The sequence below is a fragment of the Salvelinus alpinus genome, chromosome 7, assembly GCF_045679555.1.
Source record: "Salvelinus alpinus chromosome 7, SLU_Salpinus.1, whole genome shotgun sequence".
Lineage (NCBI taxonomy): Eukaryota > Metazoa > Chordata > Actinopteri > Salmoniformes > Salmonidae > Salvelinus > Salvelinus alpinus.
Genome location: NC_092092.1, coordinates 6,509,374 through 6,653,552, shown reverse-complemented (window position 1 = coordinate 6,653,552; position 144,179 = coordinate 6,509,374). Strand labels below are relative to the sequence as shown.

Below are 144,179 nucleotides of genomic sequence, written 5' to 3'. Positions count from 1 at the left end.
CGTAGGCTTTAAGTGTGTATTCCTGTGTGAGGGGGGCACCTTGGAGGCATAAGCAGGGCCGGGTCAGTGGAGGATGATCTGAGAGTTAGACACTCAGACACCTATCATTGGTTGGTTGCGGGCCACCTAGAGCCGTCCTGACACTGAATTGATCACAGTGGGGATTGGTGCGGTCTGTAGGGCTGAGGGGCCAGGGTGACTGTGGGTTCTGTGTGATGCACGGTACCTGGTGAAACTCTATTGGAAGAAGGACCTCATTCTGAAATGTGTCTGTGAAACCTTCTAAGTGATCCTCAGAATTGGTGAATTCCAATTATTTTAAATGTGCTAGCCAGGTATGCACTGGGTTTGGTAATTTAGCGTTAAATATCTAGAATCTGTGTGAACTAGTTTTGGCCATTTAATGTTAAAACATCTGGAATCTGTGTGAACTAGTTAAGACAATTTATGATATTGTATAAGATAGTAAGGTGCACCTGTAATTGTTTTAAACCTGTAATTGTTTTAAATATGTACCCCATTTTAGAAGTATTGAAAAATGTAAATGTATGAGTTGCATTATCCTAGGAACTAATCATGAGATATAAATTAGAAAATATTCCTGCAGGTAAAAATATTGTTGAAAAACAACTCATTGATTAGGTATGTTTGGGAATAGCATTGTGTGACTGTGATATGAGAGTTGTGTGACTATAGAAATGAGTCTTAATCTGACGTTTGGATAGTAACATATAGAAATATGCTTAATCAGATTATTGAATTTTGGATAATAAGCTTTGATATAACGTTATCTTGGGGTTCCGTTCCTTCACTAGCCATCATAGAATATCACGGGTGGTATTGAGAGCGCAATGATATTTTAGAAAGCAGCGGAAGGTCTATAGTTCCTGTGAGACTTGATTTTGCCGTGGTTTCTGGGAGGTTAGAGGACCGTTGAGGATCCAATGACGGGCCGGTCATTCTCCAGGAAACAAAAGTAACTTTTTGGGGGTTCTGCTGGGAGTATGTTTGGAGAGCTGCTTCGTAGCTGTGGAGAGTCCTTGAAAACGCAAATGGAATGGTTGATGTGAGTACCTAAGAATTTCTAATGTTCTATATGGATTCTGTGAATATATGAAAATATTATAAATTGTATGTGTGTATAATCGATTACTAGAGATTTGATAAAGTAATACTGGGAATATAATGAGATGCAACTTAAACAACCCATACGTAGACGTACGTAGGTTTTGAGTTGGTCCCTTTAATGGATCATTTGATAAAGATGAGGTTTAAGCATTATTAAACTGTCTACAAAGTCTGGGCGATTGTCTCAGAAACTGATTGGAATGTGTCTACTTTTGGTAAACTTACCCTAACGATGTAACTATAAAACGCTTATTGGATTTTCTCCGTCCGTGTACTACTATATTTGAAATAAAATTGCCCTTAAGGCCTGAAAATGTGTTTTATTTTTTTCTTCCCAGTATGAGAGGAGTTGCTGGATTTATTGAATAAACCTTTTTCCATAAAGTTAGAGCGAATTAAGATGGAATCTCGACGTAATTTATAATGTCGTATAAAGCCTAGGGTATCCATCAAACGAATTATCATTGCGTGATTAATGTGATGCATGAGAAAACATAATCTACTTTTATTAAAAAAGCGCAAGATCTGTTTCCTAGTCAATGAATGTCGATTTAACTCTTTGCTAATCTATTCCTTTGGCATGTGAAAATCTCGCCGGAGAAATGCTTGGACCTTTAATTAAGGCTATTTTCTGGGAAATGTGTCGTTATTATGTGCCTGATTGAATGTTGGGCCTTCCTCTGACACCGCCTAGGTGAGCATATGCTGAGCAGTTGCCATACCAGGTGGTGATGCAACCGGTCAGGATGCTCTCGATGGTGGAGCTGTAGAACTTTTTGAGGATCTGGGGACCCATGCCAAATCTTTTCAGTCTCCTGAGGGGAAAAAGGTTTTGTCGTCCCCTCTTCACAACTGTCTTGGTGTGTTTGGACCATGATAGTTTGTTGGGTATATGGACACCAAGGAAATTGAAACTCTCGTCCCGCTCCACTTCAGCCCGTTTGGTCCTCCTTTTTCTATAGTCCACGATCAGCTCCTTTGTCTTGCTGACATTAGGCCATCATTGTAAAATAAGATTTGTTCTTAACTGACTTGCCTATTTAAATAAAGGTTAAAAACAAACATTGAGGGAGAGGTTGTTCATGCACAGTCATGCATACGAGTCCACCAGTCCACAGGCAGAACTCTTGTGAAACACTATACCCCGAACTGGATGCCCGCAGCAACCTGAGATAACACTTACTTTGGCACAGACAGAATGCATTCCAAATGGTACCCTGTTCCCTATATAGATCCCTATGGGCCCTGTGCAAAAGTAGTGCACTACATAGGGGATAGAGTTCTATTTGAGAGGTAGCCACAGACAGACTGACTGACTGATAACCTCATGTTCCAGTATCTTCAATAAAACGCAAACTGTCCTTAAAAACAGAAACATGGCTCCATCCCAAATGGTACCCTATTCCCTACGTAGTGCACTATTTTTATTTTTTTTACCAGATCCCTATGGGCCCTTGTCAAAAATATAAAATGTTGAGAATAGGGTGCAATTTGGGATACACACATATCATTGTAAAATAAGAATGTGTTCTTAACTGACTTGTCTAGTTAAATGAAGGTTGAATAAACATTTTAAAAAATGTAACAGATGTAACAAATGTAACATTATTATACATACTAAAGTAACAAAACTGTACAGTAATGTCTGTAATAAACAATAAACAAAACATTTTCTATTAATAAATAATAAATACATAAATAACATTACACGTTTGCACAAATATATAGACAAAAAACATGATCAAATGCTCAGTTGCAAATGAATGACAGTATTCCATATGGGAAACATGTGAGTGTGTTTGTTCCGTGCCAGTGACAGTACGTGAGTGGGCACCGTCCCACGGCACACCTGGTCCTGCCAGACCATCTGGGTGTGTAATTAAAGACGCCCTCTCATGCACGGCACCAGGTCCCTAGGGACTCTACCAGACCCCAGTGTAATGTTCTCTGTGTCCCCAGCCAGGGAGTGCTGTCCCTGGGGAGAGCCATTAGTCAGGCAGGACCACAGCTCTGTGTGGATAATCCTAACACCATCTCAGGACTCCATGGACTAGAGATGATAGTCAGACAGGACCACAGCTCTCCATGGACTAGAGATGATAGTCAGACAGGACCACAGCTCTCCATGGACTAGAGATGATAGTCAGACAGGACCATAGCTCTCCATGGACTAGAACTGATAGTCAGACAGGACCACAGCTCTCCATGGACTAGAGATGATAGTCAGACAGGACCACAGCTCTCCATGGACTTGAGCTGATAGGCAGGGCCACAGCTCTCCATGGACTTGAGCTGATAGTCAGACAGGACTCTGTGTGTCATCTTGAATGACAGTAAAGTATCCAGATGTCACCATGTCATCTCTCTGTGGATGAACAAAACAAAATACATACAATATGATCTCTGTTCTAGAAATTGACTTTTTATATAGAGGAAATAAATATTACTAATAGTCTACATTTTACTATAGCACTCCACTAGATGGCCCTATTTATCTATCAGCTACAAACCTGCCCTAATTATCTATCAGCTACAAACTGGCCCTATTTATGTATCAGATACAAACTGGCCCTATTTATCTATCAGCTACAAACTGGCCCTATTTATCTATCAGCTACAAACTGGCCCTATGTATCTATCAGATACAAACTGGCCCTATTTATCTATCAGCTACAAACCTGCCCTAATTATCTATCAGATACAAACTGGCCCTATTTATCTATCAGATACAAACTGGCCCTATTTATCTATCAGCTACAAACTGGCCCTATTTATCTATCAGCTACAAACTGGCCCTATTTATCTATCAGCTACAAACTGGCCCTATTTATCTATCAGATACAAACTGGCCCTATTTATCTATCAGCTACAAACTGGCCCTATTTATCTATCAGCAACAAACTGGCCCTATCTATCTATCAGCTACAAACCTGCCCTAATTATCTATCAGATACAAACTGGCCCTATTTATCTATAAGCTACAAACTGGCCCTATTTATCTATCAGATACAAACTGGCCCTATTTATCTATCAGATACAAACTGGCCCTATTTATCTATCAGCTACAAACTGGCCCTATTTATCTATCAGCAACAAACTGGCCCTATTTATCTATCAGCTACAAACTGGCCCTAATTATCTATCAGATACAAACTGGCCCTATTTATCTATCAGCTACAAACTGGCCCTATTTATCTATCAGATACAAACTGGCCCTATTTATCTATCAGATACAAACTGGCCCTATTTATCTATCAGATACAAACCTGCCCTAATTATCTATCAGATACAAACTGGCCCTATTTATGTATCAGATACAAACTGGCCCTATTTATCTATCAGCTACAAACTGGCCCTATTTATCTATCAGCTACAAACTGGCCCTATTTATCTATCAGATACAAACTGGCCCTATTTATCTATCAGCTACAAACTGGCCCTAATTATCTATCAGATACAAACTGGCCCTATTTATCTATCAGCTACAAACTGGCCCTATTTATCTATCGGATACAAACTGGCCCTATTTATCTATCAGATACAAACTGGCCCTATTTATCTATCAGATACAAACCTGCCCTAATTATCTATCAGATACAAACTGGCCCTATTTATCTATCAGCTACAAACTGGCCCTATTTATCTATCAGATACAAACTGGCCCTATTTATCTATCAGATACAAACTGGCCCTATTTATCTATCAGATACAAACTGACCCTATTTATCTATCAGCTACAAACTGGCCCTAATTATCTATCAGCTACAAACTGGCCCTATTTATCTATCAGCTACAAACTGGCCCTATTTATCTATCAGATACAAACTGACCCTATTTATCTATCAGCTACAAACCTGCCCTATTTATCTATCAGCTACAAACTGGCCCTAGTTATCTATCAGCTACAAACACATAGGAAGGAAGTCTGTTGTACTGACCCTCTCAGTGTCCTTGCTCAGTGTCCATGATTCCTTCTGCTGTTTGAGCCATGTTTAACAGTGCTTTGCCTGTCATAGACTTCATATAGTAATTTCTACAGTAATACTGACCGTCAGAGCTCAGTGTCCTTGATTCCCTCTGGTTCCTCCAGGGTGTCCAGCCGTCTCTTACAGGCCTTTAGCAGCTTCTTCCTGGGTCCCAGTGGGATGTGTATGGAGGTCAGTTCCTGGTCTGAGCAGAACAACAGAGCTTCGAGGTCAATCTTCTCCCTCCTGAAAATGGGCATGAACTCCCCCAGGCTCTGGGAGGCCAGGAAAGTCTCCAGGCGTCCACTCTCAGACTCCAGCTCCTCGTCCAGGCCCACGTCAGTCTCCACCCAGGGCAGCTCCTCGTCCAGGCCCACGTCAGCCTCCTCCCAGGGCAGCTCCTGCAGGGTCCTCTCCGGGAGGCTCAGGGCGCTCATGATTCTGTCTATCTTTATTGCATCATCCAGGCTGGGCTGGCGCCGGGGGAGACGGCCACGGAGGTGGACGTTAGGGGCACGGCCCACCGGCTCGGAGCCAGCCACGGAACCCTCATCCCGGGCTCCAATGCCGAAGAGGCCATCGGAGACGTAGTTCCGTCGGAACACCATGGTTCCAAGACCGGGCCGGGTGAAAAGGGAGTCACGGCCCGAGTCAGTGCTGATCTCGGAGTAGGCGGCCTCGTGGAGAACCGGGTCGCTGATGGCACGGGAGATGTGGAAGAGGGTGTCGGCACGTTCATCGTCATCGTAGTGGTCGTTGTCATGGTGATCGTGGTTGTTGCCGTGGTGAGGGAACATGTCCCGGATGTTGAGGCGCGAGTGGTCCTTAGAGTTGGCGTAAGTGCCCTGTTGAAGGAACATCAATGAAGACAAACCATTTGAATGGAAATAACACAGATTACAGCACTAAGCCTGTGGGAAATGTAATGGAAATAACCCAGGTTTCAGCACTAAGCCTGTGGGAAATGTAATGGAAATAACCCAGGTTTCAGCACTAAGCCTGTGGGAAATGTAATGGAAATAACCCAGGTTTCAACACTAAGCCTGTGGGAAATATAATGGAAATAACCCAGGTTTCAACACTAAGCCTGTGGGAAATGTAATGGAAATAACCCAGGTTTCAGCACTAAGCCTGTGGGAAATGTAATGGAAATAACCCAGGTTTCAGCACTAAGCCTGTGGGAAATGTAATGGAAATAACCCAGGTTCCAGCACTAAGCCTGTGGGAAATGTAATGGAAATAACCCAGGTTTCAGCACTAAGCCTGTGGGAAATGTAATGGGTTTGGAAGAATAGAGTGCGTTTATTTTCTAAAGTTAACTTTCCGTTAGTCAGAACCAACTGTTTTGGATGTTGTGTCTTTACATACAGTAGCTACTTGTTCTACCTGCTTGAGGAACATTACGTCCTGGCCAAGCTGAAGGCCAGACAGCGAGCGAACACTCTTCCTCCCATCCTCGTAGATCTTAAAGGTGCCGTCCACCTGTTTCTTCTTCTCCAGCTTCTTGTGAATCTTGGTCCTCCCCTTGGTTGTGGAGTGTACAGTGGCCTGTATAGATTGCAAAGATCGAAACGTGGACTCAGGAGAGGACATTAAACAGATCATTTACTAAATGTAAAGCAAGACAGAGTTTGACACATGAAAAAGGACAATGATCAATAGCTGAAATGTCTTGAGCTTACTCATGAACTTATTCATCAGGGAACGTAAAACAATATCAAATGATTTACTCAAACTGCCATAGACTATCAAAATAATATCAAATGCATTCATGAGCAATTGACAGTGAAGTTAGCAGGGAAGAAATGCTTTTGACCTCTGACCTGTGAGTATGGCATGTTGGAAGTGACCGCGTTGAACTGAGGAAGCGTGCGGCTTAGCGTGCTGCTGCTGTTATAACTAGAGAAACTCATGGCGTCTGAGTTATCCGACGTTACGCTCTCCTTCAGGAACATTCTCTCCAGCCGCCGGTGGTGTTTCTGCTGCTGCTTCACACAGTCCTTTATCCTCCTTTCTGCCGCGCGGAACGCTCTGTCTTTCAGCTTGCCCACCAGCTTGTAGAAGAGACAGATCTATTTAGTCACTATTTAAATATCACAAATACACCATTGCAGGTTAGGCTATACAATTCAAACTGAGTATACAAAACATTAAGAACACCCCTTTCCATGACAGACTGACCTAGTTGAATCCAGGTGAAAGCTATGATCCCTTATTGATGTCACTTGTTAAATCCACTACAATCAGTGTAGATGAAGGGAAGGAGACAGGTTAAAGAAGGATATTTAAACCTTGAGACAGTTGAGACATGGATTGGGTATGTGTGCCGTTCAGAGGTTGAATAGGCAAGGCAAAATGGGCACCAGGCGCACCGGTTTGAGTTTGCAACTCAATATTAGGAAGTTGTTCATAATTAGTATTATATTTTCTTTAACCTTTATTTAACTAGGCAAGTCAGTTAAGAACAAAGTCTTATTTACAATGACGGCCTACTACAAATGCAAAAGGCCTCCCTTAATCCCAGACGGGGGCTGGGATTTAAAATAAATAAATAAATAAAATACAGGACAAAACACACATCACGACAAGAGAGACACCACAACACTACATAAAGAGATACATAAGACAACCACACAGCATGGTAGCAACACAACATGGCAGCAGCGCAAAACATGGTACAAACATTATTGGGCACAGACAACAGTACAAAGGGCAAGAAGGTAGAGACAACAATACATCACGCGAAGCAGCCACAACTGTCAGTAAGAGTGTCCATGATTGAGACTTTGAATGAAGAGATTGAGATTAAACTGTCCAGTTTGAGTGTTTGTTGCAGCTCGTTCCTGTCGCTGGCTGCAGTGAACTGAAAAGAGGAGCGACCCATGGATGTGTGTACTTTGGGGATTTTCGTCAGAATGTGACTGGCAGAACGGGTGTGTAACCAATATAATTTAAACAATAACTGAAATATAATTAAAATACAAATATTTTGTTAAAATGGATACAAATATGATGGTAAAATATATTTTTTACAATCTACTGGTATAAAATTGGTATTTCTATTTTATTTGGATCCCCATTAGCTGTTGCAAAAGCAGCAACTACCTTTCCTGGGGTCCACATTGAATATGAAAAATTACATAATACAGAACATTAATAGACAAGAACAGCTCAAGGACAGAACGACATACATTTAAAAATGATATGTAGGCTATACCTGCCAATGGTCATTTAGTAGTCTCAGTAAAGTTTCTTCCTGCATTTGATCCTTGTCATTGCTCCTGATACCTCACCTTGGGGTTGTGAACAGACTGCTTGGCGGCGATGGAGTCCAGGTATCGGACACAGTCCATGTGGCTCTTGGTGGCAGCCATGTCAAGGGGCGTGTGGTAGTCGTTGTCCAGGCACCACACATTGGCACCGAACGATACCAGGAAGGACAGGCAGCTGTGGTGGCCGTTGGCGGCGGCCAGATGGAGCGGCGTGTTGCCCCAGATATCACACTTGTCAGGGTCACCTCTGGGAGGAGGGAGAGGAGGAGAAGGAACACAGGGATTAAAAAGACACAGTACATAATAAAACTCAGGCCTTTTACCCCCTGCTTCAGCATAGTCCATCAATTACAGATGTTAACATATACTTTCCTAGATTCAGATTTAGGCTACTTTTGGACCAAAAAAAATCACACTCGATTTCCATCCAGGAATATACTTAATCTGGTTCCGGGAAACTGAGCCATGGTGTGTGTACCTACTCTATGTGTGTGACACCCGATAATGACACGATAATGACCTGACTTTGACCCAATAATAACCTGATAATGACCTGATAATGTCCTGATAGCGACCTGATAATGCCACGATAATGGCAATGACCTGATAATGTCACGATAATGACCCGATAATGACCTGGTAATGACATGTTAATTACATGATAATGACATGATAAAGACCCGATAATGACTCTGTAAATCAACAGGTTTACAGAACAGAGAAAATGAACCCACCCCTGCTTAGCTATGCCTATATCCTCTTTCACATTACACTAAATTCAGGAAGTAAGATGACCCAATTGGGTGACCTCATGTCGTTTTCAGTTCTACGGTACTGCTGACTACCATTTCTACTCTGCTGACTACAGACCATGACTCTGCAACTTATAATTATACCTTTAAATAAATACAAAGTGAAATATATACCCTCAAACAGTGAGGGATCTTTTGATGAAAAGGCGCAAATATTACACAACACATGGATGTCATGACATGACAGTTATATATCACTTCCTGCTTTGCGTCTCAGAGCCCCTCCCCTTTCCTGTGTTGCCCTCACCCATCCGGCCCAGCGTGGCTATGGTGTGATTAATAATTGAGGTGGTGCAGGTGAAACATTACAGCGATGTTAACATGTATTATTCAACATATGGACTGAGAATCTTTTCTCTCACAGACACCCAGAGAAGCTGTGACCCCAGAGAGCCACAAGGTCAACACCTGGGCCATGTACAGTTGCCAAATGTTGTCGAACATTGCAGATAGAAATGCCACGAATAGAGCAGTTGTGATTCATTATTCTACATGTCAGAGAGAGGCATGTTTGTTCTACATAACATATTTCTATCTGAACGTTCCAAAATGTTGCGTCCTGATGAACGCTGGCTGTTCTTCATACACTTGACCCTGATTTCTACTTCCTGCATGTCTGTACAAACTGATCAAGGATCAGGTCACCCCCTGTCTACATAATCATATTCATTATGATCTAAAAGGAGTCTAACTCTGTCTTAATAATACAGTTTTTGTCACGTGCGCCGAATACAACAGGTGTAGACCTTACAGTGAAATGCTTACTTACAAGGCCTTAACCAACAATGCAATTTTTAAGTAAAAAAATAGGTATTAGGTAAACAATAGATTAGTAAAGAAATTAAAATAAAAAACTGTAAAATGACAGTGAAAATAACAGTAGCGAGGCTATATACAGGTGGTACCGGTACAGAGTCAATGTGCGGGGGCACCGGTTAGCCGGGCTAATTGAGGTAATATGTACATGAATGTATAGTGACTATGCATAGAGGATAAACAGAGAGTAGCAGCAGCGTAAAATAGGGGTTGTGGGGGGACACACAATGCAAATAGTCCATACTAACACATTTGATCATTCATGCATTTATAGGTTCAATGTACATCGTCATCATCATCATCAATATGCATCGTCATCAATGTGCATCGTCATCATCACCATCAATGTGCATCAAAGAGATATGACTATCAACGAACAGCCAAGAGATCTGACTATCAACGGGACAGCCAAGAGATCTGACTATCAACGGGACAGCCAAGAGATCTGACTATCAACGGGACAGCCAAGAGATCTGACTATCAGCAGGACAGCCAAGAGATCTGACTATCAACGGAACAGCCAAGAGATCTGACTATCAACAGGACAGCCAAGAGATCTGACTATCAACAGGACAGCCAAGAGATCTTACTATCAACAGGACAGCCAAGAGATCTGACTATCAACGGGACAGCCAAGAGATCTGACTATCAACAGGACAGCCAAGAGATCTGACTATCAACGGGACAGCCAAGAGATCTGACTATCAACGGGACAGCCAAGAGATCTGACTATCAACGGGACAGCCAAGAGATCTGACTATCAGCAGGACAGCCAAGAGATCTGACTATCAACGGAACAGCCAAGAGATCTGACTATCAACAGGACAGCCAAGAGATCTGACTATCAACAGGACAGCCAAGAGATCTTACTATCAACAGGACAGCCAAGAGATCTGACTATCAACGGGACAGCCAAGAGATCTGACTATCAACAGGACAGCCAAGAGATCTGACTATCAACGGGACAGCCAAGAGATCTGACTATCAACGGGACAGCCAAGAGATCTGACTCAACAGTAAGCCAACCCTACTACCCTACAATGTGGCCCAGTTAAAGACCAAAACAACTGGGATTGATACCTAATTAAAACAGAGCCTCAGCACTTTCTTGTTTTCATGTATCATTTATTTGAAAATAGGCTACAGCTTCTGATTTCCAAATCTGCTCGCTCAATCTCTAACAGAAAATAATAATAGGACACTTGTATGAAATATGTTCCCCAGTCAGAGCATCTCCATTCAGTGCCATTTAGTCCAAGTTTATGTCTAATATTCTGGTTCTGGGAAACCACCCTGACCTATATGTTCAGCCCCATTCTTTTCCTTGTACCTTTTAGATACGACATAGAAAGAGGCCTGTATAACGCAGAGAAGTAGAAGCAGATCAGCGTTGCTAAGTTCCAGTAGTATGTAAGCTCCTTTAATCTTCTAGCAGGCCTTGTGATATCCACCACAGCTCTGGGCCTGTCCATCCTTAGCTCAGCCACCACCAGCCTGGGCCTGTCCATCCTTAGCTAAGCCACCACCAGCCTGGGCCTGTCCATCCTTAGCTCAGCCACCACCAGCCTGGGCCTGTCCATCCTTAGCTCAGCCACCACCAGCCTGGGCCTGTCCATCCTTAGCTCAGCCACCACCAGCCTGGGCCTGTCCATCCTTAGCTCAGCCACCACCAGCATGGGCCTGTCCATCCTTAGCTCAGCCACCACCAGCCTGGGCCTGTCCATCCTTAGCTCAGCCACCACCAGCCTGGGCCTGTCCATCCTTAGCTTAGCCACCACCCGCCTGGGCCTGTCCATCCTTAGCTCAGCCACCACCAGCCTGGGCCTGTCCATCCTTAGCTCAGCCACCACCAGCCTGGGCCTGTCCATCCTTAGCTCAGCCACCACCAGCCTGGGCCTGTCCATCCTTAGCTCAGCCACCACCAGCCTGGGCCTGTCCATCCTTAGCTCAGCCACCACCAGCCTGGGCCTGTCCATCCTTAGCTCAGCCACCACCAGCCTGGGCCTGTCCATCCTTAGCTTAGCCACCACCCGCCTGGGCCTGTCCATCCTTAGCTCAGCCACCACCAGCCTGGGCCTGTCCATCCTTATCTCAGCCAACATCAGCCTGGGCCTGTCCATCCTTAGCTCAGCCACCACCAGCCTGGGCCTGTCCATCCTTAGCTCAGCCACCACCAGCCTGGGCCTGTCCATCCTTAGCTCAGCCACCACCAGCCTGGGCCTGTCCATCCTTAGCTCAGCCACCACCAGCCTGGGCCTGTCCATCCTTAGCTTAGCCACCACCCGCCTGGGCCTGTCCATCCTTAGCTCAGCCACCACCAGCCTGGGCCTGTCCATCCTTATCTCAGCCACCATCAGCCTGGGCATGTCCATCCTTAGCTCAGCCACCACCAGCCTGGGCCTGTCCATCCTTAGCTCAGCCACCACCAGCCTGGGCCTTTGCTGCAGCATCAACGCCCCTGGGAGTGTTGTTAGAGGATCTATCTGTCCTATTAGTCCTATCCCTCACCCTGACCTTTCCTCTACAGCCAAAATCTACGCTGTTAATATCTATTTTACACATCTGACACTGCCGCTTCTTTCAGGCATCAATATCTACTGCTCTCGCCACACTTAATTACCATCATGCCTTATAAACCTGTCACCAAGGTCTTGACATATCCCTGGAGTATTGACCCTACCCTCCTACTCTCTTCTTCCCCCTACCCTCCTCTTGTCCTCTCCCCCTACCCTCCTCTTGTCCTCATTCTCTCTCTACCCTCCTCTTCTGCCCTCTCTCCATACACTCCTCCCCCTGTCCTCTCCCCCTACCCTTCTCCTCCTGTCCTCTCCCCACTGTCCTCTCTCCCTACCCTCCTCTTGTCCCATCTCCCCCTACCCTCCTCCTCCTGTCCTCTCTATCTACCCTCCTCCTCCTGTCCTCTACCCCCTGTCCTCCTCCTCCAGTCCTCTCCCCCCTGTCCTCTCTCCCTACCCTCCTCTTGTACCATCTCCTCCTACCCTCTTCCTCCTGTGCTCTCTCCCTACCCTCCTCCTCCTGTCCTCTCCCCCTACCCTCCTCCTCCTGTCCTCTCCCTCCTGTCCTCTCTCCCTACCCTCCTCCTCCTGTCCTCTCCTCCCTGTCCTCTCTCTCTACCCCCCTCCTCCTGTCCTCTCCCCCTCCCCCCCTCCTCCTGTCCTCTCCCCCTACCCCCCTCCTCCTGTCCTCTCCCCCTACCCCCCTCCTCCTGTCCTCTCCCCCTACCCCCCTCCTCCTGTCCTCTCTCTCTACCCCCCTCCTCCTGTCCTCTCCCCCTACCCCCCTCCTCCTGTCCTGTCCTCTCCCCCTACCCCCCTCCTCCTGTCCTCTCCCCCTACCCCCCTCCTCCTGTCCTCTCTCTCTACCCTCCTCCTCCTGTCCTCTCCCTCTACCCTCCTCCTCTCTTCTACTCTGGTTCTCCTGGGTGCTGTCTCCACCATAGTGGGTTGTCAAAAGGCTCTCTAAATAGGCATTATAGCCCTTCCATCCACACCTGCTTGTCCAGCACTTAAACCTTCAACAAAAGAGAGGTCTTTTTACCTGTACTGTCTGTACACATGCACAAAGGAGCTTCGGTAGCTGAAAGACTGGCTGACTTATCAAACGATAATACAGCCTTACTCCTAAATCCCGTGTCTCTCTTGTTTCCCATTGGAAGTCAGAAAGCACCATTGCTAGACTGCTGAGGGTGTATTGTGACCGTACAGGACCTTCTGACTAGGTGATGTATTTTAAAACCATTTTTTAACCTTTATTTAACTAGGCAAGTCAGTTAAAAACAAATTCTTATTTAAATGACGGCCTACCCCGGGCCAAACCCTAATGACACTGGGCCAATTGTGCGCCGCCCTATGGGACTTCCAATCACGGCCGGTTGTGACACAGCCTGGAATTGAACCAGGGTCTGTAGTGACGCCTCTAGCACTGAGATACAAGATGGCGCCGGAGAACAAGGCTGACGTTTTACGTATTCGTAACCAATTGTGTTTTTTTGTTTGTTTCTTTGCGTTGTTTGTAACTTATTTTTTTACTTATTGTGTATATAATATTGCTGCTACCGTCTCTTATGACCGAAAAAAAAACTTCTGGGCATCAGAACTGTGATTACTCACCACGGACTGGCAGAATCCTATTTTTCCTTTAACGAGTCCGACGAGCCTGATGTGAATGACATACTTCCCAGATGACAGTCATTTGCGTGAAGAGAAGGCGGAGAAAAAGGGGCCAGAGGGCGGGCTGCCTTCTGAGAATTCGAAGCCAATCGAATAAACCCCCATTTCCCTCCATTCTGCTAGCAAACGTGCAATCTTTGGGAGAAAAAAATCAATGACCTACGCGGAAGATTGGTAGTTTAATGGGACATTCAAAATTGTAATATCTTAAGCTTCATTGAGTCATGGCTGAACAATGACATTATCAACATACAGCTGGCTGGTTATACGCTCTATAAGCAGGACAGAACAGCGGCGTCTGGTAAGACAAGGGGCAGAGGACTATGTATTTTTGTAAATAACAGCTGGTGCACGATATCTAAGGAAGTCTCGAGGTTTTGCTCGCCTGAGGTAGAGTATCTCATGATAAGCTAAAGACCACACTATCCACCTAGAGAGTTTCATCTGTATTTTTCGTAGCTGTCTACATACCACCACAGACTGATGCTGGCAATAAGACCGCACTGAATGAGCTGTATTCCGCCATAAGCAAACAGGAAAACGTTCACCCAGAAGCGGTGCTCCTAGTAGCCGGGGACATTAACACAGGGAAACTTAAATCTGTCTTACCAAATTTCTATCAGCATGTTAAATGTGCAACCAGAGGGGAAAAAAACTCTGGACCACCTTTACTCCACTCACACAGAGACACATACAAAACTCTACCCTCGCTCTCCATTTGGCAAATGTGACCATAATTCTATCCTTCGGATTCCTGCTTACAAGCAAAAATGAAAGCAGGAAGCACCAGTGACTCGAACAATGAAAAAGTGGTCAGATGAAGCAGATGCTAAGCTACAGGACTGTTTTGCTAGCACAGACTGGAATATGTTCGCTTTCAAGGAGCGGGACTCTAACCCGGAAGCTTATAAGAAATCCTGCTATGCCCTCCGACGAACCATCAAACAGGCAAAGCATCAATACAGGACTAAGATCGAACAGTACTACACCGGCTTTGACGCTCATCGGATGTGGCAGGGCTTGCAAACCATTACAGAATACAAAGAGAAGCACAGCCGAAAGCTGCCCAGTGACATGAGCCTACCAGGCGAGCTTAACAACTTCTATGCTCGCTTGGAGGTAAATAACACTGAAATGCATGAGCGCACCAGCTGTTCTGGAAGACTGTGTGATCACGCTCAACGCAGCCGATGTGAGTAAGACCTTTAGACAGGTCAACATTCACAAGGCAGCAGGGCAGACAGATTACCAGGACGTGTACTGCGAGCATGCGCTGACCAACTGGCAAGTGTCTTCACTGACATTTTCAACCTCTCCCTGTCCGAGTCTGTAATACCAACATGTTTTAAGCAGACAACCATAGTATCTGTGCCCAAGAACACTAAAGTAACCTGCCTAAATGACTACCGACCCATAGCACTCACGTCCGTAGCCATGAAGTGCTTTGAAAGGCTGGTCATGGCTCACATCAACACAATTATCCCAGAAACCCTAGACCCACTCCAATTTGCATACCACCCTAACAGATCCACAGATGATGAAATCTCTATTGCAATCCACAATGCCCTTACCCACCTGGACAAAAGGAACACCTATGTGAGAATGTTATTCATTGACTCCCTCAGCGTGATCAAGACAAAGTAGATGATTGTATGCTACAGGAAAAAGAGGACAAAGCACGCCGCCATTCTCATCGATGGGGCTGCAGTGGAGCAGGTTGAGAGCTTCAAGTTCCTTGGTGTCTACATCACCAACAAACTAACATGATCCAAGCACACCAAGACAGTCGTGAAGAGGGCATGACAAAACCTATTCCCCCTCAAGGAAACTGAAAAGATTTGGAATGGGTACTCAGATCCTCAAAAGGCTCTACAGTTACACCGTCGAGAGCATCCTGACTGGTTGCATCACTGCCTGGTACGGCAACTGCTCAGCCTCCGACCGCAAGGCACTACAGAGGGTAGTGCGTACGGCCCAGTACATCACTGGGGCCAAGCTTCCTGCCATCCAGGACCTCTACACCAGGCGGTCTCAAAGGAAGGCCCTAAAAATTGTCAAAGACTCCAGCCACCCTGGTCATAGACTGTTCTCTCTGCTACCGCACGGCAAGTGGTACCGGAGCACCAAGTCTCGGTCCAAGAAGCTTCTAAACAGCTTCTACCCCCAAGCCATAAGACTCCTGAACATCTAATCAAATGGCTACCCAGACTATCTGCATTGCCCCCCCCCCCCCTCTTTTTCACCGCTGCTACTCTCTGTTGTTATCATCTATGCATAATCACTTTAATAACTCTACAGTGGCTTGTGAAAGTATTCACCCCCCTTGGAATTTTTCCTATTTTGTTGCCTTACAACCTGGAACTAAAATTGATTTTTGGGAGGTTTGTATCATTTGATTTACACAACATGCCTACCACTTTGAAGATGCAAAATATTTTTTATTGTGCAACAAACAAGAAATAAGACAAAAAAAAACAGAAAACTTGAACGTGCATAACTATTCATCCCCCCCCCCCCCCCCCCCACCCCACAGTCAATACTTTGTAGAGCCACCTTTTGCAGACATTACAGTTGAAAGTCTCTTGGGGTATGTCTCTATAAGCTTGGCACATCTAGCCACTGGGTTTTTTGCTCATTCTTCAAGGCAAAACTGCTCCAGCTCCTTCAAGTTGGATGGGTTCCGCTGCTGTACAGCAGTCTTTAAGTCATAGAACAGATTCTCAATTGGATTGAGGTCTGGGCTTTGACTAGGCCATTCCAAGGCATTTAAATGTTTCCCCTTAAACCGCTTGAGTGTTTCTTTAGCAGTATGCTTAGGGTCATTGTCCTGCTGGAAGGTGAACCTCCGTCCCTGTCTCAAATTTCTGGGACTGAAACAGGTTTCCCTCAAGAATTTCCCTGTATTTAGCGCCATCCATCATTCCTTCAATTCTGACAAGTTTCCCGGTCCCTGCCGATGAAAAACATCCACACAGCATGATGCTGCCACCACCATGGGATGATGTTCTCTGGGTGATGAGATGTGTTCGGTTTCCACCAGACATAGCGTTTTCCTTGATGGCCAAAAAGCTCAATCTTATTCTCATCTGAACAGAGTACCTTCTTCCATATGTTTGAGGAGTCTCCCACATGCCTTCTGGCAAACACCAAACGTGTTTGCTTATTTTTGTCTTTAAACAATAGCTTTTTTCTGGCCACTCTTCCGTAAAGCCCAGCTCTGTGGAGTGTACGACTTAAAGTGGTCCCATGAACAGAGACTCCAGTCTCCGCTGTGGAGCTGTGCAGCTCCTGCAGGGTTATCTTTAGTCTCTTTTTTTTGCCTCTCTGATTAATGCCCTCCTTGCCTGGTCCGTGAGTTTTGGTGGGCCGGCTCTCTCTTGGCAGGTTTGTTGTGGTTCTTTAAATGTTTAAATAATGGATTTAATGGTGCTCCGTGGGATGTTCAAAGTTTTGGATATTTTTTTATAACCCAACCCTGATCTGTACTTCTTCACAACTTTGTCAATGACCTGTTTGGAGAGCTCCTTGGCTTGCTTGGTGGTGCCCCTTGCTTAGTGGTGTTGCAGACTCTGGGACCTTTCAGAACAGGTGGATATATACTGAGATCATGTGACTGATCATGTGACACTTAGATTGCACACAGGTGGACTTTATTTAACTAATTATGTGACTTCTGAAGGTAATTGGTTGCACCAGATCTTATTTAGGGGCTTCATAGCAAAGGGGGTGAATACATATGCACGCACCACTTCTCCGTTTTACATTATTCATTTTTTTTTTTAAATAAGTAATTCTTTTCATTTTACTTCACCAATTTGGACTATTTTGTGTACGTCCATTACATGAAATCCAAATTAAAATCCATTTAAATTACAGGTTGTAATGCAACAAAATAGGAAAAACGGCAAGGGGGATGAATATTTTTGTAAGGCACTATAGCTACATGTACATATTACCTCAACTAACTGGTGCCCCCGAACATTGACTCTGAAACGGTACCCCCCTGTGTATAGTCTCGCTATTGTTATTTTACTGCTGCTCTTTAATTACTTGTTACTTTTATCTCTTATTCTTATCCATTTTTTTAAATTACTGCATTGTTAGTTAGGGGCTCGTAAGTAAGCATTTCACTGTAAGGTACCTGTTGTATTCGGCGCATGTGACTAATAACATTTGATTTGATTTGCAGTGCCTTAGACCGCTGCGCCACTCGGTAGCCAAGTGGTTTGTGTGGGGAACCAAGATTATAGCTGTCATCTGGCTGTAGCTGCCTACTACTGTAGCTCACAAGGACAGGAGTCCGAGCAAACCTGCAGGCTAACAATGTGGTGGAGGAGTGGGCCCTTTCAAAAGTCAGTCTGAATGAAAACAAGCATCTCATGTAATTGAGCTGGATTTATTATCTAGGAAGGGAGGCCCTGTGAGACAGGATGAGATGCCTCCATTCAACTCAGAATCAGAGCTACCATCAATGAATGACTGGAGGTCCACATATGAAGGATTCATTTAGTAATGATTGATGAAACAACCTAGTCTTCATGCTCCGCTACAGTCCTATACTCATACTACTACTGCCATTAAGGCAGCCCCCCCGCACCTCTCTGATTCAGAGGGGTTGGGTTAAATGCGGAAGACACATTTCAGTTGAAGGCATTCAGTTGTACAACTGACTAGGTATCCCCCTTTCCCTTTCCACCGCTACTTCCATAGAGGTGTGTGTGTGTGTGTGTGTGTGTGTGTGTGTGTGTGTGTGTGTGTGTGTGTGTGTGTGTGTGTGTGTGTGTGTGTGTGTGTGTGTGTGTGTGTGTGTGTGTGTGTGTGTACACGCTTGCACGCGTGCATAAGTATTCACGCAGCACGGTTGTGCATTGGTGTCTGAGAGACTATTGGTTAGCAGGCCATCCTCCTGTCAGTGACATTTGCCTTTAAATTAGGCTGTTAAAATGGGAACACAGAGGTGTCCATCACATTAACAGCCCTATTGGACGGGGTGAGGAGGGTCAAATTAGCAGACATAAATCCTGAGCTGGCACTAAAGTGGCCGTTTGAATGTAAATGTTGTTCCTAGACAGTAATCTGAACCAGTTGACTGAAGGTTTTCTTCTGCAGTTCAATGCCAGGATAGCGAGTTCGATTCCTGGACCAACAGAAATATACAGTGCATTCGAGAAAGAATTCAGACGCCTTGACTTTTTCCACATTTTGTTACGTTAACAGCCTTACTCTAAAATAGATTAAATAAATAAAAATCCTCATCTATCTACACACTATACCCCATAATGACAAACTGAAAACAGGTTTTTAGAAGTTTTTAAAAATGTATAAAAAATATTAAAAAAGAGAACTACCTTATTTACATAGGAATTCAGAACCTTTGCTATGAGACTCGAAATTGAGCTTAGGTGCATTCTGTTTCACAAGATCATCCTTGAGATGTTTCTACAGTTGATTGGAGTCCATCTGTGATAAATTCAATTGATTGGACATGATTTGGAAAGGCACAGACCTGACTATATAAGGTCCCACAGTTGACAGTGCATGTCTGAGCAAAAACCAAGCCATGAGGTCAAAGGAATTGTCCGCAGAGCTCCAAGACAGGATTGTGTCGAGGGCCAGATCTGGGGAAGGGTACCAAAACATCTGTGCAGCATTGAAGGTCCCCAAGAACACAGTGGCCTCCATCATTCTTAAACGGAAGAAGTTTGGAACCACCAAAGGTGACCAGGAACCCAATGGTCACTCTGACAGAGCTCAAGTCTTCCTCTTTGGAGATGGGAGAACCTTCCAGAAGGACAACCATCTCAGCAGCACTCCACCAATCAGGCCTTTATGGTAGAGTGGCCAGGCGGAAGACACTCCTCAGTAAAAGGCACATGACTGCCTGCTTGGAGTTTGCCAAAAAGGCACCTAAAGGACTCTCAGACCATGAGAAACAAGATTCTCTGGTCTGATAAAATCAAGATTGAACTCTTTGGTCTGAATGCCAAGCATCACATCTGGAGGAAACATGTCACCATCCCTATGTGATGCATGGTGATGGCAACATCATGCTGTGGGGATGTTTTCAGCGGCAGGGACTGGGAGACTAGTCAGGATAGAGGGAAATATTAACAGAGCAAAGTACAGAGAGATCTTTGATGAAAACCTGCTCCAGAGCGCTCAGGACATCAGACTGGGGTGAAGGTTCACCTTCCAACAGGACAACGACCCTAAGCACACAGCCAAGACAACGCCGGAGTGGCTTCGGGACAAGTGTCTGAATGTCCTTGAGTGGTCCAGCCTGAGCCCGGACTTAAACCCAATCTCTGGAGAGAATCTGACTTAGCTTAAGGATCTGCAGAGAAGAATGGGAGAAACTCCCCAAATACAGGTGTGCCAAGCTTGTAGCTTCATTCCCAAGAAGACTCAAGGCTGTAATTGTTGCCAAAGGTGCTTCAACAAAGTACTGAGTAAAGGGTCTGAATACTTATGTAAATGTGATATTTCAGTTTTTTTATTTGTAATACTTTTACAAACATTTATAAAAACCTGCTTTTGCTTTGTCATTATGGGGTATTGTGTGTAGATTGATGAGGGGGAAAATCGATGTAATCAATTTTAGAATAAGGCTGTAACGTAACTAAATGTGGAAAAGGTCAAGGGGTCTGACTATAAACATATACATAATTGCATGTCTCTGGTCTAGGCTATATTGCTCTGACTCTGCCCTTTCAGGTGGAAGGAAGTGAGAAGATACTGTGCATAAATTGCAAACTTGCCTCTGCGCACGCTGCACTGACATGCGACAATGCACCTCCACACCTGTTTGTTGATACTTCAACTGGTAGGCCAATTTGCAATCGGGACACCTGAGCTACATTTTAAATTAGTTGCCTTGTTACTTCCTCGCAAGAGAAGCTATAGGCTTTATCGGCTGCTTAGGAAACGTAACGAAACTTACCCTCTTTCCACAACGAGCCGGAGCGCGTCAAGGTTGCCGTGGTACGCAGCCCATAACGTCGGTGTCATTCCGTCTTCATCGGGCGCGTTGAGCTGCTTCCGAGTGGCCTCTCTGAGTAGGTCCAGGTAGCCATCCCGGGCTGCCCGGTGGTACTTGTCGTTCATAGTGCCTACGGCTCTGATAGCCTGGCTCATGGTCAGTTATTTGGCATCTAGGTGTGGTAAGAGCTTTCCCTCCGAGGGGGCAAGTTTGTACAAGACGCTCGGTGTTCCGTTGGGTTGTAGGTTGATGCTTCCCTCAGGAAGGAGGCAGGGACTACAGAAGCCAGAGCGGTTGCCAGGGGGACACACCAGACGGTTGTCAAACAGGGAGGGGTTCAGAGAAGTTGACAGCCTTAAACCTGTGCAGATCATGGAGATCTCGCTGTAATCATTTGTTTTAGTTTGAACCTTAGTTAGCTAATGAATTGTGAATGCGTTTTTATCCATTAACAGTATTCAATTCTGAATAGTAGCCTAACAATTTAAATTAGGCCTGGCTAATTTTACTGAATCAATTAGTAATGCCATTATTCATTATTGCATTTTAATAACATGTCACTGTACAGTAGATTACTAGCTCAGAACACGGAAACGATTCAACAGTAGCCTGACGAGTATGCTTTTATGACTTTAGTATCAGAATATGAGTTGTTATCTTCTGCTACATCTAGCTAATATAAACACATTCTGCAGTCAGTGAATGGTGCTGGGCTGTGTTCAAACAAGCAGTAACAGGCACTGACGTTTTTCCTTTGGTATACATAACCACACATTGGACAAACATTTCACCAAAAACCACACAGGCCCTACGTATCCATTGGAGACATGCTCACACATGACAGAGTTCTTTGAATAATTGAATTGCAAACAACAAAGAATCCAAAGAACTGTCTTTTAAAAATGTGTGTTAGAATATAACACCTTTGAACCCATGTTTGGTATCTATCTGGAACTTGTTCTCTGGTGGGAACTTTGATGCCTTCTAAATGGATGTAGTGTGTGATGTGTAATATATCTCTGTGATAATTTGTCTGTTCAGAGTGAGTCAGACCACTCCCTCAGGTCATTTCATCAAGGTGTGACCCGCTCCTAGCAGATGTTGGTTGGTATGATTTAATTGGCCGTGTTGCTCAGATTTGGTCTGTGATTGGTCAACAAATGATTTTAAATACAAACGGTTCTAAAAGGAACGATTGACTTTTGTTCTCTCTTCTTGCTTCGTCTTGGTTCCTGCCCTGTTGTCCTGAGATACACACACACACACACACACTCTCTGTTTTCTCTCTCAATTTTCAATTTAAGGGGCTTTATTGGCACAGGAAACACATGTTTACATTGCCAAAGCAAGTGAAATAGATAATAAACAAAAGTGAAATAAACAATATAAAATGAACACTACAGGAGTGATTCATGGTGACATCCACTCGCTGCACAGCTGGCTTTGAGCATTCATTCATGGTTTATTTGAACAATGAAAACAATAAGGTCAACGTGCAACATAAGTCAACTGAGATTTATTGTGTGTGTCCCAAATGCCAGCATATTCCCTATATAGTGCACTACTTTTGACCAGAGCCCTATAGGGCCATGGTAAAAGTAGTGCACTATAAAGGGAATATGCTGCCATTTGGTACACAGACTAACAGAAGACTATTTATTGTATTAAAGGCGTGGCATGATTAGTCCCACATATAGGATTCCGCCACATCTACACAACCTTGGGACTACCAATGGGAGTGCAGGTTAGGTTTTTCACCTGCATTTTAATACACACACTTGCTGGGTAGGTCCAGCTTCCTAACGCTCATTACATTTGAATTATGAGGAAGAGGGAAAGAACAAGAGAGACTGCTAGATACGGAATGGATAAATGAGAGATACAAGGAGAGCAAGAGAGGGAGAGAGAGACATTGAGAGGTTGAAAAAGGGAGCTGCAGAGTGGATATAGTGAAAGTAAAAGGAGTCAGACTAATTAAAGTCAGTAAGTATGGATTCAGAGCGTGGTACCACAGCGACAGCCGACACCATGGTCCCCGGAAGTCAGTGCCAGGAGTCTGGTACCACTGTGACAGCCGACAACATAGACCCTGGAAGTCAGTGCCAGGAGTCTGGTACCACTGCGACAGCCGACAACATAGACCCTGGAAGTCAGTGCCAGGAGTCTGGTACCACTGCGACAGCCGACAACATAGACCCTGGAAGTCAGTGCAAGGCTGAGGAGGAGGAGGAGGAGGAGGAGGGATCCGGAAACCATACGCACCCAGACCCAGTCCTGGTGTGGGCCCCCAGTGGAAGACGGCTGCTCTCCGGGCTCCTGGGCCTCAACGTTGTCCTCCTTGGGGCAGCTCTGGTAGCTGGCCAGGCCTTCAACCCTCAGGTTAAAGAAATATGAAACAAGACCAACACTCACTTGGGATAAAATGTGCAATTAAGCTTAGTTTTAATTCTCTCTAATGAACTCATAGCAACATGTCCTAATAGTCTGTGCACTGGCATACTGTATGTTACAGCTTGAGCATTCCTGTTTGCATGTGTGGTCCCTTAACTGAGACTTCAACCCTCAGGGCCTCAGGCACCAGGAGCCCCAGGTCTTCATGTTGCTGCTGATGGGCCTCAGCCTGGCCTGGATGCTGTGGTACCTACTCTGGGCCAGGAAGAAACCTGGGATATGCCCACATAAAGATCACCATGCTGGGGGAATCACCGTCACAGGTAGGCCCTCTTGGATTATTATTTGGACTATAAATTGTACCTTCTTGTATTATACTTATGACAAAATGTTTACTCTGTTTTACTGAGCCATTTTACTTTATGTTCGTATTCTTGTCTTTTATCATTTCTAATTGTTGCTGCATTGTCGAGAAGGAACCTACAAGAAAGTATTTCATTGGACGGTGTATACCAAGTGTATCCTGTACATGCAACTCATAAAACTTGAAACTCGAAATTTGGAGTTATATTTACGGTACTTTAGGGTTTGTTACTTTAGGGTTTGAATAGACAGATAGAAACACATGTCATGGTTTATGCCTTATAGGCTACTTATGTAGTATTTATTTGAATAAGAAACTGGGGAAAATTGTAGCTATATACTGCAGGGGTGCAACTTTAGCTGGGGACGGAGGTTGTGCTTTCGGACAATGCAGACGCCTCCAAGCTGTCAGGTAGGAGGTTTGGAGTGTTTATCCGACCGGACAAAAAATATATATAGATACAATTCAAGTTATATGAGATCAAATCCAGACAGGAACTATTATTTTAGCAGCTGACTTAAATTATAAATTTAAATTATACATATAAATGCTACATTTCTAAATTATACATTTATAAATTATATATTTATAAATTATACATATAAATTATACATGTATAAATTATACATTTAAATTATACATATAAATTATACATGTATAAATTATATATTTAAATGATACATTTATAAATGATACATTTAAATGATACATTTATAAATGATACATTTAAATTATACATTTATGAATTATACATTTATAAATTATACATTTAAACTATACATTCAATAAGGTTGACAGATGTAGTATATAAAAAAGGCACTTTTAGGAAGCCTATAAAGAGGCTGAAAAAACCTCCACAAATGATTTACAGGACACTTGGAGGAAATTATTCCTAAATGCAAAAGACTATTCCATTTTTTTCTCAAAGTAAGAAAAGCTATTCAAGAATTGACTACATTTTAATTTCCCAAAATGCACTCAACAATTTACTGGATAAAAAAAAAAAAAATGATATAGTGATATCGGATCATTCTCCGGCGTCATGTTTAATTTCACCAATAGAAAATACACTTAAATGACAACATTTGGAGAATGAAAAGAACTCATCTTCTGGATCCGTAATGTATTAAATACATAAACGAAAAAATAAAAACCTTTACCATTACAAATGTAGACGTAGACAGAGAAAAGCCGACTTGGGATGCCTTTAAGGCATACGTTAGGGGGGGTGATAATCTCATACTTGGCAAAAATTCTATCTGATTTAGAAATTAAAATGAAAGAAAAAGACAAGGAAATCCCTATCTTAGAAAAAGCCCATCACATTTTTTTACAAGATAAAGAATAAAATAAAATTGATGGCTTTCTTTTGAAGAGAGCAAACAACTACAACATGCTACTTAATGGTAAATAAACCTGGTAAATATCTCACAGCCGTCACAAAACGAATACACACTAAACCAGTTATAATCTTCAAAGATAAAGATAGAAAAGTGGTCATTCAGAAACAACGCGACTAATTACCATTTCAAAAAGCTTCTGTGAAAATGTATATCAATCAGAATTAAACGACAATTGGACGGATCCTACAGCCGTCTTAGACTCAACAACTCTGAAGCAACTATCAGCAGACAGAAAATGATCACTAAAAACAGAGATCACCCAAGAATAAATATTAGATCCCGTTGAAACATTTGCATGGAGAAAAACACCAGGAATGGATGGGCTTTCCCATAGAATACATACCTCAATCAATTCAGTATTTCCTAGTTCCATGCATCAAACAGGTATTTCACTTATATTAAAACCAGGAAAATCTGGAAGGTCCCCTGCTGAATATAGACCCATAAGTTTAGTAAATTGTGACATTAAATAATAACAAAGCTTATAAGCAATAGAATGGCAAAAGTCCTACCAGACTTGACACATATAAATCAAACAGGATTTATTACAAATAGACACAAACAAATATAAGAACATGTTTCAGTTTAAAACAATACGCAAAAAAAATAAGATATTGATTTATCAATAATGGCTGTTGATGCCGAAAATTCTTTTGACTGTCTTGAATGGCCTTTTCTATTCAACACTTTGGAAGCGTTCAACTTTCCAGCTGAGTTAATACATGATATAAACATGTTGTATGAATGTCCTAAAGCAAAAATATACACAAATAATACATTATCTGATGAAATTGCTTTAGACAGGTGCACAAGACAGGGATGTGCCCTTTCCCCCTCCTGTTTGCACTGGCAATTGAACCGCTTGTAGAAAGAATTAGACAGGACCCAAACGTAACAGCTATCAGTGTTGGTAAACATGAATTTAAACTACACATATTTGCAGATGATATCCTGATATACCTGACCAATATTGAAAACTCAATGCCCCCTTCGCTAAAAATATTTTTTGGAATTTAAAAAAAATCTCAGGATATAAAATTTACGTGGAAATAATAAACCAAATAATGGCAATAGGGGAAAAAATGTGTTTTACTAATTATCTACAACAATCCTTTAAGTCGACCACAGAAAATACTAAATACTTAGGATGCTTAATAAGTGACAACAAACAACAAATATATAAAGATAACTTTATTCTATTACTCAACAATATGAAAGCAGAACTAATTACATTTTATAATCTACCTCGTAAATCTTCCAGAATAAAAGTATTTTAGAAGGGCATGGCTGCCAAAGTTTTCGTATTTATTTTCAGAAATACCAATTACCCCACTGAAGAATATATTCATTCATGGCAAACTTTATGGGGGCAAATTAAAATGCATATAATAAAAAGGAAAGTTTTACATCAACCTACTGTAAGTCTGAGGTTGGTTTTAACTTTCCAGACTTGGAACTGTATCAACTTGCCACCCAGGACTTTTACTTGCCAGATATAGTTAAATACACTAAAGAGGAACAATGGTTACATACAGTGCTTTCGGGAAAGTATTCAGACCCCTTGACTTTTTCCACATTTTGTTACGTTACAGCATTATTCTAAAATGTATCAAATACATTGTTTTCCCTCACCAATCTACACACTATACCCCATAATGACAAACTGAAAACAGGTTTTTAGACATTTTTGCAAATGTATTCAAAATAAAAACAGAAATAACTTATTTACATAAGTATTTAGATCCTTTGCTATGAGACAGAGAAATTGAGCTCAGGTGCATCCTGTTTCCATTGATCATCCTTGAGATGTTTCTACAACTTAATTGGAGTCCACCTGTGGTAAATTCTATTGATTGACCATGATTTAGAAAGGCCCACACCTGTCTATATAAGGTCCCACAGTTGACAGTGCATGTCAATGCAAAAACCAAGCAATGAGGTCGAAGAAATTATCCGTAGAGCTCCAAGACAGGATTATGTCGAGGCACAGATCTGGGGAAGGGTACCAAAACATTTCTGAAGCATTGAAGGTCCCCAAGAACACAGTGGCCTCCATCATTCTTAAACGGAAGAAGTTTGGAACCACCAAGACTCTTCCTAGCAATCGAGGGAGAAGGGCCTTGGTCAGGGAGGTAACCAAGAACCCGATGTTCACTTTGAAAGAGCTCCAGAGTTCCTCTGTGGAGATGGGAGAACCTTCCAGAAGGACAACCATCTCTGCAGCACTCCACCAATCAGGCCTTTATGGTAGAGTGGCCAGACGAAAGCCACTCCTCAGTAAAAGGCACATGAAGGCCTGTGGGGATGTTTTTCAGCGTCGGGGACTGGGAGATTAGTTTGGATCGAAGGAAAGATTAACAGAGCAAAGTACAGAGAGATCCTTGATGAAAACCTGCCCCAGAGTCCCCAAGGACCTCAGACTGGGGCGAAGTTTAAAAAACAAAATGGAAGAAAATGAAACGTATTCTACAAGAACCAATATCACTTCCTAAAAACACAACCCTATGGAACAATCCTTGGTTAACTTTTCAGAAATCCCCTATAAATGTATCCACATGGAAATCTAAAGGCATAGAAACTATAAATTAGGAAATAAATGTATTTCCATGACATAATTAACAAGTAAATTGGACTGACCAATGTAGATAGTTTCAAATACATGCAACTTAAAAGTTAAATATCACGAAATGTTGATTTGAAATCTTTTTTTGACATCAGAGCAACCTGGAGGGAATCTTATTTGAGTTAGAAAATTATGTTCATATGATAAGTAAGATATACAAAACCTTGCAGAGAACCTATCCAACTGACAATCTCTTAGAAAATAATATAAACTATTGGAACCAAGACTTAAAAAGAACTGATGTTGGCACAAGATGGGAGTGAAAGCTGGAGCATAACTAACAAAAATTAGTTAACAAAAATGTATGCTTAATCCAGTACAAACTAATGTATAGAATTGATTATACAAGAGACACATTTCACAAATTCTACAGCACAATGGCAGAGTCAAAACGAATAATGACTCAATAATCCATGCTTCCTGGGTATGCTATAAAGTCCGGAAGTTCTGGGCGGAGCTAGAAAATTGGCTGTGAGAAGTATTATACTGTGATCTTACTTTTAATCCATCTGTCTGCATATTTCAAGACATGGTGTATGGGGGTATCGTGAGATACCCAATGGGTTGGATGATTCTCTTCTCATCTTGAAAAAACGTATACTGAAAACATGGAAATCAATCAATCCGCCATTATTAACACAATGGAAAAATCGAATGATTTAGTATTTAAATAATGAAAATGCTTGGGCTACAAAGAGAAACAAAACGGTGCAGTTTCAGGCCATGTGTGTCACGGATCCCTGCGGAACTTTCATTACACACACCTGGCCCCTATTCCCAGTCATTAGTAATTGTATAAGTCTGCCCTTGGTTTACCATTGTCCTATTGATTATTGTTACATTGTCCATTGGTGAGTGTGAGTACATGTGCTGTGTGTTTTGGCTTTCGTGCCATTGTGGATTGAGCAGAGGATTATGGGTCTCGTCGTCCCGTATGTTAATCATTGTGCGCTTGTGTTATTTATTCGAGGTACTCCACGCTCTTTTGGTTGGGTTTCAACCCTGTGTTTTGTATCGTGTTTGTTTGGTTTTCGTCCCCGTGCCTTTACTCAGCACGCTGTAATTTGGGTAAAAAAAACAACAACTATTACACATTCCTGCACCTCTCTCCCGACCCATTTATACCAACGTGACAATGTGGCGGAGAGTGATGGGGGTGTGTGCTAGTGGGCCTGGGCAGGTGTGATGTAGTTGTTTGAATATGTATGCTTTGTATTGTTTATAAAATATATATTTTTTAAAAACATCTAATGTTATATATATTGTCTGTCATCCCAGAATAAAAGACTTGCATGAGCTCCAGTAGCATCATATCCATCCCTGCTGATTGGTTGCCTTGGTTAGGAGTCAGAACCAGAATGTTACACCTGCACTAATTTCCATCATCCGTCCATAAATGCTTTACAGTGATTGAATGCAGGTTGGGTCGTTGTAATTCAATAGGGACAATCAATTCAATGAGGGTGGCTTCTATATTGTGACAGTTTGTAGTTAGTCATTCTATCAGATATCTGTGAGTTATTTTTAATGCTTTATTGAAAGACGTCTCAAATGGAACCCTGTTCCCACAGGGCTCTCGTCAAAAGGAGTGCCCTACATAGGGAATAGGATAGCATGTGGGACACAACTCTAAACTAAAACTTCTGTTTCTGATTGACCCCTGACCCCCTGCCATGTCAGTGGTCCTGATGCTGTTTGCCGCCTTCAGTCTCCTGATGCATCTCTTCAAGATGGGTTACTATGTCATGATGAAGGAGTGTAAGCCGGTTGCTAAAGTCCTTGCCCCCTTCATCGAAGCTCCCTTTCTTGGCCTACAGGTAGTCATCAATCATTGGCTTTTGTTTGGACTATTTTCAATGTATTTTCATTTGATTGAACCTTTATTTAAAGCAGGTTAGTCATATCTCTTTGGTAATAGAGACCTGTATTGAACCTATATTCTAAACTGGTATTGACTTGGACAATGTCATTTCCTTAACATTTGAATGAATGTCTTTTCGTAGACCTATTTGCTCTGGGCTCACTCCAAAGACTGTATTCACAAGCACAAGATCATTACCAGGTGCATGCCTCTCAATTTCATTTACAAAAACATTTACCATCATCTTGTTGTTATTGGAGAGATCTATGGTATTTGCATTGACTAAAGGAACCAATAGGGACCTATACATTACAAAGTAAACAGGTAATAATGGGATTGCTGGTGTTTGTGAACGCTTGAACCCCTTTGTTGCTTATTGTGTGATTTTCTGTGTTTATTTCAGAGTGAATCATCCATACATCTCATTTCATATTGTTATGTAATACATTTGAACTGTGATATGTGTGTGTGTTTCTGCTGCCACGCCAGGTCTGGGCTGATGGTTACTCTGAGCGCAGATCTGTTGCTGTGGCTGAATGCGGTGACAGAAGACACCGTTCATCTGGAGATAGAGATGGAGAAGGAGGACGGCCGCGCCACATATCGCAGCGCAGATAGCTCTGACTCGGGTATATACCGTAGTACATCCTTACACAACTAAAACACATTTATGTACGTTTTATCACAATGAAAGTAGGTAAACTGTGCTTGCCCACTAGTCAGACAATTTGGATGACCTACAACTGAATTATAAAGATGTTAACAATATCTAATGTTATTACTACTGTATACTATGAAGAAATGATTAATCAACCTGTCTGATTTCCTTTCAGCAGGGCTCAGAAATGCAACGTTATGCAAGTGCAGTGCAGACACAGTGTGCCTGTTCTTCAGGAAGGGTTATGAAGTCCTGTATCCCTTCAACATGGAGTACTACTTGATGGCAGGCTGCATGCTTTATGTGATGTGGAAGAATGTGGGCAGGCATATGAGCCCTGGGTCAATACCCCACCATGCCCAGAAGATTACCCTACGCATCGTCCACGAAGGTGGGATCCTTTTCGGGCCGTTGTTCGGGGGTCTGGTCCTTATAGCTGGGGTGGTTGTGTTCATCCTGTATCAAGTTTGGGTGAACCGAGGCCAGCACCGGTACACTGCATTTCTGATATTCTACGGCTACCATCTAGTTGTGATGCCCATCATGTCCCTCTGCTCCCTGGCTGGCCTGTTGGTCCATAAGCTGGAGAGGAGGGCAGATGAGAGGGGAAATAACCCCACGCGTAGCCTGGATGTGGCCCTCCTGGTTGGGGCAGCCCTGGGCCAGCTTGCCCTGTCCTATTTCTCTCTGGTGGCTGCTCTGGCTGTGGGGCCTAGCAGACCACTGGGAAGCCTGGACCTTTCCTACTCCCTCCTCAGCCTGTTGGAGCTCCTGCTGCAGAATGTCTTCATCATCAATGGCCTCCACCGACACCCCAACCTGGCCCTCACCAAGGGGAAAGGAAAGGAGCGGATCAGCATACTCATGGCAAGTCACTCTTCTTCTCCTTCTTCAATTTCATGGTTCAAGTAATGTTGACGACTCCAATTCCCTCTGGCCAAGGCTGATTTTCCTACTAAATTGCTTTAATTAAAATATGAGAACAACAAATATGTATTCATCCAGCCATCTTTACTACATAACTTTCTGTGCCCTGAGATAGCAACATACTGTATCATTACAATCGGAAGTATAGTCACACTTTTATCTATAGTAATACATTGACAATGTGACCCCTCTCATGTGCCAAAGCAGAAGAGGAAGACCATGGAGAATACAAATGACAGGAATAAAGTAGGAGCGATGTCTCTATTGGAGAGGGGAAAGGCAGAGACAGCACCACCTGGTTGCCAAGTCAAGGAAGGACAACAGGCCTGGTACAAAAGAGTCACACAGGAGATCTGTGCCTTCCTCATTCTCTCCAATATCATGGTGAGTGACGCCAAGGCTATTACGTCTGTGATCTTGTAATATCATGTTACACAGTATTTACCTAGCCTGGTGGCAGATCTGTTGGTGCTTGCTTGCCAGCTCCTATGCTTTGTCCTTGGAGCACATACAGATCTGGGATCAGGCTAGTATTCACACCCTATCCCTTTTCCAATGTAATGTCATTGAATTTGTCCCCCTATCTTTTCTCTCTCCCGTCTCCTCAGCTGTGGATGATCCCAGCGTTTGGAGCCCACCCCCAGTTTGAGAACGGCCTGGGGAAGCAGTTCTTTGGCTTCTCTGCCTGGTTTGTCCTGGTCAACCTGGTTCAGCCTCTGGGAGTCTTCTACAGGATGCACTCTGTGGGGGCCCTGATGGAGCTCCTCATCACTGGCTGAGCTCCTATCCTCCCCCGTTCTCTGCCTGGTTTGTCCTGGTCAACCTGGTTCAGCCTCTGGGAGTCTTCTACAGGGGGGGCCCTGATGGAGCCCCTCATCACTGCCTGAGGGATAGGAACCACAACACTGACAAACTGCTCCCCTCTGGGACATAAGGCCACAATGAGCTCCCTCCACCTTTTCATATCCTTGGGTGAAATGTTGTGCCGACTGACTACTAGTGACTAGCTAAATATCACATTTCTGTAAAGATGAGACATGTAAACATTTCTCTGTTGACATTAAAAACATGTGTACTTTGATTCGTAATACATTATTTATTACATGTTTCCGGTACTTTGAAAATATTGACATAATGATATCAGACACAGAATACAACAGCATTTGCCTGCAGTTCAAAAGCCAATACATACATTCCAGAGATATCACTTCTTGTCTCAGTCAGTCAGTTCACAGAGGTCTCAGTCAGTCCCCAGGTCTCAGTCAGTCAGTTCACGGAGGTCCCAGTCAGTCCCCAGGTCTGTCAGTCAGTTCACGGAGGTCCCGGTCAGTCCCCAGGTCTGTCAGTCAGTTCACGGAGGTCCCAGTCAGTCCCCAGGTCTCAGTCAGTTCACGGAGGTCCCAGTCAGTCCCCAGGTCTGTCAGTCAGTTCACGGAGGTCCCAGTCAGTCCCCAGGTCTCAGTCAGTCAGTTCACGGAGGTCCCAGTCAGTCCCCAGGTCTCAGTCAGTCAGTTCACGGAGGTCCCGGTCAGTCCCCAGGTGTCAGTCAGTTCACGGAGGTCCCGGTCAGTCCTCAGGTCTCAGTCAGTTCACGGAGGTCCCGGTCAGTCCTCAGGTCTCAGTCAGTTCACGGAGGTCCCGGTCAGTCCTCAGGTCTCAGTCAGTTCACGGAGGTCCCGGTCAGTCCTCAGGTCTCAGTCAGTTCACGGAGGTCCTGGTCAGTCCCCAGGTCTGTCAGTCAGTTCACGGAGGTCCCAGTCAGTCCCCAGGTCTGTCAGTCAGTTCACGGAGGTCCCAGTCAGTCCCCAGGTCTGTCAGTCAGTTCACGGAGGTCCCGGTCAGTCCCCAGGTCTGTCAGTCAGTTCACGGAGGTCCCAGTCAGTCCCCAGGTCTCAGTCAGTCAGTTCACGGAGGTCCTGGTCAGTCCCCAGGTCTGTCAGTCAGTTCACGGAGGTCCCAGTCAGTCCCCAGGTCTCAGTCAGTTCACGGAGGTCCCAGTCAGTCCCCAGGTCTCTCTCTAGTCTCTCTCAGTCAGTCTCTATTTCACACTCTTACAAAATGAAAAGGAACTTTGCTGTGATAAAAGGGATACCAAAAAAATTTAACTTTCCGTAAAAACATTTCAAGAATAGAAACTGAAAATAATAAGTACAATAAATCTTCATCTAAAACAAACATTTAAACAATCTTAAGTAACATATACACTATCGTTCAAAAGTTTGGGGACACGTAGAAATGTCCTTGTTTTTGAAAGAAAAGCACATTCTTTGTCCATTTAAATAAGATCAGTTTGATCAGAAATATAGTATAGACATTGTTAATGTTGTAAATGACTATTGTAATTGGAAACGGCTGATTTTGAATGGAATATCTACATAGGCGTACAGAGGTCCATTATCAGCAACCATCACTCCTGTGTTCCAATGGAACTTTGTGTTAGCTAATCCAAGTTTATCATTTAAAAAAAGGCTAATTGATCATTAGAAAACCCTTTTGCAATTATGTTAGCACAGCTGAAATCTGTTGTCCTGATTAAAAAAGCAATAAATAAAACTGACCTTTAGACTACTTGAGTATCTGGAGCATCAGCATTTGTGGGTTCGATTACAGGCTCAAAATGGCCAGAAACAAAGAACTTTCTTCTGAAACTCATCAGTCTAATCCTGTTCTGAGAAATTAAGGCTATTCCATGCGAGAAATTGCCAAGAAACTGAAGATGTCGTACAACGCTGTGTACTACTCCCTTCACAGAACAGAGCACACTGGCTCTGTTCTCTGGCTCTGCTGCTCTTTTAAACTGTATTGTTGGATAGGGGCCTGTAAGTAAGCATTTCACTGTAAGGTCTACACCTGTTATATTCGGTGCATGTAACTAATACCATTTGATGCTCCAGATACTCACAATACTTAGTCTAACGAACAACAGTTTTATTGCTTCTTTAAATCACACCAACCGTTTTCAGCTGTGCTAACAATTTCAAAAGGGTTTTCTAATGATCAATTAGCCTTTTTAAAAATGATAAACTTGGATTACCTAACACAACGTGCCATTGGAACACAGGAGTGATGGTTGCTGATAATGGGCCTCTGCACGCCTATGTAGATATTCCATAAAAAATCAGCCGTTTCCAGCTACAATAGTCATTTACAACATTAACAATGTCTACACTGTGTTTCTGATCAATCTGATGTTTTTTTGTTTTTTTTCTCCAAAAACAAGGACATTTCTAAGTGACCCCAAACCTTTGTACGGAAGTGTACATACAGTAGTGTCTACATGTATTTGTTTGGCAAAAAAATAAAAATAGACATCAAGTTAAATGAAGGAATATACCCTTGGAAAGCTGCCAATACATGACTAGAAGAGGGTTAATATGGCAGATCCTCTGGCAGTTGTAGTAGCAGACAGCTTGTAGGAAAAGTGGTTTAGTGACAGTGGTTTGTTACATGTTCTACGTGTTGGCACTTCGCAATAAACAAAATAGAGAAAACAAACACTGTAAATTCCTGTTTTCTAGAACAGGTGTGTCTGGTGAAAATCCTCATCCTCCTCTTCCACACTTCTGTTCAGGTTTGAAAATGGCAGTTGGTGAGAGAGCGGTTGGTGGTTCCGAGGGCGAACCAGCCAGTCCAGAGAGACGTTTTCTGCTTCCCAAATGGCGTTCTACCCCCCATGTAGTGCACTACTTTTTACAGGGGCCCATAGGGCTCGTCAAAAGTAGTGCACTATGAACAGGATAGGGTGCCATTTGGGCCGCAGACGTAGAGACCTGTTCACCAGCTCCACTTAGATCCTCTGAATCTCAAACAGTCTGACGTCAGTGTCATACCAGATCGGGGGATCCACATTACTACGGTAACAACAAGAGTCATTGTTAATAAAGATCAGATTTGAGTGACCATGACAACCACCACCTGTACTTCATGGAATAAGTGACTCGGTCAGTTGGTGTGGCTGACCAACAGCTGGGGGCCTGGTTCCTAGACCTGGCTGGGGGCCTGGTTCCTAGACCTGGCTGGGGGCCTGGTCCAGAAAGCTGGATCAATAAGTTAGCCAGATGACTAAAATTGCTTGAAATAACTTCATTTTGAGAAATATAATGATAATGTATAACAACCAATACAACACTAGCTTTCTTAAATTAACCAGCATAGCAAGTTATATTTATCAAAATCAGCTGACCAATTTAATAATCCTGCTTTCAAGAATACCCCCACTCCTCTAATGTAATTACTCCTAAATATGTGTTAACTCAGTCTGAACTCTATAGTGGCTTGTCTTATTCATTTTGTATACGGATTAGGCATTTTCAGTGGTGTAAAGTTCTTAAGTAAAAATACTTTAAAGTACTACTTAAGTAGTTTTCTGGGGTATCTGTACTTAACTATTTATATTTTTGACTACTTTTACTTCACTACATTCCTAAAGAAAATAAATGTCCTTTCTACTCCATACATTTTCCCTGTGAATGCTTAGCAGGACAGGAAAATGGTCCAATTCACACACTTATCAAGAGAACACATGGTCATCCCTTCTGCCTCTGATCTGGAGGACTCACGAAACACAAATGCATCGTTTGTAAATGATGTCGGAGTGTTGGCTATCCATACATTTTTAAAACAAGAAAATGGTGCCACCTGCTTTGCTTAATAGAAGGATTTTTAAAAACTTTTGATAGTTAAGTATATTTGAGCAATTACATGTACTTTTGATACTTAAGTATATTTAGAACCAAATACTTTGACTTTTACTCAAGTAGTATTTTACTGCGTGACTTTCACTTTTACCTAAGTAACTTTCTATTAAGGTATCTATACTTTTACTCAATTATGCCAATTGGGTACTTTGCGACTATTGACATTATCACCATCATTAACCATTGTAAATATCTTAATGTTTCTCTTTTCATTTGGCCCATGTTGCTTACCGTAGGTAGATTACTCCCCACATGTATGTGCGGAACCACATGGCGGTGCCCGCGTTGGCCTGGTACTTCCTGATTAAGATGGGGTGAGGTACAGGCAGCAGGCCCACCAGGGTCCCATGCTGCAGGAACTTCAGGATCTCTGACTCGTCGGTCAGACCCCTGGAGGAGATAAACATGTCACTTAACTTACTTTAGTACATTTAGTTTTACAGGGACGGTGCACATTAAAATCAACATTACTGTAAAAGGTGCCAGTTTTAGCCAGCCGGCTAATTTTCAACAGCAGTCCTTGGGCAGGTAATATCCATAAATGTAGTCTCTCTCATCTATGCTAATCTAATTCTAGTGAATTCTATTGATCACTGTGTTCTGATCACTTCTGGGTTCCACAATCAAGAAAGATCACAATCCTATTGATTCTGTCAGTCATAGACACGTCTTTTTCTAAGCTCTCAGTTTTCGGGAACACTTAGGGTTCCACAACCAAAAATCAGGAAATATAACCTCTCCATTTCCCTTAGGATCTTCGTCTCTTACTTGTCTATGCAGATCTTCTCCACCTGAGGAACCAGAACTTGTAGCAGCCTCATGATAGTCTGGAGAGGAAGCTTACTCTTCCAGGATTGGACCTAGTAGAAAACAGTACAGAGAAGGGAGAAGAGGTCACGACCTATTAGGAGAGAGGGATCTTACCAATGATGTACATAACACCACAGCTGTGAATGTACTGTATGATTGAGGGGGAGGGAGGGAGACATGGCTGGATGGAGGGAGGGATGGAGACATGGCTGGATAGAGGGAGGGAGGGATAGATGGAGGGAGGGCTGGATAGAGGGAGGGAGGGATGGAGACATGGCTGGATAGAGGAAGGGAGACATGGCTAGATGGAGGGAGGGAGGGATGGAGTGAGACATGGCTGGATAGAGGGAGGGAGGGATGGAGTGAGACATGGCTGGATAGAGGGAGGGAGGGATGGAGACATGGCTGGATAGAGGGAGGGAGGGATGGAGTGAGACATGGCTGGATAGAGGGAGGGAGGGATGGAGACATGGCTGGATAGAGACATGGCTGGATAGAGTGAGACACGGCTGGATAGAGGGAGGGATGGATGGAGTGAGACACGGCTGGATAGAGGGAGGGATGGATGGAGTGAGACACGGCTGGATAGAGGGAGGGATGGATGGAGTGAGACACGGCTGGATAGAGGGAGGGAGGGATGGAGACATGGATGGAGTGAGACACGGCTGGATAGAGGGAGGGAGGGATGGATGGTGGGAGACATGGCTGGATAGAGGGAGACATGGCTGGATGGATGGAGGGAGACATGGCTGGATAGAGGGAGGGATGGGTGGATGGATGGATGGATGAGGGAGACATGGCTGGATAAAGGGAGGGATGGATGGATGCAGGGAGACATGGCTGGATAGAGGGAGGGAGGGATGGATGGAGTGAGACACGGCTGGATAGAGGGAGGGAGGGATGGATGGAGGGAGACACGGCTGGATAGAGGGAGACATGGCTGGATGGATGGAGGGAGACATGGCTGGATGGATGGAGGGAGGGAGGGAGGGAGGGAGGGAGGGAGGGAGGGAGGGAGGGAGGGAGGGAGGGAGGGAGGGAGGGAGGGAGGGAGGGAGGGAGGGAGGGCTCTTACCCAGTCTGGAGTGGGGTTCCAGTTCATAGCTGATGATGATACACTGGACAAACGACTTCTGGCCAGCTCTGACTCTGGTTGAAAGGCCTCCTTGATAGGAAGAAAAGGAACCATTAGTCTCCAGGCTCAATCTTAATGTCACTGAGCAGTAACATACTGTATATCTCTCTGACAAGTTATTTTGTCCTGTATATAACTTCACTCTAAATGATTCCCACAAGACTTGCTTTCCAGTGAGCTGCGTTCATATGTCTCCACATTCAGAGCTCTTACCTCGTTATCTCTCCCCGAGTTGGACTCTGTGTCACTGGCTCCAGCTATACCACTGGTGTCAGCGGCAGAGGACTGCGGAGCGTGGGTGTGTTGGGGAGAGTGGGTGTGTTGCGGAGCGTGGGTGTGTTGGTCAGTGGTCATGTGCTGGAGACAGACCATGGTGCCATCCTCAGAGACCTGAGCCTTCTCTGTCAGCTTGTCAATAGCTACAGGGACAAAACATCAACAAAGACCCTTAGGGAACGTTTCAATGGTTTCTAACAATGAAACAAAACTAATTATTTTGGTACGGCTTAAAAGAAACCAAGTGCTGTTTTTCTTATAAAAGGGGTGAGAGAATTGCAGTTAGTAAGTTAGTGATAGTTGAGTGGAAACCCGGCAAGCCCAGTTAATAGAATTAAATATAAAAACCTTAACATACCATAGGGAAATGTGCTTTGCAAAATACAGGCATGCATGGAGAGCTCCAGAAGAAGAGGGGTACCTGGTATGGCCACGAGACTGGCTTTGAGTGTCCCTGGCTCAGCTGGGACGGCCGGTCGGGACCCCTCCATGGAGACGGTCTCCTGGGAGTTGATACGGGAGATAACGGCTGTGGTAGTCTTCTTCCTCTTCTTCATCTGCAGGGCCTTGTTAGAAGAATGGAAAATACGATTATTCAGCAACGCAAAGTGACTACTGACCCACTTTACATGTTATGTGACCAACTGCTTTCTCAAGTCAGATTTATTTAAAGTACATTTCACATGGATCACTCACAACACACTACATCAACTTTTTGTTTTTAACTATGGGGGAAAATATTGACCGTTGGCTTAAAGCCTCCTTTTACTGTTTTATGCAAGAGGATAGAGTTCTACGTTGGTACGGCAACTGCATTGCCCACAACCGCAGGGCTCTCCAGAGGGCGGTCTTCACAACGCATCACCGGGGGCACACTACCTGCCGTCCAGGAGACCTACAGCACCCGATGTCACAGGAAGGCCAAAAAGATTATCAAGCACTACAACCACCTGAGCCACTGCCTGTTTACCCCGTTACCATCCAGAAGGCGAGGTCAGTACAGGTGCATCAAAGCTGGGACCGAGAGACTGAAAAATAGCTTCTATCTCAAGGCCATCAGACTGCTAAATAGCCACCACTAGCACAGAAAGGCTGCTGCCTACATGCAGACTTGAAATCATTGGCCACTTTAATAAAAATGGAACACTAGTCACTTTAATAATGTTTACACATCTTGCATTACATTACCCATATCATATGTAAATACTGTATTTTATACTATATCTTAGTCTATGCCGCTCTGACATTGCACGTCCATATATTTCTATATTCTTAATTCCATTCCTTTACTTAGATTTGTGTATATTGGGTATATGTTGTGAAATTGTTAGATATTACTGCACTGTTGGAACTAGAAGCGCAAGCATTTCGCTACACCCCCAATAACATCTGCTAAACACGTGTATGTGACCAATAACATCTGTTAAACACGTGTATGTGACCAATAACATCTGTTAAACACGTGTATGTGACCAATAACATCTGTTAAACACGTGTATGTGACCAATAACATCTGCTAAACACGTGTATGTGACCAATAACATCTGTTAAACACTTGTATGTGACCAATAACATCTGTTAAACACGTGTATGTGACCAATAACATCTGTTAAACACTTGTATGTGACCAATAACATCTGTTAAACACGTGTATGTGACCAATAACATCTGTTAAACACGTGTATGTGACCAATAACATCTGCTGAACACGTGTATGTGACCAATAACATCTGTTAAACACGTGTATGTGACCAATAAAATGTGATTGGATCTGATTTAGAAAGCACCTCTCTCTACCTTGTGGATGGTGGCTGGGTCAGAGGACAGATTGGCCAGCTGGTGGAAGATGTTACGCTTACGGATAATGGCGTACACCAGGTTACAGTTACCTGCGTGGAGAAGGACAGTTACTGGGCAGGTTTATCATGTCAAAGTTTAAAAAGAGAGACACTCCAGAAAGAAGTAGGGAAAAGGAGCTTTTAAATAGTGTCAGTCTGGCAGGTTATGTTCTGGTCATTTCGCTGCAGTCATGTTGATGCAATCCCATTGTCCACCAAGAGAGGGCACCGTTCCCATACTGCCCAGTCAATGCTAGGTCTAATGTCTTTGGAGGAGTCGGAGCCAGCCTCTCGACCACAACCATTCTAGATTTGCTTTACTACTGTGTGATGTCTGACAACATGAGACTAGAGCCTGGGTCCCAGATCACTTTGTGCCGTCTTGACGACTCCTTGTCACTTATTGCCATGTCTGACAAGAAAGCACAATCAGATCTGGGACCTGAGCTAACTAGAGCCCGGTTTTACCATCAAACTGATACTGGATGAGGTTGTTGAAGACCTCCAGCAGGAAGAAGACAAGATGGTGGTTCTGGGAGGCAGAGAAGAGGAACCAGTTGGTGGAGAAGGCTTCCAGGAGGTGGAGCAGCTTGTTAGCTGCCACCATGGACAGACTCTTCAGGTAAGGAGACACTGTGGAGGATGGTGATGTACTGGTGTCAATAACCTGCAGTATCCAGATGCAGCCAACAGGTGGCGACCATTTCAATGACAGTCAGACACTCACCCAGAGATTGAAATAGAATAGTAGTATTATATTGTATCTCTGAGCACTCACCGTTCACTACAATAGTGAGCAGGCAGTCAAAGAGGGGCTGCAGGCGTTGATGTCCACTAGTGATGATCTTGTGGAAGATCTAGACAATCACATATGAAGACTGCCATGAGGCAGATGATCCACCAGCGTACAGACAGTTATGTTAATACTGTATATCATACTATGATCAGTTTTTTTCTGCACGCCGGCAAACAACGACCTTCATCAGAGCATCAGACCTTTATCCTCCCATCCTCCCTCCCTCCCATCCATCCTCCCTCCCTGCCATGCATCCTCCCTGCCATGCATCCTCCCTGCCATTATTGTTTTGTGCCTCTGCCGTCGGTAACCAACGACCTTCATCAGAGCATGCTACTGTATCCTCCCATCTTCCCTCCCTGCCATCCATCCTCCCTGCCATCCATCCTCCCTGCCATAATTGTTTTGTGCCTCTGCCGTCGGTAACCAATGACCTTCAGAGCATGCTACTGTATCCTCCCATCCCTCCCTCCATCCATCCATCCATCCTCCCATCCCATCCTCCCATCCCATCCCTTCCCTCCATCCATCCTCCTATCCATCCCTCGGCATCCAGGGAAGCATTGAGACGTGGCTCAGACAGCTCTACTCACCACTATGAGCAGATCAGCATGTGTTCCAGTGAACACAGGGATGTCCATGGGGACTCGTACAGAGTAGGGTTTATTCAGACGCACACCAAAGTTCCTCTCTCCACTCAGCAGCAGCACGATAAACACACCGATGTGTACCAGGCCCACACGAGCTGCACACACACACAGAGTACATATAAGAAGAAGAAACACACACAGAGTACATATAAGAAGAAGAAACACACACAGAGTACATATAAGAAGAAGAAACACACACAGACACACACACAGAGTACATATAAGAAGAAGAAACACACACACACACACACAGAGTACATATAAGAAGAAGAAACACACACACACACACACACAGAGTACATATAAGAAGAAGAAACACACACACACACAGCTCTGTGTGACTCACACTGGTCAGCCCGTGCATCATTCAGGTAAAACAGGATGGGCACCAGGACATCCAGAACATCACTGCTCTTCAACACGAAGAACAGGAACTTCTGAAACACATAAATAGCAAGTTTGTAGGATAAACGAGATCAACAAAAGGCACTAACATAGTGAGCTTCAATATTATATGAATATTCTCGCTTGTACTTTGTGGAAACAGTTAGGAACATCAATACTGTACTTAAAAATGTCAGACCCCCAGACGTCAGACACAGACAATAGACAATACTTGTCAAAGTTTTAAAAAAAGACCATTATCACAATCTTTTTAAAAACGTGTTCTCTAGAGAAGCTGCAAATGTCACTCAGGTGATGAAACACATTAAAACATCAAATCTGTATTTGGGAGGTAAACACGTATAGGCATCTCCTCAGTGCATTCCCCATCAGAGACAGAGGAGGATGTAATCAATGTGCGACGCGTCGAGGCGTGTACGAAGCACACAGATGAACAGATGGCACAGTGCTGAGGGCAGAAGGGTAGAGGAATGTGATGCAGGAAGTGTTGAGGTGGATAGGTGTGATATGCCACATTATTCTACAGACGACCCTCTCAGCGTTCTACAGACGACCCTCTCAGCGTTCTACAGGACGACCCTCTCAGCGTTCTACAGGACGACCCTCTCAGCGTTCTACAGGACGACCCTCTCAGCGTTCTACAGGACGACCCTCTCAGCGTTCTACAGACGACCCTCTCAGCGTTCTACAGACGACCCTCTCAGCGTTCTACAGGACGACCCTCTCAGCGTTCTACAGACGACCCTCTCAGCGTTCTACAGACGACCCTCTCAGCGTTCTACAGGACGACCCTCTCAGCGTTCTACAGGACGACCCTCTCAGCGTTCTACAGACGACCCTCTCAGCGTTCTACAGACGACCTTCTCAGCGTTCTACAGACGACCCTCTCAGCGTTCTACAGACGACCCTCTCAGCGTTCTACAGACGACCTTCTCAGCGTTCTACAGACGACCTTCTCAGCGTTCTACAGGACGACCCTCTCAGCGTTCTACAGACGACCCTCTCAGCGTTCTACAGACGACCCTCTCAGCGTTCTACAGACGACTCTCTCAGCGTTCTACAGACAACCCTCTCAGCGTTCTATGTGAGCTCGATTGTATACACCTGTCAGCAACGGGTGTGGCTGAAATAGCTGAATCCACTAATTTCAAGGGGTGTCCACATACTTTTGTATATATTGTGTATGTAAAATTTGTTTAGATTTAGAATGGCCCATTATCAAATGGGCAAGAACAGGGGAGGGGGGAAAAAAATACTTTTTCTCTGTTTGACTGGAATAGCGAATGTAGGCCGTTGTCATGACGTTGCCCTGTTGGTGAGGTTTATGACCCCCATAAATACCTTTCCCCCTTTTCTTGCTCTACTCTTGGAAACCCCTTTGTTAACATAGAGTGAGTATGGTAACGTCAAAAGGTTGGGAACGGAACAATATTTCGGTAATCCAACCAGTTGAAAGTATCCGTCGGTACTTAAAATGAATATGATGTCAGATCAGTTGTTGTCTGGGAAATTATATATGATGATAGGATGACAAACTGTATCTTGGAAAGTCTACACATTCTAGTCATCAGATTCACATGGAATTGTAGTGCAATTTAAATGCTTAAATGTGAAACTATTTGTGAAAAGATTAAATGTAATTTAGTTTTAATATGAGAATTGTTTTCATAAGTAAAATATGCTCACTCAGTGGCCACGCCCAAGTGAACCAATTCACGGCGGACTAAGCTAACCTCAGCGTGAGCTCTGGTTGCGAATGGTTGAACGACTACAACCTAATGAAATTAACATTGTGTTCCCTATGACGTGAGGACTGATGTCCATACGTTTAAAAGGGCGAATTTCAACGTAGAGGTGACGATCGCCACGCTGGAAGGATGAATTTCGACTATACCAGCCAGAATATAGCAAGAGCTTATAGTATGGCAACTTGGTATGAACTTTGAACTCTTATTCACTAAAGAAGTGATACATCCTAGACGTTGAGTTATCAGCAGCAGCTGCAAACGTGCGTGGCCTAGGAAAGGACGGACAATCTCTTCAGAACGACAGGGTACTACAACGTATCAGTTCTGCCAACCGACGACAGAGTACTACAACGTATTCGTTCTACCACATGACGACAGACTACAACGTATCCGCCCAGAAATATTCTTCAAAGGACAAGGGAGATCTCTGCTGGGCAACCCAGCCTTCCATCTTCGACAAATCTATCAAAGCGCAGCTCAGAGTAAATATATTTCTTGCATTTTCCTTTGCCGAATGGGCGGTTATTTAGAATGCATAAGATTCTGTATTTACGATAGCGTAGCTTCATAAGATCCGATAGAGACCCAATCCTTTAGTACCTCAGTCTTCCCGCTCTATCATTCAAACCCAACCCCCTTTCTTTGTGTAACCAGCCATCGTATAGGTTTTGTCCACTAGGGACGTTTTCTTTTATGACATAATTAGTCATCAATGTATGATCCATCCTGTGTATATGTCATTCTGTGTGATTATTTAGTTATTTAGTAAATAAATAATTAAACAATTTTGTATTGCTGATTCAACTTGTTAGCCAGGGTTCGTGAAGATAACCAAGAATTTTACGATGTTCAGATGAGACTGAATAAGGTGACGATTAATAATTGACTGCTATTGATATAAAAGGTTACCAGGTCTTTAAGAGTTTATTCGGAAGACAACCGCTCTATAAACATTCTTCCGTGGTGCCGACTTCCTAGTTAATTACATTTACATGATTAGTTTAAATCAGGTAATATTAATTACAGAGAATAGATTTTATAAAATAGCATGTCATATCATTTAATCCATAGTAAAGACACGACACCGCTTTCCTGTTAGTTTGTTTTTTCAAATCATGCCAGGTAAGCTACTCCGGTTATTTCACTCCAAGCATCGACCAACCACTGTTTGAGGAGCATGCAGCCTCTTCCTACTCGACAGGTGATATTCCACCCAAACTCTGTATGCCATGGGCCCTCCAACCTTGTTCCTGCAGCTAACTAGTGGTTCATTTGGGGAAATGAAGTGAAATCTGTTTGGGAACATTGATAGTTTTCACAACAAAACATATTTAATTAAACCGGTGACAGCCCATCTCTCTGTGTGCTCGAGAAAGGAATGAAGGAGAGAGGAGGAGGAGATGGAAACTCACTGTAGTGAGATATTCTGTAGCTAAAGGTAATGTGCCAGCCTATATGAAAATAGAAGCTATTCAAGGCTATTCAAAATCAAATACAAATTCATTATAATTGTAGGCGAACTCTGTAAGCTGCAATGCACAATCAATGAACAAAAAGCATGGCCTAGGGCTAAATGTTCTCTCCCAGACTCAGGGATATACATTTTGGAGCGCATCATAACGTAACCAGTCTATCCAGTATACTTAATAATACAGTCTACACTCAAGGGCGATTACTAGAATTAGTTACATTTTGGAGTACAGCCTCGACGAATCACATACCAAATACATCTTAAAATCAGACATCTTTAACCAAAGACATCTTTAACCAAAGATGTGTTTGATGTGATTTCCGATTGCATTCATGTCCGAGTGGTTAGAGGGACAATAGAGCCCTGAGTAGCAGGCCATTAGGACCTGATGGAGGGACAATAGAGCCCTGAGTAGCAGGCCATTAGGACCTGATGGAGGGACAATAGAGCCCTGAGTAGCAGGCTATTAGCAACATGATGGTCATCAGTGAGTTGGGTACTACCAACATGAGTGCATAAGAGGAGATTACCGTTAGTGGAATTTTTACTTCAGTCATGAAACATGACTGGTGGTGTGGTGGTAATACCGTCACCATGACGGCCGGTGCGGAGGTGATACGGTCACCATGACGGCCGGTGCGGAGGTGATACGGTCACCATGACGGCCGGTGCGGAGGTGATACGGTCACCGTGACGGCCGGTGTGGAGGTAATACGGTCACCGTGACGGCCGGTGAGGAGGTGATACGGTCACCGTGACGGCCGGTGCGGAGGTAATACGGTCACCGTGACTGCCGGTGCGGAGATAATACGGTCACCGTGACTGCCGGTGCGGAGGTAACACGGTCACCGTGACTGCCGGTGCGGAGGTAACACGGTCACCGTGACTGCCGGTGCGGAGGTAACACGGTCACCGTGACTGCCGGTGCGGAGGTAATACGGTCACCGTGACTGCCGGTGAGGAGGTAATACGGTCCTAGTAAAGGCTAATACAGCACTGTTGTATCCTTCAATTTAGGAATGATGGGATGCAGGTACTAGTGCACCAGTCCGAACCTTGTTGAAGTCACAGAGCTTCCAGAAGAGCACCAGTAGCTCCTGGTGGAAGCGGATCTTCTTGGCTGAGTTGGGCAGGTAGGTCTGGATCAGAGGGTTGGTCATCAGTCTGGCCAGACCCTTCAGAATGAAGCTGAAGTCCTGGAGAAAGACAACAACAAACTCTCCTTTCAAAATGTGCTGCGACTTGAAGGGTTTAAAAAAAGGATATGTGATTGACCCAGAGTCACATGGTTCTGGATTGCCCGTTTGAACAGTGTACGTTAGTGTCTTACCTCCTCCCTATGGATCCTGGACAGGTAGTTTACAAACAGGTTGTCTGGTCCCACAGGCTGAGAACACAAGGAAGAGAAACATTATGATAACAGATACAACAACCAACAATTCCACGTGACCAGAGGCAAGATGGAACTACCACCATGTTGCTTAGGAACCCAGTTCTCTCAGATCTCCACAAGAAGGGGACTTGAGAATCAGGCTCTCTCTCTTTTACCTCTAGGTCCTCCATGACGGAGGCAGAGTGGTCCAGGCTGTGTTGGGCTGCGGCTGGCCCGGCCTCGTGCTCCAGAGTCACTATGAGGATCTGGACAGCATGCTCCACCAACACCTCTCTGTAGTCAGAGAACATCAAGTGATTGTAGGGGATACCGTAACCCACTGCGTCATAGGCACACACCACGTTGAGGAGAGACGTGAAGAGAGGCAGGGCATGTCTGGGAGGAGGAGAAAGAGGTTAGGATTAGTGTAACACACTCTTCAGACCAAATCTCAATCTTCAGTCATAAAGTGTGTGTGTGAGTGAGAGAGTGTATATGTGTGAGTGAGTGAGTGTGTGTGTGTGTGTGTGTTACCTGTTGTCTGTAGCGCAGAAGAAGGTAACCCAGGGGTTGAGGATGTTGTTGTCAGCAGAGGGGGGCAGGTACATGGTCTCAGAGAAACAGGTCAGCAGCAGTTTCAGCAGCTCCGTCCTGACCAGGACAGTGGAGAGGAAAATAGGAAATAGAATCTCTAAATCAACTCAGAGTCCCCTCTAGACACTTGTGTAGATTTGAGAGGGCTGGATAGGTGTACGTAACGTGGTGAGAGTTTCATCTTGCCCCCGATGAACCAAGTGGAATTGTCGCCATATTGATTATACCTATCCTACACAAGTAGTAGATCTAGTAATTCAGGGATGCCCACCTCTCCATCTTCCCTGGGTCTCACCTGTTGAGGTCGTGGGTGTAGTTGAGTGGGGGGGACTGAGCGAACCCCACCCCTGCCTCCCAGATGTACTCACAGCTGTCTATGGACTGCATGTCCTCCGCTGTGTCCTGGGGAAGGGAAGAACACCGAGGTGACCTTCAAGCCTAGTCTAGCAGCAATTCCATTTTAATGTTACACTCCATAAAACGTAGAACAATTATTGTTTGGTTAACTAAACATGGTACAAACCATAGTTCACTGCACAATGGGTCATGTGAAGAATTCATGATTGTCAAAATGGGACAGTGCTGAGGTCACAAAGGAGACAGTGGGCCATGGTTTATTCATATCAGCAGAGGGTAGAAGGCTGTGACGGAGAGGGCTGTGACGGAGAGGGCTGTGACGGAGAGGGCTGTGACGGAGAGGGCTGTGACGGAGAGGGCTGTGGCGGAGAGAGCTGTGGCGGAGAGAGCTGTGGCGGAGAGAGCTGTGGCGGAGAGAGCTGAATCATGAACTACAACGCATCGGGGCCCGTCGGTCATGAACGGGTGACTGATATAAATGGAGCATGGTACTACAGTAGTGGTTTAACAGAGACAAACAGCCTGATGGGCCAGCCAGGGGGATGGATGCAGGGTGAACCTGTGAGCCTATATTAGTCTATCTAAATGAATTGAAAAGTTTACGATCCAATGGTGAAACTACTCCTCTTCATTCAGAGTGTGAATCAAAACCTAAACATTATTTTTTAAGGCAAACTTGCAATGTATTGGAGGCTTAGAAGCTAAATCTCAGCATAGAGTTCATTGTTTAAAAAATAATAATTCTCTCTTTCAATGGTGGAATCAGTTAGCAATAGCATCTACTGTTGCTTGCTAAGGTCTGTGCATGTTCTATGAATCAATTTAGCCTACCTTGTATTATTTATAAATCATGTGTTATGTTGGAAGTGCACTCACAATCTAATTGTTATTTGTCCAATGATTAATTCTTTCTTTCAGTCATTTTTTAAGGAGTGGCTCAGTCCCACTCCTACTGTAGTTCATTTTTCATAAAGCTTTTATTGAAAAGAGAGAACAGTGTTGGAAAGACGGAGAAGATAGGGGGAGGGTGGGATTCTAACCCAACTCTGGCACGTGTGTACCAGGGTCAGCGGCTGTAAGCGACAGACACTGAGGCCACCAATAATGTATTTTTCCTATTGGTTGCCTTGAACATGTAATAAAAAACAATTACATTTCCCCTAACAAAAAATGCATCTACCTCCTACAAATATGTCCATATATTATAATCCACATAAGAATTCCCAAGAGACGCGCTGTAGCCTGTACGTAGCCTAGATAGGTTACTTGAACTGTCTCAGGTAAAATGTAGGTATGGTACTGCATTGTATACAAACACCGCTTCCAGCTGCCTCCGATTCCAAATATTTCTTCAGACATTAAAATCCTCCTGCTGCGGGATTATTTCCCTCCTGTGACAAAACAGGTCAAATTAAGATCCTACATCTGTATATAGTGCACAAAATTTTGATCAGGGCCCATAGGGCTTTGGTTAAAAGTAGAGCACTATATAGCGAATAGGGTGCAATTTGGGACGTATCTTTTGTTCACACTTCCTTCCACCGGAGTGGAGCACTCACCTGACTTGACCAATCTACAACACCAGAGAGAGAGATAACTGTGGCAGCCAGGCAGACATTTGAATACATTGTACTAGAACCTAGTTGTCAGCAGCAGCCTCATTGTTAATCTTCATAGATTACTATATTAAGAGAGAGTTCAGTGCACAGTGTTGTGTAGTCAGTCCTGCAGGATAGGATTCACTCTCAATAGTTGCCTCTAACCATGGAAGTGAGAGACGTTCTGTGTGTGTGTGTATCTGTGAGTGAGTGATCAACTGGGGGATTAGGAGGGTCTTTATTTCACAGCCTTGCCTAACACCATTGGGCCCTGTCCAGCCAACAACATCATATAGGTGTTTGCTCAGTGGATAAGGAGTGTCTAACACCCTCCTCCTTTCTCAGCCCAGTTGACAAACATGACCGAGGGCCACACCTCACACGGCTCCCGCTGTGCACTGGAGTCACTCATTAACCCTGAACCACTTCCTGCACAGAGGAGACATTCTGGGACATTGTGTTCACTTACGGACCAATCCTAGCTTGGGTTCCGTGCAAATATCCGCAAAAATGTCCTTTATGTGCACAGATCTTGAATTACAATTTGGCCCCTCAAAAAAATAAATAACGATAAACTACTTGACCAGTTTGTATTATCTGTTTCCTCCTCTCACGAGAGGAACACTGGTCAAGACAAATTTCTCTCAAGAGTGTTTGTCCGAAGTTGAGGGGGTTACTCACCGAGCCTGTCCTCTTGTGGCTCTGGACGGTGAAGTCTGGACAGAAAAACAGGTCAGATACAGCCAGGAGGAGAGACTCAGCCAGGGGCCTCGCTCCATCATCATCATCACCTTCATCCTGCTGGAAGACATCATCATCATCATCCTTCTCCTAAGACACAATCCAATTCTTCTCCTCCTCCTCACCACCTTCATCCTCGGTCCGTGGTTCCCATGGCACTGTGAGTTCACCTAGGCAGAGAGCTTTCGGAATATTCTCTAGATCTGGGGGGGGGGGTTGATCACTTACATCATGTGGTCTTGACTCTACGAGCTTGACCATTTTCAGATGAACTCGTGGATACAATTTTTTTTGTCTCTGCGTACAGTTTGAAGTAAGTTGCTAACTAGCGTTAGCGCAGAGACTAAGTCTATGGGTACCCGCTAGCATGCTAACAGATACCCAAATAACACTGGGGCTCCCGAGTGGCACAGCGGTCTAAGGCACTGCATCTCAGTGCAAGAGTTGTCACTACAGTACCTGGTTCGAATCCAGGCTTCATCACATCCGGCCGTGATTGGGAGTCCCATAGGGTGGCGCACAATTGGCCCAGCGTGGTCCGGTTTTGGCCGGGGTAGGCCTTCATTATAAAACAAGATTTTGTTCTTCACTGACTAGCCTAGTTAAATAAATAAATATAATTCCAGTCATTGTGCTAACACTAGTTAGCATTGGCTCGTGAAACTACCTTTAACTTACTTCTTCCGAGACATAAAAAAGGTTTCCACGAGTTCCTCTGCCTCTGGGGAAGTAGATAACAAGGCTTCATTGCCAAAATCCCAAAGTATCCCCTTTAACAACGTGTTGGTTGTTTTGCTCCATGTACTTTAGGAACCACTATGGAAATACTGTAAGTCTGACTGTGTTATCCCTGTCACATTTTTTTAAAATGTATGTGTTTTCTTTAACTGGGAAATAAAACAATCAATAAATCCTGCTTGGAGACAGAGAAAGAGCTCAGTCACAGGAAACATGTCATTGACGTACTAAAAGTACATTTATATATTATTACTGTAGTATATGATGGGCTCAGTAGAACTGCATAAAGAATGTGACAGAAAAATATCAAGACTATTTTATAACCATAGTATCCCAACCAGTCCAAAATCAGAGTGTAGTAGAGAATGCCTCCTCATTGATTGCTACAGCCATTCTGCATTCACACCCATTCCCATAATAGTTCACCATTCACCCATCCAGCCTCTCACTTTAATTAAAAGGTTATCCAATACCTCTTCAATTCAACCATTGTCCAGGAGGGATGCATGGGAGGCAAGAGGGAAGGGGGCACAATATGAGCACTGTTCAGGCAGGCTGAGGTGCTCTTCAGGCCAGGTAACAGGAGACCCAGCTGGCTCAACAATTAGTAGACATTAAGGGAGAAGGAAATCCCCGACTCAAAGAGCTCTCTCAACCTCAGGATAGTGTTCATTAGGCATGAAAACAGACTGAAATGGGGAGGCACAACATAATCTGGTCCAAAAAAATCAACAAACATTTTTTTGTTGTTGTTGTGTGTTATCAAGATGTTTGAAAAAGTGTGTGTAAGTTGTGCCCTAATGAACACAACCCTGCTTGGTCAGATCTTACAACACTGGCAGGTCAGAGCTTTGAAAACCTGAAAAGACACAGTTCCCACCAGACAACACAGCAGTAGCTGCAGTAGTGGGGTCCAGACAGTACCAGAGTGGGGAACTCACAGATCCAAGTAGAAGATCTGATCTATACAAAGCTGAAAAGGGTGATGAAAGATCAAACACGGAGCTGGGAAAGAATAGTATTTCTGTGTCTGTCTGCTCTCCAACCCACTACACAGTGAATCTTGGGTGCTAATTTCCCAGCATGCTTTTCACCATGAGAAAAACAATCCTCTATCCAATGATCTGTAAACAAGTACATCTAACTGTACATAAAGTAATTCAACCAGAAATTAAATGATTTGTTCAGTCAGTGACAGTGCTGGGTAAGGACTATGGTGAAGCAGTCATGAACTCACTAGTCTGATCCAATCACGTCTCTCTCTGTAGAGACATAGCAGGCATGCTGATGTAAGTTCATAGGGAGAAGCGAACACACACTGATTCTGAGAGACTGAGTTCATTTAATGGATTGCGTAACAGGCAATCTTTTCAACTCAAGCTGCCAGAAAGCTTGAGAAAGAGGCTAGCAAGGGGAGACAGAGGCTAGCATCCTTGGCAGTGTGCATCCCTCTTAATTTGCCAAGGGGAGACAAAAATGAAGGGAACAGACAAGTGAGTCTCAATCAAACTAATAGTAATTAATATGACCTCTGATAAACCGATACACAAATTGCATGTATGATGAAATCACAACTTCAAAAGGGCTCAATGTCCAATGGGCTAAGGTAGCACAGAACACATCTGCACAGCATTTCTTATCTCTATTGGAATGGTGCCGTTCTGGTCCGTTTAACCTCAGCCAAGATGAGGAGATCAGTACACTTACCCCAGCTCTCCCAGCACCAGGCACGGTGGACCAGAAGAAGCCTCTCCAGTCTGCGTCCTCAAAGATATACGGTAGGATACGTGTGAGCAGACGGATGCAGCTCAGGACGATCTGTCTCTCCTTCTCTGAGGGACAACCAGAGTCAGCCCCCTGGACTAGCTTCTCCACTGCCTGGAATGGACACATTAACATGTATAGTGAGTACAACACAACACACACACACACAAACGGCTTCATTTCTTGCTTATACAAGTGTTTCCATTTGAGGTATTATAGAGTAGACCCTTGAGGTTCGACACAGGCATAAAATTCAACTTACAACAGTTCTGTCCATCTGCTGCAGTAATAAAGCCTTTAGAGTCACCTTAACTGTGAACAGCAAACACTAGCATTCCTTTCAGACCAACTGTATCCAAGGTAACCAATGGACTCCAAGGTAACCACATACAGAAAAGGGTCAAACACACACATGCTCAGTCCCTCTTTCTATTGAACACCCACAAGAGACATATTAGAAGGAAACCCAGATGGAACACCTGACCGGTACAGTACCACTAAACACACTCAGAATACGCCTGTTACAGTACAGCACCACTAAACACACTCAGAATACACCTGTTACAGTACAGCACCACTAAACACACTCAGAATACGCCTGTTACAGTACAGCACCACTAAACACACTCAGAATACACCTGTTACAGTACAGTACAACTAAACACACTCAGAATACGCCTGTTACAGTACAGCACCACTAAACACACTCAGAATACACCTGTTACAGTACAGCACCACTAAACACACCTGTTACAGGACAGCACCACTAAACACACTCAAAATACACCTGTTACAGTACAGCACCACTAAACACACTCAGAATACGCCTGTTACAGTACAGCACCACTAAACACACTCAGAATACACCTGTTACAGTACAGCACCACTAAACACACCTGTTACAGGACAGCACCACTAAACACACTCAGAATACACCTGTTACAGTACAGCACCACTAAACACACCTGTTACAGGACAGCACCACTAAACACACTCAGAATACACCTGTTACAGTACAGCACCACTAAACACACCTGTTACAGTACAGCACCACTAAACACACTCAGAATACACCTGTTACAGTACCACTAAACACACTCAGAATACACCTGTTACAGTACAGCACCACTAAACACACCCAGAATACACCTGTTACAGTACAGCACCACTAAACACACTCAGAATACGCCTGTTACAGTACAGCACCACTAAACACACTCAGAATACTCCTGTTACAGTACAGCACCACTAAACACACTCAGAATACGCCTGTTACAGTACAGCACCACTAAACACACTCAGAATACGCCTGTTACAGTACAGCACCACTAAACACACTCAGAATACACCTGTTACAGTACAGCACCACTAAACACACTCAGAATACGCCTGTTACAGTACAGCACCACTAAACACACTCAGAATACGCCGGTTACAGTACAGCACCACTAAACACACTCAGAATACATCTGTTACAGTACAGCACGACTAAAAACACTCAGAATACACCTGTTACAGTACCACTAAACACACTCAGAATACGCCTGTTACAGTACAGCACCACTAAACACACTCAGAATACACCTGTTACAGTACAGCACCACTAAACTCACCCGTTACAGGACAGCACCACTAAACACACTCAGAATACACCTGTTACAGTACAGCACCACTAAACACACCCAGAATACACCTGTTACAGTACAGCACCACTAAACACACTCAGAATACACCTGTTACAGTACAGCACCACTAAACACACTCAGAATACGCCTGTTACAGTACAGCACCACTAAACACACCTGTTACAGTACAGCACCACTAAACACACTCAGAATACACCTGTTACAGTACAGCACCACTAAACACACTCAGAATACACCTGTTACAGTACAGCACCACTAAACACACCTGTTACAGTACAGCACCACTAAACACACTCAGAATACACCTGTTACAGTACCACTAAACACACTCAGAATACACCTGTTACAGTACAGCACCACTAAACACACTCAGAATACATCCACTGTAATGTTACTGTACTACTTGCATTGTGCTACTTCCTCAACTGTATCCAAGGTAGACAACAACAAAAAGGTTAACCCTTACATCTCCTGGGAATTAGCCTATATGGTTAAGGCTACATTGAATTTTTTTTTTTTACTTTATTAATTTACTTTTTCTCCCCAATTTTGTGGTATTGAATTGGTAGTTTCAGTCTTGTCTCATCGCTGCTACTCCCGTACGGACTCGGGAGAGGCGAAGGTCGAGAGCTGTGCGTCCTCCGAAACACAACCCAGCCAAGCCACACTGCTTCTTGATACAATGCCAACTTCCCCCTGGAAGCCAACCGCACCAATGTGTCGGAGGAAACACCGTATGCCTGGTGACCGTGTCAGCGTGCACTGTGCCCGGCCCGCCACAGGCGTCGCTAGTGCGCGATGGGACAAGAACATCCCTGCCGGCCGAACCCTCCCTTAACCCGGACGACACTGGGCCAATTGTGCGCCGCCCCATGGGTCTCCCGGTCGCGGCCGGCTGCGACAGAGCCTGGGCTTGAACCCAGAGTCTCTAGTGGCACAGCTAGCACTGCGATGCAGTGCCTTAGACCACTGCCCCACTCGGGAGGCCTGAAATGTTTCTTACAGAAGAAATATGGACCGCATATGTATAACCATGGTAACAATCAAAAGGAAAGATTATGGGGAAAAGTATTAGACTAAAAGGTGAGGTTCACCTGTTCACCTGACAAGACTGAATCCAAACATTACACTATTGATTTTATATTTACTGTACTTTTTTGCTGCATTTGTTGATAACGAAATCTGAAAATACTCTGGATATATTCAGTAACATTCGAAGAATATTCTTGGGAAATGTGGGGTAGGTGCAACATAAGACGAAAACAATGACGAGGGTTTGAGTAGAGAACTAACTGGTGTTTCCAAGTGGCCCAACACACACACCTCTCCAAAGTGTCCACAGTTCCCAAGTAATTTCAATGCACTTATGACTCATAAAAGAGTCTTCAACTATAAGGTTCTTTTGTTGAGCTCTCCTAGCTGTGCTGTTGAGGAACTAGAGCGGGGACACTTGTAGATGTTAGGTTTGGAACACAACCCTGCATGTTGTTTGTTGAGCTCTCCTAGCTGTGCTGTTGAGGAACTAGAGCGAGGACACTTGTAGCTGTTAGGTTTGGAACACAACCCTGCAGGTTGTTTGTTGAGCTCTCCTAGCTGTGCTGTTGAGGAACTAGAGCGGGGACACTTGTAGCTGTTAGGTTTGGAACACAACCCTGCATGTTGTTTGTTGAGCTCTCCTAGCTGTGCTGTTGAGGAACTAGAGCGGGGACACTTGTAGATGTTAGGTTTGGAACACAACCCTGCATGCCCACTGTTGTTTACGCAACCCAAAAACGGTCCATTATAAACCGCAATGTGGGTCAGGTGGGCATCATTTGAAAGGTTGTTCTATTACAACATGACTTGCTAAATGATAAAAATACGATCTTACAGTGTTAGGCTTTCAGTAGAGGATTCAGAGAAGCAGATCGTACTTTTGGTCCACATAGAATGGAGTCATTTGTGCATTCAGATGCATGGCCCGTGGCAAATGTTCTTCACAATAGGACAAACATAGGCTCATTATGTTCAGGACAACCCAGGGTATAACGCCATGTCATCATGTAGCTGTACATCAAAACACAGAGATCATAAACGTTGACTCTGTACATTACATGAGTTTTATGATGAGGAAATGTGAAGTGCACGTTTGGACTCACAGGTGTTTTTGCTTACTTGTATGACATCAAAGCGATATTTCTTAGAATCTTCAACGTCTCATCTTTCAAAATACATTTAGAAGATCTAATCAAATCCTCTTAATTTACAGTATTTCCCTCACTCAGACAACCAAAAAGGTGCAAGAGTTGTCCAATTAGAGGGAGGGATGGGTCAACTTGTCACCCGAGGTGCTCAAGTTCAGAACGTCTGTCAGTCAAAACCCATACAGAGCTGTGAAGCGGAGCCCCTGAGCTCTGACGTCATGCATGTTACTGTACAGCCACTGAGCTCTGACGTCATGTATAGCATGTTACTGTACAGCCACTGAGCTCTGACGTCATGTATAGCATGTTACTGTACAGCCACTGAGCTCTGACGTCATGTATAGCATGTTACTGTACAGCCACTGAGCTCTGACGTCATGTATAGCATGTTACTGTACAGCCACTGCATTTATATTTAGGCGCTTGTCAATGTCCAAATCTGCCATTTTCAACCCGTATATGGGTGCGAGTGTTAAGGGCCACACACACACAGTTCAATCCCATTCAAAATCCTATTTTCCCTAACCCCTAAACCTAACCCCAGAACCTATACTAGCTCCTAATCCAAAACTAAATTATAACCCTAACACTAATTCTAAACCTAAACCCCCTAGAAATAGCATTTCACCTTGTGGGGACTAACAAAACGCCCCCAGTTGGTCAAATATTTGTTTGTTTAGTATTCTTGTGCGATCTTATGGTCCCCACAAGTATAATTAAACACATCCACACACACAGGCACACACACACAGCCTACATTACCTTGTAACAGAGGGTTGCCAGATTGGAGGGAGATTCTTCTCTGACAGCTCGTATCTCCGCTGCCGGCACCAGAGCAAACACATCCTGGACAGTAGTGGCAGTATCCGTCCAGAACTGGTCCCAGAAGGCATGGTCCGTAGCCTCCACGGGCTGGGGGAGATGAGGCAACAGACAGGGATCAGATACATCCGCGTACAGGAGAGAGCTGCTTGGCTGTCGCCTACAGGAGGAGAGAGCTGCTTGGCTGTCGCCTACAGGAGGAGAGAGCTGCTTGGCTGTCGCCTACAGGAGGAGAGAGCTGCTTGGCTGTCGCCTACAGGAGGAGAGAGCTGCTTGGCTGTCGCCTACAGGAGGAGAGAGCTGCTTGGCTGTCGCCTACAGGAGGAGAGAGCTGCTTGGCTGTCGCCTACAGGAGGAGAGAGCTGCTTGGCTGTCGCCTACAGGAGGAGAGAGCTGCTTGGCTGTCGCCTACAGGAGGAGAGAGCTGCTTGGCTGTCGCCTACAGGAGGAGAGAGCTGCTTGGCTGTCGCCTACAGGAGGAGAGAGCTGCTTGGCTGTCGACTACAGGAGAGAGAGAGATCTGCTTGGCTGTCGACTACAGGAGAGAGAGAGAGCTGCTTGGCTGTCGCCTACAGGAGAGAGAGAGAGCTGCTTGGCTGTCGCCTACAGGAGGATAGAGAGACCTGCTTGGCTGTCGACTACAGGAGAGAGAGAGACCTGCTTGGCTGTCGACTACAGGAGAGAGAGATCTGCTTGGCTGTCGACTACAGGAGAGAGAGAGAGCTGCTTGGCTGTCGCCTACAGGAGGATAGAGAGACCTGCTTGGCTGTAGCCTACAGGAGGATAGAGACCTGCTTGGCTGTAGCCTACAGGAGGATGGAGACCTGCTTGACTGTAGCCTACAGGAGGAAAGAGAGCTGTTTGACTGTCGACCACAGGAAATAGCTGATTGTCTGTAGCCTACAGGAGGACAGAGACCTGCTTGGCTATAGCCTACAGGAGGACAGAGACCTGCTTGGCTATAGCCTACAGGAGGACAGAGACCTGCTTGGCTATAGCCTACAGGAGGACAGAGACCTGCTTGGCTATAGCCTACAGGAGGACAGAGACCTGCTTGGCTATAGCCTACAGGAGGACAGAGACCTGCTTGGCTATAGCCTACAGGAGGACAGAGACCTGCTTGGCTATAGCCTACAGGAGGACAGAGACCTGCTTGGCTATAGCCTACAGGAGGACAGAGACCTGCTTGGCTATAGCCTACAGGAGGACAGAGACCTGCTTGGCTATAGCCTACAGGAGGACAGAGACCTGCTTGGCTATAGCCTACAGGAGGACAGAGACCTGCTTGGCTATAGCCTACAGGAGGACAGAGACCTGCTTGTCTATAGCCTACAGGAGGACAGAGACCTGCTTGGCTGTAGCCTACAGGAGGACAGAGACCTGCTTGGCTATAGCCTACAGGAGGACAGAGACCTGCTTGGCTATAGCCTACAGGAGGACAGAGACCTGCTTGGCTATAGCCTACAGGAGGACAGAGACCTGCTTGGCTATAGCCTACAGGAGGACAGAGACCTGCTTGGCTATAGCCTACAGGAGGACAGAGACCTGCTTGGCTATAGCCTACAGGAGGACAGAGACCTGCTTGGCTATAGCCTACAGGAGGACAGAGACCTGCTTGGCTATAGCCTACAGGAGGACAGAGACCTGCTTGGCTATAGCCTACAGGAGGACAGAGACCTGCTTGGCTATAGCCTACAGGAGGACAGAGACCTGCTTGGCTATAGCCTACAGGAGGACAGAGACCTGCTTGGCTATAGCCTACAGGAGGACAGAGACCTGCTTGGCTATAGCCTACAGGAGGACAGAGACCTGCTTGGCTGTAGCCTACAGGAGGACAGAGACCTGCTTGGCTATAGCCTACAGGAGGAGAAAAACAGTTAAATATAGACAGAAATAAACATCAGGGGCCGGTTACCCGGATACATAATACTTAATCACTTTAAGTGAGATTTAAGTGAGATTCTTTATTGCTTTTTAGTCCAGGATGGGTGGGTGGTCAGGTTGGGTGTCCGGGAAACCGGACTACAACAGCTGCTGGCCTACTTCACATGTTCCTGATTTGCATTTTCTATTATAATACCAGTTGGTCTAAGATCTTTCCAGAACGTCCTTGATGACAGAGTAAATATAACCCCAACACTGCAGTTTAGACTGATGCTTATTTGCCTAACTTTAAATGTCTTTCAGCCCACATTAAAAATCAGCCACATTGAATCATAACATTCAGACATTCAACAACCACATCATCAGAAATGTAGCTGGTAATGTTATCTAGACTAACACTTTTTTTTTTGTCTTTTCAAACAGCTGAATTGTTGGGTAAACCGTGCAACTGATCAATTCAAGTGTCGGCCACAACAGCAGGCACTAAATGAACTGTATCCAGACCTGCATCTCATTATAGCTCTGCATCAGATCCGCCTCAGCCTCTTGGTGGGGTTTATATTATAACTACAGAAGTACGATTACAATGTTATATTTGATTACAAAATAGAAACATTGTTGCCAAGTTATGAGTCTACAATTCTATAACACAAATGTGCAGTACTTATAATAATTAATCTAATTGTCAGTTCATATATATATATATATATATATATATATATATATATATATTATATACATACATATATATCCCTTATGCCTACATTTGAATTAAACGTTTACATTTAGACAAACCAGTAAACCCTGTTTTTGGACAGATGGTAACCCTTACCATATTTATCCACCCTCTCATCCATGTGTCAACTACAACTTGTAGGCTACCATCTGTCACACTGGAATTGCTATTTGTATCTTGAAAAACAGAACTGTTCATAAATATTTAAAAGCTCTGCCATAGCTACCCTAAAGAGAGTTATTATTTCAACAAACCTGTGTTTTGGTTGTCAGTTGTATCACAGCTTTTCTGAAGTTTAGTTTGGAGTCAACGTTGCCCATTTTCTACTAGCCAGCAACCTGTTCGCTCCGTCTGAATCGCCTGTGTACGGTAACCACCGGTAGGTTGCTCTTGCGTAGTCGTGGATAATCTCACTCATTTGCCACTTCCTTCTCCAGCTACCCGTGCGACGCACAGTCAGAAGGATTTGAGCTAAACAGGATTCAGGCTAGGCGACTTCCGGGATCCAAATGTACATATTTGTTTAATTTACGTCTTAATGGGAATTCACTGATGCAATTCCTTGACTATTTACCTGAACACCTGATTAATCAGTTTAACTAAAACTTGCTATTTGCAACCTGTAACTGTAACAGCATGTACTAGGCCTACTAATAATCATCATCATCATCATCATCATCACCATCTTAATTATAAGACAAGAAAATAGTGAGAAATGTCCATCAATGTCCAGCCATGAATGTTTTACATTATGAAATATCTAGTTTATTTTGTAGTATTTTTTTCAAATGTGTTTACCTTTCCCTATAAAACTGCACGATGTAGAATAAATATTTAGCAATATATTTTGATGGACTGATGCTTCAAATACAACATCATATTTAATATGATGCAGTAGCCTCCGTTGTTTGATGCCTTATCATTATCCTTTGGTTATTAGTAGTACAACAGTGCCTCTCAGTGTCACACACTGGTGCGGTTGTAACAAGGTGGCGTTGCCCCTCTATTCGGTGAATTATGGTAGCCATGTTATTATGAAGCAGAGGCACACAGTCTAAATCGACCCTGTCCTATTCTAGAACGTGTGCACGCTATTTGGGGACAATCTCAATTGCGTTACCTTGATTTCTCGTCTTCTCCTTTCGCCTCCTTCTCAAAAGTTACCCAGACTATTTGCATTGCCACTCCCATTGCTAACTACCCAACGTTTATTGACTTGATTATTCCTTCCTGTCAGTCTTAGCTAAATGGTATAGTCGTAGTGCGTTCTCAATGGACATCCGGGTGCTTTCATAAATTATCTCCGATTTCAGAGCGCTCTCGTCTGTGTACCAGAGCGGAGAATAATGCATTTACGAGCGCCTAACACCCGTTGAATATGGCCAGTGTCAGTAATCGGCAAAAAAAACGTAATTAAATTGTTGCCAGCAGCACAGTTACAGTCAACAACGCTCTGGATAACAGGAAAACTGCCTAACCGGCTCTGCTAGGGCAAGTAAAATAGTCAGAATGGTCTAATTTGTGTCTGGAAGTAGCTAGCAAGCTAGCCAACGTTAGTTTGGGTGCTTGACTGCAATTTTAAGGAGCCGAATGCTAAAATAAACCCTACTCCTCGGCCGAGCGTCCAGTGTGTGCCCTGAGAGCGAAACACTCTGAATTTACAAACGGACAATCTGACAACGTTCTGAATTTACAGAGCACTCTGGCTCTGAAAGGATACTGTTTGTTTACAGTATACTAAAATGAATTTATAGTATGTAGTATATACTCATTAAGTATGTAGTATACAGTATGTTAGTATGGGTATTCGAACACAGATTCTGTTTATTATCTATGCATAGTCACTTTAACTCCACCTACATGTACATATCATTTCAATTACCTTGACTAACCGGTGCCCCCGCACATTGACTTTGTACCAGTCCCCCCTGTATATAGCCTCGATATTGTTATTTTACTGCTGCTGTTTAATTATTTATAACTTTTATGAAAAAAATGTTTTACTTATCTATTTCTGAACACTTATTTTTCTTAAAACTGCACTGTTGGTTAAGGGCTTGTAAGTAAGCATTTCACTGTAAGGTCTACACCTGTTGTATTCGGCGCATATGACAAATACAATTTGATTTGATTTGAAAAGCCAACAAGGGAGTTTGATTAAGCAGAACCGTAGTGTACCGGGTTATGGCCCGTGAACAAGATGGTGCCGACAGATACGGTCGCCCTTTTTCTAGCTCCTAGCCAACTTTGCAGCAACATAAACGCAGACGCAGGAGAAGAGGAAGAAGAAGTGGTCAGAATCAGACGGTGTGCATACCGTCCACCACTTCTGAGTATACTATTCACTAATGCTCAGTCCCTGGGCATAAAGTAGACAAGCTCAGGGCAAGGATCTCCTTCTAGAGAGACATCAGGAACTGTAACATACTCTGTTTCAAGGAATCATGGCTCTCTCCGGATATATTGTCCCCGTCCATTTAGCCAGCGTGGTTCTCCGTCCATCGCGCGAACAGTAAAAAATTACTCTTCGGGAAAAAGAAAGGTGAAGGGGTTAACAACTCATGGTGTGATTGTCCCAAACAATCACATTACAGGAACTAAAGTCCTTTTGTTCTCCTGATCTGGAATACCTCACCATCAAATGCCGACCGCATTTCCTCCCAAGAGAATATTCTTGTGTCATTGTCACTGCTGTGTACATTCACACCTAAGCCGACACTGCAACGGCTCTCCAGGAACTACACTGGACCTTAATAAAGATACTTTAATACAGGAAATCTTAGGAAAATGCTACCAAAATGATGTCTACACATCTCATGTGCTACACACGACATCGAACACTCTTGATCATTGTTAATATCCCTTCCAGGATGGCTACAAGGCCTTCCCCCGCCCTCCCTTTAGCAAATCAGATCACACCTCCATTCTGCTCCTCCCCACCTATAGACAGAAACTTAAACAGGAAGCACCCGTGGTAAGGACTGTTCAACATTGGTACGATCGATTGGAATCTATGTGTCAAGATTCCTTATTTTTTTCTTATTTTGATCAAGCGACAGGGAAATGTGCAGTAACACTTTACTTCTGTCATCATGAGTGGCTAGATCAAGGACCGTCATGAACTGCACCATCGAGAGCATTCTGTCGGGCTGCAGCCCCTTCTGCCCTTATACAAAAAACATGATTTCACATAATATTTCCACAAATCATGTGTTTTTGGAACACTTCACATGTGGATTTTCATGTGATTACATAACTTTTCACATGTGGATTCAAATGTTCACATTTCATTTCACAGGTGATTCCCTGCAAACAAAAATTAGTTGATACACACACAACTCTTTTAATATGCAGATTTCAACTTAAATATTTGACACACGACTACATTGTGTATGTTTATTTATAGTAATTATTAATTTACTGGGATTTGAACTCACAACCTCTTGGTTCACAGCATTATGGTCTTCCTGCTATGCCATATCTGTGTCAGTTACTGGCATCACCTGCATTCTTACAATTTGGACTTCAAAGTAAATCTCAGCTTTGTTAAAAAATACTCAATAAAAACTATTATATTTATCATAGTGATTCAGGGAGTAACATTAAACCAGAATAATATTCCTCATCAACATTAGACAACTATACAGAAAATCCTAAAATTGCTGAAATAAGTAAATTAAATCAATGATGAGAGAATAGTCAGAGGTCAGCATGTGGGAGAAATCGGAGCTCATGGATGATAGACACGTTTCCCACTAGTAATTACCAGTTGGAGGGCTGTTCGCATGGATTTTTTCCAGTCGTATGTGGTAAATTCCCAATTCACACTTGGTTACGAATGCAGCATTAGGTGCAATCGTTACTCCACTTTGAAATGTAGGCGGTGGTAATGTGGTAGGGGTTTATTAGCATATTTGGGGGCATGGTCTAAAATATGTTATATTTGTGTCAACCCTCAGTGGAAATGTTATACCAGTTTAAGTTGTTTTATTGTTATGTTGATGACATTGTCAGTTCTGCAATCTTTTGTGACAATCAAGCGCTGCAGTGTTATGAGGTTACTGTATGTTTTCCAATAGCTTGATGATGGCTGGTTTGCAGGAAGTTAATGTTTCATTTTCATTAACTTACTGTCACCTAGTTACAAGTGGGTTGTTATTAAATTGACAGTAACTTACTGTAGCTGATCCATCGCACTCACTGCCCTGATAGTGTGATAGGGAATTGAGTATTACAATGACATGGTGATGACCTATCAATGAAATATGGTTCTTTGATATCACATGTACTTTTGTCAGACTTAATCAAGGTTGCAGAACTGACAGCAAAGAAGTAGAAGATTTATGAACAGACCACATTAACTGGGATGACATTCCTTCTTACGGAAGACCAAAAACAGCCTGCAAAACGCCTGCAATCTTCTGATAGGCCGCCTCTGTTACAGTATGCTGCCAATCAGCAAGTGACATGCATGTTGTCAACAGAAGAGTCAGTGAAAGCATAGTAGTTCACGGGCAAGATTGCTAGTGGTAGCAAGTGTCCTGTCGGTTACTGGAAACATTTTGCCAGAAAGTTATTGTGACTTTTATCTGTCTGATTAGGATGAATAATATCCGACAATACCTTTTTAATTCTATGCGCTGTGCATTTTGGCAGAATTTCTGAGTCAGAACACTGAAGTGTAAGGAGCCTTCAATGTTTTAAGTGGACCGGATCTTTATAATTACCACCTGGGTTCTGTTTCAGTAATAGTGAAATCAGACCTTCTAGTTGGAGTTTTCCCAGACTTAAAGGCTTTAATTTCATCAATAAGTTCTTCTTCTGTAATTTGGCCTTCACATTAGTTTTTTTTTTAACATTGTTAATAGAACAAAAAATCCTTACAATACATTTTGGTTAGTGGAGATGGAAGAAACTGAAACGAAAACATATGCTTAAAGTACTTTGCTTCCTCTTTCAAAATATTGTTTGGTGAATCATGGGTAACTCCATCATTTGTAACAAGTTTCAGTCATTCTTTTTGGTAGTATTTCTATAATGAAGATTCTTTCTGTTCTGTTAGTCCCTCTATTTCCTTTGTTAATATGAACTCTTTTGACCTAAATTGCTTTTGTTTTAAAGATCAGTACTGAATTGCATGGCCTCTAAAGGCATATTTAAAAGTGTCCCATACAATAAGAGGATCTGCTGTATCTATGTTATGTTGGGAAAAGTCAGTTATAAATTCTTCTGTCCTGATTAAAAACAAGTTTTCATCCAATAGGCTTTGATTACATTTCCAATATCCTCGCCCACATGGGAATTCTGTAAGAGTAATGTACATGCCAATTATTTGATGGTCCAACCACATTCTGTCTCCTATCAAAACTTTTCGTGCTAGCAAGAATTACATAAGAAAGTAGTCAAGACAACTAGGAAAATGTAATTTAAGGGATCGGCCCCTTTTTTGAATTTTTGCCTAAAATGACATACCCAAATCTAACTGCCTGTAGCTCAGGCCCTGAAGCAAGGATATGCATATTCTTGATACCGTTTGAAAGGAAACACTTTGAAGTTTGTGGAAATGTGAAAGTAATGCAGGGTAATATAACAGATTAGATCTGGTAAAAGATAATACAAATAAAAAATCAACTGTTTTTTTCTTTTTTCTTTGTACCATCTCTGAAATGCAAGAGAAAGACCATAATGTATTATTCCAACCCAGCTAGATTTTGGCCACTAGATGGCAGCAGTGTATGTGAAAAGTTTCAGACTGATCCAATGAACTATTGCATTTCTGTTCAAAATGTTGTATCAAGACTGCCCAAATGTGCCTAATTTGTTTATTAATAACTTTTCATTTTCAAAACTGTGCACTCTCCTCAAACAATAGCATGGTATTATTTCACTGTCATAGCTACTGTAAATTGGACAGTGCAGTTTGATTAACAAGAATTTAAGATTTCTTCCAATATCAGATATGTCTGACCTGGGAAATGTTGTTGTTACTTTAAACCTCAGGCTAATCGCATTAACCTACGTTAGCTCAACGATCCCACAGGGGACCCACCAATCCTGAAGAAGTTTTAAGTTACTGGAAAATGGCCATTAAAACCTCTTCACAGTGCAGCTCATTACTGACACATTCTCTTACAAAAATTTGCAGAACAGACCATGTCAACTTGGATTGGCATAACCATCAAACTCATAAACTGCTACAACACTTCCACTGACGGATGGCACGTATACACATATATATTGACAACGCCCCATAATATGCAAATGAGCCTCACCAGTACATTGCACCCACCTATCAAAGTGGAGTGATGATCGTACCTTTTTTTCAAAATATTTGGTAGAAAAAGTTCCCATTATAGCTACAAGGTACCAGAAGGTACCATGTGAGTTCATATGTGTACCCCCTTTGAAGTGTACCTTTGACCTTTGTGTACCCCAGGGAACAACCCTGTAGTCTACCCTAACCAAACCCTTATTATTTATGAGTGTGTTAATATATGTTCCAAGCAATTAGTATGAGCCTGGTGACACTGCATAAAAATGTATTCACCCCCCCCATCAAGAGGTTCAAAGAATTGATGTTATACTCTACGTCAAGTGCCCTTGAGCACTGCTAGTTTTACATTGGTGGTGATAATTGGACAATTATTTGCTTGATTCACGGCAGCTTTTAACAAAGTGCAGAAATGCATTCTTGACAATAAATGTGTGGCCATATCTCTTTATTGCTCACAGATCTGGTGGTCTAGCTCCCGTTTAAGGCTGAGTCCCATTTGTGGTCACAGTAAAATATTTTTACAGTAATTTAAATCAGAATACAGCAGCATACTGTCATTTTATAGAAATAACACCTTCAAGTTGTTAAATATATTTACTTTATCTTTACTGCAACTTTAGGCAAAGTGCAGAAATCTATTCTTGCCAATTTCACTTATGTCCACAGACCTGGTGGTGCAGCAGGAACTTCAGGTAGCTTAGCAACCAAGAGGTTGTGAGTTCAAATCTCAAGGGGAGGTTGAATCCCAAAATAATCAATATACAACCGCATATCATCCATTAATACCTGAATTTAGGTGTAAAAATACAGTAACTATTTGTAGATGTAGCTTATTCTTACCACGACAAGAGAAAAATCTCCAGGAGACCAAGACACAACTTTCTAATAATGTCCCTGGAACAAACCGGGAACTATACAAATGACTGTTTAAATTAAAGTAAAGTTCAAAGTAAAATATTCTAAATTACATTTGAGACCTGGGTTTTCATGTGCTCATATGTTATCACGTGTAGTATCATGGTATCACATGTTGAAACTTCTCGCATCCCCATGTTGTCATATTTATTTCACATTTGATCAAATTAGATCACACGAGATCACGTGTTCACATTTGAAATTCATGTGTTTTTTTCCGTAAGGGTGGAACAAGAAATGCACCGTCTGCATCAGCAGGTCTCTACCATGGGTGGTGCGGTCAACCCAACGCATCACAGGGGGCACACTGCCTGCCCTCCAGGACATCTACAGTACCTGGTGTCGCAGGAAGGCCCAGAAAATCATCAAGGACCTCAGACACCCGAGCTGCTGCCTGTTCACCCCGCTACCATCTAGAAGGTGGAGACAGTACAGGTGCATCAAAGCTGGGACAGAGAGACTGATAAACAGCTTCTATCTCCAGGCCATCAGACTGTTAAACAGTCATCACTAGCCGGCCTCCACCCAGTACCCTGCCCTGAACTTAGTCACTGTTCTAGCCGGCTACCTGCTGGTATTCTACCCTGCACCTTAGAGACTACTGCCCTATGGACATCGAGTCATTGAACACTGGTCACTTTAATAATGTTTACATACTGTTTTACACACTTTGTGTTTTGTTGTTTTGGCTCTATACTCCATCACTTTGGATTTGAAATGATACTATTAGGTTAAAGTGCAGACTGCTGGCTTTAATGTACTATTAGGTTAAAGTGCAGACTGCTGGCTTTAACTTACTATTAGGTTAAAGTGCAGACTGCTGGCTTTAACTTACTATTAGGTTAAAGTGCAGACTGCTGGCTTTAATGTACTATTAGGTTAAAGTGCAGACTGCCATGTTTAATTTGAGGGTATTTTAATTTGAGGGTATTTTCGCTACACGGTGTCGAAACCATTCCACAGGGATTCTGGCCCATGTTGACTTCAATACTTCCCACTGTTGTGTCAAGTTGGCTGGATGTCCTTTGGGTGGTGGATCATTCTTGATGCACACGGGAAATTGTTGAGCATGAAAAACCCAGTAGCGTTGCAGTTCTTGACACACTCAAACGGGTGCATCTGGCACCTACTACCGTACCCCGATCAAAGGCACTTAAATCACCTGGTCAGTCTATGTCATAGAAAGAGCAGGTGTCCTTAATGTTTTGTCCACTCAGTGTACGTTACCCATCATTTCAGAAAATTCTAATAGGTATGCAAGATATGCAGTGATCTTGCAGATCACATCTGCAACAAATAATAAAGTTGGGTTGAATAAATCTTTCAATATGGTTAATTTAAAAAATAACAATTACTCCTTTTAGATGTTGGAGTGGATTGTTTTGACATTCTGTGGCCTATGGAAATATGTCTACAATCATGCAGCAACCTCATAAACAACACTAAAGAGTTTAATTTCCTGTGTTTGAATGTCTGCGTTCCACCAGTTTACATATTCTAAAAAATGATTTTTCTTTTGTTGAGGTTAGCCAGCCTGGATCCAAACAGAATTTTCCCCATTTTGATGGGGGAATTTTCCCCATCTGATGTCGTGGAGTGGAACAAAACAAATGCTCAACATCATTTTTGCTGTGGGCATTGCCAAACTGCCAGTTGCCAAACTGGTATCGGTTAGGTGGTTGTCATGGTTTCACTGGTGTGACTGGTTCTACAGTCACCGGATGGGAAAACCAAACAGAGGTTTGGTTTTCGAAAGGAACCAGACTGAAAAACAGACTGATAAGGGATATGTCATTATTCTACTTAATATGATCTTCAGATATTCAGTACATAGTGCAAAACAGTCATATTTAGTGAACTTATTTGCATCTGTTCGTAGTCATCAACATGTGTTTTGGCATGTTTCCTGACAGTTGTCGAGTGCTGCTCTTTCTGTAGAATCAAACATGAATCATCAATAAGGATTGTGTCTTCCTGTGATAATCCCACAGTGTTCCTTCACACGGTTTAGACATGCCCAACCTGTCAACGAGCTTCCTTCTAACCAATCACATCTGTTCCTCACTCTATATAAGCAGCAGAGAAACATTTTGCCCCTTCGTGAGATCCGAGGACTACTACTGAGAAACACTGCAAGTCCTGACCACACGATTTCGCCAAACTCTTTGTGCAAGAAGTACAATAGATACTTTACTCAACAGAGAGAGATGGGAAGGAGTATTTTGCTGCTGATTTTGACAACCACCCTGGCAGGGGTGTCACAGAGTGAGACGGTAAGGAGTGTTAAACTGTAGTTTACACATTTTTGCCATGTCTATTAGTATTTTAAGATTCATTATCAAAGTTTCCGGAATGTTTCCTGTATTTGTCAGAGGAATGTAAAACATGACCAGTAGTGGAAAAATAACTCAATTGTCATACTTGAGTAAAAGTAAATATACTTTAATAGAAAATGACTAAAGTAAAAGTGAAAGTCACCCAGTAAAATACTACTTGAGTAAAAGTCTAAAAGTATTTGGTTTTAAATATACTTAAGTATCAAAAGTAAAAGTATAAATCGTTTAAAAATCCTTATATTAAGGAAACCAGACAACACCATTTTCTTGTTATTTTAATGTAGGGATAGCCAGGGGCACATTCCAACACTCAGACATAATTTACAAAGGAAGCATGTGTTTAGTGAGTCCGCCAGATCATAGGCTGTAGGATGACCAGGGATATTATCTTGATACGTGTGTGAATCGGACCATTTTCCTGTTCTGCTAAGCATTCAAAATGTAACGAGTACTTTTGGGTGTCAGGGGAAATGTATGGAGTAAAAAATACATTTATTTTCTTTAGGAATGTAGTAAAGTAAAAGTTGTCAAAAAATATAAATAGTAAAGTACAGATACCCCAGAAAACGACTTAAGTAGTACATTCAAGTATTTTACTCAAGTACTTTACACCACTGAACATAACCATGTGTTTGTCTGATGTCATGGCATCCATAACAATACTGCATCCGTGTCGAGCCAATGCTGTATCATACCACAATGCTTTTTCATAACGGATTTCTGTTCTTCACAGGGCTTGCTGAGACAGAAAAGACAGATTTCTAATTTCCCCTACCGAAGATCAGGTACATCTAGTTCAATCAAGCTCTACGTCACCAAATATACAACAATTAAATATAATATAATATATCTTTACCGCTTGTACACAAGCTTCTCACTCTTAAAAAAAAAAAAAAATGTATTCACCTGTTACTGTTTCTAGGTGGCCTCTGTCGTCATGGGGGCACCTCTGTCCCTGCCCTGTCCGGAGAACACATGTTCTGCTTATGCACAGTTGGTTACGGTGGCAAACACTGTGAGTTAGGTAAGAAACACTCTTTTACATTTGGACACTTAACAACTACTGTACCTGTGACACTTTGAATTGATGGGGGGAAGAAAATCTTTCTTGTTAAAATTCTATGTGACGTGTGTGTGTGACGTGTGTGTGTGTGTGTGTGTGTGTGTGTGTGTGTGTGTGTGTGTGTGTGTGTGTGTGTGTGTGTGTGTGTGTGTGTGTGTGTGTGTGTGTGTGTGTGTGTGTGTGTGTGTGTGTGTGTGTGTGTGTGTGTACATATCGAACTTGTTGAGCTGTGGAAATAATTTCCTCATGAAGGACAATGAAGTACAACATAATCAATCAGTCAATCGATCAATATGTTTCATAATTTTTTTGTATTTTCCTTCAGATACAGCAGCCACCTGCTACACGGGAACTGGGATGTACTACAGAGGTAAAGTGTCTCAGTCAGAGAGTGGGCGCAGGTGTTTGGGGTGGGACCTGGACACCAGAAAACGCCTGATGGTGTCTGACGTCTACTCCGGGAGGCACAACTACTGCAGGTAGGGGCCTTTATCCAACTCTCAATTGGCACCCTATTCCCTATATAGTGCACTACTTTTGACCAGGGCCCCCTATATAGTGCACTACTTTTGACCAGGGCCCCCTATATAGTGCACTACTTTTGACCAGGGCCCCCTATATAGTGCACTACTTTTGACCAGGGCACAATATAGGGAATAGGGTGCCATTTGGGATTGGACTGTTCAGATGTTTCACTCAACAGTTATTTGTACATGCAAATGTGCAGTGTGTAATGAGGAAATCCATTTTTTGACTTCAGGAATCTGGAGTACAAACGTCGTCCGTGGTGTTATGTAATGAAGGGTGTTGAGCAGGTACAGGAATACTGTGATATCCCTCGCTGTGGCGTACCTGTGGAGACAGGTACATTTAACTTATTTTCATTCTCTCTCCCCTTAACGGTTGTTTTGATTATTTCATCATATGTTTGGCTTTGATTGTGAGTAACATGTAACCATACTATTACCATGTTATTACAACGTTATTCTGTGCTGTAATGTATAGTGGTATCAACTTCAACATCTTGCAGGTCCACTTGATTATCTGCCCACTGAGCCCACTGTACCAGACACAGGTGAGATAAATTTGCTTGGTCTTGCTACCGTACAAAATTAATATAATTCTAAATATAATACGTAACTATCCTTCTTCCATGCTCATTCAGTTAAATTCATATAGCAATTTGAATATACATTAAAGCAACTTAACATTTTCCCCATGCTCTTTCAGTCTTGTTTTCATTGCAATTGGTTTGGTTCCCACTATCACAGCGTCCAGTCTGACAGAGTCCACGTGTGGCCAGCGTACCAGGAAGCAGATGAAGATCGTAGGAGGGACAGTTGCCGCAGTGGAATCCCACCCGTGGACGGCTGCCATATTCTGGGCGAGCCGTCAGTCTAAAGAGAACGCGTTCCGCTGTGGCGGTAGTCTGATCTCTCCCTGCTGGGTTCTGTCTGCTGCCCATTGCTTCCCTGACAGGTACTGTAAGAGGCAGCGCTGACATTTCTCAACGGTAACAAGCCAGTGAGGGTGTACAGTACCAGTGTCCTTTATGATAGGACCCGGCCCCCTTCTTGAGATGTTGTTCCTGGCTGACTTGTTTGGTTATATTTCCATTTTCTGTGATGTGTGTGTATATAAAGTGTAATATTGGGATGCAAACTCAACATTAATACATTTCAACTCTATATCTCTAAATCTTATAGATATGTATCTCTACATCTTTATACATGGTAAAGGTGTCTTCTTTTTTAAGCCCATAACCATGTGTGTGAGGTGTGTACATTTTGTTTCAAAGTAGATTCGTGTAAGACTACCAAGAAACCCTGATTTAGCCCAGAGCAGTAAATAGTTAATCCCCTAAAGGGGACATGTGATTGCACCAGCCAATACATTCAACACCAACGTGCAGGGGTACAGGTTAGTCGAGGTAAATCTCTATATGTAGGTAGGGGTAAAGTGACTATGCATAGATAATAAATAGTGAGAAGCAGCAGTGTAAAAACAAATGTTGGGGTTTCCACACACAGCTCTCAAACTAAAGCCGGCAGCCTCTTCGTCACTCTGGGGAAGAGTGCCATCAATGAGACTGACGACACCAAAGAACAGACGTTTCAGGTGGAAGAGGTCATCGTGCACGCAGAGTTCGAAAACAGTGAAGGCAACTTCAACAATGACATCGGTACGAATGAACACTGCTTTTATGTCCCAAATCTGTTTGCGCTGTCTGTGCCAAATCCTCTCACGCCAATGGCCAGAAGAGTTGGCACAGACATCACAAACATAAACACAAACTGATCTGGTACCAGGCAATTGACTTCCAATCTCACTGTGGTATTGATTTTTGAGTTTGTATGTTCTGTGAATGTAAAGTTTGAAACTTCAGTATATGTGTCATGGTATTTGAGACTGTCAGGATAATAACGCAGAGTGGTCGATGTGTTTCCTCATACAGCTCTACTGAAGTTAAAGGCTGTAGATGGTCAGTGTGCAGTGGAGAGCAGCTCTGTGAGGACTGTCTGCCTGCCCCCGGCACACCAGGCCCTCGGCGCCGGATCCTCCTGTGAGATAGCTGGCTACGGAAGACAGAAGGAGGGTAAGGAGGATCGTCTACAACATATCAGGGCCCGTATTCATAAAGCATCTCAGAGTAGGAGAAGACAAGTATATGTGAGAAGACAAGATGTGCCTTATTTGTCCATTAACTTACAGAGAATAGAAATGTGAGTTTATGCTCACAACCCAACCCCCTGAGACACACATACACCCCCTGAAGTGCTGGTAGCAATGGGTCGGGCACATTGCAGCGCCCCTGGAGTAATTATAGGTGGTTAAGTGCCTTGCTCAAGGGCACAATGGCAGGCAATGGTATATAAGATGATACTACGCACCAGATTTTTCTGTCTGTGCTGGGATTTGAACCAGCAAACCTGGTTTCTCCGGTTGTTGGCCCGCTTCTCTGAGCGCTCAGCTACCTGCCACCCCGGAGTAGGAGTGCTAGTCTAGGATCAGGTCCATATAATATTCATTATAATGTAATACGGAGCTCTGAGTCTGAGACACTTTTTCAATACTATCCTAGACCTCTTACTTAAAATGTATCAATCACTTGATATGATCCATTCCCATTTCCTTTCCCATGATAAATGTACTTGTTTTCATGCCTACGTAACATTGATTTTTATTTACCTGTTGAGTGCTTTCTTATGTTGTGTCCCTTCTTCATTAAGGTTTATGGTACAATTCACAGTACCTGAGGGAGGCAACGGTGAACCTTTTGGCCCATGACGTCTGCTCAGATAAGGCGTACTACGGAAACCTGATCACAGAAAACATGTTCTGTGCTGGGACACCGGACTGGAGTCAAGATGCATGCAAGGTATGATATACAGAAGTGACTTTAGATTACAATTTCTCCTCAGCAGTTAATATGTATTTGGAAAATAATCATGTCATTCAAAGTAAAAACAGAACGACAGGTAAGAACAATATAAGGATATTCTTTCTCCATGAGAAATATTCTGTATTTAGAGTATAACTTTGCATACATTTTTTTTATTATGAATTACTTGTGAATAATGATGAGTGAGAACGTTAGACAAATAGATATCATATCCCCCCAAAAATGCTAACCTCCCCTGTTATTGGTAATGGTGAGAGGTTAGCATGTCTTGGGGGTATGATATAATATGCTAACCTCCCCTGTTATTGGTAATGGTGAGAGGTTAGCATGTCTTGGGGGTGTGATATAAAATGCTAACCTCCCCTGTTATTGGTAATGGTGAGAGGTTAGCATGTCTTGGGGGTGTGATATAAAATGCTAAACTCTCCTGTTCTTGTAATGGTGAGAGGTTAGCATGTCTTGGGGGTATGATATAAAATACTAACCCCCCTGTTATTGTAATGGTGAGAGGTTAGCATGTCTTGGGGTATGATATAAAATGCTAACCTCCCCTGTTATTGGTAATGGTGAGAGGTTAGCATGTCTTGGGGGTATGATATAAAATACTAACCCCCCCTGTTATTGTAATGGTGAGAGGTTAGCATGTCTTGGGGTATGATATAATATGCTAACCTCCCCTGTTATTGTAATGGTAAGAGGTTAGCATGTCTTGGGTGTATGATATAAAACACTAACCTCCCCTGTTATTGGTAATGGTCAGAGGTTAGCATGTCTTGGGGGGTATGATATAATATGCTAAGCTCCCCTGTTATTGGTAATGGTGAGAGGTTAGCATGTCTTGGGGGTATGATATAAAATGCTAACCTCCCCTGTTATTGGTAATGATGAGAGGTTAGCATGTCTTGGGGGTATGATATTTGTGCCTTTGTAACATTCTCACTCATCATCCTTCACGATGGATTAATGATTATCCGTAATCATTGTAGCATAGCATCCACATTAATGTAGAAGTCTATAGAAACATATTCTATTCTTATTTACAAGAAAGTGACTCCAAAATGACACAATACATTATTTACCATTAATTTCTATTGGGCACAAAATAATCTGAAACACAACCAAAACAAACTGCAAATGCATCCAACACATTTGTAGAGTCACACGCTTGATGTACTGCAGCCATTGATGCTAGGAATATGGGACAAAATACTTAACTTTTGACTACTTTACTACACATATAAGTAAATTCGTCCAAATATCTTTGGTTACCTAAAATGGGGGAACTATGTACAAAAAGTGCTGTAATTTCTAAATGAAAATAACCTCAAATTAAAGCTGACACTCATAGTCATTGTACCACTTCAAATCCAAAGTGCTCGGGGTACAGAGCAAAAACAGTAAAAAATATGTCTCGGCGTATATTATACAGTATTCCTCTTTCTTTCCCAGGGTGATTCCGGAGGGCCCATGGTGTGTGAGGTGGATAATCGAATGTTCCTTTTTGGAATCGTCAGTTGGGGCGAGGGCTGTTCTAGAGCCTTACGACCAGGCGTGTACACAGCAGTGACCAACTACAACAAGTGGATCGAAGAAAAAACAGGCTTATCCTCCATCGCCTCAGGGTCTATGTACCCACAGAAATAACCTCCTCAGGGTCTATGTACCTACATAAATAAACTCCGTAGGGTCGGTTATAGACACTATATCATGTTGTATAATTGTACATATAGGAATATAAGTATTTTAACGACTGAAATGTAAACATATTTTTGTACTTCTGTCTTTTTCAAAAGGGGCAACAATAAAGCATTTTTATATTACTCACAAATCTAATGGTATTACAAAACGGTTTCAACTTCTAACCTGGAACGTCTACTGTCGCAAATGTGGGAAGATCTCCTTCTAACCTTGAACGTCTACTGTCGCAAATGTGGGAAGATCTCCTTCTAACCTTGAACGTCTACTGTCGCAAATGTGGGAAGATCTCCTTCTAACCTTGAACGTCTACTGTCGCAAATGTGGGAAGATCTCCTTCTAACCTTGAACGTCTACTGTCGCAAATGTGGGAAGATCTCCTTCTAACCTTGAACGTCTACTGTCGCAAATGTGGGAAGATCTCCTTCTAACCTGGAACGTCTACTGTCGCAAATGTGGGAAGATCTCCTTCCAGTGACTCACCAGTGACAGCTTGTAGTATGGTTATCATACTACCTAATAACATACACCACCTTAATCCACCCACAACACCCACACAATCCTCACCACCCAGGAGCCTCGACCTAGTCATGAATCTGGAATCTGGATGGACCGGTGGTCAACCTTGAACCACAAGGTTTGAGATCTTTTACCCGATGGCCATTTAAACGTAATTAAGGCTAGAGTTTTGCCTTATATTTGTCACCTGGATGAAAGGAATGCTTCATATCTCCAATTACAGGTCTTGTTAATAACAGATTTGTGTGATTTTGTAGGGGTCAGTCAGTTGACAGTCTTGTCCACCTGCCAGCTCTCTTTCTGTTGAACCAATGCTTCTAATGTATGTGGTAACAATTAGCCTGGGGAAAAGTTAGTCAGTTAATGGTAAAACATTTAGCCTATGTTTTTGGAATTCTTCAGTGTTATTAGTGCCTGGTGAGAGGCCTATAGCGGTGAACCTGAGTTTCCCAACTCATTCCATTCAACCCATAAAAGGAGACTTCTTGTTGTTGGAATGCAGCTGTTGAAAGACGAATTCCATCTCTATTGGCAAGAAATATTATCTGCTTGTAACTCAGAATCTTTATTTTAATTTTGTCATGGTTTTTCACACAATGAATTACATTAGCTTTACTATTGTTTTGGGTCATTTAGCTAAAACTCTTTTACATATTTATTTCATACCTAGTCCATGACTATATTCTAATACTTACTAGGCACAATGATCTCTCTCTCTCTCTCTCTCTCCCACTTTGTCTCTCCAGACCATTTAAAGGTCTGAGTGGTGAGTTACAGAGTGGGGAGAAGAGGGGGGCTTACCTTGTCTTCAGCCTGGCAGGGAAGTCATGACAACTGTTGTGAGACTTGACACGCAGCGCTCTGTGTGTGTGTCTGTGCTGGAGAACTTGACACTCAGTGCAGGGATTTAGTGGAAGCCCTCCTCACAGGAAGCCACTAGCAGCACCACGGCAGCTGTCCCTGACCCACCGTGTTATTTTTGTTTTAACGCTTTGGGAATATGTTATCGAGGGGAAAGTGTGGGAAAGGAGGGGTGTGTAAAACACATCAGCCATGGCAGGAATTACATACTCAGAGCTGGGGTCCCCACGGTTACAGTAACCTACGGTGACATCATCCGGTTTCGGGTTTCACCAGAGAACTTGAGACTGGATGAGTAACAAACATTAACCAAATCCAATTTTTAAAGACATGCAGTGATACCTACAGAGATATATATCACGCTACCTCTGTACAGTACCAAGTATACATAGGTGATAGAGTTTAGTGAAGATGGGGTGGCTAGCTGAGTTAAAACGACACAACGGTTTAACTTAAGAAGCTTGTAAGATTTACATTTGATACAAAACAACATTTTGAAAGTCCTCCCGTAGTCATTTTCCAGTATAATAATGTAGTACAGGTTCTAATTGGTGCATGATAGTGAGAATCGAATTTCCTCAATTATTTCAACCTATTGTATTTAGTACATTTCACCACCAGATGGTGTCAGGTGTTAACTATCCATGGAATTGCAAGGCCTTTGTACAGACAGAGTAGTGTTGTTGAGGCTTCAAAAGAGCCTTTCTCAAAACATATTTTATTATTTTTTTTTATTTCACCTTTATTTATCCAGGTAGACCAGTTGAGAACAAGTTCTCATTTACAACTGCGACCTGTCCAAGATTAAGCAAAAGCAGTGCGACACAAACAGCACAGAGTTACACATGGAATAAACAAACGTACAGTCAATAACACTATAGAAAAGTCTGTATATGGGAGGTAAGATAAGGGAGGTAAGGTAATAAATAGGCCATAGTGGCGAAGTAATTACAATTGAGCAATTAAACACTGCATTCTAAAGAATGCTTTCAGCAATATCAGGACAATTCCTAATACAGCAAATGATAGCACGGCATCATAGGGCACAGTATGCATCTGTTTACTTCACAATAGTTATAACAATGAAATGTGTAAACACTTAACACTTACTCATGCCACCAGAAATGTTTGAGTAGGAACTAAATACAAATATCAACAGTTCTATATCAGGTCTGTGTGGAAGAAGGAGGCCAGGGGCTATGTCTCAAATCCCTAAGCTGACAAGATAAAAATCTGTTGTTCTGCCCCTGAACAAGGCAGTTAACCCACTGTTCCTAGGCTGTTATTGTAAATAAGAATTTGTTCTTAACTTGCCTAGTTACATTTTTAAAAGTAGTGCCCTACATAGGGAATAGGGTGCCATTTGGGACACAGCCACCCATCTTGACCAGCAGCCAAACCCACATGCATTCCAAACTATTAACAGGGGAGGGTCCTGGGAGCAACCCCACACCTCAGAGAACTACAACCCCACACCTCAGAGAACTACAACCCCATACCTCAGAGAACTACAACCCCACACCTCAGAGAACTACAACCCCACACCTCAGAGAACTACAACCCCATACCTCAGAGAACTACAACCCCAGACTACAGAGAACTACAGCCTGCTGCCTTCACAGGGGAGGGTCCTTGGAGCAAACACAGACTTCAGAGAACTACAACCCCAGACTACAGAGAACTACAACCCCAGACTACAGAGAACTACAGCCTGCTGCCTTCACAGGGGAGGGTCCTTGGAGCAAACCCAGACTTCAGAGAACTACAACCCCAGACTTCAGAGAACTACAACCCCATACTTCAGAGAACTACAACCTGCTGCTTTCCTTTGATTTTTATATCTAGAATGGACTCTTCTTCTCTTTGGTTATCTTACCTGCAGGCGTGCCTTCCTAGAGAGAGATGGGCCTCCTTGTGTACTGTCATCTAGGCCTTTTCTATAGCGTCTCCATTCTCTATGGGCCTCCTTGTGTACTGTCATCTGGGCCTTTTCTATAGCGTCTCCATTCTCTATGGGCCTCCTTGTGTACTGCCATCTAGGCCTTTTCTATAGCGTCTCCATTCTCTATGGGCCTCCTTGTGTACTGTCATCTAGGCCTTTTCTATAGCGTCTCCATTCTCTATGGGCCTTTTGGATGATCACATTATTATGGATCCATCTAAGTAAGAGTGGTATCATGGAAAGATACTGCAAAGAAATAGTGATTTGCAGTTGCTTGCACATCAAATAGCTAGTATTTGACAAAACAGTACAAGTATATCATCAGCTTTTCAAGCATTCTGAAATAAGGGAAGTCCTCGAAGGCTACAGAGCCTAAACCTGATTTCTCATATTTACAAACTCTATTCTGCTTCCTTAAAAATTTACTGATTTGGGTCGGTTATATGGCAGTAATCCTGGAGAGGAACTGAAATGGCTGCATTTAGCTATATAGCAGTAATCCTGGAGAGGAACTGAAATGGCTGCATTTAGTTATACGGCAGTAATCCTGGAGAGGAACTGAAATGGCTGCATTTAGTTATACGGCAGTAATCCTGGAGAGGAACTGAAATGGCTGCATTTAGCTATATAGCAGTAATCCTGTAGTGAGTAGTGATTATATGGTGTTAGTGCAGTGTTCTAGGGATGCAGTGTACTCTTCAACTCCATATATTTTACCCTACATGGAACTAACTACTGAATGCTGTCTGTGTACTTCACAGACATGTCAGACATCCATGCCTAAATGAGAGATTAACTAAATATCGAAGATGATTATATTAAAACTTCTGAAATAAGGTTTAAATTTGAAATTTAAATCTTGTATATTTGAGGATCTTTGATTGAATTATCTTTGCTTATAGACGATAAAACACTAGCGAGATAGAATGTTTACATGAGGTCTGAAACAGAACAACTTCCTTGATTCTTTCTTTTCAAGACTTCCTTTTTAGGAAGTAGGATGCTGCCTTGCAGCCTCCTGGGAATCTGAGGGAATTCCTTCACTGGTTTGGTTGTATGTTTTTTATTTTTTTTATACAGCAGTATTGTTATTTCAGGTTGTAAAGGGAGGAGATGGAATTTGAGAAATGTGTTATGCTACACACAAGTAGACCAGAACTAGAATAAATCGTTTTGACCAGAGTTAGTACACAAATGTGCCCATGCTTGATTTCTGTTACACTGTGTTTTAATAAAAATATTTTTTCTCCAGTCTAGGGGGTTTGAGTGTGTTGCCTACTAAAGTATGAAAGTGAAAACGACATGATAATTATGTCTGAGGCTGATCTCACAGGATCAACTGTGAATAGGTGGATGTACAGTGTGGTCAATTGCCACTGGCCTGGCAGTGGGTAGACTCCATAAGTCTTGAACTCTTGAACTTAGGCTCATAAAATCACACCAGTTTCAGTCTTCAAACAAACATGTTACCCTCTGTATACAGTGCCTATCCTACCGATCCCTGACTTCGGCATAAAGATTACATTTAGTTGTAGGCTTCTGGTCCGGTATACTTTGAAGAATTACTTGAGCGCTGTAGTTTGTAATATGTTGTGTCATAACTGTAGTAAAAAATGTATATAATGGAATATATATTAAATCAATATCTGTGAATTCTATCCATTTTTAAATAATTTCTTCAAAGCCAAAAACATTTCCCTATTCTATTCTATTCTATTCCATTCTATTCTATTATATCATTGTTTATCCTACCGTTATAAATAAGATGGACAGAGGTATAGCCTATATCCAAAAGCAACTAGGCTATATTTCAGTCCCTTCTGCCAGCATCTTGTCAAACCTGATGCGTCACTACAGTTTACACCGTCTGTCCTTGCTGGTTTGAATTCGCTCCTCTCAACAGAGTCATATTTCCCTTTTTAGGGCATGAGAATGTTTACGTAATTTGGGGAGAACTCGCATCTCTAGCAAACTCGACTATGTGGAACAGGCGGAGCCTATCGGGAAAGAGTGACATCAGCTTGTGCCAATCGCGTTTGCGGTAACATATATGCCATTTCTCTTATTGGTCAGGTGGCGGACATAGCATTTTGTCGGGTAGGTTGCTCACTCTTCGAGAGCTGCGGTTGGGGATTCTCACATTGATGGTTGCAAGGGGAGTAGTTAGTGTTCCCAGAGAGCGAAACTGTGCTGGGCAAGGAAAGTGTTGGATTAACCTTAGACTTTACAGGGGCACAAACAAGAGAGGGAACTTTTGAAACAGCCAAACGGGGCCAGACTTTTCTTTCTCTTGGATAGGAGAGCGGACTCAAGTTTTCATCATGCCGGTTTTTCACACAAAGACGATAGAAAGTATCCTAGAGCCGGTGGCTCAGCAGATATCCCATCTGGTGATAATGCACGAAGAAGGTGAGGTGGACGGGAAAGCTATCCCGGATCTCACGGCTCCCGTGGCTGCCGTGCAGGCAGCTGTCAGCAACCTGGTTCGGGTAAGTGAAACGTCCCAACCGAATATCCCTGACTTCGGGCAGGTTACCTGTCGCACGCTGTCTGTGTAGTGGCTACAGTGTGCCAGCCCGCCACGATTCCTTGTCATTTTATCTAAGAAGTTACCGCTGTGGTTACTTTGTTATTTTCCCTGCTCTGTCGGTTGGCAACATTCTGCTTTTAGAACGCGAGTGATGTAACTACAATGTATCAAGTTTTGTTGAAGTTTTCCACTTGGGCCATAGGGCAGTGACGCCCTTTTCCCCTTGAAAATATGCCCTACCCCCTGGAGCCGAGGGTTGACTGCCATATCTCGACGTATAGGCCTATAATATTCTCATGCCGGAGTATTTCAAACAAATCTACTTTGTATCTAACTAACAATTTAAACGACACTTGTATATTCATCATCAATTCAAGTGTCCTCTAGTAATTCATGATCACTTCAGCTGTTTTCGTGAATGCCGGTTCTGGACGGTTCTGACTTAGAATATGGACAATTACAAATACCTAGGTGTCTGGTTAGACTGTAAACTATTACATCTAGAATTTACTTCCTATTTCGCAACAAAACATCCTTAACGCATGCTGCCAAACATACTCTCGTAAAACTGACCATCCTACCGATCCTTGACTTCGGATGTAATTTACAAAATAGCCTCTAACACACTACTCAACAAATTGGATGTAGTCTATCACAGTGCCATATACTAGCCACCACTGCGACCTGTATGCTCTCGTTGGCTGGCCCTCGCTTCATATCCGTCACCAAACCCACTGGCTCCAGCTCTATAAGTTCCTGCTAGGTAAAGCCCCGCCTTCTCTCAGCTCACTGGTCACCATAGCAGCCCCCACCCGTAGCACGCGCTCCAGCAGGTATATCTCACTGGTCACTATAGCAGCCCCCACCCGTAGCACGCGCTCCAGCAGGTATATCTCACTGGTCACCATAGCAGCCCCCACCCGTAGCACGCGCTCCAGCAGGTATATTTCACTGGTCACCATAGCAGCCCCCACCCGTAGCACACGCTCCAGCAGGTATATCTCACTGGTCACTATAGCAGCCCCCACCCGTAGCACGCGCTCCAGCAGGTATATCTCACTGGTCACCATAGCAGCCCCCACCCGTAGCACGCGCTCCAGCAGGTATATTTCACTGGTCACTATAGCAGCCCCCACCCGTAGCACGCGCTCCAGCAGGTATATCTCACTGGTCACTATAGCAGCCCCCACCCGTAGCACGCGCTCCAGCAGGTATATCTCACTGGTCACTATAGCAGCCCCCACCCGTAGCACGCGCTCCAGCAGGTATATTTCACTGGTCACCATAGCAGCACCCACCCGTAGCACGCGCTCCAGCAGGTATATTTCACTGGTCACCCCCAAAGCCAACTCCTGCTTTGGCTGCCTTCCCTTCCAGTTCTCTGCTGCCAATGACTGGGACGAATTGCAAAAATCACTGAAGCTGGAGCCTCATATCTCCCTCTCTAACTTTAAGCACCAACTGTCAGAGCAGCTCACAGATCATTGCACCTGTAAATAGCCCATCTATAAATAACCCACCCAACTACCTCATCCCCATATTGTTATTTATTTTTTTCTTTGCTCCTTTGCACCCCAGTATCTCTACTTGCACACTCATCTTCTGCACATCTATCACTCCAGTGTTTAATTGCTAAATTGTAATTACTTCGCCACTACGGCCTATTTATTGCCTTACCTCCCTTATCTTACCTCATTTGCACACACTGTATATATATTTTTTCCTATTGTGTTATTGACTGTACGTTTGTTTATTCCATGTGTAACTCTGTGTTGTTGTTTGTGTCGCACTGCTTTGCTTTATCTTGGCCAGGTCGCAGTTGTAAATGAGAACTTGTTCTCAACTGGCCTACCTGGCTAAATAAAGGTGAAATAAAAATAAAAGAAGTAAAAAATGCCAACATACAATTGCGTGGATCCACATGTTTCCTCCACAAGCTTTTTATTGAGAATTAGTGGAAGACAGATGAGTTGATCAGGACTGAAAAGGACAACCCCATTGTATGACATTGTATTAAGCATGTCATCAAATCAAATGGTATTTGTCTCATGCGCCGAATACAACAGGTGTAGACCTGATCATGAAATGCTGAATACAACAGGTGTAGACCTGATCATGAAATGCTGAATACAACAGGTGTAGACCTGATCATGAAATGCTGAATACAACAGGTGTAGACCTGATCATGAAATGCTGAATACAACAGGTGTAGACCTGACCATGAAATGCTGAATACAACAGGTGTAGACCTGACCTTGAAATGCTGAATACAACAGGTGTAGACCTGATCATGAAATGCTGAATACAACAGGTGTAGACCTGATCATGAAATGCTGAATACAACAGGTGTAGACCTGACCTTGAAATGCTGAATACAACAGGTGTAGACCTGATCGTGAAATGCTGAATACAACAGGTGTAGACCTGATCGTGAAATGCTGAATACAATAGGTGTAGACCTGACCGTGAAATGCTGAATACAACAGGTGTAGACCTGACCGTGAAATGCTGAATACAACAGGTGTAGACCTGACCGTGAAATGCTGAATACAACAGGTGTAGACCTGACCGTGAAATGCTGAATACAACAGGTGTAGACCTGACCGTGAAATGCTGAATACAACAGGTGTAGACCTGACCGTGAAATGCTGAATACAACAGGTGTAGACCTGACCGTGAAATGCTGAATACAACAGGTGTAGACCTGACCGTGAAATGCTGAATACAATAGGTGTAGACCTGACCGTGAAATGCTGAACACAACAGGTGTAGACCTGACCGTGAAATGCTTACTTACAAGCACTTAACCAACAATGAAGTTAAAGAAATCCTGATCTGTCGGCTAATGACTGACAGATCATTTATATTTTCTGAATATAGTCCATGTAGCTTATGCAGGACAATACAATCTTTGTTGTATAGCCTACAGTAAGGGGCGGCAGGTAGCCTAGTGGTGAGAGGGGGGCGGCAGGTAGCCTAGTGGTTAGAGGGGGGCGGCAGGTAGCCTAGTGGTTAGAGGGGGGCGGCAGGTAGCCTAGTGGTTAGAGGGGGGCGGCAGGTAGCCTAGTGGTTAGAGGGGGGAGGCAGGTAGCCTAGTTGTTAGAGCGTTGGGCCGAGCTGACAAGGTATAAATTTGTCCTCCTTCCCCTGAACAAGGCAGTTAACCCACTGTTCCTAGGCCGTCATTGTAAATAAGAATTTGACTTGCCTAGTTAAAAAAAAAAAAATCTCTGTGTGTGTGGTGCTCCTCTACATAAAGGAGATGACTGACAACTCCACGGCAACCTAGCCTACAGTCAGATATGTAGGCCTACAGTCAGATATGTAGGCCTGCAGTCGGATATGTAGGCCTGCAGTCGGATATGTAGGATATGTAGGCCTGCAGTCGGATATGTAGGCCTGCAGTCGGATATGTAGGCCTGCAGTCGGATATGTAGATCTGCAGTCGGATATGTAGGCCTGCAGTCGGATATGTAGGCCTGCAGTCGGATATGTAGATCTGCAGTCGGATATGTAGGCCTGCAGTCGGATATGTAGGATATGTAGATCTGCAGTCGGATATGTAGATCTGCAGTCGGATATGTAGGATATGTAGATCTGCAGTCGGATATGTAGATCTGCAGTCGGATATGTAGATCTGCAGTCGGATATGTAGATCTGCAGTCGGATATGTAGGATATGTAGGCCTGCAGTCGGATATGTAGGCCTGCAGTCGGATATGTAGGCCTGCAGTCGGATATGTAGGCCTGCAGTCGGATATGTAGGCCTGCAGTCGGCTATGTAGGCCTGCAGTCGGCTATGTAGGCCTGCAGTCGGCTATGTAGGCCTGCAGTCGGCTATGTAGGCCTGCAGTCGGCTATGTAGGCCTGCAGTCGGCTATGTAGGCCTGCAGTCGGCTATGTAGGATATGTAGGCCTGCAGTCGGATATGTAGACCTGCAGTCGACTATGTAGATCTGCAGTCGGATATGTAGATCTGCAGTCGGATATGTAGATCTGCAGTCGGATATGTAGGATATGTAGATCTGCAGTCGGATATGTAGGATATGTAGGCCTGCAGTCGGCTATGTAGGCCTGCAGTCGGCTATGTAGGCCTGCAGTCGGATATGTAGATCTGCAGTCGGATATGTAGGCCTGCAGTCGGATATGTAGGCCTGCAGTCGGATATGTAGATCTGCAGTCGGATATGTAGATCTGCAGTCGGATATGTAGATCTGCAGTCGGATATGTAGGATATGTAGGCCTGCAGTCGGCTATGTAGATCTGCAGTCGGATATGTAGATCTGCAGTCGGCTTTGTAGGCCTGCAGTCGGATATGTAGGCCTGGAGTCGGATACAGAAACGACATACTCTTTATCATTTAGTATAAATTAAGTCTTCATTATGACAGTCCCCCCCCCCCCCCCCCCCCGAACAGTTTTGTCTTGAATGAACCCCATCTGGAGCCGTCTGAAAGGTGGCCTGGTTAGAGGAGAGTGTAAATAGAATCAGAGGTAGTGAAAACCACAGTTGTACTCGGTGGTGCTCCACAAAACCTCTTCATAAAGGAGATGACTGACTGAACCCCATGGCAACCGAGGCCTACAGTCTAGGCATGGACTTGTAAAAATGGCAGATTAGTACAGAATCCAAAAGCAATTTCTTCCCTAATATCAATTTTATGAAGTATTAGTGTTTTCGTCTGCAGTCTAAACGTGACGTGACCATACTACACTGGAAAAGTACCAATGAACAAATTACCATTTTCATTTCCCTTTTCTTGTTTACTAAGATCATAGCTGAGATGATGATTTCCTAAGTGAAGAAGCGAAAAATGTCTCTTTATCGGTGCCTTTGCAGAACTTGTGGTTTACAATAAAAGGAAATTACTTTAAAATAAAAAACCATCTTCCAAACAGCGCAGCAGCTCAGGCCTGCGATAAGAAGGATGTTCCAGGCCATGCAGGGACACTGCCACTTCCCTATTCAGTACAAGATGTTATAGTAGAGTGCTACACAACCAGAAAACGCCAGGAGTCCCTGGTAGCTGTCTGGGGGATAGATTTGGACATTTGAACTGGCTTTTCTGATCCTCTCCTCACAGCTAATGTTTACTCATTGTAGCAGCATTGTTGTTTACGTGTTGGCCCTGGCCTGGCTAGTTGGGCCTGGCCTGGCCTGGCTAGTTGGCCGGTCTGGCTGACCTGTCTGGCTGGCCTGGCTGGGTGACCTGTCTGGCTGACCTGTCTGGCTGGCCTGGCTGGGTGACCTGTCTGGCTGGCCTGGCTGGGTGGCCCTGGCCTGGCCTGGCTAGTTGACCTGTCTGGCCTGGCCTGGCTGGTTGGCCTGTCTGGGTGACCTGTCTGGCTGGCCTGGCTGGGTGGCCTGGCTGGCTGACCTTTCTGGCTGGCCTGGCTAGTTGGCCTGTCTGGCTGGGTGGCCTGTCTGGCCTGGCTGGGTGGCCTGGCTGGCTGACCTGTCTGGCTGGCCTGGCTAGTTGGCCTGTCTGGCTAGTTGGCCTGTCTGGCTGACCTGTCTGGCCTGGCCTGTCTGGGTGACCTGTCTGGCCTGGCCTGGCTGGGTGGCCTGGCTGGCTGACCTGTCTGGCCTGGCCTTGCTGGCTGGCCTGGCTGGGTGGCCTGTCTGGGTGGCCTGGCTGGCTGTCCATCTGGTGTAGGCCCATGGGCTAAACAAGCCAGAGTTACTTCTGGAACCATTCCTTTCTTTTACTGGGAGTCATTTATTGTAAATCTTCCACCAAATATATAACAATGGGGAGAAAATATCAGTACAACAAACAAAAGCATCCGTTTTCTCATGACTTCCTCGTCAGAATCTCCATTTTAATAACTGCTGAAAACACGTGGTTCTGATTGGCCTTTACACTGTTCACCTGTCCTCTGGGAGTTGTGATAAAAGGTATGTTTGCAGAAAGGCAGTGAGATCTATGGCCTTCCTGATAAAGTCATATTATTAAGAAGCACTGTGAAAGGGCCAGACGTTTTACAGTCTAAAAGTGACTAAGCAATCATAAACATGAAAGTGACTCTTTCTTACACATCTATTTCTTCTTCTGATGCTCTATAAACTGACACTGGGATGCATGTTCACACAGTTTTATTCAAGTTGATTGGTCGTGTACACAGTTGAGCAGATGTTCTAGCAGGTGCTGAGAAATGCTATGTAACAAGCTATTATTATTATTACCTTTATTGAATTGGTTTCAGTAGTTCAGACCAGCACTTCCGTTTTGGTCAGGCCCTTCGTGGTTGTAATGTAAGTAGCCAAAGCTTGTTTCTGTGGAGAGATGGTATGTAGGGATCACCACCAGGCTTCTCTGTGGTTAGTACGAGCAGGCAGACGAGGCGAGTGATCATATTCACGTTAGCCTTCTCCTTTGGGGGGTGAAATCAGTGAAAATCAATTCCCCAGCTGTGCTATCTGAACAGTGATCACATATTTCCAACTGTGGCACGACAATGAAGGCTTAACTCACACTGTAATAATTTCCTGTTTCCCTAGAAACGGTATCAACACTGTTACTGTTATTGAAATGCTCCGGCATCGACTTGTGTGAGTGTGTTTTGCAGTGTACTTCGTGGTTAAAAAAAAAAAAAGGCCTCTTGTTGTATCTGAGTTGGAGGCGTATAGATCGTAAAGCCTGTTCTGTCTACTGAATTAGTGCTCTTCTAGAACCATCCAGTGAAGCAGACCTGGGTTCAAATACTATTTGATATCTTTCAAATACTTTCAGCGTTTGCTCTAGCCTGGTTGGAGTGCCAGATGGGCGGGGTTTATAGTTTTTGGACTACTCTGTTGGGACATTTTTAAGTCAGGCAAGCTCAATCAAGCACAGATAAAATATTTGAAATGATTTGAAATAGTAGTTGAACCCAGGTCTGCAACCAAACCCAGGGCTGGGTCTCAGCCTCTTTCAGACAGGGTGCTGTAACTCATGGGGCCTCGGCCACTCAATGAAACCAATGACTTTACCTCAGACATTCCCAGGGAGAGGCTGGGCCAAAGAAAGCCATTCACTTTTGTCTCGGCTACCCACAAAACAACACATTGCACAGACTTGTAGACCCCTGGCTAATGGCTAGGCTACATCTCAGAGTTTACAATTTAAATCTAACGTTCACATCCCACCATGCAATCCTTACTAAACTGTAAAACCAGGCAATTATTGGATTAGGCTACATTAATTCCTCGATTTGTTGAATTGTGTTTACAATATCTGCTGTGGGTTGTTGTTGATCTCCTGGGATAGCCAGGGAATGTGTTCTCAGCTGTTTGAATGAAGACCTCCTGGATCTGTCTGACTGCTGCTGGGGCCTTCAGTCTTTTTAATGATCAGTCATCTTGTGAATGTTTAGAAAGGATGGAAATCCCGTTATCCCAGATACATGGAGGATGAGAAGGGCATTCTTCATCACGAGCCAAGATGTTCTCCTCAGCATTAACTCAGCCAGAGGACAGACTTTATCAGCCATTAGTGTCTATGGTTTATTCAGCTGACGGACTGTAAATCAGACCATATATCATCTCTATGGTGTCAGTTTGATGTCTCTGGTTGTGTTCATCTATTCAATGCCAATCTAATTAGATTGAAAAGGGACCAACCTTGATGTTTGTGTAGAAGGAATCAGCCTTGATGGCTGTAATCCATCCCTTAGCCTTGGCTCCCACTATAACAAGTGTTATTCAGTCAGGCATACTATTCAACAGGCGTAGTTCTGAGATGACTAAAAGAGAGCTTATGAAATGAGGCCTACTGTACTTTGTCAATTCTGCAGTTCATTTTTATGGTCTTTAAAATGGGGAGAAAGCATGTCAACGGCAGACGGGAACTGAATATTTGGAGACTGCAATATCATTGAGTCTTGTGCAAAAGGAAGGATGCACTGCTCCTACTTGTCTTTTTTTTTTAGGAGTCCTGCAAAGACACTAAGACAGGCCTATTACTCAGATCAGCTTCTCTCGTTTCCCTCCATCTTTATTTCAGGCCTACATGTAAGCAGCTAGCAGATGTGTTTATGAACCATTATTCAAGTGAAGTGATAATGAAAGACGTGGAACACAATGGCTTTCGAGTGGCGCAGCGGTCTAAGGCACTGCATCTCAGTGCTAGGTGCGTCACTACAGACCCTGGTTCGATCCCGGGCTGTATCACAACCGGCCGTGATCGGGAGTCCCATAGGGGCGGCGCACAATTTGCCCAGCGTCATCTGGGTTTGGCCAGGGGGCAGGTCGTCATTGTAAAGTAAGAATGTATTCTTAACTGTCTAGTTAAATAAATGAGAAAAAAAAACACAAGGGGAAGTTCATAGTCAACTTGTTTGTTGATGACAGTTGACAATATTGTAATTTCACAACAAACCTCAGTTTAACACATGGATGTAGTCAGAAGTGCCTCCTCACTTCACTATATTTCAGTATGGAAAATTGCATCATTATCAAGTAACTGGTCTCAATAAATTATTTTATTACTACATCAATTAATTCAAATTTACTTCTTTAATGTGTGATTATGGGGGAATATATATGTCTAAGTCAAGTGGTTTAAGGCCTTCCAAAATAAACTGCGTCTTGTTATCTGCTTCTCCAGTTTCCTGTAATTTGTCCAAGGAAGGGGGGGGGCAGTTAGCCAAGTCAGGAAGGATAATGGCTATGGATCTGAATCCTCCAGCAGCAGTCCAATGCTCCAGCAGCTGTTCGTTAGTCTCGGTCCCTCCGACCAGTGTACTAACTTAACTAAAACTCTGCTGGGTGGTGATGAGCCCTCCCTCTGTCCTCAGCGGTGATACATCTGATGGCCCTAGACCACAACAGCCAGGAGAAATGGTGTGTAGTCAGATGTCAGGAAACCACGCGAATATTTGTGTTCCATCGAGTCACCTCAGTTATGTTGTGTAAGCGTGTCTCAAATGGTACCCTATATAGTGCACTACTTTTGATCAGGGCCCATAAGACGCTGGCCAAAAGTAGTGTACTATGTAGGGAATAGGGTGCCATTTGGCACATTTAGTTGTGGTGTATGGTGAAGCTCTAAACTGTCAAAAGATTACTCTCAAGACTCTGAGCAAATTCAGGTTGGTCCCTCCCCATTTCCTTCCATTTTAAGAGACGTTTTGCAACAGAATCGCCGTAATGCATATGCCCCCAGGCGAGCCAGCACGAGGAAGAGAGAGAGAGAGAGAGAGAGAGGAGGGGGCAGGCAGAAAAAAATGTGGTGCGCATATGTCTTGGTAATCAGTCTTGCATGCCTCGCTAATTCACGTCTTCCTCTCTGGTTTTATTTAAATTACACAGATTTCTCCAGGCCTTTATAGCCTATCGTCTAGTTAGGCTACAGCACAGCAAATACATTTTAGTGGGGTAAAAAAACATTGCTTTTCGGTTTGCGATTTTTCTTAGCTTTCACACCCCTAATCTATGTATACTCAGCTAGCTAGCTGACCATCACTCATCATTACTCCTCTGATGTCATTTGATACCACCTGATCTAGTCCTGTTTTACCACCTCTTAACACAACTACACAGTGAGGCCGTGTTGGAGGGGTTAGCCATAACTATGTCTTCTATGTGTTCTATGGAGAGGTCTGCAGATTTGGGAAGATCTGACAAGACTTTGTGATGGAAAAATGTTATGTTTGTGCTTTTCTAATAACCAATTTCATGCATGTGACTGAAACACTCCTCTCTGTCAGTATTTGCAATTTGGCAGTATGCCCAGACCCTTGTTTTGAGAACGAAATATATCTGTTTTCAAGGTCTCAGCTTAAAGAGAAGAAGCCTTGTATTGGTCTGTCACGTGCATAAACCAGTATTGGTATGTAACATGAATGAAGCAAACGTTAATGATGAATTAATTATGAATGATGAATAAGCTAAATCATGCACATATAACTTGTCTGCGATATTTAAGAGAACTAACGGGACTGTCCCGGCAGAGCTTCTGACAGACGTTCACTATGGTGCATCAAGTTGGTTGGAACCTCTCCAGTGCGCTGTTAATAAACAATGATTCATTTAAGATTGACTTCCAAGTGTCCCATGTGTAGAAATTCCATGACAATTTCATCAAAAGTCATTGCAATGCTAAATATCTCTTAGCTTCACGCATGCTATACTGCCTGTGTAATAGAAAAGTATGTAGTATCCAAATGTCGTCCTGTTCAGAGTTATGGGCACATACTTCCTTTCTGTAACGCTTTCAGAGCAGACGATTTTTAGATGGCGGTGAGGACACTTGGGTCTAATAGAATGTAACCATAGAAAGGACTAGCTCCACATCTGAAAGAACTAGCTCCACAAACTAGGTCCACATCTGAAAGAACTAGCTCCACAAACTAGCTCGACATCTGAAAGAACTAGCTCGACATCTGAAAGAACTAGCTCGACATCTGAAAGAACTAGCTCGACATCTGAAAGAACTAGCTCCACATCTGAAAGAACTAGCTCGACATCTGAAAGAACTAGCTCCACATCTGAAAGAACTAGCTCCACATCTGAAAGGACTAGCTCCACATCTGAAAGGACTAGCTCCACATCTGAAAGGATTAGCTCCACATCTGAAAGGACTAGCTCCACATCTGAAAGGACTAGCTCCACATCTGAAAGGACTAGCTCCACAAACTAGCTCCACATCTGAAAGCCAGGCTGTCTTTCTCTTTCTCTGTGCCCCAGTCCTCCAGGCTTTGAGAGTCCCTGGGTGCATGTGAACAATGCCTCGCCTCTTCTGCTGGTCTGGGCCACTTTATCTAGCTCCTTCACAACGCTGCACTGGTCTGTGCTGTTCTGTTGGCAGCTGGAAATAGGAGTGTCAGCTTTTCCACCCCAGACCCTGGCTGGCTGAAGGGCCAGCTTGACATCAGGCTGTGTGGTATGTGACAGCATACTGCCACAATGACAGTCTGAGCCAGCAAATGGATAAACAAGTTGACATTAAGAATTACCTAGTCCAAATATATATATATTTTTCAGTGTGCAGACAATCATCTATTTTTGAAATAAAGAATGACCTATCCATTACCTATCCATTACCTATCCATTACCTATCCATTACCTATCCACCTGTGCTCTTCTTGTCCTTTAGTAAAGTTCTATGAAGAAAATAGACGGCCCTGCATGCCTGTGTTGCCTAATCAGTCCGTTTCTGGTTGGGGTTAGAGATCAGAATACAGCCGCCACGCCCTTCAGCTGGAATGAGTGCAAATGCCTTCTATTTTTATAGAGTTGTTGGGATCAGGGCTGTTATTGGTCTACAGAACACATGAAGAGCGGGAAGCGGGAAAGGGGAAATTAGGATAAAGTGGATCATATTATTACTAAGAAGCCATTTTAGCTTAGTGCAAAACCCCCTACTGTGCCTGAAAGTGAACACCATTCTCAGAGAAAACAACAGACTTTTTGTCTTCGGTCTTTTCAAATACCTCTTTTCAGCTCCTGTGTATTTCCTAAGTCTTTACGGTGTATTTAGGCAACAGTCCCCTTCCCATTCTTTCAGAAGTCTATACGGTGTACATAGAAGTCTTCTTGTCTGAACTTGCCCTCACCCTGAACAGGATATCACTGTAAGGAAATGTCTTAAGAAAACAGTGATTGGATACGAGAGATTAGCAAAATACGCTGAGCTCATTTCCTCAACAGGTCAGTCATTACAACAAACATATAGGGCCAGCTGGGGCTGCATGATATGGGCATTTTTATAGCAAATATTCAGTGGTGGATAAAGTATCCAATTGTCATACTTGAGTCAAGTATCTGTACTGATGGCATAAAAGCCACGATAGTAGAGTGGTAAGCAATTGCTCCCAATGCCACTTGGTTACACTGCAGCATCCACCAAGAGGCTCTTGCTGCCAAGCTGCCCCTGAACTCTCGTGTATTTTCTGCACTGTGCAATGATATGGGCATTGGCCATCTAACGCTTTTACAGCATACAGAAGTGTGCTGGTTATCAAGTGGCAAAGTATTGACACGTTTTTTTGAATTGTGAGATGAGCTTAAAGTTTAATTTATTGACCATAATTTTCACTTGTCTGACCACTTGCATGATGACGAGTTTCTCACACGACTGGCCTATCTGGGTGATGTTTTTTCTCGCCTGAATGATCTGAATCTAGGATTACAGGGAGTCTCTGCAACTATATTCAATGTGCGGGACAAAATTGAGGCTTTGATTAAGAAGTTGGAGCTCTTCTCTGTCTGCATTAACAAGGACAACACACAGGTCTTTCCATGATTGTATGATTTTTTTGTGTGCAAATGAACTCAAGCTTACGGACAATGTCAAATGTGATATAGCGACGCAACCGAGTGAGTTGGGTGCGCAATTACGCAGGTACTTTCCCGAAACGGATGACACAAACAACTGGATTTATCCCTTTCATGCCCTGCCTCCAGTCCACTTACCGATATCTGAACAAGAGAGCCTCATCGAAATTCCAGCACCCGGTTCTGTGAAAATTGAATTTAAGCAAGCCACTGCCAGATTTCTGGATTGTGCTGCACTTAGAGGATCCTACCCTTGGAGAATTGCGCTGTTACTGATGCCCTTTGCAACCACGTACCTATGTGAGAGTGGATTCTCGGCCCTCACTAGCATGAAAACTAAATACAGTCAGACTGTGTGTGGGAAATTATTTAAGACAGACTCTCCAATACAACCCAACATTGCAGAGTTATGTGCATCCTTTCAAGCACACCCTTCTCATTAACCTGTGGTGAGTTATTCACCATTTTCGATGAACAAATAAGGTTTTATATGTAAGATGGCTAAATAAAGAGCAAAATTATTGATTATTATATTATTATTTGTGCCCTGGTCCTATAAGAGCTCTTTGTCACTTCTCACGAGCCGGGTTATGACAAACTCACTCTCATTCTTATGTTTAATAAATGTATTGTGTGTGTGTGTGACAGCCTTACAATGAGGGTAAAAAAACAACATTTGAGTGCGCTGACCCTGGTGCTAGAGGGGGGTACCCAGCTGGAGGTTAAATGTTTGAAGGGGTACGGGACTATAAAACATTTGGGAACCCCTGGTCTAAATCATTTGATGATGAGACAGGGTGAAATCCAGAGCTGTACTATATACACTGAGTATACCAAATATTAAGAACACCTGCCTAATATTGAGTTGCACTCCTGCCTTTTACCCTCAGAGCAGTCTCAGTTCCTTGGGGCATGGACTCTACAGGGTGTCTAAAGCGTTCCACATGGATGCTGGCCCGTGTTGACTCCAATGCTTCCCACAGTTGTGTCAAGTTGGCTGGATGTTCTTTGGGTGGTGGACCATTCTTGATATATGTGGGAAACTGTTGAGTGTGAAAACCCAGCAGCGTTGCAGTTCTTGACACAAACCGGTGCATCTGGCACATACTACCATACCCCATTCAAAGGCACTTAAATACTTAGTCCTGCTCGTTCACCCTCTGAATGGCACATATACACAATCCATGTCTCAATTGCCCACCAAATAATAATTCTCTAGTTGGTGATTTTCAAAAGTGGGGTGGGAAAAAAAACAGGGGGGAAACTTGTAGCTGGTAGTGGGGTGGTAGATGCCCAGTTTCCCCCTCTAACTGGTAGTGGGGTGGTAGATTCCCAGTTTCCCCTCTAAATGGTAGTGGGGTGGTAGGTGCCCAGTTTCCTGTCTTTCCGGCCCTTTAGTTGAAGTCCACTCGGTTATGTTTGTGTGTCCTACATCTAAAAAGAACTCTCCTGCTCCCCTAACCTTTAGTTGAACAGCTCTCTAACTACCCTGGAACGCTGGACAGTTAATTATGGCTTTTGTTCAGAGCCTCTCAAGGCAAGAATGCCAGGTTGGCACATGTTAGCTCCCACCTCACTCTGAGAGAGCTGGCAGTTGCTCCAATTTTAGCCTGGCATCAACCTTTTTTTGTTTAATTTACAAACGCTCACTAACTCCCACTGGACCAATGAAATGCGGCAGGACCTGTGCTTCTTTAGTACGACAGCTTTCTGGATTGGCAGTGCCATTTCCAGTTTAGTCATCCTTGAGCTGACACCTCGATGGTAGTCTCCACATTCCCATTAACTCAGTTAGGAAGTTTGTTTTCAACTTCATGCTGTGGCCCAGTCTTTCATCCTCACTCCACTTTTAGTTCTCCTTCCACCTTTTTTTGTGTTGAATTTACGAACGGTGTAGGTGGACGCTCTACTCCCACTTTCACGCCGGACCAATGAGAAGACAGTAATGGGGTCAGGGGATATGATTCTGACTCTGCCCCCCTCCGACTCCATGACGTCAGCCTTCTGGAATGGAGGACTGTGTTACTCACTGTAATGAGCTGGTGGAACAGTTGGTTATCCTTGAACTTTAACCTCCCCACTAATGGCACATTCCTAATAACTAGCTTCAGGAGTTCTTAGTCATAGCCCTCCTATAGGCTGGCTGGCATTAGTGGTGAGGTGGCCGTATGAAGAAACTGAACTGTAATTATACATTTTTGAAAGGTTTTGACTATCGTTAAAAAGAAATATTTAGTACTCTTAAATAATACCCAAAATGCCTTAAAAATATAATTGTACATCCTTTTTTATTTTATACACAGCAGAAGAAGCTGATCAAGTTGGAGTCGTGTAGTTGTGGGCATGTTCACACTAGTTGAATATAATTGTGTGGGTGAAGAGCTGTGAAAAACAGTGTGTGTGGTGTGTGTGCGTGCAGAGGTTGTGTGTGTATAAGAGTGAAGCGGTGTATAACAGGGGTTAGGTCAGTGATCAGTCAGCCAACAAGCTCCATATGAATCAGACCTTAACTAGCCTCACTCGCAGTCAGTCTCGGAGCTCAAATGTCTGTCGGCCCACGGAGAGACTAACTGACAGAGACAGACCTGTTTCCTCCCTGGGTTTCACATGATAAACATTACCATTAGGAAAGTCTAGAAGCTGTGTGCTTCAGTGATCTACACTACAGCTGTTGTTGTGTCATTGACATTTCTGTTGATATGAATGGGAAGTCTGGATAGTTTTGTTTTCTCACAGCTTCATGTTGTGAAGGATGTGTCTGAGGTCACACTGGGGGATATGAGTCATGGTAGCTGTGAGTGTGTGAGATCAGATCTTTTACACGTGTGTGTGTGTGTGTGTGTTAGAGGTCGACCGATTTTATGATTTTTCAACGGCGATACCGATTTATTGGAGGACCAAAAAAAGCCGATACCGATTAATCGGCCGGTTTTTATTTATTTGTAATGACAATTACAACCATACTGAATGAACACTTATTTTAACTTAATATAATACATCAATAAAATCATTTTAGACTCAAATAAATAATTAAACATGTTCAATTTGGTTTAAATAATGCAAAAACAAAGTGTTGGAGAAGAAAGTAAAAGTGCAATATGTGCCATGTAAGAAAGCTAACGTTTAAGTTCCTTGCTCAGAACATGACAACATATGAAAGCTGGTGGTTCCTTTTAACATGAGTCTTCAATATTCCCAGGTAAGAAGTTTTAGGTTGTAGTTATTATAGGACTATTTCTCTCTCTACCATTTGTATTTCATATACCTTTGACTATTGGATGTTCTTATAGGCACTTTAGTATTGCCAGTGTAACAGTATAGCTTCCATCCCTCTCCTCGCTCCTCCCTGGGCTCGAACCAGGAACACATCGACAACAGCCACCCTCGAAGCAGTGTTACCCATGCAGAACGAGGGAAACAACTACTCCAAGTCTCAGAGCGAGTGACGTTTGAAACGCTAATATCGCACACCCCGCTAACTAGCTAGCCATTTCACATCGGTTACACCAGCCTAATCTCTAGTTGATAGGCTTGAAGTCATAAACAGCTCAATGCTTGAAGCATTGCGAAGAGCTGCTGTCAAAACACACGAAAGTGCTGTTTGAATGAATGCTTACGAGCCTGCTGCTGCCTACCATCGCTCAGTCAGACTGCTCTATCAAATCATAGACTTAATTATAACATAATAACACACAGAAATACGAGCCTTAGTTTCCAGATTTTACCATATTAATGACCTATCATCTTGAAAACAAAACGTTTATTCTTTCAGTGAAATAAGGAAACGTTCCGTATTTTATCTAACGGGTGGCATCCATCAGTCTAAATATTCCTGTTACATTGCACAACCTTCAATGTTATGTCATAACATAACACATAATTACGTACAATTCTGGCAAATTAGTTCACAATGATCCAGGCGGCCCAAACTGTTGCATATACCCTGAATATGTGTGCAATGAATGCAAGAGAAGTGACACAATTTCACCTGGTTAATATTGCCTGCTAACCTGGATTTCTTTTAGCTAGATATGCAGGTTTAAAAATATATACTTCTGTGTATTGATTTTAAGAAAGGCATTGATGTTTATGGTTAGGTACACGTTACAGCAACGACAGTCCTTTTTCACCAATGGGCACCGCATCGATTATATGCATCGCAGGACACGCTAGATAAACTAGTAATATCATCAACCATGTGTAGTAAAAACTAGTGATTATGATTGATAGTTTTTTATAAGATAAGTTTAATGCTAGCTAGCAACTTACCTTGGCTTCTTACTGCATTCGCGTAACAGGCAGTCTCCTCGTGAGGCAGGTGGTTAGAGCGTTGGACTAGTTAACCGTAAGGTTGCAAGATTGAATCCCCGAGCTGACAAGGTAAAAATCTGTCGTTCTGCCCCTGAACAAGGCAGTTAACCCACCGTTCCTAGGCCATCATTGTAAATAAGAATGTGTTCTTAACTGACTTGCCTGGTTATTTAAAGGTGTGGTAAAAAAAAAAACGACGTAATCGGCGTCCAAAAATACCGATTTCCGATTTGTTATGAAAACTTGAAATCAGCCCTAATTAATCGGCCGACCTCTAGTGTGTGTTGCCCTCCTCTGTGTGTTGAGGCAATGGTTTATATCATCCTTTAAAGGTTAAATAAAACTATTTAAAATTATTAACAATATGTAGCAATACGTGTACGTTATTAAAGAATAAACACATTTACATATTTCATGTGCCGGTTTCTCAGACCCAAATGCTCAATGGAGAATCTCCATTAGCTAATATAAAAGTGATGACTTAATCTGAGTAGGATACGTTTGTGTCCAGGAACCTGGCTCTACAGTGTGTTTGTGTGAGTTAATATGCCCTTCCTGTTCTCCTGTTGTGTTCTAGGTGGGGAAAGACACTGTCCAGACCACAGAAGACCACATAATGAAGAGAGACATGCCTCCAGCTTTCATCAAGTATGTAGATGAAAGATATGTCTTCTCCTTAACTCTCAGCCCACAAACTTTATTACCTTAACAGTCTAACAGTGTTATCCAATTTAGACATGTACAGTGCAACGATGTCTGAACCTCGTGTTGTGTACTCTTTCTCTCCCTCTAGTGTCTCGCTCGCTCTCTCTCTAGTCAATTCAACTTCAATTCAAGGGCTTTATTGGCATGGGAAACATATGTTACTATTGCCAAAGCAAGGGAAGTAGTTATAATATACAAAAGTGAAATAAACAATAAAAATTAACAGTAAACATTACACTCACAGAAGTTCCAAAAGAATAAAGACATTTCAAATGTCATATGTGCAAATGGTTAAAGTACAAAAGGGAAAATAAATAAATATGGGTTGTATTTACAATGGTGTTTGTTCTTCACTGTTTGCCCTTTTCTTGTGGCAACAGGTCACACATCTTGCTGTTGTGACGGCACACTGGTATTTCACCCAGTAGATATGGGGGTTTATCAAGATTGGGTTTGTTTTCAAATTCTTTGTGGATCTGTGTAATCTGAGGAAAATATGTGTCTCTAATATGGTCATACATTTGGCAGGAGGTTAGGAAGTGCAGCTCAGTTTCCACCTCCTTTTGTGGGCAGTGTGCACATAGCCTGTCTTCTCTTGAGAGCCAGGTCTGCCTACATCGGCCTTTCTCAATAGCAAGGCTATGCTCACGGAGTCTGTACATAGTCAAAGCTTTCCTTAAGTTTGGGTCAGTCACAGTGGTCAGGTATTTTGCCACTGGGTACTCTCTGTTTAGGGCCAAATAGCATTCTAGTTTGCTCATTTTTTTTTTTGTTAATTCTTTCTGATGTGTCAAGTAATTATCTTTTTGTTTTCTCATGATTTGGTTGGGTCTAATTGCTCTGTGGGCTCTGTTTGTGTTTTGAACAGAGCCACAGGACCAGCTTGCCTAGGAGACTCTTCTTCAGGTTCATTTCTCTGTAGGTGATGGCTTTGTTATGGAAGGTTTAGGAATCACTTCCTTTTAGGTGGTTGTAGAATGTAATGGCTCTTTTCAGGATTTTGATCATTAGCGGGTATCGGCCTAATTCTGCTCTGCATTCATTATTTAGTGTTTTACGTTGTACACAAAATATATTTTTGCAGAATTCTGCATGCGGAGTCTCAATTTGGTGTTTATCCCATTTTTGTGAATTCTTGGTTGGTGAGCGACCCCAGACCTCATAAAAGGCAATGTGTTCTATAACTGATTCAAGTAGTTTTTGCCAGATCCTAATTGGTATCGATGTTCCTTCTGATGGCATAGAAGGCCCTTCTTGCCTTGTCTCTCAGATCATTCACAGCTTTATGGACGTTACCTGTGGCACTGATGTTTAGGCTGTGGTATGTATAGTTTTGTGTGCTCTAGGGAATCGGTGTCTAGATGGAATTTGTATTTGTGGTCCTGCAACTGGACCTTTTTTTTGGAACACTTATTTTCGTCTTACTGAGATTTACTGTCAGGGCCAAGGTCTGACAGAATCTGTACAGAAGCTCTAGGTGCTGTGGTAGACCCTCCTGGGTTGGTGACAGAAACATCAGTAGACATTTGACTTCAGATTCTAGTAGGGTGAGGCCGGGTGCTGCAGACTGTTCTAGTGCCCTAGTCAATTCATTTATATATATATATATATATATATATATATATATATATATATATATATATATATATATATATATATATATATATATATATATATATATATATGTGTTGAAGAGGGTGGGGCTTTAGTTGCATCCCTGTCTCAACCCACGGCCCTGTGGAATTTTTTTTTTTTTGTTGCCAATTTTAACCGCACACTTGTTGTTTGTTTACATGAATTTTATAATGGTGTATGTTTTTCCCCCAACATCAATTTGTATAGCAGACCCTCATGCCAAAATGAGTGAAGGCTTTTTTTAAATCAACAAAGCATGAGTAGACTTTGCCTTTCCCTTTGTTTTGGTTTGTTTGTCAATTCGGGTGTGCAGGGTGAATATGTGGTCTTTCGTAAGGTAATTTGGTAAAAAGCTAATTTGACATTTGCTCAGTACATTGTTTTCGCTGAGGAAATGTACGAGTCTGCTGTTAGGAAAATCCTTAGCATTATCATTAAGGTTGCTGTTGACTCATATCCCACGGTAGTTATTGGGGTCAAATTTGTCTCCACTTTTGTGGATTGGGGTGATCAGTCCTTGGTTCCAAATATTGGGGAAGATGCCAGAGCTGAGGATGATGTTTAAGTATAGCCAATTGCAATTTGTTTTCTGTTTATTTTATCATTTCATTAAGGATACCATCAACACCACAGGCCTTTTTGGGTTGGAGGGTTTTGTATTTTGTTCTGTAGTTCTTTAGATGTAATTGGAGAATCCAGTGGGTTCTGGTAGTCTTTAATAGTTGATTCTAAGATATGTTTTTGCGGTTTGTTCTTTGTTATAGGGCCAAAAAGATTGGAGAAGTGGTTTATCCATACATCTCTGTTTTGGATCGATAACTCTTCGTGTTGTCTGTTTCAGAGTTTTCCAATTTTCCCAGAAGTGGTTAGATTCTATGGATTCTTCAATTACATTGAGCTGATTTCTGACGTGCTGTTCCTTCTTTTTCTGTAGTGTGTTTCTATATTGTTTTAGTGATTCACCATAGTGAAGGTTTAGGCTCAGCTTTTCTGGTTCTTTGTTTTTGGTTGGATAGGTTTCTCCAGTTTTTTTCTTAGATTTTTGCATTCATTATCAAACCATTTGTCATTGTTGTTAATTTTCTTGGCTTGAAATGTTTATATTTGATAAGGATGCTGAGGTCAAATATACTGTTAAGGTTTTCTACTGCCAAGTTTACACCTTCACTATTACAGTGAAACATTTTGTCCCGGAAATTGTCTAGAAGGGATAGAATTTGTTGTAGCCTAATAGTTTTTTGGTAGATTTCCACACTACTTTCCTTCCATCTATAGCATTTCTTAATATTATTCAGTTCCTTCAGCTTTGATGCCTCATGGTTGAGTATTGCTCTGTTCAAGTAGACTGTGATTTTGCTGTGATCTGATAGGGGTGTCAGTGGACTGACTGTGAACGCTCTGAGAGACTCTGGGTTGAGGTCAGTGATAAAGTAGTCTACAGTACTACTGTCAAGATGAGTTACAAGTGTACCTACTGCAGGAGTTCCCTCAAAGCCTACCATTGACTATGTACTGTACATACCCAGCGTGCGACAGAGCTGCAGCTGCAGGAGTTGTGACCCGTTTTTGTTGGTTATGTTGTCATAGTTGTACCTAGGGGGGCATATGGGGGAGGGAATGCTGTCATCTCCAGGCAGGTGTTTGTCCCCCTGTGTGCTGAGGGTGTCAGGTTCTTGTCCGGTTCTGGCATTTAGTTCGCCACAGACTAGTACATGTCCCTGGGCTTGGAAATGGTGGATTTCCCCCTCCAGGATGGAGAAGCTGTCTTCATTAAAGTATGGGAATTCTATTGGGGGGTATATAGGTAGCACACAGGAGGACATTCTTCTCTGTTGAGATCATTTCCTCATTATTTCTAGCCAGATATAACATATTCCTGTTTTGATTAATTTAATGGAGAGAGTTAGGTCAGCTCTAAACAAAATTAGCATGACCCCTGAGTCCCTTCCCTGTTTCACACCTGGTAGTTTGGTGGATGGGACTCCCAGCTCTCTGTAACCTAGAGGGAAACCAGTGGGTCCATCTCCTCTATATCATGTTTCTTGTAGGATGACAATGTCTGTCTTTCTGATTTATTTGAAGTCTGGGTTCCTGCTCTTTATGACAAAGGCAGATGACCTCAGACCTTGTATATTCCATGATGAGATAGTAAAAGCTTTGTGTTCCACAGTGTCTAGTGTTGTTTTTGTGTTTGTAAGGCCCGGACCATCACAGTAGGTCTGAGCAGAGCATGCTGAGCATCTGATGCATACCTCTTAGGTCTCAGGATGGGGCTTGGCTGTGTGTAATAGTGGGGGTTGGGCCTGTTGCTCTGCTCACGGCCTGGGCATATGTCCTGCTGTCATGTTGAGGTCCTTGGTTTTGAGGCACAGTCTTGCGAAATGCTTACATTCACCCGCTCTAATCATTTCCTGCTGGGCCCTCAGGTCATTTGTGTCTCCCTCTAGTCTCTCTCCCTCTAGTCTCTCTCTCTCTCTAGTCTCTGTGTATCTCTAGTCTGTCTCTCTCTCTCTCTCTGTGTGTGTGTGTGTGTGTTGGGGCGCTGGCTGCTGCTGTGGGAGGCTCGCTGCCTCCTAGGCTTCTATTTGTCCAGGGAGGGACTCCTCACTAAAGGAGGAAGCAGGAAGGAACAGTGGTAGGTTTCTATTTGTCCAGGGAGGGACTCCTCACTAAAGGAGGAAGCAGGAAGGAACAGTGGTAGGTTTCTATTTGTCCAGGGAGGGACTCCTCACTAAAGGAGGAAGCAGGAAGGAACAGTGGTAGGTTTCTATTTGTCCAGGGAGGGACTCCTCACTAAAGGAGGAAGCAGGAAGGAACAGTGGTAGGTTTCTATTTGTCCAGGGAGGGACTCCTCACTAAAGGAGGAAGCAGGAAGAACAGTGGTAGGCTTCTATTTGGTCTTCTTCGTAGACAGCTGCTCTTGGTTAACCTCAACCCCAAGAGAGAAGTATTTAAATTGTATTTCCAGTCATTTTCTTTGGACATATGGATTCAATCTATATCACATGTTCTCATCACTAACAGTAGTGTTACAATAAGTCACTCCCTGAATGAATGAATGAAGAGGGCCATTTTATTTTCTCTTCCTACTCCACTGGAGCTATGAATAATCTCCACCCAGCCGCTTGGCTGAGACTCTGTCATCCATTCTTAGCTGATACACACTCAACCTTGTCATCTCCGCTCAGTAGAACCCAGGTCACGCGACACCCAACAAGGTCATGGATGTAAAGCCATTGGCAGGCGTAGGTCACGGAGGTCACGGAGGCGACCTGAACGCATTTGGCGCCTGGAAGTCACGTTGTCTTCATCCATCAGATACACATGCTGGAATGTGTCTTCTTTAACTATATATATAATAGTGTGTGTGTGTGTGTGTGTGTGTGTGCTTCACTATAATTAGCGTGTGCATAGGTCCTGGACTGGTCCTGTAATATATCATGACTGTAGTCTGGTGTACTGCACGCTGCTAAAGGACACTGCTGGCTGCACTAACATGTATATAATATTATACATGACATTATACATGACATTATACATGACATTATACATGACATTATACATGACATTATACATGACATAATACATGACATAATACATGACATTCAGCAGATGCTTTTATTCAAAGTGACTTACAGTTGAGTGCATATATTATGTGACCCCAGTGGGAATTGAACACACAACGCTGGCGTTGCTAACAGCACTACACACCTGTTTAATATGCACATACATTACCAGTTACCAGAGGCTTCAAGAGACCAGCGACCGTTCTGCCTTAGCCATCGTGGAAAGTCAAACTGAGCTTGTCTGGTCCTGCCTGCACACCCAGAGCCTCGTCTTCCAGCACCGTGGACAAAAACTGATTCTACCAGTTCCCTCTTTTAAACCGAGAAGAGTGTTTGTCCCGCAGGCTTTAGTAGGAAGTCAGGATTCTGTGGGAATTGGAACGTGTGTCGTGTCATTTGGCTTGTTGCCTGTTTCTGTGTAACGTACTGGAGGTTTTATTTTATTTACACACATACATACACAGCACACATGCCTTACACAGCACACACGCCCTACACAGCACACACGCCCTACACAGCACACACGCCCTACACAGCACACACGCCCTACACAGCACACACGCCCTACACAGCACACACGCCCTACACAGCACACACGCCCTACACAGCACACACGCCCTACACAGCACACACGCCCTACACAGCACACACGCCCTACACAGCACACACGCCCTACACAGCACACACGCCCTACACAGCAGACACGCCCTACACAGCAGACACGCCCTACACAGCAGGACACGCCCTACACAGCATGTATTAGGATTGAACTATGATATCGAGCCTGCCTGTGTTTCGCTGACTAGTAGGTTTCTTAAATTCACAATCTTCAGGTTTCTTATCTTCTCTTCAGTAGAAGTACACCACTGAGGCCATTTTCATCAAACCTGCTCAGAGATGTTATAGATATAGTGAGAGATGATCAGGAATGTTGTAATATAGATATAGTGAGAGATGATACACAACACAAAAACATCCTGTGGCGTTCTGTATTCGCATCGAACAGCCCCTGTGATATGCCACTTTTCAGGGAAGTTAGAAACCAATATAAACAGGCAGTTAGAAAAGCCAAGGCTAGCTTTTTCAAGCAGAAATTTGCTTCCTGCAACACAAACTCCAAAAAGTTCTGGGACACTAATGTCCATGGAGAATAAGAGCACCTCCTCCCAGCTTCCAACTGCACTGAGGATAGGAAACACTGTCACCACCGATAAATCCACTATAATTGAGAATTTCAAAAAGCATTTTTCTACGGCTGGCCATGCTTTCCACCTGGCAACCCCTATTACTAGCCTGTTCAACCTCTCTTTTGTGTCATCTGAGATTCCCAAAGATTGGAAAGCAGCTGCGGTCATCCCCCTCTTCAAAGGGGGGGACACTCTTGACCCAAACTGCTACAGACCTATATCTATCCTACCCTGCCTTTCTAAGGTCTTCGAAAGCCAAGTTAACAAACAGATTACCGACCATTTCGAATCTCACCGTACCTTCTCCGCTATGCAATCTGGTTTCAGAGCTGGTCATGGGTGCACCTCAGCCACGCTCAAGGTCCTAAATGATAACCGCCATCGATAAGAAACAATGCTGCGCAGCCGTATTCATTGACCTGGCCAAGGCTTTCGACTCTGTCAATCACCACATCCTCATCGGCAGACTCGATAGCCTTGGTTTCTCAAATGATTGCCTCCTCTGGTTCAACAACTACTTCTCTGAGTTCAGTATGTCAAATCGGACGGCCTGTTGTCCGGGCCTCTGGCAGTCTCTATGGGGGTGCCACAGGGTTAAATTCCTGGGCCGACTCTCTTCTCTGTATTTTTCAATGATGTCGCTCTTGCTGCTGGTGAGTCTCTGATCCACCTCTACGCAGACGACACCATTCTGTATACTTCTGGCCCTTCTTTGGACACTAACAACCCTCCAGACGAGCTTCAATGCCATACAACTCTCCTTCCGTGGCCTCCAATTGCTATTAAATACAAGTAAAACTAAATGCATGCTCTTCAACCGATCGCTGCCTGCACCTGCCCTCCCGTCCAGCATGACTACTCTGGACGGGTCTGACTATGTGGACAACTACAAATACCTAGGTGTCTGGTTAGACTGTAAACTCTCCTTCTAGACTCACATCAAACATCTCCAATCCAAAGTTAAATCTAGAATCGGCTTCCTATTTCGCAACGAAGCATCCTTCACTCATGCTGCCAAACACCCTCGTAAAACTGACCATCCTACCGATCCTCGACTTCGGCGATGTCATTTACAAAATAGCCTCCAATACCCTACTCAATAAATTGGATGCATTCTATCACAGTGCCATCCGTTTTGTCACCAAAGCCCCATATACTACCCACCACTGCGACCTGTACGCTCTCGTTGGCTGGCCCTCGCTTCAAACTCGTCGCCAAACCCACAGGCTCCCGGTCATCTACAAGACCCTGCTAGTTAAAGTCCACCCTTATCTCAGCTCGCTGGTCACCATAGCAGCACCCACCTGTAGCACGCGCTCCAGCAGGTATATCTCTCTGGTCACCCCCAAAGCCAATTCCTCCTTTGGCCGCCTCTCCTTCCAATTCTCTGCTGCCAATGACTGGAACTACAAAAATCTCAAACTGGAAACACTTACCTCCCTCACTAGCTTTAAGCACCAGCTGTCAGAGCAGCTCATAGATTACTGCACCTGTACATAACCCATCTGTAAATAACCTCTTCCCATACTGTATTTATTTATTTAGCTCATTTGCACCCCATTATTTCTACTTTGCACATTCTTCCACTGCAAATCTACCATTACAGTGTTTTACTTGCTATATTGTATTTACTTCGCCACCATGGCCTTTTTTTGCCTTTACCTCCCTTATTTCACCTAATTTGCTCACATTGTATATAGACTTATTTTTCTACTGCATTATTGACTGTATGTTTGTTTTACTCCATGTGTAACTCTGTGTTGTTGTATGTGTCGAACTGCTTTGCTTTATCTTGGCCAGGTCGCAATTGTAAACGAGAACTTGTTCTCAACATGCCTACCTGGTTAAATAAAGGTGACATAAATAAAATGTGCAGGGATGTTGTATTATAGATATAGTGAGAGATATTCAGAGATGTTGTAGATATAGTGAGAGATGATCAGAGATCTTGTAGATATAGGGAGAGATGATCAGGGATGTTGTTGTATTATAGATATAGTGAGAGATGATCAGGGATGTTGTTGTATTATAGATATAGTGAGAGATGATCAGGGATGTGAGAGATTATCAGATCTTGTAGATATAGTGAGAGAATAATAAAAGCCCCTCTTATTGGCCATGGGCTTCATCTGCTTGCCTTGCAGTATGTGATGGCAGGAAGTATAGTGATTTACAACGGGAGAAAGTCCACTTTTGCTGTCTGTTTCAAACATGAAATAAAGGGATGTTTTCTTTGTTGTTAGGTGGGCAGTAGTTTTCCATCTCGACACACTGCATATGTACAATATAGCCACTTATATCCATGATCACGTTCAACAACAGGAAATGAGCTGATACCAGGCTTGATGCCCAACTGGCTCTAAGAGACCTGATCATTAGCATCAGTTAGCTAACGCCTTTTTCATTTTTTACATTTTATTTAACCTTTATTTAATTAGGCAAGTCAGTTAAGAACAAATTCTTATTTACGATGACGGCCTTCACCGGCCAAACCCCGGACCCTGGGCCGATTGTGCGCCGCTCTATGGGAACTCCCAATCACTGGCGGTTGTAATACAGCCTTAATGAGCCATGTAACGGTATTGTTTTCCATTGTTCCCCTTTCCCTCTCTCAGGGTGGAGACTGCATGCACCAAGCTGGTGCAGGCTGCGTCCATGTTGAAAGCAGACCCTTACTCCGTCCCTGCTCGAGATTACCTCATCGACGGCTCCCGTGGGATCCTCTCTGGCACCTCTGACCTGCTGCTCACCTTCGACGAGGCTGAGGTACCGGAGAGTACAGTAGTGTACAGTGGCGTACCGTACAGTAGCGTACCGTACAGTAGCGTAGCGTACCGTACAGTAGCGTACCGTACAGTAGCGTACCGTACAGTAGCGTACCGTACAGTAGCGTGGAGAGAACAGTAGTGGAGTACAGGAGACTGGAGAGTACAGGAGACTGGAGAGTACAGGAGACTGGAGAGTACAGGAGACTGGAGAGTACAGGAGACTGGAGAGTACAGGAGACTGGAGAGTACAGGAGACTGGAGAGTACAGGAGACTGGAGAGTACAGGAGACTGGAGAGTACAGGAGACTGGAGAGTACAGGAGACTGGAGAGTACAGGAGACTGGAGAGTACAGGAGACTGGAGAGTACAGGAGACTGGAGAGTACAGGAGACTGGAGAGTACAGGAGACTGGAGAGTACAGGAGACTGGAGAGTACAGGAGACTGGAGAGTACAGGAGACTGGAGAGTACAGGAGACTGGAGAGTACAGGAGACTGGAGAGTACAGGAGACTGGAGAGTACAGGAGACTGGAGAGTACAAGAGACTGGAGAGTACAGGAGACTGGAGAGTACAGGAGACTGGAGAGTACAGGAGACTGGAGAGTACAGGAGACTGGAGAGTACAGGAGACTGGAGAGTACAGGAGACTGGAGAGTACAGGAGACTGGAGAGTACAGGAGACTGGAGAGTACAGGAGACTGGAGAGTACAGGAGACTGGAGAGTACAGGAGACTGGAGAGTACAGGAGAGTGGAGAGAACTGGAGAGTAGAGTAGAGCACAGCAACATAGTTTCTGGAAGGAGTTTCATCTCACCCTTCAACTGAACGTCTTTTAAACGACATTAGTTACACACAGGCATAACCCTCCTCCCTCAAAACAAATGTGTGTTACAACACCGCACATCTCCGCAGGCTAGAGGTAGTTCCTTAAACCAGGCAGCTGTACCATCACCCCCCCATCCATCAGCCTCCATACATCACCCTGGGCTCAGGGACAGTAAAACGGTACATGGTTTAGAGACAGGCGGCCGGGCTCAGGGACAGTAAAACAGCACATGGTTTAGAGACAGGCGGCCGGGCTCAGGGACAGTAAAACAGCACATGGTTTAGAGACAGGCGGCCGGGCTCAGGGACAGTAAAACAGCACATGGTTTAGAGACAGGCGGCCGGGCTCAGGGACAGTAAAACGGTACACGGTTTAGAGACAGGCGGCCGGGCTCAGGGACAGTAAAACGGTACACGGTTTAGAGACAGGCGGCCGGGCTCAGGGACAGTAAAACGGTACACGGTTTAGAGACAGGCGGCCGGGCTCAGGGACAGTAAAACGGTACATGGTTTAGAGACAGGCGGCCGGGCTCAGGGACAGTAAAACGGCACACGGTTTAGAGACAGGCGGCCGGGCTCAGGGACAGTAAAACAGCACACGGTTTAGAGACAGGCGGCCGGGCTCAGGGACAGTAAAACAGCACACGGTTTAGAGACAGGCGGCCGGGCTCAGGGACAGTAAAACAGCACACGGTTTAGAGACAGGCGGCCGGGCTCAGGGACAGTAAAACGGTACACGGTTTAGAGACAGGCGGCCGGGCTCAGGGACAGTAAAACGGTACACGGTTTAGAGACAGGCGGCCGGGCTCAGGGACAGTAAAACGGTACACGGTTTAGAGACAGGCGGCCGGGCTCAGGGACAGTAAAACGGTACACGGTTTAGAGACAGGCGGCCGGGCTCAGGGACAGTAAAACGGCACACGGTTTAGAGACAGGCGGCCGGGCTCAGGGACAGTAAAACAGCACACGGTTTAGAGACAGGCGGCCGGGCTCAGGGACAGTAAAACAGCACACGGTACAACCAGGGAAATTGTTTATACGGCACCACTGGGATTGGGAGAGGAGCACAGTAACAACACACACGTACACACGTACACAACACATGCAGCTGGTCAGGAGTAGACAGAGCAGGACTGTCAGTGGCACAGCATTATTATCAGGCCTCATTAACTAGACAAGCTACAGTACCGATGGTGGAGGTTATTCATCCTTTTATTTGTCTCCTCCAGTTGAGCTCAGATGACCTCTTTTTACAAGCCTTGTTATTTCCTTATGGTGTTTATGTAATAACACATTAGCATAATCACTACAAAATAATCACCTTCAGCGGTAATTCAGACCTCAAACTGAAAATGTTTTTAGACTGAACAATACATGTAACATGGATTAGGGTATAATGGATGTATTTCAACTGACTGAGTCCCTTTATATGAAATGTAACTCGGTAAAATCATTGAAATCGTTGCGTGTTGAATGTTTATATTTTTGTTCGGTATAGATTGAGGCAAAAGGTATCGCAACAAAACGCTGAAAGATACAGATATCACTAAGAAGCTAGATCAATATAGATTATCGATCCTGTTTCGTGTTCTTTTGATCAATTGCAGGTTCGTAAAATCATCCGTGTGTGTAAAGGTATCCTGGAGTACCTGACCGTGGCAGAGGTGGTGGAATCCATGGAGGATCTGATCACGTACACAAAGAACCTGGGACCTGGTCAGACCCTTTAAACTTCATTTAACACCTCAGTCTTTTAGCAGACACTCTTATCTAGAGCCACTTCCATTAGTGCATTCATCATAAGGTAGACAGGTGAGACGACCACATATATCACAGTCATAACCACGTAGTTACCTTGGCTACTGAGATGACTTGAATAATACAATGCATATAAACTGGGTGGTTCCAGCCCTGAATGCTGATTGGCTGACAGTCGTGGTATATCAGATTGTATACCACAGGAATGACAAAACATTTATTTTTACTGCTCTAATTACATTGGTAACCAGTTTATAAACAGCAATAAGGCACCTCTGGGGTTTTGTGGTATATGGCCAATATACCACGGTTAAGGGCTGTATCCATGCACTCTGCGATGCGTCGTGCCTAAGAACAGCCCTTAGCCGTGGTATATTGTCCATATACCACACCCCCTCATGCCTTACTGCTTAAATAACCAATAATATTTTACATTTACCTGACACTTTTATCCGAAGCGATTACAATGAATGCATGCATGTTTCTAATGGTAGCCCCGGTGCCAAATGCTGTGTTGACGTCACGATTTGATGAAATATTGAATGTTCTCTTCATGGATGGCCTGTCGTCAGGAAGTGGAAATGACTTGAGAGAAAGGTCTTCCGTAACTGGTCCTTTGTGTGGTTGTTCCTGTCCAGGGATGACGAAGATGGCCAAGATGATTGACGAGAGGCAGCAGGAGCTGACCCATCAAGAACACCGCGTGATGCTAGTCAAGTCTATGAACACGGTCAAAGAGTTGCTACCTGTTCTAATCTCAGGTGACTACTTCCTTCTCCTCTACCGCTTCTGTTCTCTTCTCTCTAAGGATCATTCTTATTTATATTATTTCTGACTGTAGAGGGGTAGATGGACAGGAAAGGTTGAGATGGGACTAGAACCCCCGGTGTCAGTCCAGAGTCAGCACCTTTGTCAGATTCTGACACAGGACCGTTTCTCTAACAGAATAATACTGGATCTTCACAGTTATCTATACATCTAACAAGTCTGTAAGAAACAAATCCCTTTTTTACTGGTGATCACTGTTGTGTTCTTACTACAGGTATCAAGATCTTTGTGACCACCAAGACATCTGGCAGCCAAGGAGTAGAGGAGTCTCTGAAGAACAGGAACTTCACCTTCGAGAAGATGAGCGCTGAGATCAACGAGATCATCAGGGTGCTGCAGCTCACTTCCTGGGACGAAGACGCCTGGGCCAATAAGGTACGGAGCTAGCTAGAACCACACCCCCCGGGGTTGTCTTTGGCCGGTGTAGGGAGAGGCTTCCCCTAGATGCCGATCTTGGGTCCGTTTTGTAACATTAACGGCTAATGTTAGGATTGGGGGGGGGGGGGGGGAGATATTGGATCTGTACCTGGGCAGCTTGTCTTTGCCCCTCTCTCTCACGCTCACACACCTCGACCCTCGAGAGCTGCTCGTCACAGACAAGGAGGAGGGTAAATGTTTTGACCAATCACTGCTCATTAGACCACTACTTCTACAGCTAAAGAACGCTGTTTTTTGGGGGTTTCTGGATCTGTATTGCGAGTCACAGCCCATGGCTTGGTCTGCTGAACACCCACGTGCGCTCACATACACATAAACACTCCCAGAATGCTGCGGGAGAAGAGCGCACAACAGCCTGTCCCCTGTCACCCCACTCTCCTCTGTCCCCTGTCACCCCACTCTCCTCTGTCCCCTGTCACCCCACTCTCCTCTGTCCCCTGTCACCCCACTCTCCTCTGTCCCCTGTCACCCCACTCTCCTCTGTCCCCTGTCACCCCACTCTCCTCTGTCCCCTGTCACCCCACTCTCCTCTGTCCCCTGTCACCCCACTCTCCTCTGTCCCCTGTCCCCCCACTCTCCTCTGTCCCCCCACTCTCCTCTGTCCCCCCACTCTCCTCTGTCCCCCCACTCTCCTCTGTCCCCCCACTCTCCTCTGTCCCCCCACTCTCCTCTGTCCCCCCACTCTCCTCTGTCACCCCACTCTCCTCTGTCACCCCACTCTCCCCTCTGTGATGTACTTCTTCTTTACTAGGCTTCTTACTTCTGTTTCCTCTTATTTTTCCGTTGGTATGTCTGGTTAAACATTTCTACATGCTTTGTTCTTCCTTTCTTTTGACCCCCCCCCCCCCCCCTCCCTGTAGAAGGTAAGCCTACATCTTTCGACCCCTACCTACCTTGCTGTGTGGTTGTGCATTCAGCAGCAGCATGTCTGGTAGCTCTCTGTCTGTGTGTTGATGATGGTCTTGTTCCATGTGTGTTTTTGTGTAGTAGATCACTGCTGTAGTAACTCTAGAAATGCTACTATATTAGATGCGCTAGGTGAGTGATATTATTAACATAATGGAATTACATATTTGGGGAAAATGTGCAGCAAGTTCTGAATGTATTTATTTTACTTTAACAAATGTTTTTCTTTTAATATTTAGTTCTTTCAAGTTTGACATAACATACCTTAAACAGCTGATCTGAGTGGTGGTCACTTGTACTATAGATGTTGGTAATAGGATGTTCTTCTCCTGTGCTATAGATGTTGGTAATAGGATGTTCTTCTCCTGTATTGTAGATGTTGGTAATAGGATGTTCTTCTCCTGTATTGTAGATGTTGGTAATAGGATGTTCTTCTCCTGTATTGTAGATGTTGGTAATAGGATGTTCTTCTCCTGTATTGTAGATGTTCGTAATTGGATGTTCTTCTCCTGTGCTATAGATGTTGGTAATAGGATGTTCTTCTCCTGTATTGTAGATGTTCGTAATAGGATGTTCTTCCCCTGTGCTATAGATGTTGGTAATAGGATGTTCTTCTCCTGTATTGTAGATGTTGGTAATTGGATGTTCTTCTCCTGTGCTATAGATGTTGGTAATAGGATGTTCTTCTCCTGTATTATAGATGTTGGTAATAGGATGTTCTTCTCCTGTATTATAGATGTTGGTAATAGGATGTTCTTCTCCTGTATTATAGATGTTGGTAATAGGATGTTCTTCTCCTGTATTATAGATGTTGGTAATAGGATGTTCTTCTCCTGTGCTATAGATGTTGGTAATAGGATGTTCTTCTCCTGTGCTATAGATGTTGGTAATAGGATGTTCTTCTCCTGTATTGTAGATGTTGGTAATAGGATGTTCTTCTCCTGTATTGTAGATGTTGGTAATAGGATGTTCTTCTCCTGTATTGTAGATGTCGGTAATAGGATGTTCCTCTCCTGTATTGTAGATGTCGGTAATAGGATGTTCTTCTCCTGTATTGTAGATGTCGGTAATAGGATGTTCTTCTCCTGTATTGTAGATGCCGGTAATAGGATGTTCTTCTCCTGTATTATAGATGCCGGTAATAGGATGTTCTTCTCCTGTATTGTAGATGCCGGTAATAGGATGTTCTTCTCCTGTATTGTAGATGCCGGTAATAGGATGTTCTTCTCCTGTATTGTAGATGCCGGTAATAGGATGTTCTTCTCCTGTATTGTAGATGCCGGTAATAGGATGTTCTTCTCCTGTATTGTAGATGCCGGTAATAGGATGTTCTTCTCCTGTATTGTAGATGCCGGTAATAGGATGTTCTTCTCCTGTATTATAGATGTTGGTAATAGGATGTTCTTCTCCTGTATTATAGATGCCGGTAATAGGATGTTCTTCTCCTGTATTATAGATGCCGGTAATAGGATGTTCTTCTCCTGTATTGTAGATGTTGGTAATAGGATGTTCTTCCCCTGTGCTGTAGATGTTGGTAATAGGATGTTCTTCTCCTGTACTATAGATGCCGGTAATAGGATGTTCTTCTCCTGTATTGTAGATGTTGGTAATAGGATGTTCTTCTCCTGTGCTATAGATGTTGGTAATAGGATGTTCTTCCCCTGTGCTATAGATGCCGGTAATAGGATGTTCTTCTCCTGTGCTATAGATGTTGGTAATAGGATGTTCTTCTCCTGTATTGTAGATGTTGGTAATAGGATGTTCTTCTCCTGTATTGTAGATGTTGGTAATAGGATGTTCTTCCCCTGTGCTGTAGATGTTGGTAATAGGATGTTCTTCCCCTGTGCTATAGATGCCGGTAATAGGATGTTCTTCCCCTGTGCTATAGATGCCGGTAATAGGATGTTCTTCCCCTGTGCTATAGATGCCGGTAATAGGATGTTCTTCTCCTGTGCTATAGATGCCGGTAATAGGATGTTCTTCCCCTGTGCTATAGATGCCGGTAATAGGATGTTCTTCCCCTGTGCTATAGATGCCGGTAATAGGATGTTCTTCTCCTGTGCTATAGATGCCGGTAATAGGATGTTCTTCTCCTGTGCTATAGATGCCGGTAATAGGATGTTCTTCTCCTGTGCTATAGATGCCGGTAATAGGATGTTCTTCTCCTGTGCTATAGATGCCGGTAATAGGATGTTCTTCTCCTGTGCTATAGATGCCGGTAATAGGATGTTCTTCCCCTGTGCTATAGATGTTGGTAATAGGATGTTCTTCCCCTGTGCTGTAGATGTTGGTAATAGGATGTTCTTCTCCTGTGCTGTAGATGTTGGTAATAGGATGTTCTTCTCCTGTGCTATAGATGCCGGTAATAGGATGTTCTTCTCCTGTGCTGTAGATGTTGGTAATAGGATGTTCTTCCCCTGTGCTATAGATGCCGGTAATAGGATGTTCTTCTCCTGTGCTATAGATGCCGGTAATAGGATGTTCTTCTCCTGTGCTATAGATGCCGGTAATAGGATGTTCTTTAGGTGTTCTATTGATCCAGAGTACTGCTGAGTCATGTGCTATTGATTTATCTCTCTTCTCTGTCATATTGCTTTCCAGTAAGATCAGGTGGCCAGTTTCCAGAATACAGGTTAAGCCTATTCCTGTTCTTAAAAGTACTTTCAAAGGATGTTCTCCATTGAGCATGCTTCTTTTCTTAGTCCAGGCTTATTCTGGGCTTATCCAGTGTCCGGGAAACTGGTCCCAGAGGCAGTGGGAATGAATCATGATCTCTACAGTAGTAGAGCAGTAGATTTTTATTCATGGGAGAAAGGCACTCAAATTGTTAAGTGGTCATAGTAATTGACTGATTCCAGTACTCCGATATTGTCGTTGTGTAAAAACAGTGTTTGTTTGCTCACAGATCTAACTAGGTTCCATATATACTCTAATGTCGTCTCACCTCACGTGATCCTCAAACCTAATAATCCCCAACGCAAAAACCCTTCACTGGATAGAGTGAGTTTACTGTTACAGAGTGTGTCTTCTTGTGTTTTTAAAAGCATTGGTTACTCCTTTATGTCCCCACCTATCAAACCACCTGCCCACTTCTCAGCCTGGCTTCATCACTTGATAAAGTAAACCTTGTATGATGTGTCCCAAATGGCACCCTATTTCCTGTGCAGTTTCCTGTGCATTTCCTGTGCGGTTTCCTGTGCATTTCCTGTGCAGTGCACTACTTCTGACTGGGTCCTGGTTGAAAGTAGTGCACTATATAGGGAACAGGGTTCCATTTTGGACTTTACACTGCTGTTCACTTCCAGGCTGATGGCACCAACACACAGTCATTTCCAAAGTTCAACTTTGACTTTGCTCAATCTTCCGTCTTAATACTGTGGTAAATCCCACCAATAGGCTGGTTATCATTGTCGTCCTTTTCTTTGACAAAAATGTTTTATCTTGGAGGTATAATAATATTATTATTGTTACGTAACATGCAAACCAGATATTTTGCAACATGTTGTAACATTTGCATAGTTCTCAAGGCTTCTGGTTGTTTGCTGCTGCAGAGTCCTCCCTTTGTTGAGTTACATTTATTAGTTCAGTGATGTGGACATGCAGAATGGAATAGATCTGTTCTTGTCCCCGAAGGACGAAGGCTATAAACTCACATGACTAGTAGCAGGTAGAACCGTCACTTGTGTATCTGGATAGATGTCCTTCATGGAGTAAAACGTCATAAACTGCGTAAAGTCATTCAAAGGCTACAGTGTCCTTGTATAGCCTATCATGCAAACTCCTGGAAAAGCATCTCCCTGTGTGTCTCACTCTGCCACATGTTGTGTATAACAGCTCTGTCCCAACTCTTGGCTGATGAATAGACTCGTTGTCAAGCCGTCTCTTTTATATTTGTTGTATTTCCATCCCTTCCAGATTGAGACACAATGGGACAGTCACAGTAGATGGGCTTTTTATGATGTGAAACAACACCCGTATTGACATCGGGTTCCAAATGGCACCCTATTGACTATATAGTACACTACTTCTGACAAGAACCTATAGGGCACTGATCAAAAGTAGTGCACTATGTACAGTAGGTAATAGGGTGCCATTTGGAACTCACACGACTGTGGAAAGTGATTTGATTTTAAAACAGCATGTGCATTTTTACAGTTGTGTGTTGCTGACTGCCAGAGGTTAATGAATAACAGCAATGCTGTACATCTGAGGTACAGATAATATCTGGTGTGTGTGTGAGACAGCTTTTTGCAGAGTTGTGTGTGTGCTGTAATGGTTGTGATCATGGGGGATGTCATGTCTTTGCCGTATCTAACGTCATGATCCATGTGTTCATCTGTGTGAATGCTGAGCTCATGTTCATCAGTCATCATCACATTAATGAATTCCCCAAGCAGGCAAATAATAGCATGAGATTGCTCAAACTCCAAACACATGCTGCAAGATCTGGCTCCTTGACAGACATGCCATTACCTTACTCTGAAGATATATATTAAACTACAGAAGGGTTACCTTAAAAAGGAATCATCATTAGGCAAATCATTGCCTCAGTTTCTGACACAATTATTTGTATATGACAATCCCTGTATATGCTGTAGTACAAAGTCCAAATGTGCCTAATTTCAGTCTTTTTCAAAAATGTTTTTTGGGGGGAAGTTCTAGACCAAAAGTTATTAGTTATTCATGCATGTTGTCTCCCCTGACCCTGTTGTTGACCCTAAAGGATACAGAGGCCATGAAGAGAGCTCTGGCGCTCATCGACTCTAAGATGACCCAGGCCAAGAGCTGGCTGAGGGACCCCGACGCCCAACCAGGTAACATGTCCTCCCAATGGCTCAATATACCAGGGTTCATTAGGGCAGTGCTTGCAAACCTCTCCTCAGGGACCCCCCTAGACATTTCACTATTTGTGTGTAGCCCTGAACTAGCTCACCCGATTCAAGTAAAGGGCTTGATGATTAGTTGACTAGCTGAATCAGGTGTGTTATTTCTGGAATAGTTTGAATACAGGAAACAGCTGGGGTTCCCTGAGGAGAGGTTTGTAAACACCTGCATTTGGGGACACCGTAGAAAAAGACAATCTATGAAAAACAAAAACAATGGCAAAAGAATTCAGATATGACGTCTTTGTTTCATCCACTGAGTTTTGAAACTACGGCGCACGATATGGTTCAATGTGCCAATAAATCAGCACAATAAAATTTGAAGCTAAAATTGGGATCATATATATTGTGCTAATGACTATATAAAATAATGTAACGGAGCGTAATGTACAATAGGGAGAACAAGGCAAAATTAGGAATTTATGTTAAGTACGTGTAGGGCCGCCATCTTTATACACCACTGCTATTGTTTTTATTGGAGTCAAAGTAGTCGCTCCGTGTTTTCAGTCGGGTTTCTTCTGTTTGGTGCCAATTGAACAGGACCCAGTTGTCCTTTTTTGTCTAGGTGTTTGTAACATTTGTCTTCTGTGCTCAATGTGTCCTGGTGATCAGGGGACGCAGGAGAACAGGCCATCCGTCAGATCCTGGATGAGGCTGGGAAGGTGGGAGAGCTGTGTGCTGGGAGGGAGCGGAGGGATATCCTGGGCACTGCCAAAACCCTGGGGCAGATCACTGACCAGGTGTCTGAGATGAGGGCCAGGTACATAGAAAATAATAATATATGCCATTTAGCTGACGTTTTTAACCCAAGTGGCTTACAGTCATGCGTGCAAACATTTTATGTATGGGTGGACCCGGGAATCGAACCCACAATGGGTTCGATGGGGGGGGGGGGGGGGGAGTAGTGCTTCGGGGGGGGGAGAGTAGTGCTTCGGTGGGGGGGGGGAAGTAGTGGGGGGGGAATATGCTGTGATTCCTGAAAAACCTTTGAACTTCGGGAAAGTTTTAAGAATTTTACAACCGTCTTATGTTCTGTGTTGGCTTTCTCTCTGTCTATCTCCAGGGGTCAGGGGGCATCTCCTGCAGCCAAGCAGAAGGCCCAGCAGGTCTCCCAGGGCCTGGATGTTCTCGCGGGGAAAGTGGAGAATGCAGGCCGGAAACTGGAGGCCATGACCAACTCCAAACAGGTCATCGCCAAGAGGATTGACGCTGCTCAGGTAGACTCTTGATTGCTAGATTTTTTTGGGGGGGGTTAAAAATTGCACAATGGAAAAAGTACAAATCCCAGAGGATAGCACACAAAAGCATTAAGCAACAGGCATTTGTGTTCCATGGTCTTGAGCCTGTTGTGTTCCATGGTCTTGAGCCTGTTGTGTTATGTTGACCCCTAACCCTGTGCCCCTGCAGAACTGGCTGGCAGACCCTAACGGTGGTCCTGAGGGAGAGGAAAACATTAGAGCCCTCCTGTCTGAGGCCAAGAAGATCGCTGACATGTGTGAAGACCCCAAGGAGAGAGATGACGTCCTGAGGTCCATCGGAGAGATGGCTGCTCTCACCGCCAAGCTCTCTGAACTCCGGAGACAGTAAGTAATCCATTTTATATACCCTTGAAAATACAATTATTTGTCATGTGGTTCGTAAACAACAGGTGTAGACTAACAGTGAAATGATTCCAACAATGCAGAGTTACAGGTAAAAAATTGAAAAAGTGACACGTGGAATAAATAGACACTGAATAATGAATAACAAGTAAAAATAACATGGCTATATACAGGGAGTACCAGTACTGAGTCAATGTGCAGGGGTACCAGGTAATAACATGGCTATATACAGGGAGTACCAGTACTGAGTCAATGTGCAGGGGTACCAGGTAATAACATGGCTATATACAGGGAGTACCAGTACTGAGTCAATGTGCAGGGGTACCAGGTAATAACATGGCTATATACAGGGAGTACCAGTACTGAGTCAATGTGCAGGGGTACCAGGTAATAACATGGCTATATACAGGGAGTACCAGTACTGAGTCAATGTGCAGGGGTACCAGGTAATAACATGGCTATATACAGGGAGTACCAGTACTGAGTCAATGTGCAGGGGTACCAGGTAATAACATGGCTATATACAGGGAGTACCAGTACTGAGTCAATGTGCAGGGGTACCAGGTAATAACATGGCTATATACAGGGAGTACCAGTACTGAGTCAATGTGCAGGGGTACCAGGTAATAACATGGCTATATACAGGGAGTACCAGTACTGAGTCAATGTGCAGGGGTACCAGGTAATTGAGGTAGCTACACTACATGACCAAAAGTATGTGGACACCTCGTCGAACATCAAAATCATGAGCATTATTATGGAGTTGGTCCACCCTTTGCTGCTATAACAGCCTCCACTCTTCTGGGAAGTCTTCCCACTAGATGTTGGAACATTGCTGCGGGGACTTGCTTCCATTCAGCCACGAGCATTAGAGCATTAGTGAGGTCTGATGTTGGGCAATTAGGCCTGGCTTGCAGTCGGCTTTCCAATTCATCCCAAATGTGTTAAATGGGGTTGAGATCAGGGCTCTGTGCAGGCCAGTCAAGTTTTTCCACACCGATCTCGACAAACCATTTCTGTATGGACCCTACTTTATGGACAATTTTTGGGGCCTTCCACTCACACTGCCTTGTATAGAGGTCCTGGATGGCAGGGAGCTTGGCCCCGGGGATCGGCCGTACTCGCCACCCTAGCAAAGCATCCAGGGCTTCTATTTCTGTAAATATCTTAAAATATATTTTTGACTCAATTCTCTGATCATTCATCAAGTTTCCCCTACCCGCATCCTGCCCAATATCATGGTAAATAGCCTTGGAAGTTCTTTGAAATTGATAGGCCTGCTGATATAAAATGGTGATTTAAATGCATCAATTATGGAGTTTTCATTTCCTGTAATACAGCCAGTGTCTGAATTAATTTGTTGTTGTACAGAGGAAGTAGAACCCTTTTAAGAATTTGACAGTTTTCCAGAATTTATCCGGGTTCCCATTACAATCTGAAAGAGCGTTTAAATAGTAATCAGATTTAGCCTTTCTGATTTATATCTCACAGTGATTCCTCAGCTGCTTAATAAAAGCTTGCCAGTCCGGGCATAAGCCTGTGTTCCTGGCCTTGAACCAAGCATCATCTCTTTTATGAATGACTTCTGATAATTGCGGCGTGTACCAGGTATTAGATCTACCTTTAACCCTCCATTATATAAAGGGAGCATGACTATCCACAATAGTACAGAAGACATCTACAAAGAGGCTCAAAGCTGAATCGGGTTCAACGACAGCTAAAATACAATCAAGGTCACTAAAATAAAGATAATGTAAAAAAACAAAACATGATCACTGAAGTTAAAGTTCCTCTTTGTGATGTCACAAGGCTTAGATTTGTCTTCTCACATCTCTAATACAAACCTCTTGGAAATGGTCACTAATGTCTTAGGAGAAGATAACAGTAGAAACATATCTCTCTGGTGTATTTGTTAGAATGAAATTAATCAGAGTTGACTCTGAAGGATCTATAGGGTTGGGCCGTTTAGACTTAGTCACCGGTTGGGTTTAGATCAATACATCACCATGTATTTTAGATTGTCTGAAGCCTGCATTTCCCAATCATAATTGAAGTCACCCAGGATAATAACTTCTGATTTTGTAAAAGAAGACCACAAACTAGTTAGACCCTTTATAACAGTTATGAATACACCCCCCCCCCCAGACAAAGGCTTAAAGATTGTAGCTGGGAAATGGATTTCAGTTAGGAGAAAAAATATATAAATATTTTTATAAAAAATGGCCACCCCACCACCTCTACCCTGTCTGTCAGCTCTGAACACATTATAATCCTCAATATTATTAGAGTGCAGAATGCCCCCAGAGATCCAAGTTTCAGTCAATACCAGAATGTCCGGATTCGTCTGCATAACCCGTAACTTGATGTAATCCAGTTTAGGAAGAAAGTTCCTAATATTCAGATGCATCAATCCAAGTCCTTTACGATTTTTAAAGTCACATAGAAACTTCAAGCTATGTTCAATAGGCGGTTGAAGAACCTGTCTGATGGTTGATATTGATGTAGTTAGTATGGCCATAGAACTGCACCATGTGTTCTATTAGTAAAAGAGGAAGGAGTAGAAATGTGAATTACTTTTCCTGTGGCGGCAGCCAATGTCAATATGAGGGACTCTCACAGAAACCAATGATGGAATGTTATAAACTGGCTTACATGGGCTTTGGTTGCTATTGTGCAACAGCCCAAGCCCTATATGTGATATGAAAACTGAGGGGGTATTAAAGTTTATGAAATTCACATTTGAACTAATAGTACTGGTTGAGCAGACCACAGTGGGCTTCTCTTCTGAGCTAACAATAGCAGATCTAAGAGTGGAGTTCAAACTAATGGGTACAAATATTACAACTGACAACATCCCCTGGCAGTATAGACAACTGTATGACAATACAGCTTAAAAAGGATCGGAGGTATTACCTGAGCGGGGGCTTCGTCTGTCTCTGAGTCAATATCTTAATGTGTAATGAAGAATGTTGAAAACACTACAAGGTTAAATATTGAGTTCCGCAGGGTTGTGTCCTTGGGCCAATATTGTGCTTTCTGTTTGTTATCCGTAGGCCATGTAATTCCTTAGAGCACCTTTTCAGCAGGGACCCCCAAATCTAGTGACACAACCTTAAAATCAGTACATTTTTAGATAATTTTTAAAAAGAAACGAATTACTACATTTACTCAATAGAATTTAATTTTTCAAATTACCTTTCTCAAAAACGTTTGTATATTGGTTCCATACAATAATCTGTACTCTTAATTTTTTTGTTCCTATTATTGTTATTATTTTTTTTTGTTAAATTTGCAATTCCCCCTAGTGGGGTCGCGACCCCGACCTTGAATGCCACTGCCTTAGAGGTTAAGTGAATGTTATCACATCGTTTTCTTGCTGACCAGTAGTCCATAAATCTTAATCAGCACCTACATGCACCATTCTATTTCATTTAGCTTTCCCTAGAATAACTACCTATCATCCTAAAGAGAGAGACAATGGACTTTTCATTTAGCTATCCCTAGAATAACTACCTATCATCCTTAAGAGCGAGACAATGGACTTTTCATTTAGCTATCCCCAGAATAACTACCTATCATCCTTAAGAGCGAGACAATGGACTTTTCATTTAGCTATCCCCAGAATAACTACCTATCATCCTTAAGAGAGAGACAATGGACTTTTCATTTAGCTATCCCCAGAATAACTACCTATCATCCTTAAGAGAGAGACAATGGACTTTTCATTTAGCTATCCCCAGAATAACTACCTATCATCCTTAAGAGAGAGACAATGGACTTTTCATTTAGATATCCCCAGAATAACTACCTATCATCCTTAAGAGCGAGACAATGGACTTTTCATTTAGCTATCCCCAGAATAACTACCTATCATCCTTAAGAGAGAGACAATGGACTTTTCATTTAGCTATCCCCAGAATAACTACCTATCATCCTTAAGAGAGAGACTATGGACTTTTCATTTAGCTATCCCCAGAATAACTACCTATCATCCTTAAGAGAGAGACAATGGACTTTTCATTTAGCTTTCCCCAGAATAACTACCTATCATCCTTAAGAGAGAGACAATGGACTTTTCATTTAGCTATCCCCAGAATAACTACCTATCATCCTTAAGAGAGAGACAATGGACTTTTCATTTAGCTATCCCCAGAATAACTACCTATCATCCTTAAGAGAGAGACAATGGACTTTTCATTTAGCTATCCCCAGAATAACTACCTATCATCCTTAAGAGAGAGACAATGGACTTTTCATTTAGCTTTCCCCAGAATAACTACCTATCATCCTTAAGAGAGAGACTATGGACTTTTCATTTCCAGTACGTCATCATTGTCTCCCATCACAGGGGTAAAGGTGATACTCCGGAGGCCAGGGCATTGGCGAAGCATATAGCCACAGCCCTACAGAACCTGCAGTCTAAGACCAGCAAGGCTGTAGCCAACAGCAGGCCTGCCAAGGCTGCTGTCCACCTGGAGGGGAAGATAGAGCAGGCCCAGAGCTGGATGGAGAACCCCACAATCGATGACGGGGGAGTGGGTGAGTCTGAATGGCCTTGTCTCTTTCTCATTCCTTCCTTTTATCTCTTTCTCTAACTCCCTCCCCCTTGCTTTCTTCCCCTCCATCTCTCTCTCTCTCCTTCTCCCGCTCTCTCTTAGCCCTCCTTCCTGCCTCTCTCTCTCTCTCTCTCTCCCTTCCTCCCTCTCTTTCTCCCTCTACAGTGAACATCAGTCCAGACTCTGTGTACATGTCTGCTGTGTTGTTCTCTGTGTACTACATTCCTATGCTCTCTCCCAACCTCATTATCTCCTTGGCTTGTCGGCTCAGAAGCCTGGATATTCTCTCATCTGTTAACACTTAGACTCTGGGCTGTATTACATAGCCTCCTGGAGAATGTTCAGAGTAAACATAATCACAACTATATAGAGTAACATATACAACAATTAAGCAATAAGGCCCGAGGGGGTGTGGTATATGGCCAATATACAGCTACGGGCTGTTAGGCATGACATAAGGTGCCCTATTGCTATTATAAACTGGTTACCAAAGTAATTAGAGCAGTAAAAATACATGTTTTGTCATAGCCGTGGTATACGGTCTGATATACCATGCATTTCAGCCAATCAGCATTCAGGGCTCGAACCACCCAGTTTATGATATAGAATGTCATACAGCGATATAGAATGTCATACAGCGATATAGAATGAAGGATGTGTGGGCGGTCCTACTACTCCTAACCCTCTGGCCCAAATCGGTAGAGACCCACCAATGATCCAAAGCTTTGTTTGCTGTGTGCTGGTGTGTCTACTCTGTGTGTTTCTGAGCCTGCGAGTGTCTGACTGTCTCTCCCCAGGCCAGGCAGCTATCCGGGGGCTGGTGGCGGAGGGCCGTCGTCTGGCTAACGCTCTGCCAGGTCCCTACAGACAGGAGCTGGTAGGGAAGTGTGAGCAGGTGGAACAGCTGATGGCCCAGCTAGCCGACCTGGCCGCCAGGGGTGATGGAGAGTCCCCACAGGCGCGTGCTGTGGCTCAACAGCTCCAGGAGGGCCTGAAAGTAAGACTGCTCACATTCACTCACCTACAGTCGCTCTCAAGCCATTATCTACACTAGTCCAGGTTTTATCACAACCGGCCGTGATTGGGAGTCCCATAGGGTGGCGCACAATTGGCCCAGCGTCGTCCAGGTTTGGCCGGGGTAGGCCGTCATTGTAAATAAGAATTTGTTCTTATTTAAAGAAAGTTTTTTGGTGTACCGATTCCATGGTATGATATATAAAACAACGCAAGACTTAATGCTTTTCAGCTAAAATTATTATATAGAATTCTTGCCACCTACAAAATGTTGAATATTTGGGGCATAAAATCATCGAAGCTCTGCAGATTTTGTTGTGAGGATACAGAATCAATAGACCATTTATTTTGGTATTGCCCTCAGGTAGACTGCTTCTGGTCTCAGGTTCAGGAATGGCTGAAAATGCATAGCATTGATCTAAAACTGACCCTAGAAAAAGTACTGTTAGGAGATCTGGAGAGACCGGGTCAGTCAATTACTAATATACTAATACTCTTAGTAAAAGTATTTATCTTCAACTCGCAATCTGTGGATTCGATTAGTTAGATTGAAATTGTACATTAAACATCACAGTATAGTTGAAAGATATGTGTTGCGTAGAAACCCGAAGTGGGTGGCCAACAGAGATGGGATGGGCTGAGGTAAGTTGATGGTTGGTATGTGGAATTGGAGACAAGTGGGAGTGTATTTGCTGTGTGAGATAAAATGGTCAAAGATAAAAGTATATTTTTTTAAAGTCAAAATAAATCATAATAAAAGTACATTTGAATGACACTAAGTGGCAGTGTTTTTACAACTAATGCCAGTTTGCCTGAGGCTGATGCCGTGCAGGTGTTTGTACACATACATATACACACACTCTCATTCAAATAAACACGTACAAGAACACACACATACATGTAATAGTGCCAGACATGCACACAAACATATACAGTTGGCATTGGTGTTATGATTTCAGTTGTCCTTGATGTCCTTTGTTTTAAATGTATTATTATTATTTATTTATTTGCATTGTTTGCTGTTTTCTTCTGTCTTTTTCTCTTTAGTTCTTCTTGGTTGGTGCATTGGGGGGTTTTTGGGGGGGAATGGAATTCATTTATTTAATTTTTTCTTCCTGGGGGGGGACTGTGGGGGCTATTGGGGAACTGTGCGGGGGATCTTAGAGGGTTCTGGTTCATGTTTTTTGGCCTGGTGGTAGATCGGTCAACATGCCCTTGAGCAGGGCATTGACCCTGGATTCTTCTGTGTGTTGCTCTGAATGGGAATCTGTTGGATGACTGGTATGATGTAGTTATTGAGCGGCTTCACTGCAAGTACATTGTATGTTTTGAATATTAGATTTTAAAAAATGATTTGTTCTTATTTAAATTATTTTTTTATTAACTGACTTGCCTAGTTAAATAAAGGTTAAATAAACATTGTAATAGTCATCCAGACTCTGGCTAGAGCTCACTCTGATAGTCATGGTGAAATACTCCCCCTGCTGACTAGAGCTCACTCTGATAGTCATGGTGAAATACTCCCCCTGCTGACTAGAGCTCACTCTGATAGTCATGGTGAAATACTCCCCCTGCTGACTGGAGCTCACTCTGATAGTCATGGTGAAATACTCCCCCTGCTGACTAGAGCTCACTGACAGTCATGGTGAAATACTCCCCCTGCTGACTAGAGCTCACTCTGACACAGTCATGGTGAAATACTCCCCCTGCTGACTAGAGATCACTCTGACACAGTCATGGTGAAATACTCCCCCTGCTGACTAGAGCTCACTCTGACACAGTCATGGTGAAATACTCCCCCTGCTGGCTAGAGCTCACTCTGATACAGTCATGGTGAAATACTCCCCCTGCTGGCTAGAGCTCACTCTGATGCAGTCATGGTGAAATACTCCCCCTGCTGACTAGAGCTCACTCTGACACAGTCATGGTGAAATACTCCCCCTGCTGGCTAGAGCTCACTGACAGTCATGGTGAAATACTCCCCCTGCTGGCTAGAGCTCACTGACAGTCATGGTGAAATACTCCCCCTGCTGACTAGAGCTCACTGACAGTCATGGTGAAATACTCCCCCTGCTGACTAGAGCTCACTCTGACACAGGCATGGTGAAATACTCCCCCTGCTGACTGGAGCTCACTCTGACAGTCATGGTGACATACTCCCCCTGCTGACTAGAGCTCACTGACAGTCATGGTGAAATACTCCCCCTGCTGGCTAGAGCTCACTGACAGTCATGGTGAAATACTCCCCCTGCTGACTGGAGCTCACTGACAGTCATGGTGAAATACTCCCCCTGCTGACTGGAGCTCACTGACAGTCATGGTGAAATACTCCCCCTGCTGGCTAGAGCTCACTCTGATACAGTCATGGTGAAATACTCCCCCTGCTGACTAGAGCTCACTCTGATACAGTCATGGTGAAATACTCCCCCTGCTGACTAGAGCTCACTGACAGTCATGGTGAAATACTCCCCCTGCTGGCTAGAGCTCACTGACAGTCATGGTGAAATACTCCCCCTGCTGACTAGAGCTCACTCTGATAGTCATGGTGACATACTCCCCCTGCTGACTAGAGCTCACTGACAGTCATGGTGAAATACTCCCCCTGCTGGCTAGAGCTCACTGACAGTCATGGTGAAATACTCCCCCTGCTGGCTAGAGCTCACTGACAGTCATGGTGAAATACTCCCCCTGCTGACTAGAGCTCACTGACAGTCATGGTGAAATACTCCCCCTGCTGGCTAGAGCTCACTGACAGTCATGGTGAAATACTCCCCCTGCTGACTGGAGCTCACTCTGATACAGTCATGGTGAAATACTCCCCCTGCTGGCTGGAGCTCACTGACAGTCATGGTGAAATACTCCCCCTGCTGACTGGAGCTCACTCTGACACAGTCATGGTGAAATACTCCCCCTGCTGGCTGGAGCTCACTGACAGTCATGGTGAAATACTCCCCCTGCTGACTAGAGCTCACTGACACAGTCATGGTGAAATACTCCCCCTGCTGGCTGGAGCTCACTGACAGTCATGGTGAAATACTCCCCCTGCTGACTGGAGCTCACTGACAGTCATGGTGAAATACTCCCCCTGCTGACTGGAGCTCACTCTGACACAGTCATGGTGAAATACTCCCCCTGCTGGCTGGAGACAACAGCTCCAGTCTAATGCTCTCAATCCACTATAACTATGATACCTTAAAGTAGGCCAATAAAATGTGTTTAGGAGTTATTCATGAAGTGAGAAAGCCACATTAAAATCAATTGTTCAACAATAGCTGTAGAACTGCACCAGTTTCAATCCAATATTTCCATTGATTTGAGATGCAATGTAAGCCACTTGTTAGAAGAGACATAAGAGTTTATCGTTAACATGTAATATTTCTAAAGCTGGTCTCTTGCTAACTAACTCGTGTGTGTGTGGTCTTGTCAGAACCTCAAAGGAACGATGCAGGAGGCGATGACACAGGAGGTGTCAGACATCTTTAGCGACACGACCACTCCCATCAAACTGCTGGCTGTGGCCGCCACCGCCCCACCCAATGCCCCCAACAGGGACCAGGTGGGTGATTTCTCACTCCCTCTCTTTCTGTCTATCTCTCTGTCTGTCTCCATGCCTCCATCATGGCTCATTTGTTAACTTCTACCTATGAGCAGAGAGGTATATAGAGCTATATATTCCATAATAGAATGGGATTACATCCTGGGATATAAGGTGGCTCTAGATAGGTCTCTGGCTTTGACTATCCTGACTCATTTGGCAGATTTATATCATCATCATACACTAAGCAAAAAAATAACATGGATTACTCATTGATTAGTTTCCAATCATTTATGTGGTACTTGTCAATCAATAATATTTAGACTACATTTCCTGAGAGAAATGTTACTATAAGTAATCATGTAAGATAAAAAAAAATAAATACCAAGTTTGGACCATCTACGTAATTGGTCTATATTATATTAACGGGATATTTTGGCAATATTTTGGCCGTTTATCTACTTCCCCAGAGTCAGAGGATCTTGTGGATACCATTTTTATGTCTCTGTGTCCAGTATGAAAGAAGTTTGAGGTAGTTTCGCGAGCCAACGCTAAATAGCGTTAGCGCAATGACTGGACGTCTATGGTATCTACTAGCATGCTACTCTGGGGAAGTAGATAATCCCGAAGTATCCCTTTTTAAGTTTGTATCATTCAGTAATATGTAACTGTTATATTAGGTGTTTGATGAGAGGGCGGCCAACTTTGAGAACCATGCCAACAAGCTGGCTGCCACGGCAGAAAAGGCTGCTGCTGTGGGGACAGCGAACAAGAGCACTGTGGAGGGGATCCAAGCTGCTGTCAAATCTACAAGAGATATCACACCACAGGTGAGGGAGTATCTCAGTGTCAATTGGTCAGGAGGATGATGGAATGATGTCCCCAAACTGATGGGAACTTTCTGTTCTAGGTGGTCTCTGCTGCCCGTATCATGCTGAGAAACCCAGGCAACCAGGCTGCGATGGAGCACTTTGAGACCATGAACAACCAGTGGATTGACAACGTGGAGAAAATGACAGGTAGTGTCAGACCATCTATCATTTTATTATTTATCACAATAAAGCGGGCGTTGTGTGAAAAATGTAAATGTGTTCACTTCCTTATTAGCACTAAGAATGATGTCTCCTCGGTCTCTAGGTTTGGTGGACGAGGCTATAGACACCAAGTCTCTGTTGGATGCCTCTGAGGAGGCCATTAAGAAAGATCTGGAGAAATGTCGCGCTGCCATGGCTAACCACCAGCCCCAGATGTTAGTGGTAGGGGCCACCAGCATCGCCCGACGGGCCAACCGCATCCTCCTGGTGGCCAAACGGGAGGTATAGATATGTTTTATTTACGCATACAATCGATCATTTCAATCAATCACATTCATTTTATAGAGCCCTTTTTTACATCAGCAGATGTCACAAAGAGCTTTACAGAAACCCAGTCTAAAACCACAAAGAGCAAGGAATGCAGAGGCAGAAGCATACAAACACATGTGCCACGATGGTGCATTTTAGGCAGTTTACAATACTGAATCACAGAGAACAAAAGTACGTGATTTAGAAAGAGAAACATGAATAGAATTGTATCCGTAGGTGGAGAACTCTGAGGATCCTAGATTCAGGGAGATCGTGAAGGCTGCGTCTGATGAGCTGAGCCGGACCATATCTCCCATGGTCATGGACGCCAAGGCTGTGGCTGGGAACATCACCGATCCAAGTACGTTCCGAGGCAGTTTCCCTACATTTAGGATATGTTTGATCGTTATACTGTGTACTCTGCTGTAATAGCTATCTAGCATGACGTAATACAAAATATGAAGCCTCGTTCTGTCAATTTCTGAATCTTTGATAGTCCAAAGTTAAGGTTTAGTCAATGGTGTTATGGTTTAAGGGTCTGTGAATGTTTTACTGTCGCTACACCAGAAACTTTTGGGGCCTTTAGGTCTAGTCTCCTATTTATAAGGCCTAACGATCTATCTGATTCTTCCTCTGTGGTGTCCAGGTCTGTTTATGAGGCCTAACTAACTGATTCTTCCTCTGTGGTGTCCAGGTCTGCAGAAGGGCTTCCTGGATTCAGGCCATAGGATCCTGGGGGCCGTTGCCAAGGTGAGAGATGCGTTCCAGCCACAGGAACCAGACTTCCCCCCACCACCTCCTGATCTGGACCAGCTGCACGTAAGTCAATCAATCAAATTCATTTATAAAACTTTTTTCAGCAGTTGTCACAAAAAGCTTTACAGTCCTAGGATATATTTAGTAATATATATATATAGATATTTTTTTAGAACAGAAATGATTTGCCATGTAGAATAGAGAATTAGCACTTCTGTCTGCAACATTCCTAACGTTTCACCGCTCTGAATGCAACATGCCAGGTCAGCGACGAGCCCGCCCCACCAAAACCACCTCTCCCCGAGGGTGAGGTTCCTCCCCCCAGACCCCCTCCCCCAGAGGAGAAGGACGAGGACTTCCCAGAGCAAGAGGTGGGAGAGATGGTGAGCGAGCCCATGATGATGGCCGCCAGACAGCTCCACGAGGAGGCCCGCAAGTGGTCCAGCAAGGTGAGATACAAGCACATTCATTTACACGTTCAGGTTTGATGTTAAGTTTATTGGCAAGACAGAACATTGGAATTTCTCTGCGACCAGAAAGCAACAGTAGAGCAGCTCAGAGTTTCCATTATTCTGTTGTGCGAACTGTGTTGTGCGAACTGTGTTGTGCGTACTGTGTTGTGCGTACTGTGTTGTGCGTACTGTGTTGTGCGTACTGTGTTGTGCGTACTGTGTTGTGCGTACTGTGTTGTGCGTACTGTGTTGTCAGACGTCCGATTTCATGCTCTGCTTGTTTGTGATCTCTTTCAGGGTAACGACATCATCGGTGCAGCCAAGAGAATGGCCCTGCTCATGGCTGAGATGTCCCGTCTGGTGCGCGGTGCCGGTGGGAACAAGCGTGCCCTCATTCAGTGTGCCAAAGACATCGCAAAAGCCTCAGACGAGGTCACAAAGTTGGCCAAGGAGGTGGCCAAGCAGTGCACAGACAAACGCATCCGGACCAACCTCCTCCAGGTCAGTTGACTGGCTGATCCCTGCTCATGTCTTCTTCAAAAAAATACAACTGATGTCTCCGACGCAATACATGTGGTTTTATCTGGTCCAGTCTTCTGCCAAATTCCTCCTTGTTTCCTCAATTCCTCTCAAAGCTCATTGGAGGAGGAGGTCCAAGGGAGGGACCTAAGGATCTTCTCCTCCAATGCAGTTTGAGAAGAATTGAGCAAGTAAGGAGGGAGGAAGCAAGGATGGAGGAAGCAAGGATTTGACAACAGCTAGAAACATTTTCAGTCTGCTTTCTTCAGGGTTTTCATGTGCCGCAGCGGCTGCTCTGGCACGTTCAGAGACGGCTGCTCTGGCACGTTCAGAGACGGCTGCTCTGGCACGTTCAGAGACGGCTGCTCTGGCACGTTCAGAGACGGCTGCTCTGGCACGTTCAGAGACGGCTGCTCTGGCACGTTCAGAGACGGCTGCTCTGGCACGTTCAGAGACGGCTGCTCTGGCACGTTCAGAGACGGCTGCTCTGGCACGTTCAGAGACGGCTGCTCTGGCACGTTCAGAGACGGCTGCTCTGGCACGTTCAGAGACGGCTGCTCTGGCACGTTCAGAGACGGCTGCTCTGGCACGTTCAGAGACGGCTGCTCTGGCACGTTCAGAGACGGCTGCTCTGGCACGTTCAGAGACGGCTGCTCTGGCACGTTCAGAGACGGCTGCTCTGGCACGTTCAGAGACGGCTGCTCTGGCACGTTCAGAGACGACACAAAGGACAACGTTAGTCATGTAGGACTAAAGCTAGAATTTAGAATTTCCTGCATGTCCTCGTGATTTGAATTAGGATGGATCATTTGAATTAAATTACACTGTTTTCTGTGTTTGATCTTCATGTCTCTGACTGATAATGTATCTTGTTGAGACCTGTGTAAAATGCACTTTAAATCAACTTGAACTTGGATCAACTTCTCTGTGTTCCAGGTGTGTGAGCGCATCCCGACCATCAGCACACAGCTGAAGATCCTGTCCACAGTCAAGGCCACCATGTTGGGTCGTACCAACATCAGCGAGGAGGAGTCCGAGCAGGTCAGTACACTGGACATCACTGGATAACACTCATCAACCAAAGTTACCTTTTTGCTTTGTAATTACATCGTAATGAGGTTGACTGGTTTCTGTCATTATACAAGTGGAATAAGGAACAGTCCCTATTCCACTTGTTTAATAACGGGGGAAAAAACTAAACTTTGAAAAGCAATTGCTAGAGTAGTAATTAGCAGTAATGTTACTAGTGTAGTCCAGTTTTACTCAAGAACAGCTTACTGATCAATTTGACCATTTTTCTCCCTCCTCTCCCAGGCCACAGAGATGTTGGTTCACAATGCCCAGAACCTGATGCAGTCTGTGAAGGAGACGGTCAGAGAGGCCGAGGCTGCCTCCATCAAGATCCGGACGGATGCCGGGTTCACCCTGCACTGGATCCGTAAGACCCCCTGGTACCAGTAAGAAGAGACTGTTTGTTAAATTGCGGTCCCCAATGACACTCTATTCCCTATGTAGTGCAATACTTTTGACCAGGATCCGTACGTCTCTGGTTAAAGGTGGTGCGGTATACTTTTATGAGGAATAGGGTGCCATTGGGGACACACAATTATTCTGTTCCTCTGCCCAAAGCCCAGGGTGGTCAGAAGAAAACAGACAGACTCTCTGAGCAGTAGATTTGACAAACACATACATACTAATTCCAAGCTACAATGAATGAATACTACCACTTTTAATAAGCCTGCCTGATTAGGGTAACAACCCGGAGTTAATACTGAATACACTATTTATCAGGCCATGTCAATCCCATACTTGTCTGTAAACAGTGACAGTTTTGTTAAAATATAAAGTAGGGGACTATCCAATGCAACTATAACATGGTTCAGAATGATTCTTACTTGCAATTTTTTTCTTCTAATTGTATGTAAAAAAATAAAATATATATATATAAAAAAAGAAATAAAATGTGTTTTAAGATCTTATGAGAAATCCCAGGTATATATTTTTTCTTTTCGTATACAGTAAAGTTTAAGTACTAGTCTCAGTTAAACATACAATGGTGAGAAGAGGACCTCCTAAGTTGAAAAATTAGAATATTATTAAGATTTTTTCCTTGGAAGGCCTTTTTTATATCTGTATACTGGTCCTTTAATTCACTATCTGCAATGTGTTCACCTTCGCTAGGACAAAGCACATCTGATCCAACTCAATGGGAGTGAGTTCAAGTATATATTATAATATTCTGTTCTACACACACATATAATAGACTATTCAGTGGTGTTACACTATGTTATAGAAACTAACAAATAAGCACTGTTCCTTGTTCTACATTTTTATTAAATGGTGTGATGTTTTTTGTAGCTAATATTTTTATTTTATTTTTTATTGTCAGTACTGCCAAAGAGTTTTTTCTAGCCTGGTCCCGAATCTGTTTGTGGTATTTACATCTACTTGATTGTGCCATGACAATGAGTCGGTGTGATAGCACTAAACAGCCTGAAACTCATGCTAAGTTTGTTCCACCAATTAACTTTTTCTGTCTTGGGGTTTATTATATCTGCAATATTGGAAACATAATGACTAGCTCTTCGGACACATTGGGTAGAGAAGGTCTTATTAACTTAGAACTTTCACAAATATCTGTTTAAGATACTGGCTTTCAGCTCTTTTAGTTTCTGGCTTGATTATTTTGTTGTTGCTCACATTGTTGCATTGAGATTACATGTAGGCCTTAGGTCTGCCTTAGGTCTGGTGCTCTATACTCTGTACTTCTCAGTGAAACCTATTGCAAGCTAGTCTCCATGTTTTAGCCTGACTAGAGGCCAGCTATACTGTAATGTTTAAACTGTGTCTTGACCTAATGTGGTGAAAGATTAATGAGTGATACAGCAAATGCTTTGAAGATAAAGAGTCTGGGTCTGGGGGACAAAGAGCCTGGGGGACAAAGAGCCTGGGGGACAAAGAGCCTGGCGGATAAAGAGGTAACAGATTAAAGTCTAGTACTGGACAAAAAAATCTGTTTTTTGGGGGGAGGGGGGTTGTCTCTAGGACTAGGTTTAATCCGGGAGACCACCAATGTGTTTAAGTTTAATGTCACATGAAACTGGTGATGAGATATCAGCCTTCTCTTCCTCTCATATCTTCAAGCTACACTAAACCTTACACAGCTGGTACAAACGGTTGAAGTTTTGAAATGTTTTCTTTTGTGTCTGAATAATCCCAGCGCAGTTTGAATGTGTACGATATTGAGACCCTACAAAACCATCTGATGGGCCCTGTAATAAAAAGATTGATTGCAATAAATGTTGTTTTTTCATTTACAGGAAATTATGTTTTGTAGTAAACTCTACTCAATGCATCATCCTTTTGTTCAGAAACATGTTTGTGATATAAGATGGGTACAGCCTAAAGGGAAGGATCACGTTTCATTCAGTTTCTAAGATTTAAAAAATAAAGTTTATTTATTTGACCTTTTTTTTAAACTAGGAAAGTCAGTTAAGAACTAATTCTTATTTTACAATGACGGCCTACCCCGGCCAAACCCTCCCCTAACCCGGATGACGCTGGGCCAATTGTGTGCCACCCTATGTGACTCCTGATCTCCGCAAGTTGTGATACAGTCCGGGATCGAACCAGGGTCTGTAGTGGCGCCTCTAGCCTTAGACCGCTGCGCCACTCGGGAGCCTTCAAATTATATAAAAGTCCTGCTTCTTGGTATTGTTCACACCAGTGAGAGGTTTATAACACAGTACTTGTTACAACCCGGTAGTGAAAGGTTTAACACATGGCGCTCTCAACAGTTAATTGACTCTGCACCTTTAGAGGCTTCTGCCCTGTGTACATAGACATGGAATCACTGGTCACTTTAATAATGGAACACTGGTCACTTTAATAATGGAACACTGGTCACTTTAATAATGGAACACTGGTCACTTTAATATTGGAACACTGGTCACTTTAATAATGGAACACTGGTCACTTTAATAATGGAACACTGGTCACTTTAATAATGGAACACTGGTCACTTTAATAATGGAACACTGGTCACTTTAATAATGGAACACTGGTCACTTTAATAATGGAATCGCTAGTCACTTTAATAATGGAATCGCTAGTCACTTTAATGTTTACATACTGTTTTACTCATTTCATATGTATATACTGTATTCTACTGTATTTTAATCAATGCCACTCCGACATTGCTCGTCCTAATATCTCTTAATTCCATTATTTTACGTTTAGATTTGTGTGAATTGTTTGATACTATTGCACTGTTGGAGCTAAGAACACAAGCATTTTACTACACCCGCAAGAACGTGTGCTAAATATGTGTATGCGACCAATAACATTTTTATTTGAGAGAAGAACCCAACTATGCCTCCAGTTTGCCAATCATCTCCATGCGTCGAGGTGAAGTTTCCCTTCGGTACAGATGTAGGATCAGATCCCACTCTCCCAATACTAAACTTAACCTTTAGTGAGAAGAATGCAAAACTGACACAAGATCAGTGTCTAGGGGCCACGTCACGCTGCTACCATCTGCTCCAGTCTTACAACTTGAACTTCCTACCACTACCAATCAATCATTATAAACTGGTTGGATTGATCCCTGAATTCTGATTGGCTGAAAGCCATGGTATATTAGACCATATACCACGTGTATGACAAAACATTTCGTTTTACTACTTTAATTACGTTGGTAACCAGTTTATAATAGCAATAAGGCACCTCGGGGGTTTGTGGTATATGGACAATATACAACACCCCCTCGTGCCTTATTGTTTAATTATAACTTTTGACGGGGAAAAACGCCATTCACACAAACTCAGGCCTGTCAGAGCAAGAACAGAACGATAATGAAGTTAATCAGACAGCCAACTTCTAACAACCGACACTATCATGCATGTATTCTTTGTTTTTTATTCGTTACGCAATTCAGAGATCAATTGTGTTCTGCCATGTAAATTAATTTAAATGATTTTTGAAATTGTAATCTTCAACATCATGAAGTGCTGATGTTCCACATGAGCCAAGTAGAAGCAGGTCAGGAACCATATGCATGTTAAATTGAATACCAGTGGGATAAATGTACTGTGGTTTATTTTGACAGGGTAGAAACCATCGTTTTTGGTCAGTGTTTCCCTTGGAATTTTAAGTGAGGAAAATGTTAATTATTGGTGCACATGTACAAATGTTCAAACGCAACCGTTACACCTGTGCAGGTGAAAGCAGTATTAGTTACCTACATTTGATTGATTATGAATCAAAAATCATAGCTGTCTCACTCTGGAATTGCGAGTCACAAATGTTTTAATTCAGGCAATATATCAAGCCAGCACGCGTTCTCAATTAGATTTTAGTCCAATAAAACGGTAGTTTGTTTCCTCCTGTCCAGTCTGGAGTCCGAGTGGCTGCAGAGAAGATGAGTTCGGTTGAGGAGCTCGACGTGGAGAAAGGCTGAGTGACAGATTAAAGCACTCGGGTAAGTGTGTCACAAGCTAACGTTATATCTCGAAAGTCAGTCCTCAGATGTGTATGTGAAACGCTGCTAAATTATGTCTTGGTAGTGATGCTTTGTCAAACTCAGAGATGGGTGGGCAGCTAGCAAGAATGGTAAGAATTTCCATGTGAAACTCTTAACGCGTGTCATTAAGTATTGATTAGCGAAATATATTGTTCTGAGACGCACTCTTATGGAACATCTATGCGATTACACCCATCATCAATGCTGCTGCATCAGTTATTGTATCAGAGAGCACCATAATGTTTATATGGTGGCCATGATGGTCCAAACTTGGTATCCCTGAACACAAAAATTGGATACATTGCACATCGCCTATTAATCAGAACTTGCAACAAAGTATCAAGTTAAGGCAAGGCTGAGTCTTTTGATCGATATCTACGAGGTCTCGTGTATTTGTTTATATATGTAAACATGCTAGTAAGGATCCACAAAATAGTTGTGTGCAGCCAACCACATACCTCGGAGAAAAGAAAAGTCATTGCCCAGCCCACTGCAGTTCGAGCCAATCAGTTTTGGAAACAGTAGTAAAGGAGATCCCAGTTAAAGTGAAAATATATGCAAAAAAAAACAACAAAACATGCTGCTACCACAGTTTATATACTGCAGATTGAAATGGAGTAGGAGCTTAACCACTTTGTCTGGCTACAGCCAGAATCAACACGATGACTACTGCAAGATAAGATCATTCAATTACTGTGAAGAAAATACCCATTATTGTATATTCTGTGGCATTTGGCATGTCATTCCAGTGAGAGTGGTTAGAACCCAAAGGAAAGTGACTGGAACATCAGTGATAGGCTATACCCTATGTACCCTATGTACCCTATGTACCCTATGGACCCTATGTACCCTATGTACCCTATGTACCCTATGGACATGTTTTTAGGGAATGACTTGGGATGAGACACTGAGGGACTTGAGGGTCAGTTGTTGTCTTGTCTTGTCATAGGGGCGGCATGGTAGCCTAGTGGTTAGAGTGTAGGGGCGGCAGGTAGCCTAGTGGTTAGAGTGTAGGGGCGGCAGGTAGCCTAGTGGTTAGAGCGTAGGGGCGGCAGGCAGCCTAGTGGTTAGAGCGTAGGGGCGGCAGGTAGCCTAGTGGTTAGAGCGTAGGGGCGGCATGGTAGCCTAGTGGTTAGAGTGTAGGGGCGGCAGGTAGCCTAGTGGTTAGAGTGTAGGGGCGGCAGGTAGCCTAGTGGTTAGAGTGTAGGGGCGGCAGGTAGCCTAGTGGTTAGAGTGTAGGGGCGGCAGGTAGCCTAGTGGTTAGAGTGTAGGGGCGGCAGGTAGCCTAGTGGTTAGAGTGTAGGGGCGGCATGGTAGCCTAGTGGTTAGAGCGTAGGGGCGGCATGGTAGCCTAGTGGTTAGAGCGTAGGGGCGGCAGGTAGCCTAGTGGTTAGAGTGTAGGGGCGGCAGGTAGCCTAGTGGTTAGAGTGTAGGGGCGGCATGGCAGCCTAGTGTTTAGAGTGTAGGGGCGGCAGGGTAGCCTAGTGGTTAGAGTGTAGGGGTGGCATGGCAGCCTAGTGGTTAGAGTGTAGGGGCGGCAGGTAGCCTAGTGGTTAGAGTGTAGGGGCGGCAGGTAGCCTAGTGGTTAGAGTGTAGGGGAGGCAGGTAGCCTAGTGGTTAGAGTGTAGGGACGGCAGGTAGCCTAGTGGTTAGAGTGTAGGGGCGGCAGGCAGCCTAGTGGTTAGAGTGTAGAGGCGGCAGGTAGCCTAGTGGTTAGAGTGTAGAGGCGGCAGGGTAGCCTAGTGGTTAGAGTGTAGGGGCGGCATGGCAGCCTAGTGGTTAGAGTGTAGGGGCGGCAGGTAGCCTAGTGGTTAGTGTGTAGGGGCGGCAGGGTAGCCTAGTGGTTAGAGTGTAGGGGTGGCATGGCAGCCTAGTGGTTAGAGTGTAGGGGCGGCATGGTAGCCTAGTGGTTAGAGCGTTGGGGCGGCAGGTAGCCTAGTGGTTAGAGTGTAGGGGCGGCAGGGTAGCCTAGTGGTTAGAGTGTAGGGGCGGCAGGTAGCCTAGTGGTTAGAGTGTAGGGGCGGCATGGTAGCCTAGTGGTTAGAGTGTAGGGGCGGCAGGTAGCCTAGTGGTTAGAGTGTAGGGGCGGCATGGCAGCCTAGTGGTTAGAGTGTAGGGGCGGCAGGTAGCCTAGTGGTTAGAGTGTAGGGGCGGCATGGTAGCCTAGTGGTTAGAGTGGAGGGGCGGCAGGTAGCCTAGTGGTTAGAGTGTAGGGGCGGCAGGTAGCCTAGTGGTTAGAGTGTAGGGGCGGCATGGTAGCCTAGTGGTTAGAGTGTAGGGGCGGCAGGCAGCCTAGTGGTTAGAGTGTAGGGGCGGCATGGTAGCCTAGTGGTTAGAGTGTAGGGACGGCAGGTAGCCTAGTGGTTAGAGTGTAGGGGCGGCATGGTAGCCTAGTGGTTAGAGTGTAGGGGCGGCATGGTAGCCTAGTGGTTAGAGTGTAGGGGCGGCAGGTAGCCTAGTGGTTAGAGTGTAGGGACGGCAGGTAGCCTAGTGGTTAGAGTGTAGGGGCGGCAGGTAGCCTAGTGGTTAGTGTGTAGGGGCGGCAGGTAGCCTAGTGGTTAGAGTGTAGGGGCGGCATGGTAGCCTAGTGGTTAGAGCGTTGGACTAGTAACCGAAAGGTTGCAAGATCGAATCCCCGAGCTGACAAGGTACAAATCTGTTTGTTCTGCCCCTGAACAAGGCAGTTAACCCACTGTTCCCCGGTAGGCCGTCATTGAAAATAAGAATTTGTTCTTAACTGTCCTGCCTAGTTAAATAAAGGGGAAATAAATAAGAGCAGACCATAACCAGCTATGAAACGTCAAAGATAACACAATCTTTCAAAGTGTGTGATTGTTTTAAAAATACGTGTAACGTTCACTCACTGTCCATTATCATACGGTGTTCAACTCTATTATGAAGGTTTCACTGGCATGCGTTTCAGGGTTGTTCTTTGTGTGCGTGTCTGGATAACATTATGGTGACATAACGGCCTTCTGCTGTTATAGGTGACAATTGAACTCCACAAGTGCTGCTCAAGGATCAGGTCCTCCCTCTCTATGTAATCTTATTCATTTCTGATCATAAAAGGCACACATTATCCTATATCAGCACTCCTACCCTCTTCTCCTCTTATCTGGAGATCAGACTGTTGACAGTTCACAGAAGATATGGTTTTAGTTTGATAGAATGATTTGAGCGCGAGATGCATTATTTGGGCCTCTGCCTAGTGTTTACTGTGGATGGATGCCTGGTGTCTCTCACTTTTGGCTCACAGAGAAACGTCTCAGATGACAGACTTGACCCTTTCACTCTGTGAGGAGCATAGGTCAACCACAAGTGATCTCTGCCGGTAACCGAGCCGCCACAGAAACACGGGGACTATTACACTGTCACAAATAAAATGCATTATAAACTGGGTGGTTCGAGCCCTGAATGCTGATTGGCTGACAACCGTGGGTATGACAAAACATTTATTTTTACTGCTCTAATTATGTCAGAGGTTTGTGATATATGGCCAATATACCACGGCTAAGGGCTGTGTCCAAGCACGACGCAAAGCGGAGTGCCTCAGAACAGCCCTTAGCCGTGGTATATTTTATTTACTATTTTTTTCACACCAGGCATGGGGATGAGGACAACTGGAGTGGGAAGAAAAGGATTTCTGAGCCATGATTTTCTGCTTTTCTCTCCACAGTGAAATGCTCGGTTTGGGATGGGCAACCCCTTGCTCGACATCTCAGCTGAACAACGACTTCCTCCACAAGTCAGTTTGAACATAACCATTTAGGCTCTGTCCCACATGGCTCCCTGTGTAGTGCATCACTTTAGACCAGGCCCCATTTGGGGTGTGTCGTGGAATTATTCATATCAAAGTAAAGACTTTTACATTTCTTCAAAACGAGTCAACTTTATTATTCAATTACTGCAATAATGACAAATCACAGATGTATGGAATGAGTCACAAGGTTAGGATTCATATGAAAGACACTAATAATTCACAGCAGACAGTATCTGTTGTAAAGACTGTTCTCATTGTGTAGAGACCAGGGTCTGGCCCCCCAACTCCATACTGGAGCCATCTCCCCCTGGTACCCCAACTCCATACTGGAGCCATCTCCCCCTGGTCCCCCAACTCCATACTGGAGCCATCTCCCCCTGGTCCCCCAACTCCATACTGGAGCCATCTCCCCCTGGGACCCCAACTCCATACTGGAGCCATCTCCCCCTGGTACCCCAACTCCATACTGGAGCCATCTCCCCCTGGTACCCCAACTCCATACTGGAGCCATCTCCCCCTGGTACCCCAACTCCATACTGGAGCCATCTCCCCCTGGTCCCCCAACTCCATACTGGAGCCATCTCCCCCTGGTCCCCCAACTCCATACTGGAGCCATGTCCCCCTGGTACCCCAACTCCATACTGGAGCCATCTCCCCCTGGGACCCCAACTCCATACTGGAGCCATCTCCCCCTGGTACCCCAACTCCATACTGGAGCCATCTCCCCCTGGTACCCCAACTCCATACTGGAGCCATCTCCCCCTGGGACCCCAACTCCATACTGGAGCCCTCTCCCCCTGGTACCCCAACTCCATACTGGAGCCATCTCCCCCTGGTACCCCAACTCCATACTGGAGCCATCTCCCCCTGGTACCCCAACTCCATACTGGAGCCATCTCCCCCTGGGACCCCAACTCCATACTGGAGCCCTCTCCCCCTGGTACCCCAACTCCATACTGGAGCCATCTCCCCCTGGTACCCCAACTCCATACTGGAGCCATCTCCCCCTGGTACCCCAACTCCATACTGGAGCCATCTCCCCCTGGTACCCCAACTCCATACTGGAGCCATCTCCCCTGGTACCCCAACTCCATACTGGAGCCATCTCCCCCTGGTACCCCAACTCCATACTGGAGCCATCTCCCCCTGGTACCCCAACTCCATACTGGAGCCATCTCCCCCTGGTACCCCAACTCCATACTGGAGCCATCTCCCCCTGGTACCCCAACTCCATCCTGGAGCCATCTCCCCCTGGTACCCCAACTCCATCCTGGAGCCCTCTCCCCCTGGTACCCCAACTCCATACTGGAGCCATCTCCCCCTGGTACCCCAACTCCATACTGGAGCCCTCTCCCCCTGGTACCCCAACTCCATACTGGAGCCATCTCCCCCTGGTACCCCAACTCCATACTGGAGCCATCTCCCCCTGGTACCCCAACTCCATACTGGAGCCATCTCCCCCTGGTACCCCAACTCCATACTGGAGCCATCTCCCCCTGGTACCCCAACTCCATACTGGAGCCCTCTCCCCCTGGTACCCCAACTCCATACTGGAGCCATCTCCCCCTGGTCCCCCAACTCCATACTGGAGCCCTCTCCCCCTGGTCCCCCAACTCCATACTGGAGCCCTCTCCCCCTGGTCCCCCAACTCCATCTACTACTTAAGTCATTTTTGGGGGGTATCTGTACTTTACTATTTTATATTTTTTGCAACTTTTACTCCACATCATTATGTTTTACTCCCATTTTCCCTGATTCCCAAAAGTACTCGTTACATTTTGATTGCTCAGGCAGGACGTAACGTGTTGTCATCCCTACTGCCTCTGCTCTGACGGACTCACTAAACACAAATATTGGTTTTGTAAATGATGTCTGAGCGTTGGAGTGTGACCCTGCCTATCCATAAATAAATAAGAAATGTGCCATTTGGTTGGCTTAATATAAGGAGTGTGATGTGTACAGCATTTACTTTCAACTTTTACTCAAGTATGACAATAGAGTACTTTTCTCACCACTATATTTAAGTACGTTTAAAACTAGGTACTTTTACTCAAGTAGTATTTTACTGGGTGACTTTCACTTGAGTCATTTTTCGATTTAAGGCATCTTTTACTCAAGTATGACAATAGAGTAGTTTTTCCCACCACTGACCGTGATGGTCTACACTCTTCAAGGGGGAGAGTTTGTGCTGCAAGCCGACAACACTGGGCACAGTGTCCTTCACTCCCATTTTCCGCATTAAGGAGCAGAAAGTAGCTAGATCGCCGTCACCCAGGCCTGATATTAGGTACACTAAAGCACATTTTATTGTAATAATTTTCACAGAACATGTACGGCATTCATGTCCGTAAAATTTCTGTAAAAAAAATTATCACGGATTCTGAACACTACCAAGTCCCGACTTCAGGAAAGTTTCAAATTCTAACTGAAGTTTCTATCCACAAGCGTAAACTATCTTCCTGGAAAGGGCTCATCAGGACGACAGACTAAACCGAATCCGTTCGTCTCCACTCGACTCTCGCCTCATGACAAACATAAACCTTTTTTCATAAAACTGTCTATTTCTACAATTTCTCTTCTTAAAATCACCATTTTTTTTTCATATCAGAGGAGGCTGGTGTGATGAGCTATAGGAGGACTGGCTCATTGTATAATGGGATGAATGGAACAGAGTCCAATGTGGTTTCCATATGTTTGTGTTTGATACCGCTCCATTTATTCCTATAGCTCTTCTCACCAGCCACCTCTGGTTTTTAAACCTAACCTTAACCACACTGCTAACCTTTTTTTAGGTATAGATTACTTATGGGTTGAGCGTAGTAGAAATATCTAAACATTCTTTTAACTCCAAAGAAATTGCATGTGTCGCAGAAACCACTAACTCGTTTTTCTATTATCAGGACTCCTGCTGGCAGCTCTAAACTGGTTAGGACAGCTCATGAGGTGAACTAAATATCTGTCGACTGGTGACTAAAGAGACTTCATGCATAGCTTTTATTTTTAAACATAAGAGTAGGAGTAAGATGTCTCTATACTCAGCACCTAGGATCAATTTTCAACAGCGAGACGCTTTGTGGAGACATACTCTGATGCCGTTCAGCCAGGATAATGCTTACCCATCCAAACACGATCCGTCTCCATTGACCTCTGTCAATGCTAATGCTGTTTAATCGTCAAAGGAATATAAACGTTGCAACCAAAAATCCCTGACTGCCTTGTCCTCTAGTCCAGGACAATCCCAATGTCGTACATCGTTATTTCCTTTTGACTGTGCAAACTAATGTAGGATTTACACAGAAAGAAAGAGGTGGAAACTCCCTCTGAGTACATGTTGTTTTTTGTATGGAGTGATTTAATCTCCATTATGGCATCCATATTCTCTTTGCAGTGCTTTACTTTTGACCAGGATCAACAGGGCTCGACCTGGGACACATCCCATTATGCAGTTACAGGACAGATAATCTATCAGATTCACTGACTAGCCACCAGACTCAGTCCCTGTTCACCTTAGTCCCTGTTCACCTTAGTCCCTGTTCACCTTAGTCCCTGTTCACCTTAGTCCCTGTTCACCTTAGTCCCTGTTCACCGTAGTCCCTGTTCACCTTAATCCCTGTTCACCTTAGTCCCTGTTCACCTTAGTCCCTGTTCACCTTAGTCCCTGTTCACCTTAGTCCCTGTTCACCTTAGTCCCTGTTCACCTTAGTCCCTGTTGGAGGAGGCGGTGGTTGAGAGGAGGAGAAGGAGGCGGTGGTTGTTGAGAGGAGGAGGAGGAGGAGGCGGCGGTGGTTGTTGAGAGGAGGAGGAGGCGGTGGTTGTTGAGAGGAGGAGGAGGCGGTGGTTGTTGAGAGGAGGAGGCGGTGGTTGTTGA

General features: G+C 43.9%; 5 protein-coding genes and 1 long non-coding RNA gene across 10 annotated transcripts; 4 read left to right on the top strand and 2 right to left on the bottom strand.

Moving 5' to 3' along the window:
• Positions 1 to 2,726: 2,726 nt before the first annotated feature.
• LOC139580365 (pre-mRNA splicing regulator USH1G-like) lies at positions 2,727 to 21,412 on the bottom strand. The gene is made up of 6 exons (XM_071408981.1): positions 21,124 to 21,412; positions 8,387 to 8,612; positions 6,917 to 7,147; positions 6,480 to 6,641; positions 5,178 to 5,938; positions 2,727 to 3,493 (listed from the first exon to the last, which is right to left on the bottom strand). The coding sequence occupies exons 1-5, from the start codon at positions 21,315 to 21,317 to the stop codon at positions 5,180 to 5,182; spliced, it is 1,572 nt and encodes a 523-aa protein (XP_071265082.1). The 5' UTR covers positions 21,318 to 21,412; the 3' UTR covers positions 2,727 to 3,493; positions 5,178 to 5,179.
• Positions 21,413 to 22,868: 1,456 nt separating this feature from the next.
• Positions 22,869 to 32,470, top strand: LOC139580364 (proton channel OTOP3-like). Of its 2 annotated transcripts, none has more exons than XM_071408980.1 (8): positions 22,869 to 23,541; positions 23,729 to 23,876; positions 29,624 to 29,760; positions 29,947 to 30,005; positions 30,294 to 30,433; positions 30,641 to 31,329; positions 31,597 to 31,773; positions 31,998 to 32,470. In XM_071408980.1, exons 1-8 carry the CDS (start codon positions 23,152 to 23,154, stop codon positions 32,166 to 32,168), a joined length of 1,911 nt encoding a protein of 636 aa, XP_071265081.1. In that variant the 5' UTR covers positions 22,869 to 23,151; the 3' UTR covers positions 32,169 to 32,470. The 2 variants fall into 2 exon arrangements, with proteins under 2 accessions (XP_071265081.1, XP_071265079.1); XM_071408978.1 differs by having other exon boundaries at positions 30,638 to 31,329.
• Positions 32,466 to 60,148, bottom strand: LOC139580363 (protein HID1-like). Of its 3 annotated transcripts, none has more exons than XM_071408975.1 (20): positions 59,905 to 60,148; positions 56,971 to 57,120; positions 52,323 to 52,493; positions 49,818 to 49,937; positions 47,477 to 47,583; positions 47,122 to 47,238; positions 46,764 to 46,983; positions 46,546 to 46,602; positions 46,271 to 46,411; positions 41,938 to 42,028; positions 41,535 to 41,686; positions 40,924 to 41,002; positions 40,614 to 40,778; positions 40,105 to 40,196; positions 38,729 to 38,873; positions 38,245 to 38,450; positions 37,972 to 38,061; positions 36,855 to 36,946; positions 36,318 to 36,476; positions 32,466 to 35,240 (listed from the first exon to the last, which is right to left on the bottom strand). In XM_071408975.1, the coding sequence occupies exons 1-20, from the start codon at positions 59,968 to 59,970 to the stop codon at positions 35,177 to 35,179; spliced, it is 2,484 nt and encodes an 827-aa protein (XP_071265076.1). In that variant the 5' UTR covers positions 59,971 to 60,148; the 3' UTR covers positions 32,466 to 35,176. The 3 variants fall into 3 exon arrangements, with proteins under 3 accessions (XP_071265076.1, XP_071265077.1, XP_071265078.1); XM_071408976.1 differs by having other exon boundaries at positions 49,818 to 49,934; XM_071408977.1 differs by lacking the exons at positions 56,971 to 57,120; positions 59,905 to 60,148 and adding an exon at positions 52,642 to 52,720.
• An 8,784-nt stretch (positions 60,149 to 68,932) lies between these two features.
• On the top strand, positions 68,933 to 75,461 carry plaub (plasminogen activator, urokinase b). Its single transcript, XM_071408974.1, has 11 exons — positions 68,933 to 69,112; positions 69,909 to 69,960; positions 70,098 to 70,199; positions 70,564 to 70,717; positions 70,999 to 71,102; positions 71,269 to 71,313; positions 71,510 to 71,717; positions 72,269 to 72,420; positions 72,694 to 72,834; positions 73,469 to 73,617; positions 75,091 to 75,461. Exons 1-11 carry the CDS (start codon positions 69,047 to 69,049, stop codon positions 75,283 to 75,285), a joined length of 1,368 nt encoding a protein of 455 aa, XP_071265075.1. The 5' UTR covers positions 68,933 to 69,046; the 3' UTR covers positions 75,286 to 75,461.
• A 5,308-nt stretch (positions 75,462 to 80,769) lies between these two features.
• LOC139580361 (vinculin-like) lies at positions 80,770 to 134,330 on the top strand. 2 transcript variants are annotated; one of them, XM_071408973.1, is made up of 22 exons: positions 80,770 to 81,147; positions 98,334 to 98,404; positions 107,465 to 107,615; positions 110,049 to 110,157; positions 110,838 to 110,960; positions 111,242 to 111,402; positions 117,095 to 117,185; positions 117,867 to 118,014; positions 118,318 to 118,471; positions 118,662 to 118,837; positions 123,204 to 123,394; positions 124,209 to 124,408; positions 127,853 to 127,981; positions 128,641 to 128,790; positions 128,871 to 128,979; positions 129,098 to 129,276; positions 129,541 to 129,664; positions 129,998 to 130,122; positions 130,323 to 130,508; positions 130,809 to 131,012; positions 131,967 to 132,071; positions 132,345 to 134,330. In XM_071408973.1, the coding sequence occupies exons 1-22, from the start codon at positions 80,980 to 80,982 to the stop codon at positions 132,489 to 132,491; spliced, it is 3,201 nt and encodes a 1,066-aa protein (XP_071265074.1). In that variant the 5' UTR covers positions 80,770 to 80,979; the 3' UTR covers positions 132,492 to 134,330. The 2 variants fall into 2 exon arrangements, with proteins under 2 accessions (XP_071265074.1, XP_071265073.1); XM_071408972.1 differs by having other exon boundaries at positions 80,845 to 81,147; positions 117,092 to 117,185.
• Positions 134,331 to 136,051: 1,721 nt separating this feature from the next.
• On the top strand, positions 136,052 to 140,431 carry LOC139580198 (uncharacterized). The gene is made up of 3 exons (XR_011675990.1): positions 136,052 to 136,249; positions 136,423 to 136,509; positions 140,228 to 140,431. It is a non-coding gene; the product is annotated as an uncharacterized lncRNA (long non-coding RNA).
• The last annotated feature ends 3,748 nt before the right edge of the window (positions 140,432 to 144,179 follow it).

Coding starts and splice junctions, on each gene's coding strand:
- LOC139580365 (XM_071408981.1), bottom strand. CDS start 21,317: ATGAGCCAGGCTATCAGAGCCGTAGGCACTATGAACGACAAGTACCAC. Junction 7,148..8,386: donor AGTCTGTTCACAACCCCAAG/GTGAGGTATCAG, acceptor CTCTTCTACAAG/CTGGTGGGCAAGCTGAAAGA. Junction 5,939..6,479: donor ACGTAATGTTCCTCAAGCAG/GTAGAACAAGTA, acceptor TTCCTTCAACAG/GGCACTTACGCCAACTCTAA.
- LOC139580364 (XM_071408978.1), top strand. CDS start 23,152: ATGGATTCAGAGCGTGGTACCACAGCGACAGCCGACACCATGGTCCCC. Junction 23,877..29,623: donor TGGGGGAATCACCGTCACAG/GTAGGCCCTCTT, acceptor CTGCCATGTCAG/TGGTCCTGATGCTGTTTGCC. Junction 29,761..29,946: donor CTCCCTTTCTTGGCCTACAG/GTAGTCATCAAT, acceptor GTCTTTTCGTAG/ACCTATTTGCTCTGGGCTCA.
- LOC139580363 (XM_071408975.1), bottom strand. CDS start 59,970: ATGGGCAACGTTGACTCCAAACTAAACTTCAGAAAAGCTGTGATACAA. Junction 41,687..41,937: donor TGATGCACGGGCTGACCAGT/GTGAGTCACACA, acceptor GTGTGTGTGCAG/CTCGTGTGGGCCTGGTACAC. Junction 36,477..36,854: donor GAGAAGATCTGCATAGACAA/GTAAGAGACGAA, acceptor TATCTCCTCCAG/GGGTCTGACCGACGAGTCAG.
- plaub (XM_071408974.1), top strand. CDS start 69,047: ATGGGAAGGAGTATTTTGCTGCTGATTTTGACAACCACCCTGGCAGGG. Junction 69,961..70,097: donor TTTCCCCTACCGAAGATCAG/GTACATCTAGTT, acceptor TACTGTTTCTAG/GTGGCCTCTGTCGTCATGGG. Junction 70,200..70,563: donor TGGCAAACACTGTGAGTTAG/GTAAGAAACACT, acceptor ATTTTCCTTCAG/ATACAGCAGCCACCTGCTAC.
- LOC139580361 (XM_071408972.1), top strand. CDS start 80,980: ATGCCGGTTTTTCACACAAAGACGATAGAAAGTATCCTAGAGCCGGTG. Junction 128,791..128,870: donor CAAGAGATATCACACCACAG/GTGAGGGAGTAT, acceptor TTTCTGTTCTAG/GTGGTCTCTGCTGCCCGTAT. Junction 129,277..129,540: donor TCCTGGTGGCCAAACGGGAG/GTATAGATATGT, acceptor TTGTATCCGTAG/GTGGAGAACTCTGAGGATCC.